We start from the raw sequence: 144,179 nt of genomic DNA, 5'->3' as shown, positions 1-144,179 counted from the left end.
CCTCGATCAAGTCCTGTAAACTGTGAACCTCAGTCTCCCTGTTTAGAAAGGAAAACAGATAAAAGTACTTGACTTCCCGACTTCATGGGAACATCATGAGACATTATTTGTGAAAGTATTTTTTACTGTATAATATTCTTCCAGTCCAAGAGAATAGCATTATTATTCCCAAAAGGCGAAACTGAGCCGTCCATATGTGAAGTACGTGTGCATATTCTGCCACCTAGTGGCCATACCGAGAAATCATTTTTAAAGTTTATTCTTAAGTAGGATACAGGTAAAGTTAAAGAAATGAACCTTGTCAATATTTTTAGAACCTTTGAACCAACCCCCTCAATTTTACTTTCCCAATTTTTGTCAACTTTTATTTAATCCATCAAGGTTATATCATTAATACAACAAGGAAAAAAAAAAGCATCAGAAACATAATTACAGAGCTGTAATTGACTTTAAAATTTATGACCTGCCTAGCACCAGTTTTCTCAAGTCAGGCTTATCTTTCTCCAGCACATATTCACTTAACATGAAAGTGATTGTGTGTTACTCTGTGCTGAAGACACAATAGAGAACAAAGCAAAGTCGCTGCTTTCAATGGAGCTTACGCTATAGTGAAGGAAACAGACAATAAACAGATAAATACGAAATATGACAGGTGATGATGAATTCTATGAAGAGAAATAAAGCAGAGTAGTAGGAGTTGAGATCATCAGCAAGGTGATGCTTGCTCCACTTCAGAAAGGGTTGTCAGAGAAGGTCTCTCAATAAGGAACCTAACGGAATTGAAGGAGTAAGCCATGCTGATGTTTGAGGGGAAGAAGAATATTTCAGGCTGGTGGAATAGAAGGTGCAAAATAGAAGGTAGGATATGATTTACCTTATTGAAGAACCTCAAGGGGCCAGTGAAGCAGAGTGAGTAAAGGATGTGGTCACAGAGGTGGTAGGGAAGCCAGCTCCCGGTAGACCACGGATAGGAATTCAGACTTGGCTTTTGGATCTGAATAAGATGGAAAACCACTGGAGAGTTTTGAGCAGAAGAGTGACCTAATAATTTTGACTAAGTCTCTCACAAACAATAAAATACCAAATAGCCTGACTGACAAGTTTAATGCAATGCCTGGGGGGGGGGTTGGATATTTCCTACAAGAACATAAATTTTTTAAAATGTTTGTAAAAACAGCTGTCTTTTAGGGGAACACAGAAAAAGGAAGATTGCATAGTGTCCTTATACTGAAACAAGTTGGATCAGGCAAGCCAAATCTCTTTTTAATTAGGTTTGTTTTTAAAAAATGCTTTTGTAACAATGGTGCATAAATTCTCAAGATATTCTTCAATGAAGAAATATTTACTGAATATCAACTACAAGCAGGTAAACTGGAAAAGTAGATGTTGGATTACAAGAGAGGGCTCCTTCCTTAAAAGCACTTAAAATTCATCTGAGGGGATAAAATACATGCACATAAAAAGATAACACAAGGCAATGTATGTAAGTGCCAAAGAGGAGGTGGAAACAAAAGCATAGTTCCTGGGAGAAGGGGCTAAGCTAATGCACGAGTGCAGAAGGGTCCACCATGAAGCAGGGACTGCGACTGGGGAAACAGGGCAGGGGCAGGGTCCAGGAGCAGTTGCCTTCATCCAGGCCAAAAAAACAATGGGAGTCAAGAGGCCATGCCTGAGATTATAAACTCATAGAATTTTAGAACTGGAAGGAAACGTGGAGAAGATTGAATCCATCTCTCTTGTTTTACAAAAGAGGAAAAATTAGATAGATCAATGCGGGACACTGATTACGTGCTTCAACTTGGCGGGCCTGGGCTGGGGGACCGGATCCACCCCTGGGGAGGGTAGTGGGCACGGGCGACAGCGCCCTCTACAGCCCCCCGGGCCTGGGAAAGTGAGGCCGGAGGCAGGCCCCATTTCCTCTCCCAAAATACCAGTGTTAGGGGAGGCTTGCCGGAGGGAACCGCCTTTTCCCCACCCCCTTATCTTGCCCGGACACTCCCCGTTGCCAGCGCAACTCCCATCACCACCGGTGCGCATACATTGTTGCCGGACACCGTTACGGGAGCAACTCTCGCCCCTTTTCAATCAACCTCCGCGCCCTCTCAGAACCAATCCAAGCCTTTAACCTCTACAGCTATCCCGCCCTCTAAACGCCCGATATAAGCTTGTACTCTCCCCTAATAAAGCTCTCTCTCTTGGTTTCTTCACCCTAAAAGAACCGTGTCCCGCCTGTTCCTTTCTCGCCGCCCTCCATACTTTGCACGCCTCCCGCCGGGGACCTGGCCAAGTCCCCCGCCTCGCCCTCGCCTCCGGGAAAGAGCCCCCGCCGCCGGTACCCTCGGAGCAATCCTGAGAGCCTAGGATTTAGCAACCGGCCGCCACCCTCCCCCAGACGAGTCAACTGCGACCGCAGATCAAGATCCCATCAAGGCTAGTGTCACAGCTCGTGAAGGCTTTGCCAGTCCAGAGGCCAAAGAAGACAACGGGCATTTTCTGATACATGAACTTTTATTCAGGGCTTACCAACAGGGTGAGAAGTCGCAAAGAGATCACGATGGCTCTCCCAGGCCAGGCGGGCATTGCATTTGCAGGGAAGTTGACCGCGAGATTAAAAGAGGACAGCAAGCCAGTTATAAGTGTTTAAGACAAAGACATTCCTAAGAGTGGGAGGCTCTGTAAATAACCACAAGAGAGATAACACTTGAGAGCCAGGAAGCAGGTATTTATATTTTGCTCTTTTGTGAGACCAAGAGTTTCTTACCTGCTGTTTACTTCCAGTTTCACATTTTAAAGTTACATTTTATCCTTTTTCTCTTTACTGGCTTACAAAGATGATAGGTTAAACATTAGCTGCCTAGGTCACGCAGACTGCTGTGCACCTAGGTCCGCAGGCCTGTGCTGTTCAGACCAGGGGGCTGCCACAGCTAGTGACAGAGCTCACCTAGAATGAGGGCTCCTGGTTTCAGTCCATTGCTTTTGCACATCCCCACCTGGAAAATGCCAGTGTGACCCAATGGAATTCTTAAGAGTTGGAAGGAAGCCTCATGAGACCACAGAGAACATGCAGTCTGAGTCTGACTGGAGGGTGGGTGGAGAAATATGTGTGGCAAATACCTCAAAAACAAAGTAGATGATTTTAGTAAGGACTTCAATAGAGCACAAAATGGTTAATATATTCTTTAATGTAAATTCCATAAATGCAAGGACCTTTCTGCCTGTTTATGGTCTGGTCCCTGGTGCCTGGAAACATTAGTTGAAAGAATGAATGGATTGGTGAATAAATAGGAATAAAACTAGAAAGGTAAGTGAAAAACTGAAGCCTTGGATATCAAATTAAATAGTTTAAATTTACTTTATTTTTGCTTTTTTTTTTTTAAGGATGTCAGGTATACAGAATTGGATTAAGAATAATCCTTGTTTCATGGCATACTTTCATCATTGGATCGTCTTTCATTATTAATCAATTAATTTAGTTTTAATAATATAACAAGCACTCATGAACCCAGTGTCCATCACAAGATCTACCACCCAACTTTACTTTGTAAAAGATAGATAACTTGATCCAGGCCCTGAAGAATGGTTTGGATTTGCTTAGGTAAAGTGGAATAATAGGTAGGCATTCCAGGGAACACAAATGGTTTGAGCAAAAACAGAAAAGCAGGAAAACATAAGGTCAGTGAGCATCTTCATATGTAAATTTCCTTAAGGTGCTGTTTAGCCATTAGAAATATATAAATATATATAACAGTTATACAGCATTTGTGTGTCAAGCGAACACTGTTGTAAATGTTTTGTTTGTGTTACCTTAACCCCTACTACAGTGCTGTGAGGTAGATACTATTTATCATCCTCATTAAACAAATAAGAAAACTGAGGCCACAGTAAGGTTAGATAACTTTGTTTTACAATCACAAAGTTTCACCCACATTGATTTCTTCTTCCTCTCTTACTTTATGCACTCTCTGAACCACCAAGTTAGCATTTTTTAATATTAATGCCATATTAATTTATTATGTATCTTATTTTTCCAGTGAAATTGTAATTTTCTTGTGTGCAGCAACAACTTGTGCTTCTTTTTTCCTTCCATGGTGCTGGCAAAATAAATTCTTATTTATTGATGTTGATGAGGCCAAATGAGGATTCTACCCATTTTGAAATTATCTGGGCTATAGTAACTAAACAATAGTAATTTATTGAAAACTAATTGGTAAAAGAAGTATAGAGGTAGTGTTACAAAGCCCATGAAATAACTAGCTTCTTTAAAGCCAAATTTTATGGAAAAAAATTTTGAAGGTTAGAATTCACTGCTTAAAAGAATGGAAGATTATAAATATAAAAGCTCTCACCTGGTTTATTAGTGGTAAAAAGAAAAAAAAGAGGGGGGGTTTACTATATTTTACATAGTAAAATTATTTTATTTAAAAAAATTTTTTATAGCTATATCCTCAAGCATATCACTTCTGTGTATTGATTTACTAAGAAACGCTGGAATTTGCAGATTAAGTAAGAATCAATAATGCTTATATTTCTCAATACAAAATTGAATAAACAAATCAGCTCTCAAAGGTACAGTAAGGCAATATAGAATTCAGAGAGGTGATTACTAATGCTATTTATATGGAAAAATATTTATCCCTTTCAGTCTATTTTAATCAGTGTTGTTGTTGTCTCCTTTATAAAGGAAAGTCTTCATCCAATAATTGTTGAAAAATGATTAATCTTGTTACTTCTTTCACCATAACTATATTCACCAAATACTTGAGTGTAGAGTCTGATTGGTTTATATGCCTTTTTGCACTTTGGAATGGCATTCAAGTACTTATTAAGGTCAGTTTCATAGTATCTTAGAATCCCAGTGGAAAATTTCAGCCTTAGGACTTTGGAGTATGTCCTGGGCTTTGCCCATGCCTAAGTGTCTATCCTGGGGATGTAGGGAACCTCTAAAAAGCTATGCAGGGGACTTTGTGCAAAATAATGGGACCAGCTGCATGAAGGGTTCTGAGCTCTGAGGCAGCTGGAACATGGTTCCATAACCTTTTCCCAATATAAGATCCCTTCCAGGCTATAGGGAACGGAGTATGGGAAATCAGAAATGGGGTTGTCTGGCTGGGAGAATACAAAAGAGAAGGGTGATGCTTGGAAGAGAAAGGAGAGGACATTGCCATGTGATGTGAGGCTGGGATACAAGCCAAGGAGCCCCAAGGACCATAAGCAGCCAGCACAAGAATGACAGGCTTTGGGGAGAAAGCATCTCCTTTCTGATTCCTTGACTTTGGACTTCTAGCCTCAGGATCTGGCCTTCTACCATTCCAAGTGCACCTGAGGAGACCCATTCTGACAGCTGGGATAAGCTGCTAAGAAATTGTACAACAGGGCATCATATATTTGAGAGAAGTTTTCCATATACCTGGACCTTAAGGATAGAATTTAAGTAAAGGGGAACTTGCTAAAGCTGGAGAGCCAGGTGTTACTACAACAGGAAGGGTACTCTTTCAGCCCAAGGTCAAACACTAGGTTGCATTTGACTCACTGCCATTAGTTGTTGCTAATGCCTTACCATCTGGAGCTCCTCATTATGTTCTAAGGTCACAACCTTAAAAATCCTTTCTTTGCTAGAAGAAAGTGCTGGACACATTCACCCAAGCTCTTTTGAAACCAAGATTCCTCACACATATCTTAGTGGTGCATGATCTGGAAATGACGCACCCTCTGTGCAGCCCTGGGGACCTCAGTCTGGAAGTCTCTCAGACTCCCCAGTCTTGCCTGTGCTTTCTTTCTCATGATGTTCCACAACTTTTCCCATTATTAAAGCCTTATGTGGGCATGCAAGAAAAGAGAGAGGGATGAGGGGTGAGGCATCAGAAGTTATGAGGAAAAAGCAGATCAACAAGCTCAAGGGGGTGAGGAAAGGAAAGGGATGTGGTCAGAAAGAGAACACTCCATTTGAGGCCCTAGAGGAAATACAATTCTGAGTAAGTACCTAGTCCAAGGTAGGTGGATGAAAAGCATTAGAAATGAAAGTCCCTGGAGTTTAAGAGACTGAGAAATTGGGAGGCAAGGGTGTCCTGCAGAGCAATCATAAATGCTTTACTTTCTGTTGAATAAGAATGCCTACCTCATAGTGTGGTTGTAAGGATGAAGTAAGTTAATTTATGTAAAGTATTGTTCCCCAGTGGCTGGGAAACAAGCAATAAATGTTAAGTATGATTCAGATGACTATACCCTGGTTTGCTCAGGATGGTCCCATTTACCTGGGATAGTCCCAATTTAAATCTGTTGTCTCCAGTATAATTATTACATTTACTGCGGGACACTGATTACGTGCTTCAACTTGGCGGGCCTGGGCTGGGGGACCGGATCCACCCCTGGGGAGGGTAGTGGGCACGGGCGACAGCGCCCTCTACAGCCCCCCGGGCCTGGGAAAGTGAGGCCGGAGGCAGGCCCCATTTCCTCACCCAAAATACACCACTGTTAGGGGAGGCTTGCCGGAGGGAACCGCCTTTTCCCCACCCCCTTATCTTGCCCGGACACTCCCCGTTGCCAGCGCAACTCCCATCACCACCGGTGCGCATACATTGTTGCCGGACACCGTTACGGGAGCAACTCTCGCCCCTTTTCAATCAACCTCCGCGCCCTCTCAGAACCAATCCAAGCCTTTAACCTCTACAGCTACCCCGCCCTCTAAACCGCCCGATATAAGCTTGTACTCTCCCCTGATAAACTCTCTTGGTTTTCTTCATCCTAAAAGAAACGTGTCCCACCTGTTCCTTTCTCGCCGCCCTCCATACTTTGCACGCCTCCCGCCGGGGACCTGGCCAAGTCCCCCGCCTCGCCCTCGCCTCCGGGAAAGAGCCCCCGCCGCCGGTACCCTCGGAGCAATCCTGGGAGCCTAGGATTTAGCAACCGGCCGCCACCCTCCCCCAGATGAGTCAACTGCGACCGCAACTGGCGCCCAACGTGGGGCACCTGGAATTAAAAGTCCTCTCTACGCAGCGGTCCAGTAAAACCACCCGCTCGCCCGGACGCCTCTCCAGCTCCCCTTCTCCTCGCCTGCAAAGTAAGGGCCGCCTCTCCCTCGCCGCCCCGCGGAGCCGCCTCTCCCTCGCCGCTCCACGTCTGGGGCCGCCTCTCCCACGCCACTCCGCGCCCGGGCTGCTCTTCCTTTCCCGCATTAACCTAACTCTTGCCCCCGACTACCTTTCGTCTTCTCTTCCTATATCCCCCCCATTCCTCCTAACACTCTTCCTCCAGTAGCTTTCCCTCTTCCCCTCCATCACTTTGCTGTGGTCCTCTGTGTCTTTGTTTCTTTGTTTAGCGCGGTGTGCCTCTTTGCAACCGCCCCCCCCCAAACTGCTCTCGCTACTAGAGGGTCCTGCCTTCTATTCTCACCGTCTCCTTCGGCCTCGCGGCCACGGTTTACCTCATTTTCTTTACTCAATAATCAACCCCCTTTTTTTTTTTTTTTCTTTTCTCACTCCGCTATGGGTAATCGTCTATCTGCACGCCAAGCACCCCAAGTTCGCGCTCTGGCGGGTCTCCTAGACACACATCGCTGTAAAGTGTCTGTCCGGCAGCTGAGGTATACTGGGACCTCCTGCTGCCCTTTAACCCATGGCTCACCACTTGCCATCTTTGGGACCCTGTTACTTATGATCGCCTTATTGATCGGGTCACCAACGCCATGGAACATGAGAGCAAACGCTTCCCTCCCGGCTTGCTCCCCACCTTAATAACCGTCCGCTCCTGCCTTCAAGGCTCCCTCCCCCCTGATCGAGGCCCCATTAAATCCAAGGAGGCCCTATCCACCCAGCCAACAGATTCAGACAGCGATACTAATGTAGACCATGATTCGGACACAGAATCCTTAGTCGAGCAAATTAACAACGCGCTCGAAGTCGCCCCCCAAAAACAAAGCAATACTAAGCCTCGCCAAGATGGCGAACTTCCTCCTTCTTCTTCCATCGAGGGGAGGAAGTGCTCCGGCGATGACGTCAGCCCTAAGCTGGGCCGGAAACCGCATGCGCTTTACCCCGCCCTTTCACAGGGCGGAATTAGTCCGCCATCTTATGCCTTGGGCCCCGCCCTTTCACAGGACGGAGCTAGTCCACCATCTTATGCCTTAGCCACTCCCACTGCGCCGCCGTCTTGCGACGCTTGGGGCCTCCCACTTCCGCCTCCCCCTCCGGCGAGCTCCCCCTCGGAGCCGCTACCGGCAGCTGCCGCCGCTCCTCCCACCCTGCCGACTAACAACCCCTGGCTGCCTTCTACACCTCAAGGCAACCCTTGGGGCAACGCTCCCCCTACCCCCACTCCCGCGCCAAGCCCTCTGCAAGCGCGTCCTCCTTTCTCTCGTGCTTTTCGCTGCTTTCCTCTTAACCTTACCCCCACACCACAGAAACCGTACGACTGGTATCCCATTGACTCTGATACTATCAAGCAGCTTCGCAGGGCCGTCAAGGAAGACGGGTTAGGTAGCCCATACGCTTCCCAATTACTACAGGATATCACCATGAACTTTTGCCTCCCCCAAGACTGGGCCTCGCTTGCCCGTTCCATTCTTAACCCCGGCCAGTTTGTAGATTGGCGTGCTCACTTCCAGGCGGAAGCAGCTAAGCAAAGCGAGCAAGACGCAGCCACTGGAGTCTATCATCACCCCGAAGCCTACTTAGGCACGGGAGCGTTTATAAATGCATCCGTCTATATTAATGCGCCTGCCGCCTTTTGGCCTATCCTTCGGGGAATCGCCTTGCGAGCTTTTGCCAACTGTTCCGCCTGTCAGCCTACTAAATTCACCAAGCTCCTCCAGGAGCCAAATGAGCCTTTTGCCACCTTTGTCTCTAGGGTTGAGGAAACCTGCGCTCGAAAGGTTAATGATCCCCAGGCCCAACTGGCTCTCGCTCGAGAACTCATTCTCGAGGGAGCCAATCCCCCTTGCAAGCAGGCTATTCTTCCCTTGCGGGAGAAGAGCCTATGCGATTGGATACTCGCCTGCAGCGCCTTTGACCCAGCTGCCGCGTCCCTAGCCCAGGCTGTCTCTGGCGCTGTCACTGCCGCCTTAGCCGCCACCACCGGTTGTTTTAAGTGCGGGCAGAGCGGTCATTTTGCCCGGGAGTGCCCCAATGCAGAAGTCAACCGCCCGCCTTTCATGCAGCGTAATGGGCGCCCCCCTCCCACTCCTTGCCCACGCTGCCAGCGTGGCTATCACTGGGCGCGCGATTGCAAGAGCAGCCCCAGAGATCTTAGCAAGGATAGCTTAAAAAACCTCTGCTATCCCTGGTGCCCTGACGGCAGTCAGCGCCAGGGCACTGAGCAAGCTTTAAACTCCAAGCGGGGCAAGCCTCAGCCCCGCCCCTAAGAGGCAGCGTGCCGGCCGGTTCTAATAAAACTAATCACTTCACCGGCAGTAAAACGCTTCTCTGGACAGTCCCTATCACCCCAGAAAAGCCTATTCGTAAGTTAAGAATAGAGGGGCAATGGTACACGGGCACGCTCGATTCAGGGGCAGAGGTCTCTTGCATGCCCGCTCAGTATGCCACCATGTGCATGGTTCTCGATGGTCCCTCGGTAGTGGGAGCCACTGGTACCTCCACCTCTCTTCAGGCCATAGGGCCCATTAAGTGGGAGGATGAAGAGGGCCACTCAGGCACCTTCCGCCCGTTATTTCTACACACCATAGACCAAATTTTATGGGGCCGTGACATCCTCGCCGCCTCTGGGGCAGTGCTTACCACGCAGCCCCCCCAATAATGTACGCCACTGCTCGTTTAACACCTCCAGCGCCCGTTCCTCTGCAGTGGGATACTGAGGAACCTATATGGGTGGAGCAGTGGCCCCTTCCCACGCATAAATTAATAACAAAGACAGGGAATTCTCTTCATGGGAGTCCCCTGGGACATAAAAACGGACAATGGGCCTGCCTATCGCAGTGCCTCCTTTGCGGCCTTTCTTCAGTTATATAACATCACCCATCATTTCGGCATCCCCTATAATCCACAGGGACAAGCCATTGTGGAAGCAGTCCATCGCCGCTTAAAAACACAAGTTGAAAAAGAGAGGGCAATGCTCCCCCAGGCAACTCCAGGGGACCTTATCATAGCAGCCCTTATTCACCTTAATCTACTCACATTCAATAAGGAAGGGCTTTCGCCCCTACATAAACATTGGGGGCCCTCGTATAGGCCCACCCAGGCCCCGATGGTCTACTGGAAGGACCCAGAGAATAATGCCTGGAAGGATCCCTCCCCACTCCTCGCCCAGGGGCGCGGGTTTGCTTGTGTTTTCCCAGATGATGCAGCACAACCAATCTGTATCCCAGGAAGGGCAATCCGGCCCGCCACCAGCAACCACGCGTCTAACGAGACGAGAACGCCGTCGTCTCCACAACCTGGTGCACCAGATGACAACAGTACACCTGAGCCTGGACCCCAGTCCGAGTGAAACCCCGGAAAAACAAGAAATCAGAGAAATTATACGCCTCTATAGACGGGCAAAAGCCAGCCCCCTACACCTCCTTAACCCCCACCCGAGCATTGCTTCCCTTCTAACGATCATGCTGGCTCTCGCCTCTTCTACCCAGGCTGTCTACCAGCCCCACTCCCCTCACCAGCCTTGGAAATGGACCTTGGCACGGTGGGAAGATTCCACAGTTATACAAACCCAAGTTACAGCAGGGCAACCTTCTTTTCTCGTCAACGCCTCTAATCTATTTCCCAACCCTCCCGTTGGCAGTAATGAACACCAATATTATATGTGCCCAGCCTCCAACCCTGGAAAATCGTATTGCAATGCCCCCAATCAATATTATTGTGCCTATTGGGGCTGCAAGACACTAGCTACTGGTTGGAAGCCGTCTAGCGTTGATCACTATCTTACCCTACGCTGGGCCCCCTGGAACTGCAAACCCCGTGATGAGCCTGTTTATTTCAGCACGGACGACAGTTCCCACCTTCCACCCACAGGTACCTGCACTCACCTTAATCTTACCGTGCAACTTCCCACTAATCCCTCCTGGTTACTCGGTCGAACTTGGGGCTTCAGAATCTATAAGGACGGAACCGACCCAGGATCACTTATTCTCATAAAAAAAGAGGCTTCAAACCAACCAGGCCAAAATACTGCATTAAGAACACCCTCTGGCATAGGTCCCAACCAAGTCATTAACCCCCTTTTTCCACAGCTCTCCAGCCGCACCTCAGCTCCAACCAGCCGCACCTCAGCTGCAAACGGCGCGTTGCCAACACCACCACCCCAACCTCGTCCGCCCCCCGCCCGTTACTCCTCTCCCCTCCTCAGCCTTATCCAAGCGGCCTTCACCTCAGTGAATTCCTCCAACCCCAATCTTACCTCCTCTTGTTGGCTTTGCCTCTCCACTTCCTCCCCCCTGTATGAGCCAGTTGCCTCCAACCTCTCCTTTTCAGAAAACACAGAGGACAGCCCCTCGGAATGCAATTGGAATACCTCTGCCGTCCCCCTAACCTTTCATTCAGTCTCCTTTACAGGAAAGTGCATCCGCCCTCGCTCAAGTAACTCTCCCAACCTCACAGCTTGTGCCGACTACTCATCTCCCAGCAGCTCTGCAAAATTTCTCATCCCTCATAACTCCTCCCAATGGCTCTGCTCCTCTACAGGACTTACCCCCTGCCTTAACGTGCAAACCCTCAATACAACTAATGAAACTTGCCTCCTAATTGTCCTTATCCCTAGGGTCCTATACCACAGCGAGGAAGACTTCTTCCTCCGCCTGGAAACAACTGCAGCTTCTGCCCCACTGCAAAAGCGAGAGCCCATCACCGTCCTCACGATTGCCTCCCTCCTAGGTCTTGCAGGCGCTGGCACCGGAATCGCTGCATTAGCCAGTCAAGACTCCGCCCTAACTCATCTCTGGGCGGCTGTTGACGAGGACATTCGTCACCTACAAGACGCTATTTCCCATCTTAAAAATTCTGTCAATTCCCTCTCTGAGGTAGTGCTCCAAAACCGCCGAGGTCTCGACCTTCTCCTCCTCAAAGAAGGAGGCCTCTGCGCCGCCCTAGGAGAAGAGTGCTGTGTATATGCCAATTCCACAGGTCTCGCCGAGGACAGCCTAAAAAAGGTCCGAGAGGGACTGGAACAACGCAAAAAAGACCGTGAAGCCACCAGCTATTGGTCCCACATCTTTACCCCCCCTCCTCCCATACCTCCTCCCTCTCCTCGGCCCCCTACTAATGATTATTCTAGCTCTCACCTTAGGACCCTGCATTATCCGCAGAATTGTCCAGCTTGTAAGGAAACAAACGGATGCTATTTTTTCCTCATTCGTGCAAGTCCAGTACCAGCGACTCGCCACCTCTGACGCTCCCTACTCCGAGATGACAACCAACCCTCCGCGACCTCACCGCCACCGGTCAACCCGCCGACCGCGAGGCCCTTCTCGATCGCCTGAACATCGCACCAACCTCGAGCTCCAGCTTCTCTGAACCTCCAACTTTAAACCCCCCACCCTCGTCCATCCCGCAAGCAGCAAGGCCCCTGTCGAGCGCCCGGGCGCCATACCAACGCCGAGCTCCAGCCTCGCTGAGCCACCGTCAACCCCTTTTCCCCTCCCCGACCTCCCCCTTCCCTCATCCCTTAGCGGACCTCTCCGGTAAGCTTCTTCCTTTAATTAGAAAAGAAGGGGGAAATGCGGGACACTGATTACGTGCTTCAACTTGGCGGGCCTGGGCTGGGGGACCGGATCCACCCCTGGGGAGGGTAGTGGGCACGGGCGACAGCGCCCTCTACAGCCCCCCGGGCCTGGGAAAGTGAGGCCGGAGGCAGGCCCCATTTCCTCACCCAAAATACACCACTGTTAGGGGAGGCTTGCCGGAGGGAACCGCCTTTTCCCCACCCCCTTATCTTGCCCAGACACTCCCCGTTGCCAGCGCAACTCCCATCACCACCGGTGCGCATACATTGTTGCCGGACACCGTTACGGGAGCAACTCTCGCCCCTTTTCAATCAACCTCCGCGCCCTCTCAGAACCAATCCAAGCCTTTAACCTCTACAGCTACCCCGCCCTCTAAACCGCCCGATATAAGCTTGTACTCTCCCCTAATAAACTCTCTTGGTTTTCTTCATCCTAAAAGAAACGTGTCCCGCCTGTTCCTTTCTCGCCGCCCTCCATACTTTGCACGCCTCCCGCCGGGGACCTGGCCAAGTCCCCTGCCTCGCCCTCGCCTCCGGGAAAGAGCCCCCGCCGCCGGTACCCTCGGAGCAATCCTGGGAGCCTAGGATTTAGCAATCGGCCGCCACCCTCCCCCAGACGAGTCAACTGCGACCGCAATTTACTGTCTCAAAAGTAGCCCAATTTGTGTTCATATCAGCATTATTCACAATTGCCAAAAGATGGAAGCAACCCAAGTGTCCGTCAGCGGATGAATGGATAAACAAAATTCTGTATACAAATACAGCCAAATATTATTCAGCTGCAAAAAGAAAGGAAGTTCTGATATATGCTACAACACAGATGAACCTTGGATATCACGTTTAGTTAAAATAAGTCAAATATAAAAGGACAGACATTGTATGATCTCACTTTTATGAGAGAATTAGAATATGCAAATTAATGGAGTCAGAAATTAGAATACAGTTTACTTGGGGTAGGGCTGGGAGTGGGGAATGGGGAATTAATGCTTAATGGGTACAGAATTTCTGTTTGGATTGATGGAAAAGTTTTGATAATGGAGGTGGTGATGGTAGCACAATATTGGGAATGTAATTAACACCCTTGAGTTGTACTCTTGAAAACGGTTAAAATGGGAAATTTTAGTTTGTATATATGTTACCACAATAAAAAAAAAAATTAAACCCATAGAACTGTACAATACAAAAAGTGAACCCTAAATTATGGACTTTAATTAATAATGTAATTAGAATAACACTAGTTTATCAATTGTAACACGTACCAGCCTGATGCAAAATGTTAATAATAGGAAAAACTGTGTATGTGTGTGTGTGTAGGGGGGTGGTATATGGGAACTCTATACTTTCTGCATTATTTTTCTATAAACACAGAATTGTGCTAAAAATATTTTAAGTATATAAAGCTGCTCAGTTTGTATGATAAAATATATTGTCACCCCAATTAATATCTTTTCTACTTATTTGGTGATTGTCTTATTCCTTGTCTTATATTGTGTTATCATTTTATATTTTATATTTCTATTTTGTCACACAAGCTAAGTCATAAATTTATTAAGAGTAGGAACCATGTTTTTAATTTTAATAATCACTCTCAAAATGTCTAGTGCGGGACACTGATTACGTGCTTCAACTTGGCGGGCCTGGGCTGGGGGACCTGATCAGCCCCTGGGGAGGGTGGTGGGCACGGGCGACAGCGCCCTCCGCAGCCCCCCGGGCCTGGGAAAGTGAGGCCGGAGGCAGGCCCCATTTCCTCACCCAAAATAACACTGTTAGGGGAGGCTTGCCGGAGGGAACCGCCTTTTCCCCACCCCCTTATCTTGCCCGGACACTCCCCGTTGCCAGTGCAACTCCCATTACCACCAGTGCGCATACATTGTTGCCAGACACCGTTACCGGAGCAACTCTCGCCCCTTTTCAATCAACCTCCGCGCCCTCTCAGAACCAATCCAAGCCTTTAACCTCTACAGCTACCCCGCCCTCTAAACGCCCGATATAAGCTTATACTCTCCCCTAATAAACTCTCTTGGTTTCTTCACCCTAAAAGAATCGTGTCCCGCCTGCTCCTTTCTCGCCGCCCTCCATACTTTGCACGCCACCCCGCCGGGGACCTGGCCAAGTCCCCCGCCTCGCCCTCGCCTCCGGGAAAGAGCCCCCGCCGCCGGTACCCTCCAAGCAATCCTGAGAGCCTAGGATTTAGCAACTGGCCGCCACCCCCCCCCCCCCGACGAATCAACTGCGACCGCAACTGGCGCCCAACGTGGGGCCCCTGGAATTAAAAGTCCTCTCCACGCAGCGGTCCAGTAAAACCACCCGCTCGCCCGGACGCCTCTCCAGCTCCCCTTCTCCTCGCCTGCAAAGTAAGGGCCGCCTCTCCCTCGCCGCCCCGTGGAGCCGCCTCTCCCTCGCCGCTCCACGTCTGGAGCCGCCTCTCCCACGCCGCTCCGCGCCCGGGCCGCTCTTCCTTTCCCGCGTTAACCTAACTCTTACCCCCGACTACCTTTCGTCTTCTCTTCCTATGTCCCCCCATTCCTCCTAACACTCTTCTTCCAGTAGCTTTCCCTCTTCCCCTCCATTACTTTGCTGTGGTCCTTTGTGTCTTTGTTTCTTTGTTTCGCGCGGTGTGCCTCTTTGCGACCGCCCCCCCCAAACTGCTCTCGCTACTAAAGGCTCCTGCCTTCTATTCTCGCCGTCTCCTTCGGCCTCGCGACCACGGTTTACCTCATTTTCTTTACTCAATAATCAACCCCCCTTTTTCTTTTCTCACTCCGCTATGGGTAATCGTCTATCTGCACGCCAAGCACCCCAAGTCCGTGCTCTGGCTGGTCTCCTAGACACACATCGCTGCAAGGTGTCTGTCCGGCAGCTGCAAGTATACTGGGACCTCCTGCTGCCCTTTAACCCATGGCTCACCACTTGCCATCTTTGGGACCCTGCTACTTATGATCGCCTTATTGATCGGGTCACCAACGCCATGGAACATGAGAGCAAACGCTTCCCTCCCGGCTTGCTCCCCACCTTAATAACCGTCCGCTCCTGCCTTCAAGGCTCCCTCCCCCCTGATCGAGGCCCCATTAAATCCAAGGAGGCCCTATCAACCCAGTCAACAGATTCAGACAGTGATACTAATGTAGACCACGATTCGGACACAGAGTCCTTAGTCGAGCAGATTAACAACGCGCTCGAAGTGACTCCCAAAAAACAAAATAACACTGAGCCTCGCCAAGATGGCGAACTTCCTCCTCCTCCTCCTTCTTCCATCGAGGGGAGGAAGTGCTCCGGCGATGACGTCAGCCCTAAGCTGGGCCGGAAACTGCAAGCGCTTTACCCCGCCCTTTCACAGGGCGGAGCTAGTCCACCATCTTATGCCTTAACCACTCCCACCGCGCCGCCGTCTTGCGACGCTTGAGGCCTCCCACTTCCGCCTCCCCCTCCGGCGAGCTCCCCCTCGGAGCCGCTACCGGCAGCTGCCGCCGCTCCTCCCACCCTGCCGACTAACAACCCCTGGCTGCCTTCTACACCTCAAGGCAACCCTTGGGGCAACGCTCCCCCTACCCCCACTCCCGCGCCAAGCCCTCTGCAAGCGCGTCCTCCTTTCTCTCGTGCTTTTCACTGCTTTCCTCTTAACCTTACCCCCACACCACAGAAACCGTATGACTGGTATCCCATTGACTCTGATACTATTAAGCAGCTTCGCAGGGCCGTCAAGGAGGACGGGTTAGGTAGCCCATACGCTTCCCAAATACTGCAGGATCTCGCCATGGACTTTTGCCTCCCCCAAGACTGGGCCTCGCTTGCCCATTCCATTCTTAACCCCGGCCAGTTTGTTGATTGGCGTGCCCACTTCCAGGCGGAAGCAGCTAAGCAAAGTGAGCAAAACGCAGCCACTGGAGTCTATCATCACCCCGAAGCCTATCTAGGCACGGGAGCGTTTCTAGATGCGTCTGCTTATATTAATGTCCCTGCCACCTTCTGGACTATCCTCAGAGGCATCGCCTTACGCGCGTTTGCCAACTGCTCTGCCCGTCGACCTGACAACTTTACCAAGCTCCTCCAGGAGCCAAACGAACCTTTCGCCACCTTCGTATCCAGGGTCGAAGAAACCTGCGCTAGAAAAGTTAGCAACCCCCAAGCCCAGTTAGCTCTCACCCGGGAACTCATTCTAGAAGGGGCTAACCCCCCCTGTAAGCAAGCCATTCTCCCCTTGCGGGAAAAAAGTCTAGATGACTGGGTTCTCGCCTGCAGCGCCTTTGACCCAGCTGCCGCGTCCCTAGCCCAGGCTGTCTCTGGCGCTGTCACTGCCGCCTTAGCCGCCACCACCGGTTGTTTTAAGTGCGGGCAGAGCGGCCATTTTGCCCAGGAGTGCCCCAATGCGGAGGTCAACCGCCCGCCTTTCAGGCAGCGCAATGGGCGCCCCCCTCCCACTCCCTGCCCACGCTGCCAGCGTGGCTATCACTGGGCGCGCGATTGCAAGAGCAGCCCCAGAGATCTTAGCAAGGATAGCTTAAAAAACCTCTGCTATCCCTGGTGCCCTGACGGCAGTCAGCGCCAAGGCACTGAGCAAGCTTTAAACTCCAAGCGGGGCAAGCCTCAGCCCCGCCCCTAAGAGGCAGCGTGCCGGCCGGTTCTAATAAAACTAATCACTTCACCGGCAGTAAAACGCTTCTCTGGACAGTCCCTATCACTCCAGAAAAGCCTACTCGTAAGTTAAGAATAGAGGGGCAATGGTACACGGGCACGCTCGATTCAGGGGCAGAGGTCTCTTGCATGCCCGCTCAGTATGCCACCATGTGCATGGTTCTCGATGGTCCCTCGGTAGTGGGAGCCACTGGTACCTCCACCTCTCTTCAGGCCATAGGGCCCATTAAGTGGGAGGATGAAGAGGGCCACTCAGGCACCTTCCGCCCGTTATTTCTACACACCATAGACCAAATTTTATGGGGCCGTGACATCCTCGCCGCCTCTGGGGCAGTGCTTACCACGCAGCCCCCCCAATAATGTGCGCCACTGCTCGTTTAACACCTCCAGCGCCCGTTCCTCTGCAGTGGGATACTGAGGAACCTATATGGGTGGAGCAGTGGCCCCTTCCCACGCATAAATTAGTGACACTCCAAGCCCTTGTCCAAGAACAATTGGATGCTGGCCACATAGAGCCTTCTACTAGTCCCTATAATTCGCCAGTGTTTGTTATTCATAAAAAAGCCACAGGGAAATTTAGGCTCCTCAATGATCTGCGGGAAATCAATAAACATATTCTTCCGATGGGTTCCCCGCAGCCTGGCCTCCCCCATCCGGTAGCCATCCCGGCCCACTATCATGTAGCCACCATTGACATCAAAGACTGTTTCTTTTCCATCCCGCTACATGAGCGAGACCGCCCGCGCTTTGCCTTTACAGTCCCCGTCCCCAATCACGCGGGCGCGGCTAGCAGGTACCAATGGAAAGTCCTCCCTCAAGGGATGCGTAACAGTCCGGCCATCTGCCAAATGTATGTTAATCACGCAGTGGCCCCCCTGCGAAAGCAGGCCATGCTCATCCATTACATGGATGACATCTTGGTGGCCTCTGAGGACGCCGAGGCACTTCCTCTAATCCTCAAAGACCTCACCACTAATTTAGCTGACCTCGGCCTTACGGTTCAGCCCGATAAAGTTCAAATTGTGCCACCATTAGCCTTCTTAGGGTTTAGTATTAATAGAACCATTGCCCCGTCCGCTCCCCAGCTGGACATACCGGATCGGGTCACTATCACTGAGCTTCAACAGCTCTGCGGTCAGATCAATTGGCTCCGTTCTGCGTTGCCGGTCACCACCGCGCAGCTCCAACCACTCTTTATGCTGCTGAGTGTCCCTGAAGCCCCGCCGCTAGCAATCTCCCGGCGCATTAAGCTCACCCAGGAGGCAAAGGAAGCCATTGCCGCAATTAACAAGGCACTCGCCGCCTGCTGTCTCAACAGGTTCAGCACTAAAGAGGGCAATCTTATAGCACTCATCCTTCCTACGCCCGGCACACCCATGGGCTGCCTGTGGCAGGAAGGCCCTCTACTTTGGGTGCACCCTGCTAAAAGCCGGCTTAGAAAAATTTGCCCCGCGGTGCGGCTCTGGATCAGCCTAGCTTCAGATCTAGTCACCATGTATTCGGAGAGCCGCCAGAAAAAATTGTTTGGCCCCTAGACGCAGGCCAAACCCGCCTGCTTATACGTGACAACCCGGACATGCAAATCCTTTTAGAAGGATTTCATGGGGAATTCAGCTGCCACTATCCTAGCCATCAGCTGTTACAGGGACTCGCCAAGCTTCCCTTCCGCAGCCCCTTCCATCCTTTCCCCTCCTCTGCACCCATCCCGGGTGCCACTACCGTCTTTACTGACGCCTCCAAAACCCGTTTCGCCTTCCTCTCTTATTCGCAGGACCATCCGGAACGCCGCCTATTCAGTTATGTCAACCTTCATTCAGTCCAAGTGGGGGAAATTCTGGCAGTGTCATACGCGCTAAACGCCCACTGCAGCCACCCAGTAAACATTTTCACTGACAGCCTCTACACGTATCAGGTCTGCCGAGTCCTCGCATTTTCCACCTTTTTCCCCGGGAACTCGGCCATCGATAAAGCACTTTCTGACCTCAGAAGCATCTTAGAGCATAGACAGGATCCTTGGTTCGTTAGCCACATTCGTAGTCACTCAGGCCTTCCGGGGCCCTTGGCTAATGGCAACAGTATAGTAGACCAAGCGGTCTCAGCTCAAAATACCCAAGCTATGCTGACCCACACAGCGGCCCCTCCGGGAGACGCTGTTAACCAGGCCAAGTTATTGCATTCCAGGTTTCACTTTTCGGCTACGTCATTGCATCATTTATGTGGCCTCCCCCTAGATACCTGTAAACATCTTGTCCGCAATTGTGCAACTTGTGCGCCCTTTGCGCCGCTTGGCCCCCTGCAACCTCAGGGAGTCAACCCACGAGGCCTAAAACCCAATTCTAGATGGCAAATGGATGTAACTCATGTACCGTCCTTTGGGCGCCTCAAGTATGTACATGTAATGATTGACACCTTCTCAGCCATGTGTTATGCAGTCCCCCTCGCCGGGGAAACGGCCAAACACTGTATCAAGGCCCTAAGACAGGGAATTCTCTTCATGGGAGTCCCCTGGGACATAAAAACGGACAATGGGCCTGCCTATCGCAGTGCCTCCTTTGCGGCCTTTCTTCAGTTATATAACATCACCCATCATTTCGGCATCCCCTATAATCCACAGGGACAAGCCATTGTGGAAGCAATCCATCGCCGCTTAAAAACACAAATTGAAAAAGAGAGGGCAATGCTCCCCCAGGCAACTCCAGGGGACCTTATCATAGCAGCCCTCATTCACCTTAATCTACTCACATTCAATAAAGAAGGACTTTCGCCCCTACATAAACATTGGGGGCCCTCGTATAGGCCCACCCAGGCCCCGATGGTCTACTGGAAGGACCCAGAGAATAATGCCTGGAAGGATCCCTCCCCACTCCTCGCCCAGGGGCGCGGGTTTGCTTGTGTTTTCCCAGATGATGCAGCACAACCAATCTGGATCCCAGGAAGGGCAATCCGGCCCGCCACCAGCAACCACGCGTCTAACGAGACGAGAACGCCGTCGTCTCCGCAACCTGGTGCACCAGATGACAACAGTACACCTGAGCCTGGACCCCAGTCCGAGTGAAACCCCGGAAAAACAAGAAATCAGAGAAATTATACGCCTCTATAGACGGGCAAAAGCCAGCCCCCTACACCTCCTTAACCCCCACCCGAGCATTGCTTCCCTTCTAACGATCATGCTGGCTCTCGCCTCTTCTACCCAGGCTGTCTACCAGCCCCACTCCCCTCACCAGCCTTGGAAATGGACCTTGGCACGGTGGGAAGATTCCACAGTTATACAAACCCAAGTTACAGCAGGGCAACCTTCTTTTCTCGTCAACGCCTCTAATCTATTTCCCAACCCTCCCGTTGGCAGTAATGAACACCAATATTATATGTGCCCAGCCTCCAACCCTGGAAAATCGTATTGCAATGCCCCCAATCAATATTATTGTGCCTATTGGGGCTGCGAGACACTAGCTACTGGTTGGAAGCCGTCTAGCGTTGATCACTATCTTACCCTACGCTGGGCCCCCTGGAACTGCAAACCCCGTGATGAGCCTGTTTATTTCAGCACGGACGACAGTTCCCACCTTCCACCCACAGGTACCTGCACTCACCTTAATCTTACCGTGCAACTTCCCACTAATCCCTCCTGGTTACTCGGTCGAACTTGGGGCTTCAGAATCTATAAGGACGGAACCGACCCAGGATCACTTGTTCTCATAAAAAAAGAGGCTGCAAACCAACCAGGCCAAAATACTGCATTAAGAACACCCTCTGGCATAGGTCCCAACCAAGTCATTAACCCCCTTTTTCCACAGCTCTCCAGCCGCACCTCAGCTCCAACCAGCCGCACCTCAGCTGCAAACAATGCATCGCCAACCCCACCGCCCCGACCTCCTCTACCCCCCTCTCGCTACTCCTCTCGCTACTCTTCTCCCCTCCTCAGCCTTATTCAAGCAGCCTTCACCTCAGTGAATTCCTCCAACCCCAATCTTACCTCCTCTTGTTGGCTTTGCCTCTCCACTTCCTCCCCCCTGTATGAGCCAGTTGCCTCCAACCTCTCCTTTTCAGAAAACACAGAGGACAGCCCCTCGGAATGCAATTGGAATACCTCTGCCGTCCCCCTAACCTTTCATTCAGTCTCCTTTACAGGAAAGTGCATCCGCCCTCGCTCAAGTAACTCTCCCAACCTCACAGCTTGCGCCGACTACTCATCTCCCAGCAGCTCTGCAAAATTTCTCATCCCTCATAACTCCTCCCAATGGCTCTGCTCCTCTACAGGGCTTACCCCCTGCCTTAACGTGCAAACCCTCAATACAACTAATGAAACTTGCCTCCTAATTGTCCTTATCCCTAGGGTCCTATACCACAGCGAGGAAGACTTCTTCCTCCACCTAGAAACAACTGCAGTTCCTGCCCCTCTGCAGAAGCGAGAGCCCATCACCGTCCTCACAATTGCCTCCCTCCTAGGTCTTGCAGGCGCTGGCACCGGAATCGCTGCATTAGCCAGTCAAGACTCCGCCCTAACTCACCTCCGGGCGGCTGTTGACGAGGACATTCGTCACCTACAAGACGCTATTTCCCATCTTAAAAATTCTGTCAATTCCCTCTCTGAGGTAGTGCTCCAAAACCGCCGAGGTCTCGACCTTCTCCTCCTCAAAGAAGGAGGCCTTTGCGCCGCCCTAGGAGAAGAGTGCTGTGTATATGCCAATTCCACAGGTCTCACCGAAGACAGCCTAAAAAAGGTCCGAGAGGGACTGGAACAACGCAAAAGAGACCGTGAAGCCACCAGCTATTGGTCCCACATCTTTACCCCCCTCCTCCCTTACCTCCTCCCTCTCCTCGGCCCCCTACTAATGATTATTCTAGCTCTCTCCTTAGGACCCTGCATTATCCGCAGAATTGTCCAGCTTGTAAGGAAACAAACGGATGCTATTTTCTCCTCGTTCGTGCAAGTCCAGTACCAGCGACTCGCCACCTCTGATGCTCCCTACTCCGAGATGACAACCAACCCTCCGCGACCTCACCGCCACCGGTCAACCCGCCGACCGCGAGGCCCTTCTCGATCGCCTGAACATCGCACCAACCTCGAGCTCCAGCTTCTCTGAACCTCCAACTTTAAACCCCCCACCCTCGTCCATCCCGCAAGCAGCAAGGCCCCTGTCGAGCGCCCGGGCGCCACACCAACACCGAGCTCCAGCCTCACTGAGCCACCGTCAACCCCTTTTTCCCCTCCCCGGCCTCCCCCTTCCCTCATCCCTTAGCGGGCCTCTCCGGTAAGCTTCTTCCTTTAATTAGAAAAGAAGGGGGAAATGTGGGACACTGATTACGTGCTTCAACTTGGCGGGCCTGGGCTGGGGGACCTGATCAGCCCCTGGGGAGGGTGGTGGGCACGGGCGACAGCGCCCTCCGCAGCCCCCCGGGCCTGGGAAAGTGAGGCCGGAGGCAGGCCCCATTTCCTCACCCAAAATAACACTGTTAGGGGAGGCTTGCCGGAGGGAACCGCCTTTTCCCCACCCCCTTATCTTGCCCGGACACTCCCCGTTGCCAGTGCAACTCCCATTACCACCAGTGCGCATACATTGTTGCCAGACACCGTTACCGGAGCAACTCTCGCCCCTTTTCAATCAACCTCCGCGCCCTCTCAGAACCAATCCAAGCCTTTAACCTCTACAGCTACCCCGCCCTCTAAACGCCCGATATAAGCTTGTACTCTCCCCTAATAAACTCTCTTGGTTTCTTCACCCTAAAAGAATCGTGTCCCGCCTGTTCCTTTCTCGCCGCCCTCCATACTTTGCACGCCACCCCGCCGGGGACCTGGCCAAGTCCCCCGCCTCGCCCTCGCCTCTGGGAAAGAGCCCCCGCCGCCGGTACCCTCCAAGCAATCCTGAGAGCCTAGGATTTAGCAACCGGCCGCCACCCCCCCCCCCCGACGAATCAACTGCGACCGCAGTCTAGTACAGCATATAGCATAGTAGGCTCTCAAGTAATATATAATGGTAGCTAAATTAGGCTACAAAGAGCTAACTTTGGTGAAGTCAGTACAGTATATAGTATATCATGACATGTCCATGTACACACCCTCACCTTCCACACTTCCCAGCTCCCCAAACAAAACAAGGAAAAACTATTGAGAGTGATTTGGACATAATGATTAGTTTGGTTCAAAAGAAACCCTGAGATAAAGGTTAGGAAAACTGTACCCATATTCAAAAAACATGAATTTGTCAAAGAAGTTTTATAATCCAGCCACTTCCTAAATTAGTATCAACACAGATAAATTGAACTGAACATACAATGCTCCAACAGAAATGCATCCTTAGAATTTATTAGATTATTAAGTCTGGACAAGGGGTCAGAATTCACCAAAATTGACTCAAAGCCTCCTAAGAAATCAATGAATAAGCAATAAAAGAACTTTATTTTGAAAAATTGAAGCACAGGTTATAAAAGGGCAAGAACCCTTTATTTACTCATTTTTGTTGTTTTCCTTTGAATTTGTTTGAAATACTCTAAAGTTTGCATCTGTAATTTTGCTATCATGGCTCTCTCTCTCTGATTCTGTCAGAGGGGATTTTTTCTGTCTTATGAGTCACTTATATTGGTCCTGATCAAGGAATTCAGACGTGGGAAAGACCCAATGGTGCACTGAAGATGTCCTCTTCCAGGAAATGGCTTCAGTCGCCTAACATGGATTATTATTGTCAAAGTCAGGTAGAAAACCAGGTCATTTTTCCATGTGTAAAGTTTTTCTTCATTTGTTGTTGTTGTTTGCTTTTTCAATATAACTAAGAATATACTTGCCAATTTTCTGAGTCAATTAATAGTAGTTTAAATACACATAATTTTTATAATTTCAACAATATTTGAAAATTGGTAGTCATTTAAATTGCTGGACAAACCTCAGCAAATATTTCAGAACTCCCCTAGCTATTCTTCAGTCTGGGACAGTCCCTTCTGCAGTAAGTATAGAACCGTGTCAGGGAACTTCATGCCACTTCTCAGGCCCAAACTGGGGCATAGTCTTTTATGCTTTTCTTTGGCAATTGGGTTTCTCTGTTCTGTTTACTCTCTTAATCCACTCCACCATTCTCACCTTTGATGAAGAGTCTTTAGGCATAAATCATTTATTTGCTATTAGACCACTATTTATTTTATTTTTTTATCTTCATTTTATTGAGATATATTCACATACCACGCAGTCATACAAAACAAATTGTACATTTGATTGTTCACAGTACCATTACATAGTTGTACATACATCACCTAAATCAATCCCTGACACCTTCATTAGCACACACACAAAAATAACAAGAATAATAATTAAAGTGAAAAAGAGCAATTGAAGTAAAAAAGAACACTGTGTACCTTTGTCTGCTTGTTTCCTTCCCCTATTTTTCTACTCATCCATCCATAAACTAGACAAAGTGGAGTGTGGTCCTTATGGCTTTCCCAATCCCACTGTCACCCCTCATAAGCTACATTTTTATACAATTTAGACCACTATTTATTGAGCATCTACCATGTGCCAGATACTCTACTAGGTGCTGAGGATAAGGCAGTGAGCAAAAGAGACAAAAATCCCTTCCTTCACTAAGCTTCCATTCTAGGGAGAGACAGATATTTAAACAAATAAGCAATTATATAATATGTCAGATTTGCTATGGAGAAAAGTAAAGTAGAGAGAGTGGCTAGGGAGTATGGGGATGGCAGTGGTGGTTTCTCTTTAAATATGATGGTGAGAAGTCTCGCCCGTAAGGGGAGTAGGAAAGTGATGGATTAGGAAATATAGTATGTTTGTCCAATTGAGGTTCATTTTAAATTTAAAAGGAGACCAATCGGTATGGTTGTGTATTTTCTTTTAGGCACCCTGAGCTGCTAGATACAAAGAAGGTATAGATTTAATAAGGATTTAATTTAAGGCTTAATAAGGATTTAGTAAAGGCTATGGTCTTGCCAAGCATGAAATGAGGAGGAGGCAAGAGAGAGGCAAAAAGTGTTGAGTGTGACTTTAGTAAGAACAGATCATCATTATTGACCATAGCATTAAAGCTGGACGAGAAGGGAAGAGAAGCCATCAGATGGATGTGGAACAGTGAAAAGGTGACAGGATTAATGGATTCCAGAACCCAGTGGAGGGGGAGGATTGTTGGAGTGCATAAATTCCTTATTCTCTTCTGGGATGGAAATCAGAAGCTCCATTGGAGTTTGGTCCTCCATGTTTATTTTGGAGGATGAGGTTCACCAATACCCCTCAGCACCTTAGGCATTCAGACTTGGGCAAACAGATGGTCCTTCTCCATGACAGTTTATTCCTCTACTCAGGAGGAGGCTGAAAATGCAACCAAGGCCAAAGAATAGGTATCCTTTTGACTCAAGGGCAAGAAAGGCATTTGAAGACTTCTAGACTAGGTTCTAGTCCTTCAAGGAGACATTCTGATTTCCTACTGCACTTGATTTATATTATTTATTGTTGACAGAAATTCTTTGTGTCACACAGTTTCATTATCTTACATGCAAAAGTAACTTTCTTTTAGTGCTTGATATACAAAATCTTGATATACAGGGTTAATGGATAGAATCTCACAAATAATGAATTTTCCCAAGCAAATTAAATTCTTAAGTTTAGTGGTAGTACCACATAAAATTTATGACTTCTCACAAATGTGGCCCATGTTTACCAACCCTGCCTCACCAAAATTATTTGTAATCTTTATTTGAAATGATTACATTAAGAGAATTCATCACATATATGTGTGTGTGTATATATATATATAAATTCATTCACTCCAAAATTTGAATCCACCAGGTTTTTAGCTACGTGCAAGGAGCATGTATTTAATTATTTTTAATACTATTTAGAAAATAAATAAATTTGTTAAAGGCAATTGTAGGCATCTACCTACTGGTAAACATTATACACTTTATTGTCAAAACAACTGAAAAACTCATTCAATTTCACTTTTTTAAATAGATGGAGATATAAGAGCTAAAAGGCAGCTACTAAAAATATTGAAAAGGTTAAATTTTTAACCAAAGGAGGAAACAGGACTGGTTACTACAAGTCATACATCTACTTGAAGTTAGTGTGTATGTACTATTTGACTCAACTTTTTTTCATGGTTTAGCAACTAATAGGTCCTGTTTCTTAAAACAATTATGAAGCAGCTTGCCTGTCACTAGTACTATTCTGTTTTTTTCTCTCAAGTTCACATTGCAATTCTTCTGAGCATTTTGCATCCTGAAACTTGACTTATTCTTAATATATGACTCACTAAGTCTTCCCAGGTCAACTTACCTATGATGATGCATATATAAACACAGTTTTCCAGTTCTTTATTTCAACTTTCTTTTTCCTTCTATCTGATCATAACTAAATATTCTCTTTTTGGGACAGAGCAAAACATTCCAAACATATCTGAATTCATTCATTCATCCAATATTTATTGAGTGCCTGCTCTAGGCCAGGCACTGTTTTAGGTACTTGGGATACATCACAAACAAAACTAATAAAAATTCTTGCCTTTGTGGTGCTTACCATCTAGTAGGGGAAGGAGACAATAGATAAAAGATAAATAAGTAAAAATATATAGTATGTTGGTGATCAGAACTAAGGAGAAAAGTAAGAGTGGAAATAGGAAATTTGAGTGTCTAAGAACATGTGTATGTAATGTTTCAATTTAGATAAACTAGACATGGAAGTCCTGAGAAGATGACAGTTGAGTCAAGATCTGAAGAAAATGAGGGAGTGAGCCGTTCAGTTCTCTGAGGAAAAAGCCTTCCAGTCAAAGGGAACAGCTAGAGCAAAGACTCTGAGGCAGCAGCATGACTAGTGTGTTCCAGGATCAGCGAGGAGGCCAGTCTGGCTCCAGCAGAGTGAGCATGGGGATGAGTAGCAGGGCATAATATCAAATAATAACCCTGGGGGTGGGGGGGAGATGAGAGGAGGCAGAGACATAGGTTCTTCAAAAAACTGATGTAAGGACTTTGGATTTTACTATGAGGGAAATGGGAAGCTGTTAGAGAGTTCTGAGGAGTGAAGTGACAGGAATTAACCTAGGTAATATCAAGATCATTCTATTGCTGCATTGGGGTTAGACTGAAGGGATCAAAGACAGAAGCAGAAGCACTGGAAAGCAGTTCAAGTCTGTTGCAAAAAACTAGATGAAAAATTACATGAGTTTGGACTAGTGATTGGATTCTGATTATGTTTTTATAAAAATAATAATATATATTTATTAACTTATTAATACCTAACCTACTACATCACCATTTCCTGAGTAGTTCACAGATCAACCAGATAAGGGGGCCAAATTACGATATTCTTTAACCGCCATGAACACAAGGACAAATACAAATAAAGGGTTAGGGCTCCTCTCTTTAAAAAGATTCAGGCCTAAAAGGAAGCAAAATCCATACCACTGTAAAGCGGTTTGGAGAGTAAAAAGTGCTTTGACAGTCCCCATCTCATGGAAGTGCCCGGCAGCCCCAGTGAGCAAGTGTGAGCATTCCCATCCCACGGACAAGGGGATGGAGGTTTACCAGAAGTCCCTTCCAAGGCAGTCTGGGCACTGGCCAAGGTCAGAATGATTCCATCTTTGAGGTGCTTGGTGGCTAGGTGGCTGGAGATGGTGGAGGTCTGTATGCTCTGCTTCCACATCAGGTCACAGTTTTTAAAGAGAGATTTGGATCTCGCATTGCTCACAGCCCATCATCCAGCCATATGAAGAATCGCGTCCACTCTCTCTTCACTGGAGAGCTTTCCGACCTCAGCCGTCACCTGGTCAGACTGCTCGGTAAAGGCGTCTGCCATTTTAATGACGAAGGTAGCACTGGCTGCTCCATTCTCCACCAAATCGATGCTGGCTACCCACCAGTTGTGGGCCCGGAACGCCTGCACACATCAGGAGCCCAGCGTGCCCTTGGCGCCATACACTGGCATCCGGCCGCCATCCCGCCCTCCCTGCTCCGCAGCTGCAGCTCAGTCTGCCCCAAGCTAGCGTGGGGCGCCTTGGCTCTCTTCTCAGGATTCTGATTATGTTATTAAAATGCAGCCATAAATATTTGATTGGCTTACTACAGGTTATAAAACAGGAGAGAGAGGATGGCTCCATTTTTGACCTGAGCAACTTTAAGATTGGAGTTGCCGTTTACTGAGATTGGCAACACTGAGGGTGGAGCAGTTTGAAGGGAGAGATCAGGAGCTCAGGTTTGGACATATTAAGTTTAGATTAGACATTCCAAGTGGAGCTATCCAGTAGGAAGTTGGATATACAAGTCTGGAGTTCAGGAAAAAGGTTTGGGAAAGACTTACTAACTTGGGAGCCAGGAGTGGGTAAGCCTTAAGACTTCTTATGTTTCTAAGGGTGTATAAATAGAAAGAAGGTCCAAGGACTGGGCACTGGAGCATTCCAACATCGAGAAGAGATGGTTAAGAAGGAACTAGCAAAGGAGAGTGAGGAGTGGCTGGAGAGGTAGGAGGTAAAAACAAGGGAGTGGGTGCTAAATGAAGCAAAGTGATTCAAGAAGGAAAGAGTAATCAACCATGTCAAATGCTGTTGGAAGATCAAGATGAGATCTGAGAATTGACTTTTAGATTTAGCAACATAGAGACATCTTCTGTGTCGATATGTATTGTAATTGCCTCCTAACCCCTACATAAAAGCATTTGCAAATCTAAATTCTTTAATTCTGAATTCTGGGGACACTTGTGAATCCGTAGCTGCTGGGGCAACCAGAAAGATGGATTTCTTCTTGTTGACCTGATACTAGAATGAAGGATGAAGACTTTAAATAAAAATGTCTTTTAGCCGTGTTCATGTGATATCCTGATTTAAACTAAAATGCATACTACATGGATCTATAGTTGATGCTTTTTAAAAAATAATAATTACAACTATTTCCAAATGTCATAGGATAGCCCTGTCATATCCTAGTCTTAACATTCTAGTCTTCAACCACTTTCTTTTCAATATTTTAGGAACTACTTTCCTCTATTTTCTTTCTGTCACATACCATGGCAAAATTTCAACCCTGGATCAAGCAACCATTTTCCTTCTCCATGAAGAGTCACCAATTTCTGAATCTCACCTGTCTCAAATGTGTCTTATTAACACATTTCCCCAATCAGCTTGTTGTCCTGTTCTCCATTATAGCTATTTCAAACCTTTTTTACTATCCCCAAACTGTCTTCCTGCCCTCCTCCCCCATCTTCAGCCTAGACTGTATTTTGAACCATACAATCAGCAACCTATTTAAAATCTCCAAGCAGATATTGCACAGGTATCATAGAGATATTATACCTTGAACTCATTATGTCCAGAACTGAATTAATGATCTTTCACCTCCCTCAAATTTGCTTCCCTCCTACAAATCCTTTTGCAGTAAATGATTCCATCCTCCAAGTGCTTAAGCCAGAAACTTCAACCATCTTCACTCCAATTTAACACCAAATCCTAGGGAGTCTGCATTCCAAATAAATCCATTCTCTACTCTGCAACCATTTCAATCTTTAAAACCCCAATCTGGTCATCACTGTCCCCCTCCTCCCCCCACCCCTACACTCTTAATTAATTCAAATCTGGTTTGTCACAGTTCTTTAAACCCAGTAGGATCAAATGATAATGTGCTTAATGATAATACACTTCAAAGGTTTTTGATGCTCTGCACTCCTAGTGATTACTGTCCCCAATAGGAAATAGATATATATATATATATAATTACAATTATAATAAATGTTATATAATTAAGTTGCAATGACGAGTACATAACAGAAAGAACTTATCTAGTAGATGCCAACCTGAGGAAGTGACTTTAGGCTGAGACCTGAGGAATGAGTATGGGGATGGGGGAGTGGGGAGGAGGAAAAGATCAATTGTAGAAGCTATCAGAGACGGGAAAAGGGCACTGGCAAGAGCTGGAAATGGGGGCACTCCTGGAGGCATGGTTGGAGCTGAAGGACATGTAGGACCTTGTGGTTCAATCTCAGGGTTTTTAATTTAATTTTTTTATCTTTATCTTAAAAATTATGGAAAATAAGTGAAGGATTTTAAGGGTCTTAACATGATGAGAATCAGTTTTTTATGAGAGCACTTGGGCTTCTGTGGAGTGGTTGTCAGGAGAAGGAGAGACAAGGAGTTAACAGTTGGATGAGATTTGCGCTGCTATTTCTGGCTTTTATTTCTGTTGACCTCCCTCAGGCCTTCTGCCATGTGATGGTCACACCCTAGATTTGTACTTGCCTACCTTGTCCCTGCATAATGAGGTTTTAAATGACAACAAAAACAAGAACACAAAGAATCAGATCTAAACCAAAAAATACACTATGATATTAACTCTTCCATACAATTGCTTATTATGAGTATGCTTAGAAATAAGGGCCTTCTAGTCCTTCCTTGCCAAAAGTAGTGATTTTCGGATGATTTGAATAAGAAATCCCCTTCTAATTCAAAAGTGCCTCCTGCTCTGGCTATTTATGTGACCATGATAAATACAGAGTATCCTGCTTTTCTGAGAACATTTAGTGCTGAGAAACCTGTATTCCCACACCAAATCAACTGAATTCAGGCGTGTCAAACTGTTGGCCCCCTCACATTTGTGCTTCAGGAAACTGGATATTTACAGTTTCTGGATGGGGTTATCAGGCAGTTCATCAGCTTCCTCTGTTTTTGTCCCCATCCCCACCCACCCCCCCATCCATTCATTCATATATCTGTCAGTCTGTTGTCCACCCATCCATCTAGGAATGAATAGTAAAGAACTTAAAAACCTTGTTTGCCATTGGATCCAAAAGACAGTTACTGTGCTGAACACATTCTTAATAAATTAGTACTTGTAAAGTATCTGGAAACCATGAGGAGGTAGTTGCCAAGACTCTCAAAATCCTAAATCACTGTCGTCATCATGCAGCTGTTGTGAAACAACTCTTAAGTGCCATTTTAAATCCAATGAAATCATGTCGGCGCTAACCTCAGCTGCTACCTAATATTTATTAAGCACTCCCTATGAGCATGAGACGAGGAGCAGTGGGAAGGGCTGGAGAAAAGTATGGAAAAGAAATCACCGCAAGCCAAAACTCAAAATAACAGAAGCAGAATCAATTAAATGAAAATGTGGCTTTAACAGTAAACGATTCGAGGGCACTACTCCTACTTCTAAACCCCGAGGACTCTGCATAGTAGGGGACATTCTGTAAGCGTTCAACAAATGTACTCTGGGTTAGTGAACCAGACCTCCCCACCCAACCCACCACAGCAAGCCGTCGGAGGCGGGAGCTTAGGCCAGACTCCGGCTAGGCCCAGTCACGTGACAAGCACAGACCAATAAGCGAGCCGCCCGCGGGCCTGTCTCCTATAAAGGTGCCTGGCGCTGCCGGCTGGCGGCCGCCATTACAGTGAGAGCTGGCGGCGACGGGCGACGGTCGGTGGAACGGCTTCCGTGCACCCGCTTCATCTTGTGCGAGCTGAAGAGAACGGTCAGATAAGGTCTTTTCTACAATAGGTAATACAGCCTCTTAAAGGAGCATCACCCTGGGATCCAGGTCCGGAGTGCGATCTCGGGTGGGGAACAACTGTTTTCTCCTCTTCTCCCCTCCCCCATTAGCGTTGTGCGACGGGCCGGCAGTTAGGCCATCCGGGTGCGTGCCTGCAGTTTCCGTGAGCTGTCAGTTATTTTCCTTTGGTCTTACCAACTGCAAACTCATAGCAGACTAGAAGCTCCGATGGATACTTTTTTCATTTTGGCGGTTGCCCCCAAACGCTTGGTTTTCTGCGAGGGAGGGGTGGGAAGAAGAAAGTTGGGGCTAGGGGATGGTGATTCAGTTGTGCTCTTGCAACGGTTTCCTCTCCATCTTGAAAAAACATTCATGGTCTTGTAGTTTCTCCTAGGTTTAGGGGCTGCAGGAAGGACTATGGAACTTTAGCTGGCATTTTTGCTGCGTTTATTCTGTGCTCCCATCATTTGAGGCAGGGAGATCCTGGTCCTTGATTCAGTTGGTTCATTCAATTAACATTAAACCTTTGGAACATTCTAACCTCTTGCTGCAGAATTGGATGTGGGCCAGACCTTGTGCTAAGCATTTAGAGGTATGCATGGAGTGCTTTATGGGACCTATGGGAAGTCAAGTGAGGGAGGCTTCTGAATAGGGGTGATAACTAATCTGGGTCTTGAAGGATAATTAGAAGTTAGCTAAAGAGTTATGAGAAGAGCTCTGGTAAGGAGAAATATTTCAAAGGCGTGGACATGCCTGAGCACAGAGTAGCATTGTACAGTGGAGATTGGATTAGCAGAAGATGAGATTATGAAGGAGATGGCTTCCTCTGGAAGCCCACTCTGACCCACCCACCCCCCTTTTGTTACCTTAGTACTTTATTCTGACCTCTGTCATAGTACTAATTATATGTACTGTGTTGTAATCACCTATTTATAAGTCTCTGTACAGGACCATATCCCCCAATTCCTAACTCAGTGCATGACATCATTGTAGGTGTCTTATGAATATTTAAAATAAATGAACAAACAGAACCTGAAAGAAAAGTGGTATCCTGGAAACCAGAGGTTCCAAGAGGGTCACAATAGTCTAGTGACAGATGTTGCTGAGAGGTCAAGTAAGATAAGAATGAAAAAGAATCCACTGGATTTAACAACTAAGTTTGGTAAGTATTAACCTTAGTGTAAGGGGACTTGTAGTGGAATGGTAGAAGAAGCCAGAAAGCCAAGTGTGAAGTGGTGAGTAAAGCAGTGTAGTTCTTTCAGGATGCCCTGATTTGGGGTACAGAAGAGAGAAGATTGAGGCTATTGACAATAGGATCTAGGGAAGAGTTTTTAAGGGGACATGATAATGTTTACGTGAAGGGTTAGTGTAGAAATACTAATAATAAAGGCAAGGGGGAGCAAGGACCTTTAGGTGGGAGGAAAAGAGTTCTTAGGGAGGATTCTGCATTCTTAGACTGAAGAGAAGGGATGAAGGGAGGAAATGAAAAGTTACATCATTGTGAAGAATATACCTTTTCTACAAATTAACCTCTGTTTGACCTTAACTGAAGCCTGATTTCATTTTGAAGACACCATGTTCTCTCTTGGATTGGAGAGTGTACGTTGGATGACGTCGGGTTTGGAGGCAATATTTGAGCTCATTACAAGGCAAATTACTTTTGACTTTTCTGAGCTAGAAATCTAGAGCTCTGATTTCCAGAACCAAAAACTCTTTAGTTCCATGCTTGTCTGAGATCTACTGTGAAGTTCTACCAGAAATACACAACAGCAGATAGTTTATCCTCTGCCAAAGTATTTTGTAAAAGTCTTTTTTTTAAAGCCTCAGAAATCTCAACTATATCTAAAGTTGAGTCTTTCCAGGTCCAAAATATACCAAATTATATTGCTTTTGTTTTTTAAATAAGCCCAATTTCTTCAGACTCCAGTATGCAGATAGGGCAACACAATTTAATATCTGCACTACTGGGGTAGTAATAATTGAGCAATTAAAAATTTTTTCCTTGAAAAACTAAAAAAATTGGTTGATCCTGATGTTTTTGAAAGACTGAAAACCTTGCCAAAGAAATGAGACTATCCTGATATGCCTATGTGTCCATTCAATTCACGTTTTTTTTTTGTTTGTTTGTTTCTTATAACAATTTGGAGATATTTTGGCTTGTGTCCACTTCTCAGAATATCTTTGGTTTATAGTTTTTTTCAGGGGTGACTTTGAAATATTAACAACCACCTAAAAGGTTCCCCCACCCCCTTTTTTTAATTTAAAATTTTGCTCTTGTATATTGTTGGTGGGAATATAATTGAAATAATCCCTGGAGAACAATTTAACATCTGGCAAAACTTGAAAGCATTGGCCCAGAAATTGTTTCTAGGAATATATTTACTAGATATTGGCATATGTGTGCACTGATGTATTTACAAGGATATTCATTGCACCATCGTATATAATAGCAGAGGATTAGAAATAACCATAATATCCATATGTCCCCATCCATATTATGGCAAACCATGCAGCCATTAAAAATAAATGGGCAATAATGTGTATGCTAAACTGGGACAATTTTTAAGCACAAATTTCTGAAAAGGTACACAATTTTAATTGCTAACAGTAAAAAGGAGATCTGTCTGGCTGGAAAATAAGGTTGGGAAAAGAAACTTTTTGTTGTATACTATTTTCATCAGAATTTCATACTATGTGGATGTTAAAATTCAAATAAACTTTAAAAAAAAATCCTTAAATGATGCATTATCTCTTACCTTTAAGCATTTCCCCAGAATTCCCAAGGTTATTTTATAATGAGGTTTTGAGTGGACAAAAGGGTGATTTTCAGGTGACTTGCTCATGGTTACCATAGAATGATTTGACAAGGAGCTACATTAGTATGTGATAGTTTCCATCAAAGTAAACCAGAGCTTTTTATAATCGTTTATGATACATTGTCTTTGAGTAATTGTAACTGGTTGTTACTATATAACATTTGATTCTTACTGGCATTTCATTATCTCATGTCATCTTTCCTTTTAGAAACATATTCATGAGTAAAAAAATGTTTTAAAAGCAGAAGTAAAATGATGACTCACTGTAAACATTTGAAACAACAGTGGACTTTCACATAGACAAGACAAGGCTGCAGATTAGGCATAGTTGCCAGTACACTTGTAACTCCATACTTTTTTCCCATTCAAAATAACATGTTGGAGTGTGAATGATTTTAGAGAAAGAACCTTTAATTAACCAATCTGTTTAAAGGAATGACGAATTCCTTTTGACACCTTACAACTGATTGTGAACCCACCATTATGTCAAAATAAGGTGAAAACGTTTTTGGGGTATGTAGCTTGACAATTGTGCTGACATTTTCTGTTTTCTATTAATAATTAAGAATAGGAGTTGAAATAATAGAAGAAAGGCTTTAGAGGAAATAAAATTAAATAGTAAAATTGACAGGTGTCAAAACAAAAACTTGTCAAGAATCCTTAAAAAACCAAATAAGCTGTTTTTCCCCTCTAAATTTTAAATAGGAAACAGAAGATTAAAATACTTTGAGCAGTAAGACTGTGATAATTACAAAGAATACTTTTAAAGGGGAAAATTACTAGTCCCTTATTGCTGAGCAGAGAGCTTCACCTCACTCTAAAAACCAGGGCCTCCAGCCATGGCATGCAGAGCATTCATACCTGAGATCAGTGATGTTATAAAAAATTATTTTATCCAATGACAGTCATGAGAGCTTTTCTTATTCCTTGTTAGTTCATCTGTAGCCCTCAATCACAGTGTATTTTTTTAATATAAAGCATTTTTAATATTTTTCTTAAATCACTAATAAAAATATTACAATTATAAATTTTACAACTTGGGAAAGGACTCTAATTTTTTTTTTTTTTTTTTACATTTTTCAAGTATCTGGATTTTGAAGTACCCTTTTGCCTCCGCAATTTTTTTTTAATTAAATTCAGCTTTATTGAGATATATTCACATGCCATACAATCATCCATGGTGTACAGTCAACTTCAGAGTACAATCATACAGTTGTGCATCTGTTTTTGAACAATTTTCTTTACACCAGAAAGAATAAGAAAAAATGAAAGTAAAGAACACCCAACTCACCCCCCTCCCCCCACCCTATTTTTCATTTAGTTTTTGTCCCCATTTTTCTACTCATCCATCCATACACTAGATAAAGGGGGTGCGATCCACAAGGTTTTCACAACCACACTGTCACCCCTTGTAAGCTTCATTGTTATACAATTGTCTTCAAGAGTCAAGACTACTGGGTTGGAGTTTGATAGCTTCAGGTATTTACTTCTAGCTATTCCAATACATTAAAACCTAAAAAGGATTATCTATATAGTGCGTAAGAATGTCCACCAGAGTGACCTCTCAATTCCACTTGAAATCTCTCAGCCACTGAAGCTCCATTTCGTTTCATTTCGCTTCCCCGTTTTGGTCAAGAAGATGTTTTCAATCCCACAATGCCGGGTCCAGATTCATTCCCGGGAGTCATATCCTGCGTTGTCAGGGAGATTTACATCCCTGGGAGTCAGTTTCCACGTAGCAGGGAGGGCAGAATCACAGGGTACTTTTAAGTTTGTTAAAAATTTCAAGCATACAGAAAAATGGGTAATAAAGCACAAATAACACCTATATATTTACCACCTAGATCAAAATTTTTTAACATTTTCCAGGTTTATTTATTTATATAGGTTTCTCCACCCCCCCATACTATTTTAAGATATATTACAGATGTGACTGTTCACATCTATAGTTTTGAGCATATCTTTAAATTTTTTTCCTACATATTCACCATAACTATTCACACACCTATCAAAATTAACAATTCCCTAAATTTTCTTAGTTGCTCCCCAAAAAAGGTCATTCATAGCTGATTTTTCCAAACCAGGATTTGATATAGGGTGATATGTTTAATTTAGTTATTTCTAGAGAAGTTCCTCCTTTCTTTAATGATCTGGGCTTTTTTTTTTAAAGAGCCATTTGTTGTATAGATTTCATGTTTTAGATTTTGTCTGTTGCCTTGTGGTAATTTATTCTAGCACAGTCTCATAGAACCCTCTGTGATAGTGGAAAGGTTCTGTTTCTGCAATGTCCAGTACATTGGCCACTATTGAAATGTGGCTAGTGAGGAACTGAAATTGTAACTTTATTTAAGTTTTTATTGTGGTAACATATCAAGTACAAAATTTCCATTTTAATCACTTTCATATTACATTCACAGTATTGTACTACTATCATTACTATCCATTACCAAAATAACTATTTAACTTTGATTAATTGAAATTTAAATAGTTATATGTCTAGGGCTATCTTATTGGATAGTACAGCTCTAGCCCCTGAATTTCTTGTTAAATAAAAGTTAAATTTAAAAGGCTTGATTTAAACTTTTTTTTGGCAAAAAGGCTTCATTGGTGATGCTATGTGCTTTTATATTTTGTCTTGTCAGGAGTCACATGGTCCTTTATGCCAACACACACTGTTACAAGCTCTTGCTAGTTCGTATTCTCTTCCTAAGTACTACCACAGTCTCAGGTCTGATTTGATTAATTGGTGTGGAAGAAATGATTTGATCAAAGTACCAAAAACAAAAGAATATGGACAAGTGTGATTGAAATATAAGGTCCATATGAAAAAGTAGTATGAGTGGTTAGAGATGTGGGGGAGCCAAAGGAAGAGAACAGTCTAAAAAGAGTGTTATCAGCCATGTTAAATCTACAAAGAAGTCTAGGAAGATAACTGAGGAAGGCCAGTGAGGGATTTGGAATGTTTCAAGGTATTAAGTGTTTTTATCTGATTTAAAAAGAAAATTGGATGCAAAATTTTGGAAGTTAGTAACGTAGCAGGTACTGGGAAAGGTGTTTTCAAGAAAAAGAAAATGTAAGAAACTGATTAGAGTACTTCTGTAGTCAGAGATACCAGCAGAAATTAATCCCAGATAAAGAATTAAATGTAGGAAATGGAATCATAAGACAGAACAGAAAATATAACCAGGCATTGTAGAATATGGTAGAGGAAGAAATAGAGGAAGGCCTTCCTAAACCTAGTAAAAAGGAAACATATGATAATGGAGATAAAGGAATAATGAATGAAACAATAGGATTTTGGAAAAAGAAAAAGAAGATCGTTATAGAAAAGAGGTGAGACACTGGCAAGAAGAAATACAATAGGAAATAAGTGGAGCTAAAGGAAGTTAATTTTAACAAGTCTTCTCTTGTAAACTAAGAGGTGGCATCCCCTGCAAATGAACGTAATAGAGTTGAGGGTTTGAAGAGTGGAAAATTTGGAAAAGGCATTTTATGATTAATAGTCTTTGTTTTAATTTTTTGAAGTCAGGTTTCTGAGTAGCAGTGAGGATATAATTTAGAAGTAAAGCATTCTTGATTTCTCTCTCCACTTTTCCCCTAATATAAACAGTCGCATCTGTTCTGTTAACATCTAACATAAAACTGCCTCTGAACACTTTAATTCAACATATTGGATATAATATTGATAAATGCAAACAAGATCCCTGAGAACTTATGTTCAGTGGGTAGAGGGTGGGAGGCAGACAGGCAGTAAACAAATAGATCAAAAAAAAAAAAAAAAAAAAAAAAAGACATGGTAGTGGTGAAAGCAAAATAGTGGAGGACTGATGGATTGGGGAGGGGGGGGGTGTGAATGTAGCTATTTAAAATGGTTTGACAAGGAAAAGTCTCCCTGAGGAGCTGACATTTGAATAGATCTTGAAGACGGGCATTTCAAATACACTGTCAAGGCTTAGACATGAACTGGGTTGATAAATTGACAAGAACTGAAAGAAGAGTCAGTTTGGAGTGATATGACTGAGTGGGAAGAATGATAGGAGATGAAGTTGAAGGAGTAATGGACCAGACTTTTGAAGGTCTTTTATCAGTTTAGAGGCTTTGGCATTAGTCCTTGTGAGAGATGGTGATGACTAGGGTCGTACTAGTGCAGTAGTGAGAGGAATTGGGTATTTATTTTGGAGGGCGAGCTTAAAAATTTTGGCAAGGAATTGATTGAGGGGGATTTGACAGAAAGTAGGAAGTTGGGAAGGTTCCTAGGTTTCTGTCTCAAGCGGTTGGTTAAATGGCAGTGTTATCTGGTAATGGCAAAGACTTGGGGACTACTAAGCTTGAGGCTGAGATCAGTTCATGGTCTCTTCTCCCACTCTCTCTTGCCTGGACTAGTTCAGAAGCCCCTTATTGGATTCCCTGTTTCCATTCTTGCCCTCTTGGGTCTTTGCTTACACAGAAGCCTGTGTTTAGAGAATAAAATTCAAATTCTTACCATGGCCTAAGGGGCCCTACATAATCTAGCCACTGTTTTGTTGTTTGTTTCTATTTTGTATGTCTCTGTGTTAATTTGTCAGTGTTTTAACTTCCCTTTTTCTGTACTTTGTTGGTCTTTGTTCTTCCTTTAAGCATAACAAGCTTGTCCTCATCTAAGGGCCTTTCCATATGCTGTTATTTCTGCCTGGATTATTTTCCCCAGTGTTTTGCATTTCAAATGTCATCTCAGAGAGGTCTTCCCTGACTGCCTTTCCCACATCACATTACCCTGTTTATCTTTATAATATTTATCACTAACCGAAATTATTGTATTTTTTTTCCTTTTTTTTTGTCTTTCATTAGAATGTAAATTTCATTAGGGCAGGGACTTTTCTCTCTTATTTATTGCTGTATCTCTAGCACCTAGAACAGTGCCTGGCCTAAAACAATATTTAACAAGCATGTTGAATGAATTGAATTGAGGGACATGAATTAGTAGTATTTGGCCCAAGAAGAGAAATGACAGGGTTTATACACCCCTGGGTATTAGGCTGAAAGAGGGAAGACTATGGGGATAAGGGAACATAGAGTGCAGAGAATAATATAGGTGAAGTAGCTGTCAGGGGAGAGGGATGTGGTCCAGGCTGTATAAGGAGACAAGTGAGGTAGAAAAGCACTGGAAGAAAAGATGAAGGTCAGTAGCAGACACAAAACTGTAGATTGCACTGTCCAAAATAGTAGCCACTAGTCACATGTGGCTAGTGCTACTGAGGAACTGAATTTTAAATTTTATTTAATTTTAATTTTAAGTAATTTAATTTTAAGTATTTTTAAATTTTAAAATTAAAAAAATTTTAAACACTTTTAGGGTGTTATAGATAAATAGATAAATGTATTTCATTGGTAATAAAAATTTTAACTCAACTAAAGACACAATTAAGGGCTGAAAATGTAAGCCACGGTGTGGGAGAAGATATTTGCAACACATTAATGACAAAGGTTTGAATTCAAAATATATGAAAAACTCCCCTAAATCAGTAAGGTAATGACAGACAACCAGTGGAAAAATGGATAGAACACTTTAACAGCTGCTTGACAAAGAAGATACCCAAATGGTCAATATACACATGAAAAGGTGTTTAATGTCATCAGTTATCATAGCAGTGCAAATTAAAATCACAGTGAGATCCCATTACACATCCACCAGAATGACTGAGACAGAAGACACTGATACTACCAAACATTGAAAAGGACATGGAGTAATTGGGATTCTCAGACTGCTGTTGTGTGTAATAATTAGTAGGACATTTTGGAAAACTGTCAGGTAGTATTTACTAAAGTTGAACATACATATAACCTATGACCTGGCGATTTTATTCCAGGATATATACCCAACATAAACACTTGCACTTACACATTAGAAGCATGTTCATAGCAGCATTATCTGTCATTGTCAAAGCAGAAACAACCCAAAAGTCCATCAACAGGAATGGATAGATTACGGTATAATTCTACAATGGAATACTATACAGCAATGAAAATGAACAAATTACAGCTATAGGCAGTAACCTATATCAATCTTACAAACATAACATTGAGCAAAAGAAGCCAGACAGGATATAATGCATAATAAATACATACTTATATTTGTGTAAAATTCAAAGAATTACAGCTTAATTAATCTATGGTGATAGAAGCCAGAGTCAAGGTTACCTTTGTTCAGGAGAGACAGTATAGTGATTGGGACAGCCAAAAAGTAGGTTAGCACACCCACTAGGATGACTATTATTAAAAAACAACAACAACAACAACAAAGCCCAGAAAATAACAAGTGTTAGTGAGGATGCAGATGAATTGGAACCCTCATACATTGTTGGTGAGATTGTAAAATGGTGTAAACATTGTGGAAATTTTGGCAGTTCCTCTGAAAGTTGGACATAGAATCACCATATGACCCAGCAATCCCACTCCTCAGTATATACCCAAAAGAATTGCAAGCAGGAACTCAGAAACAGATACTTGTACACCAATGTTCATAGTAACATTATTCACAATAGCCAAAAGATAGATGCAATCCAAGTGTTCATCAACAAATGAATGGAATGAATGGATAAACAGAATGTGGTACACACGTTGAGTAGAATATTATTCAGTTGTAAAAAAGGAATGAAGTTTTAATACAGGCTACAACAGGGATGAACCTTGAAGACACCACTTTCAGTGAAATAAGCCAGACACAAAAAGACAAATATATGAGCTCGCTGGGATGAAATACTTCGAATAAGCTATTTCAGAGAGACAGATAGTAAGTAGATTACATATTACCAGGGGCTGGGGGGTGAGAACAGTGAGAACTTATTGCTTAAGGGCAGAGTTTCTGTTTGAGGGTATGAAAAAGTTTGGATAACGAATATTGTTAATAGTAGCGCAATATTGTGAATGTGATTAATATCTCTGAATTGGTACACTTGAAAATGGTTAAAATGGGAAATTTTGAGTTGTATATATATCACTACAATAAAAAGTTAAAAAAAAATAGCTGGTTTTCAAAGTCAGGATAATAGCCAATTTTAGTTGAAATACCACAGAATATCCATCTTTGTTCTCGGAAACTTTTACAAGTTTTCTCTCTGTATATGGGAAAAGCAAAATCATGAGATGAAAGAAATTAGATTGGTAATCACCTCAAAGTTAATTCATTTAACATAGTGTTTTACAATCCTGGCTATTCATCAGAAGCACTGGGGGACTTTAAAACAAACAAATGAAAAAACTGATTCCCAGTCCCTGTCAGTAAGAGATTGGGGCCTGAGCATTAATGATAACCATTATCATTATCCACAAATGATTAATATGCAGCCGGAATTGAAAATTAACACTGCTTTAATGCAAACAAAGATATAATGGCTAGGTGTAACACCAGTCTCTAAAAATGGAAAATTTATTTGATATCCGTACTTTTCATTTTACTGATGTACTTGTGCTATTGTCTGTGCAATGGTAGTACTTTAAAGTAACAATGCCTTCTAGGGATATTAGATATCTATCTTTCAAGAAGTTATAAAGTATTTTATTTTAGATGTAGCAATATGCACCAAAGTAGCATTTTACACGTGGCATTTTTCTTTCTAATGAATTGTTTTAAAATCATTTTATTTATTTTTAATTTCTTTAATTGTGGTAACATACATAACATAAAACTCCCCATTTTAACCATTTTTTAGTGTACACTTCAGTGATGTTAATTAAATTCATAATGTTGTGATACCATCACCACCCTCCATTACCACAACTTTTTCATGACCCTAAACAGAAACTCTTATCTATTAAAAAATAACTCCCCACAGCCCTGGTAACCTCCAATCTATTTTCTGTCTCTTAAGAATTTGCTTAATCTAGATACTCATGTATGTGGCATCATACAATATTTGCCCTTTTATGCCTGGCTTATTTCTCTCAACCTAATGCTTTCAATGTTCATGTTGTAGCATGTATCAGAACTTCATACCTTTTTATGGCTGATTAAATAATCCATTGTGTATATATATACCATATTTTATTTATCATTTCATCTGTTGATGGACATTTGAGTTGTTTCCATGTTTCAGCTATTGTGAATAATGCTTCTTTGAACCTTGTTTAAGTATCTGTTTGAGTCCTTGCTTTCAATACTTTTGGGTATATACCTACAAGTGGAATTGCTGGGTCATAGGCTAACTCTATGTTTAACTTTTTGACGGAACCACCAAACTGTTTTTCACAGCAGCTGCATCATTTTACATTTCCACCAACGATGTTCAAGAGTTCCAACTTTGCGTCCTTACCAACACTTCTTATCTTCTGCTTTTTTTAGTAATAGACAATCTAGTAGGTATAAAGTGGTATCTCACTGTGGTTTTGATTTGTGTTTCCCTGATCACTAATGATGTTGAGCATTTTTTCATGTGCTTATTGGCCATTTGTCTCCTTAGGGGAAATGTCTATTCAATCCATTGCCCTACTTTTTTTTTAATTCAATTTTATTGAGATTTTTCACATACCATTCAATCATCCAAAGTGCCCAATCAATTGCCTATGGTACCATCACACAGCTGTGGATCCATCACCATGATTAATTTTTTTTTTCAATTTTTAGAACATTTTCTTTACTCCAGAAAAGAAGTAAAAACAAAAAAGAAAATTGAAATCCTTCCATACCCCTAACTGGCCCCCCCCCTCCATTATTGACTCATAGTATTGGTATAGTACATTTGTTACTGTTGATGAAAACATGTTAAAATACTACTATAGTACATAGTTTGCAATAGGTATATTTTTTCTCTATATACCCCTCTGTTATTAACTTCTAGTTATAGTATCATACGTTTGTTCTAGTTCATGAAAGAGATTTCTAATATTTGTACAGCTAATCACGGACATTGTATACCACAAGATTCACTGTTTTATGCATTCTCATATTTTAATCTCCAACTTTCCTTCTGATGGCATAAGTGACTCAAAGCTTCCCCTTTCTACCACATTCACACACCATTTAGCACTGTTAGTTATTCTCACAGTAATGTGCTACCGTCACGTCTGTCCATTTCCGAACACTTAAGTTCAACCTAGTTAAACATTCTGCTCATAATGAGCAACCACTCCCCATTCTTTAAGCCTCGTGCTATATCCTGGTAAACTATATTTCATGTCTGTGAGTTTACATATTACAACTAGTTTATATCAGAGACCACACAATATTTATCCTTTTGTGTCTGACTTATTTCACTCAATGTAGTGCCCTCAAGGTTTCTTCATCAACCTGTTATTTTTTTAGATGGTTTTGTTCACACTCCATACATTCTGTCCTAAGTAAACAATCCATGGTTCCCTGTATAATCACATATTTATGCATCACCACTATCTATATAAGGACATCTCTATTCCACAAAGAAGGAGGAAGAGTCAAAGAAAGTAGAGAAACAAAAGAAAAAAGAATAGACAGCTAAAAAGCAACAAAAGGAAAGAGAGAATTAAACTCAAGTGTAATAAAAGAGTCAGATAACATCACCAATACCAAGAGTCCCGTACTCCTCCCTTATGTCCCCCTCTTAAAGACATTCAGCTTTCGTATATTGCCTTTGTTACATTAAAGGAAGCATAATACAATGTTTCTGTAACAATAGTCTCTAGTTTGCATTGATTGTATTTTTTTCTCCAATACCACCCCATTTTTGCAAGGTTGACATTCATTTGTTCTCCCTCATGTAAAAACGTATTTGTACATTTTATCACAATTGTTGAGCACTATAGGTTTCACTGAGTTATACAGTCCCAGTCTTTATCTTTCCTCTTTCCTTCTGGTGTCACACATGCTCCTAACCTTCCTCTTTCAACTAGACTCACAGTCATCTTTGTTCAGTGAACTCACATTGTTGTGCTACATCACCCAAAATTGTGATCCAAACCTCTCACTCCTGTCTTTTCCTATCTGTCTGTAGTGCTCACTTTAGTATTTCCTGTAGAGCAGTTATCTTGTTCACAAACTCTCTCATTGTCTGTTTGTCAGAATATTTGTCAGAATATTTTAAACTCTCCCTCATATTTGAAGGACAGTTTTGCCAGATACAGGATTCTTGGTTGGCCGTTTTTCTTTTTCAGTATCTTAAATACTGAAAGTCTTAAATATATCCCTCTTGCCTCCCTGGTTTCTACTGAGAAATCCACACATAGTCTTATCAAGCTTCCTTTGTATGTGATGGATCATTTTTCTCTTGCTGCTTTCAGGATTCTTCCTTGGTCTTTGACATTTGACAATCTGATTGTTAAGTGTCTTGGCACAGACCTATTCAGATCTATTCTGTTAGGGATACACTGTGCTTCTTGGATCTGTAATTTTATGTCTTTCATAAGAGATGGGAAATTTTTATTGATTATTTCCTCTATTATTGTTTCTGCCCCCTTTCCCTTCTCTTCTCCTTCTGGGACACCCATGACCTGTACATTCATGGCTTTATGTTGTCATTCAATTCCTTGAGATGTTGATCATAATTTTCCGTTCTTTTCTCTATCTGTTCTTTTGTGTGTAGGATTTCAGGTTTCTTGTTCTCCAATTCCTGAGTGTTTTCTTCTGCCTCTTGAAATCTGCTTTGTATGTCTCCATTGTGTTTTTCATATCTTGTATTGTGCCTTTCATTTCCATATATTCTGCCAGTTGTTGTTTTGAACTTTTAATTTCTACCTTATGTTCACCCAGTGTTTTCCTTATGTCCTTTATCTCTTTTGCCATATCTTCCCGGAACTCATTGACTTGGTTTTTGAATTGATTTAGCATATTTCTTTGAAAATCTTGAATTGATTGTTTCATTAAGGTGAAACAATATCTCAACTGTATCTCAGCTGAGGTGTAAGTTTGTTCCTTTTACTGGGCCATACGTCTGTTTTTCCTAGTGTAATTTGTAGTTTTCTGTTGTCTAGGCATCTGGTTTCCTTGGTTACTCCAATCTGATTTTCCCAGACCAGAATGGGTTCAGGTCACAGAATGGGGCTATAGTCAGTGTCAAGTTTCCCTGAGGGTGTGTCTTAGAAGATTGACAGACTTTCCTGTGGGGCCTCCAGCCACTGTGCTTTTCCTAACCTGCCCAGTAGGTGGTTCCTGTCAGCCTGAGGCTCCCGACTGGTGTAAATAGTTGTGGCCTCTTTAATTCTTGGCCTAGGTTGTTTCTGTTTTGATTATTTTCTCCCGGGTCCTGGGGTCTGAGTTCTGAAGGGAGGGTAGGCACTAGAGGTGGGCCCCACCTTCTTCCTCTTAGGAAAGATACACCCCTTAGGGAGTTATCTTCTGCATTTGAACTACTCCTTTGTTTCTCTGACTCTGTTTCCATCCCTGTCTGGGTCACAGCGCTGCAAACTGAAAATGCCTGGGGGCTTTCTCCCCAGAGCCACTCAGGTTGAGAGAGAGAAAGAGGGAAAGAAAGCCTGTTTTCAGAGCCAGTCCATGGCCCCCCTGTTTCGCCCGTTGGTCAGAGAGAGCACCTGGTCTTCTGGGCTACCTTTCCTGGGGCACAGGCATTTTCTGGCTCTCTAAAGTCAGTTGTCTCTGAAAGCCTCTGTATTTATTTATTTTTTTCCGTTAGCCGCACCTCCTCTCCACTGGGAGTGACCTAAGGGTACTTTGCTGCTTGTTGGGAGTTTGTCTATGTTTGTAGCTTGTATTCAGCAGTGAACATTTGTTAATTAAAACCTCAGTGGGAGCTAGGTTGCACTATATTCGCTCGCTCCAGGAATACTGCTTTCTCCCACAGCAGGGTCTTGCAGCTCAGCCTGCCATGGGGGGAGGGGAATATACTAAAATTATCTTTACCATTCCCTGTTATTTCTTTTTTTACCAGGAACTTAAAGACTTTTCCTAAGACCTCAATTTCTGTTTTGCAAAGGCAGAAAGAAATACTGTGAAAGACTGAGCTTAAACCATTCCAAACTAAGCCAGCCATGCATAATGAAACAACTTTTAATTCATGTCTAGAAAAAGGTTTTTCTTTATGAAAATTGATTCATTTGTAATTTCACTTTTGTCTTTTTCTATTTTAATCACCGGTGTGCTTTAAAATATCATTATCTGTTACTCTTGAATAACACTCTATTTTTGTACTCTTACAAACACCCCATTTTTAAAGCACTTCTAATAACTCAGTTTTATAACAGATTTTTCTTTTCAGGGCATGGATTTGTAGACAACTTTAGAATATCAGGATTTGAAGCAGTTAAGAATGTCTCTGCCAAGTCGACAAACAGCTATTTTTAATCCCCCTCCACCGGAGTATATAAATACTAAGAAAAATGGACGTTTGACAAATCAACTGCAGTATCTACAAAAAGTTGTCCTAAAGGCATTATGGAAGCATAGTTTTTCTTGGCCGTTTCAGCAGCCTGTGGATGCCGTGAAATTAAAGTTGCCTGTAAGTGTGTCTTATAGTTATTTTAGTCTAAAAAAAGAAGAAAAGCCCTGTAAATCTCTTTATGAAATAAATTAGTATTTGATATTATAAAATATATTTAACTTAATAAAACCTGATTTATTCAGAACCATCAAAGAAATATCCCAATGAGGATTTTCTCCCAGTTAACAACAAAGCGTATTTTTCTGAGCTTTGACTCTCTTATATTAATGGATTGTGACAAATTATAGTACATGTTTTCTTGATATAACATGTCATTTGACCTTTTGACTCAGGGTAACCAGTATGAATGTCTGTCATAATTATTTAGATACCAGACTGTTTTATAGTATGATTTTATCATCAGTAATTCAGCTGTTTTTATCTGTTGTAGTTGTCATTTATCACTGTTTATACTGTTTCTGCTTTTAGCAAACTTCCCCAAATTACACTCTTTTCTACATGCTTCCACTTGGAATTTCACATTCATTGTAAACTAGGATAAGTAAAAGGTTGTCAGGAAACTGACTGGCAACTTAGTTTTTATTTGTTGAATTAGTCGTTATCATTTAAATCATTAATACAACAGTTCTTGCCTGAAGACAAATTTTTATCAGTTTTGTAGAATAAAATGTAGTGATTTAATGAGCTTTGCCATATTTGGGTAAATATAAATAACCTGAACTATTGCATTCAAAAATTAATCTTGCCTCATTATTATATGGCTCCTATAAGAATAGCTAACATTTTTGGAGCACTGTTCATTTAATTCTCACAATGATCCCATGATGGAGATAGTATTATTTCTTCCATTTCGTAGTTGAGAAGAAAGAAGTTAAGGAACCTGCCCAAAGTCAGCTTGCAGGTAACAGAGCTAGGATTTAGAACTCAGGCAGTTTGACCCCAAAGTAGTTTCTTTTAATTAGTGCTTCCCATAGTAAAGTTTAGTAGCTGTGTTTACGCATTAATTCAGTGAAATTATCAGATTTTTTTAAACTTTTATGTCTGTTTATCTAAGGACTTTCTAGCCTCCAATTGCCTGCACAGCAGATAGCAACAAATTACCTACTTTAAAATTTAATTTGTTTTTAAATTTACATATAGCAAAATTCACTCTTTCTACTTATTAAAGTTTAGGAGATCATATCTCAACAGATTAAAGAGAAGTTAACTGCATATTAACCTTTAATGAAAGTAGATAAATTAATGGACAGTTATACAAAGTTAACTTTGAAGCCTCAGGATCTCTCAGCATTCAGTGGCCAATATGTTTCTATTCATTCTTTCAAAAGATTGTGTACTATATGCCAGACTTTTCTACCCCACCACTCTATTAAATTACAATGTCTAAATTACCAAAGCCAATGCCAACATTCTAAAGTTAACTTAAGTTCTTCTTCTCCTGTATACTCCCAACACACTTTGTTTGGGTCTCTGTTTTAGAAATAAATTTATTGTATTATGGTTACTCATTTATATGACAGACTCCTCAAAGTCAGTAAACTAAGGAAAGGAATTGTCTTCACCTTCACAAGACATTGTTCCACTCTTCAGCCTAGAGTTCCAAGTCCATTCTCCTTAAAACACTGCATGTGGGCCTTCACAACAAAAAGTTCTTTTATCTTGACCTATCCATGACTGACCCTGAGCTGTAGACACAAATGAACTCTTACTGCTCTCCAAACATGCCATCCTTTTATATGTTTTTTCTCCTCCTGCAGCAACCTTTCTCATCCCCTTTATTCTACCTGGAATACATCTACTTTTTCAGATGATAATTCAGCTCAAATGTTGCCTTCTCCATGAAGTGTCTCCTAACACTTCCAGGTAGACTTAATTTCTTCACACTCAGAATTCAACTTTAGGTCTTATGTTAGGAATTTTTAACCATTTTATAACAGAATGGTTAAATAATTTTTAATATAGATCATAAACAGGGATTTGGGATTGGATCCTGGATCTGTCAGATAGATTCCATAAATATTAGTTTCTTTTCCCTCATGCCCTTCATTTGTTTATTTTCCGGGAGAGTTCCACTCTTAAATTCTCATCTTTTTTTTTTCTTTATTTAATGAATTTTTTTCTCTGAAAAAATTATTGCATGGCAGTCAGCTTAGTTTCTTATTCATAAAGGTTTTAGTTTCCAGAGTATGGCTTTTTAAAGATAATTTCTCTTTGGAGTTGCAGGTGTATAGTTCCTTAAATTTTTTGTTTATCAATAGTTGTAGTAAATTCATTCTTAACAGTAACGTTTAGAATTTCTTCTTCAAAACTATAGGATTATTATGCTATTGTTAAAAACCCAATGGATTTAAATACAATTAAGAAGCGCTTGGAGTATAAATATTATGTGAAGGCTTCAGAATGTATAGAAGACTTCAATACAATGTTCTCAAATTGTTATTTGTACAACAAGGTATGTTAAGCCTTAAGTAATACTTGCTAATTCTTTGCTTTTATGTATAGGAAATATGTATAAACAAGTGTGCTGATTTCGGATTTCATGTCTTGACTTGAAATAAAGGGGCATTTTTTTTCACTGTATTCATAATTTTCATGCATCAATATTTGTTCATTGTATTTGCTGTAATATTTTTGCCTAAATATCTATAATGGCTTTTTATGCTTTTTTTTTTTAAAAATGAAATCCCAATATTGACTGGTTTTTATGAGTAAAGTATTATTTCAAAATGTTCTCTACTGCCCTCCTGTCATTTTAGTTATAACGTAAGTGAAAAACCTTACTATAATTTTATCTTAGTTAAATTTTCAAGATATGGATCCCTGGCCATAGCCTAAGAAGCCAAGCAAATTACATACTTCTAAACTTCACAGCTAGTTGACTTAAAGATCAGACACATGCTCTGTTATATCCTATTGGTAGTATTTGCAATTGTGTTAATTCATTAGCTTGTATGATAATGAATGTGGACATTTTGAACTTAATCTTCAAATTTGCTCTCATCCATACAATTGGATTTGAGTATTTGGTTTTTCTACCATATAGTATTCCTATTTCCCAGAAAGCTGCATTCTTTTCAAGCTGTTCTATGGTATCTAAAAATTTTAAAGCTTATATCCCATTTGAAGAATTATACCATTATCACTCATTTAAATATGAGAAATCCAAGTATTTGACATGTGGTTTATTCAAGATCACTAGTGGCACAATAATTATTACTGAAATGTTATAGAAATTTTGGCTTAGTTCCCAAGGTAGCTGTCAGTGCTACCTTATGGGTATAAAAGATTTAAGGCTGTTTGCCAATGTAAATTTGTAAAAAAATCAAAACCAGAGGTACTCTCAAAACTACCATTGGCAACTTCATTTTAATTTAAAAATTCCAAAGATCATTTCACATTTAACGTTTTAAAATGAGTGTCACTAATTTTCCTGACCTAGCTTGGAAATATGTTCGCTGCTTGATTCTGCTGCTTTGTCCATTTATTTAGTTTTTCTCAGTGAAGGAAAGCAAGAGGAAGAATTCTCAGCAGGTAGTTAGGATTGAAAACTGACTTGGCTCTACAGTGTCATTTTTTTATTCAGTTAATTGAAAACTGAATCACATCAAATCAAACCATAGGATACTTGGCAGAGCTGTGAAAAGTTTTGTTATAACCTATTGGTGAGATAGAAGTTTTTATTTCTAATACATTTTTTTTTTTGTATTAGTAAGATTGGTTTATCCAGTGCTTGGATAAGCATCTTCGTCCCTTTTAGAAGTTGAAAGATCCTTTTTAGAAGTTAAAGGGTAGGATGCTAGAATTTAAAATGTGAGCTGCTTCACTATTTTTTTAAACTCAATGTTGAAGAGATAAACATGATCTAGGAGTACTATGTCACTGCTTCTATAGGGCAACCTGAATTATGGAAATTTGGTATAGTGAACATTCTCCATATTATATAACCTTATAGTATATTTAATGTATTTTCTAGCCAGGAGATGACATTGTTCTTATGGCACAAGCTTTAGAGAAGTTGTTTGTGCAAAAATTATCTCAGATGCCACAGGAAGAACAAGTTGTGGGTGGTAAGGAAAGAATAAAAAAAGGTAAGCCAGAAGACAAACCTTTTATATTTCTGTTCTCTCTCCCCCCACCCCCTCTCTTTCTGTGTGTGTGTGTACTGTGTGTGTATGTGTGTATGTATAAAAAGCTATTGAAAATGACTGGAACTAAATATAAGTCCCTCAAAGGTAACAGATTTCTGGAAGTCCTTTGTCCTATTCTTTTTTTTTTTTTCTTAATTTTATTGCGATATATTCACATACCATGCAGTCATACAAAACAAAGCATACATTCAATTGTTTATAGTACCATTATATAGTTGTGCATTCATCACCAAATTAATTTTTTACTTTTTCATTACTACACACAAAAATAACAAGAATAAAAATTAAAGTGAACAAGAGCAATTAAAGTAAAAAAGAACACTGGGTGCCTTTTTGTTGTTGTTTGTTTTGTTTTGTTTTTTTCCTTCCCCCATTTTTCTACTTATCCACCCATAAACTAGACAAAGGCAAAAATTGAGGTGGGGGAAGAGGGCATACAGATCCTACAAGTTCCTACAAGTCATTGTGTGGACTTAGTTTGGCTTTTTGGCTTTTTTACTTGGAGAGAAGATGGGAAGCCGTTGGAGGGTATTGAGCAAAAGTGATAGGGATCTGATCTGAGTGTTAAGAGATCACTTTAGTTGCTATTCTGAGAAATGATTATAGGGTGTAAAAGAGGAAGAAGGAAGACCTTTTAGGATATTGTTGCAATAATCTAGGTGAGAATTGATGATGTCTTGTATCAGGTATATTACCACTATGAGAAGTGGTTGGAGTCTGAATATCTTTTGAGGATAGAGCCACTAGGGTTTGCTGGTGGATTGGATATTGGGTTTGAGAGTGAATGGTGTCAAAGTTGACTCCTATGTTTTTGGCCTGAGCAATTAAAAGAATGGAGTTGCTTTGATGGAGGCATAGAATTTGACTAGGACCATTGAAGTAATAGAAGATTTCAGAATGATATAATCCCAGTGTCTCAAGCCATAGCAATCTCTGGGAACATACAGGGCAGAACAGGAACAACTGATCTTTTGCCAGAATCACCTGAAGGATATATTGATAAAAGAATCTTATGCATATCTGTTCTGTGTCAGTCAGTGATGGACTATCTGTAACAATATGGAGGTCCTTGGATGTTTGTACAAAGTATTCTGAAGACCTCACATAATAATATATAGTTTGTCTCCAGGCTGAGGTTTTTATTTTGTTCCTGTCCATAGCTATCTGAAGCTAACCACAGAGCTCTATTAGTCTGAGTTTAAGCCAGGCACCTTTTTAAATAAAATTGGCAAGGCTACCAATAATAATAAGCTTTAACGTTTTCAATATTATATCTAAATTGATCCAATGCTGTCAGCAGCAGTGGGGAGGGGGGTGGTGGTGGTGGTGGTGGTGGTGTCAAATTGTAACAGGAGTCTGTTACGTTTATATTGCTAAAAAGCTGAACTAAATGAATTAATGTAGAATACCAAGAGAGAAAATGGTGTTAGTTTTATATTTTACTCAGTCAAATATTTGACTCTAATTCAAACTTCATTAGGCACTCAACAGAATGTAGTAGTTTCTTCTGTTAAAGAAAAACCATCTCCCAAAGCACCAGAAAAAGGATTTAAGCAGCAAGCAATTCCTTCTGTATTTCCTGAGACGTCTGTTTCTCCCTTAAATGTAACACAAAGCACTCCACTCATCTCTACCTCACAAACAGTGGCCCAAGTAAGTTTATTGTAGTTATAAAATCATTGGTTTCTGAAATATTGCAGTATAAGTTTGGATGTTATGATGTCTTAATATTTTTTAAAGTTGATATGATAATTGGTCTTCAGCATTGTGTAATCTTTGTCATACTGTTTCTTCCTGTCTATACATGGGATTCTGGCCAAATTTTAGAGATATCTTAGAAAGTATTTGAACTACTTTAGTATCTTTGTAGTATTACTATCAGAAGTTGTTCACCTATGTAGTTTTGTTTTTTTTTTTAAATTCTGTACCCTACCTGATTTCTTATGTGAAGGAAGGCTATCTGTCTAAACTCAGGTATCAAGAAACTTCTTTCAGTATAATCACAAATTTTTTCTGTCAATTCTTTGGGGTATGGAAATAAAATATTAGACTGATTTATTTTGCCTATGAAAGAGAAAGTAACCTTTATTAATACTTAATGCATGATTGACAACAGTAATTGTAAATTATAAACTTGGTGCAAGTAATCTTTTCCTTTTTTTTCTTAAATGATCAACTGATGAAAAAAAGTTTTTAGACTATTGCTCTATCACCTTATTATAGATTTTTGTTGAATTCTGTTGTTTTAGGTTACAAGGGGTGTAAAGAGGAAAGCAGATACAACTACTCCTACAGCTTCAGTAGTTAAAGCAAGTAGTGAATCTTCCCCAACACTTACAGAAAAAAAATCAGTGAAAATGCCACCTATAAAAGAAAGTGTGCTAAAGAATGTTTTGCCGGATTCTCAGCAACAATATAAAGTTCTCAAGAGTGTTAAAGTAACTGAACAATTAAAGCATTGTAGTGAGATTCTTGAAGAGATGCTTGCAAAGAAACACTTACCATATGCATGGCCCTTTTATAACCCTGCTGATGTTAATGTCTTGGGACTCCATAAATGTTGTGATATTGTCAAAAATCCCATGGATCTTGGAATTATTAAGGTAAATGTTGTCTTAATAGAGGAACTTCTTTTCTTGATTATAAAAATAACCTCCTCATTGTAAAGAAATTTAAAAATTCAGAAAAAGATAAAGAAGAAAATTAAAATCACCAGTAGTCATACCATCTGGAGTGAATGACTGGTAACATTGTTAAATGTATCTTTTAATTTTCTTCTAATCAAACACATCCATGCTTCTTTACCACAATATTTGAGTTACTGTCTGTAATACAGCTGTGCACCCTGAGTTTTCCCTGTATAGTGGATGTTTTCTTATTTCCTAGTCTTTGAGAATATTTTTAATAATTGCATAATTCTGTCATTTTTTCTCTTTTTTTTTTTTTTTTTGTTAGATATTTGTGTAGTTGCCAATCCCCTCCCCTCATTTTTTTTTTTTTTTTTTTTTTTTTTTTTTGTCTTCTGCTGGATTGATAAATTTTCTTCATTTCTGATTTGGAAGTTTTAAGTTATAAATTTTAAGGGTAACTCCTAAAAGAATAGAACTGTAGCATCTACAAAATTATTCAGTATCTTGGTCTTTCTCCTGAATGGCCAATCCATTGTACTTCTTATTCTTTATTATTGTATGGAATTTTGGTTCTTTTTTTAAACATAGTTTTATTTTTCGTGGTCAACATTAAGTTTAACTTGTTACCAGTGTTTGTGCTCATCCTCATTTTTTGCATCCTACTTGTTACCTCTGGGATTATTTTTCTTTTTGTTGAAGTGCACTCCTAAGTGTTTCTTCCATCAGTGTCTCTACAACTGTTACTATTTGTATGTCTGAAAATGTCTCTATTTTGTCCTTACTCTTGAATGATTCTTTAGTTGACTATAGAATTCTAGATTGGCAGTTATTTTCCCTCAGTACTTCGATCTATTGTTGCTAAGAAGTCTGCTGTCAGTCTACTTGTCATCTTTCTGTAGGTAATCTGTCTTTCCTCTCCCTCTAGTTGTGCGTTTAATTTTATTCATCTTGATTGGAAATTAGCACATTCAGTCTGAAGACTCAGGTCTTTTTGAAGTACTGAAAAAAATTTAACCATTGTCTTTTCAAAGTACTGTTTTTCTACCTTTCCGTGTATTCTAACTCAGGCTGAGAGGTCATGGAAAATTACCTGAAATAAATAACACCTGAGCTAATTCTTAAAGGATAAATAGAACTTTATAAGTTATAGGACATTTCAGACACAGGGAGAAAATTGTAGGAAGGCCTTAAGGTGAGGAAAAAATATTCAGAATATTATATTTAGGTCAACTTGAAATACAAGGAGAATATGAAGGAATGACTGGGGGAAACATGAGACTGGTAGGAAATCTGGGGCTTGAAAGTGAAAAGCCTTCATTGTAAAGAGGCCAAAAGCAGCCATTTTAATATTAAACACAGGAGTTATGTACTTATATTTGATTTTTATGATGATTGCTATAGCAGAAATGTGGAGAAACGTTTGGAAGTGGTAGAGAGGTAGACCAGTTAGAATGCTATTACAAAATTCCAAGGGCGAGAAGATAATGACTTAATTTAATTATCTGTATTTGTCAATTGACAACAATCTGATTATGTTTCATGTTTTAGTCTTATATTTCCTTAATTGCAAATTAGGTCTGGCATGTTGCATTTTTTATTGGCCTTTTGTATTTGATTTTGACTTGTCTATTAATATATACATTTTGTCCAAACTCTATAGGAATATCTTTTTTGTTTTTCTCTTAGTAGCTGCCTATAAATGGTTACTTTACATCCCCACTCTTCTATTCACCTGATATGCAGCCACCTAAAAATGTAACACGGGTTACATTTTTAGGTGGCTCCTGTTTCTCTTCTGTTCAGTTGTCCTTTCATTCCCAGTAGAATTTTATTAAAAACTCTTCACTCAAATTTTCAAGGTTGGCTTAAGAGGTTTATTTTTTCACTGCTTCCCTGCTACCAAACTTACCTATCCATGGTTATCTGAAAGCACTCTGTGCGTTACTGCTTTTGTGATTTCCTGTTTTCTTTAACTGGAATGCCTTCCTTCCTCATCTCTACTTGTCAGAATTCATTGAATTTTTCCAAGTCAAAAGATACAAAACAAACGTATCAGAATTTTAACATTTATTAAATCTGGATGGTGGGTATCTTTTAGTATTTCTGTATTCTGTGTGCTTGAACTAACTTCATAATATAAACACTTAATATAGGTACTTAAATGCTTATTGAATTGAACTGTGTTGTCTTATGAATCCTGTAATTTTCCTTTAATTTAGCAAAAAATGGACAACCAAGAATATAAGGATGCATATGAATTTGCTGCAGATGTTAGATTAATGTTCATGAATTGCTATAAATACAATCCTCCAGGTCATGAAATAGTGACAATGGCAAGAATGCTCCAGGTAATCTGTTACTTTGTGCTCTGAAAGTGTTTTCTCTGAACATAGTTTAGAAATTTTAGAACCATAACTCAAGAAATAAAGAATACACACACCCCCAGTAGTAAAAAAGCAATGTATAATTTATACTTTTAAAACTACCAGGGTTTGTTTGTTGAGGTTTAGCATTGTTTAGAAGCAAATCTTTTAACAAAGCTTCCCTGGGTATAAAGGAAATTAGAAATATTAGTGAAGAGAGGATCATAGATAGCTGAATAGGGCTGACTGGAACCCATGTCCCACTGAAGGGAAGGCCAAGGACTTCTGAGACTGAGCCATTAAGAGGTAGTAGAATGATGCACCAACCTCAGGGCAGAAGACCTTTCAAAGAGGGCTGTACCTTTCACACCTTGAGCAGTCCTTTGACCACTAGAATCCTATCTTGCCTGGAAGAAGGGAGAAAAGTTGCTGAGATTGTCAGGGAGGGAAGCATGAGTCTTTTTGTATATACTTTGTGTTTATTTATTCCTTTTTCTGGTATATCTTAAAGGGGAAATAGTTTCTGATCACACTATGACATGGAAATGTATGTTCGTTAAAAGATGTTATTGCTGCATTAAATAAGAAATACAGAAAATTCTAAAAGTCACATTTTTCAATTATAGGATGTTTTTGAAATTCATTTTGCAAAAATCCCAGATGAACCTGTTGAGGGTATGCCTGTACATTACATCAAAACAGATACCACAAAAACCCCTGGTAGAGAAAGCGGTAGTGAAGCTTCTTCTGAAGATAACTCTTCTGATGGTTCTGAAGATGAACGAGTTCAGCATCTTGCAAAGCTTCAGGAGCAGGTATTTAATTGATTGTATTGATACAAGTTTTGATATTCTTTTCTATGAACTGCTGCTGATCTTTTATAAAATCCTTTTTGTAGATTAAAAGCCATTATATTCAGATCACTTGGTTTTATTTACTTATTTATTTACTTATTTACTTATTGGCATATTTGTAATGTTTAGTAGTCTTCCCTATTCAAAAACTACATATCTTAAAATTTTGTTTCTGTTTCTACCAATAATTAGTAGTTGATTCTTACTGACACGATTTATTTATATCACATAATCTGAGGTATTTTTTGGATGAGATCTTTATTTAACATTTGCTACTTTTTGTGACAAAATGTTAACTGCTCTGAACTTACAACTGAAAAATCCATTATTAAAAACTTAAAGACTACCAGGAAATGTTAATTGTTCTTAGTTTATTTTTAGATGAATCTTCCACGACAGTGGTTGTAGTTCAATGTACGTCCCTCAAAACAGTGAATTTGTGAAATGAAATAAAAACCTGAAGGAAATAATATGAAGTGAATTTCACAAAGGATATTCTTGACTTTTGAATGCCTTCTTTTTTTCTAGTATCTTTCATTATTTGGACCCATGAGTGTTTAAAAATTTTTCCTTTATCAGCTTAAAGCTGTTCATCAACAGCTACAGGTTCTGTCCCAAGTACCTTCCTGTAAGCTAAAGAAAAAGAACGAGAAGTCTAAAAAGGAAAAGAAAAATGAAAAATTAAATAACAGAGATGACAATCCAAGGAAAAAGTTTAAGCAAGTGAAATTAAAGGAAAAATCCAGGAACAAGTAAGTATCTTTTACAATGGCTTATTGAAACATAACATGTAAAAAATGTTTGACTAAATTTAATGTTGTTACAGTCAACCAAAGAAGAGGAAACAAGTCTTTGCTCTGAAATCTGAAGACGAAGATAATGCTAAACCTATGAACTATGATGAGAAAAGGCAGTTAAGTTTGGATATAAACAAACTCCCTGGAGACAAACTTGGGCGAGTAGTTCATATAATACAGTCAAGAGAGCCTTCACTGAGAAATTCCAATCCTGATGAGATAGAGATAGACTTTGAAACACTGAAAGCATCTACACTAAAAGAACTAGAAAAATACGTTGCAGCATGTCTAAGAAAAAGACCACCAAAACCTCATGGTATGTATTTCTGAATATTAATAGCAATTAGTTTGATATTTGTGTTAGTTTTTTTAATACTCATTTTTTTTCCCTCCTAAATCACATAGCTAAGAAAATAATGAAGTCCAAAGAAGAGCTTCATTCACAGAAAAAACAAGAATTGGAGAAGCGGTTACAGGATGTCAATAATCAGTTAAACTCAAGAAAACGTCAAATAAAATGTAGGTGGCAGTTTTAAAATGTTCTTATATCTAATTAATTGTATTGGTATTTTAATGCATTTAATTATTTTGTAGCTGAGAAAACAGAATCCACCAAAGCAGTTGGAGGTGGTTCCCGATTAAGTGAAAGCAGTAGCAGCAGCAGCAGCAGCAGTAGCAGCAGCAGCAGCAGCTCATCAGAGTCTGAAAGTAGCAGTGACTCAAGTTCTTCAGACAGCAGTGATTCTGAATCAGGTTAGCTGTTCCTTTAGGTTTACCTCTGTTTGTGGGAAGACTTTTTTCTTGTAATATTGAGACTTATAATTTGAAGAAATATGTGTTATTTACCCAGAACCTATACTTATTATTTACTTGCATGTAGACAATCCTAAATATTTTATCATACTTGCAATAGATACTGTGTAAAATGAAATTACAGATTATACATATGTGACTTATAGGCTTGTAATGTTAAAAATAAGTTTCTTGAAGGTGGGACAGTCTCTTAATAAATAATACTAGATCTTAGTACCAGAAAATATTAGATGATAAAATCCAGATCTTCACTTCTTTTTATAAAATAAATGATTACTTGGGGACATCTTTCACTTTTCTCTCCATGATATATATCATTTTAATGTTACAAAGTGTATCCTGTTGTGACAATACATTCTGAATTTACTTAGCATTTTGAATTAAGAAACCAGTCATGCAGAATCTGTGTAAAGCAGAGTTCTTTTCACTTCTGTGGTTTCTTCACTGTAGAATATTATCTTCCATTTATAGAAAAATGTAGTTTAAATTTAGATTCTCAGTTATGCTAAGGTATACTATCTTGTATAGTTTAGCATCAACTGTATCAGGCCGAAGAGATTCATGTTTTGTTTGTTCCATTTGATGCTTATGTAATTGACAAGTAATCACTGCCCCAAGAATACTGAGTTGGCAACAGAATTCCATCATTGTTGACCAAAAGTAAATTCAGCATATAAAGTCCTTTTGTACCTAACAGTTTGCTTTTTTTAAAAAAACAAACAAAAATTTGTCATGAAATTCAGTTCTCTTTTTGAAAAACATCCCACAGACAATATTGTCACATCAGGAATTCTTGCCATTTGTAAGAACATCCTTGTTTCATTCTAGTAGTAAGGGTCTGCTGGCTTGGAATACGTTTTATTTCATGCTGGTTTGCATTTATGTGGTGCTGATTGCTGCATTTTGTTTTTACATTTCTAAAGTATATGGTGATAAATACATTGCATTTTTGTAAGAATAAATAGAATATTTACTTTTGTTGAAATTGTCATATTAGAAAATTTTAAAATTAATTTAGGGCTCTGATTATACATTATTTCCTTATATTTATTTGACTTTTAAGCATAAAACAATGCTGGAAAAAATCTAAGTTTCACTTAGCATTTTAAATTGTAATTAGCATTTGTAATTTCATCTAATAAAGCATTTGTGGTGTACTAAGTTAAAGCACTTTGTCTTTTATTCATAGGATAAAACTTTTTTTAGCTATTAGTTTGAATTATCTGAATATATATTGACTACTGATCAAAAAATGCCTTGAGTATTAGAGGAAAAGTACTTTAATTTTAATTTGAATCGTCAGTTTCTGATAAAATATTCCAAAATGTTGCTTGAGAGAATGTTTATCAACTATACATTCTTAAAATGATACCATATGTATATATATTTCCTGACTTTCTAGTTGAATGACTCAGCCTCAGAATTCTAATAGTAAAGCACTGCTAAAGTTGAATTTTATTTTATGACATTCTTGTTTGTAATCTTTTTCAATTTAAAGAAGCTGCTTTTAAAAATGCTGCTAAAATAAAATCAAAATAGCAGATTTTTATATTTCAACTTACATTATTGATAGAATTCCTTTGACACCAAGGTCAGTTTGTCTTCTGACATGATAGTATGAATTATCATTTATCTTTGAAATTTTAATTTTCTTGTGCACATTCAATCTATGTACTTTATTGGAAATCTATATATGTATGTTTTCAATTGTGAAGGCGGTGTCTCACTTAATCAGGCAAAACAATTATATCTTTGCTTAATAAAATAAATCAGTAGAGAAAGCACTAGAACTTATTGTCCTAAATATTAACCTCAGTTGTGCCTGTTAAAACACTTCAAGGTTCTTAATTTCTAGTGTGTATGCTAATATCTTTTAAATTCTCTGGGAACTACAACTAAAACAAAAAACTATAAATAAAACAATTATAAGTTGTGAAAATATGTCAAATTATATTAATAGTACCTATTGTAAAAATAAGTAAAGTTTCTACTACCATTCTTAATTATGCACATGACACTCAGTGAACAGATGACAAATCCTCTGTCAGAGTTTCAGGTGCTGGGAGAATGGGACTATTTACTGAAAAAATAAATTTGTTAAAATTAGGTGTATCAGCAAAACCTTTTAAAAAAGTACATAAGTAAAAATTAACTGGAAATTTAAGATTTTTATAGCTCTAACATTAATTATGATTTTAAAAGTAATTAAATTATTTCCACAATTGAAACTTATAGTTGAATATCATTTTGATTCAAGTCTGGTTAATAAGGCTTTTGATTATTCAAAATAGTAGACGTGAATCTAATTTCATTTCTTCTAATTTTTAGTAGGGGAAATGTTTCTGAAAGCTTCTGGGAGAAATTTTTTTTATGATAGAAGGATATTGTTCTTTAGTAATTTTTTCTTAAACTATTTTTTAATACCTTATCTCCTGGATTTTTATAGTAATTTAGCTATATGCAATTTTCTTAACCAAGTCACAGTCTTCTAGCATTTGGTTGCAGGGACAAAGTTCTAAATTAGCTTTTGTAAATATCTTATTATTAACTTATTACTCTTGTGGTTATCTTGTATTGTGACTTGATCCCTCCTTACTACAGTATCTTTCTATTTAGATGTGCCTAAATATTTTAAGGGTAATACCTGTCAAAAACTTTTAAGTGCTACAAGTACTATTCCTGATTGTGCTACAAGTAGCTTTCCGCATTCCTGAAATAGTTATTTTCCATGTATTTTCAATGTCAGTTTATGCTCTTTTGGAAAATAGGGACTTGTTAATTATGTTTTGTTAAATAGGATTGATTACATGGAAGAGCACTGATTTCCAACAAAAGTTATTCTTTTTAATCTAGGAAATTCACTTTGATTCTTATCATTTCAAACAAAATATTATATCAGTTTTCAAGACTGTGCGTTGTGATGAAATCCCAAATGCTTGAAAATAAAAATGAGAAATTTGTGGGCTAACAACAGTACTTCATTGCAAATTTCAATGTGATTTGATTTTGTCATTTAAATTATCTTCTTGACTAACATCAGTACACACAAGAAGTCATGAGCAGATAAGAACATTTATTCAACGTTGGCATAAATATAAAACCTTTTCAAACCACTCTCTAAAACTATAAAAATATCATTAAATGTCATATAAAAGATGTAAATGAGGCTTGATAATAAAATTCATTCCAGATACATGTATTGTGTGTTCACTAGGCTGTGCTAGAATGACTTCACAAGCCACGGAAAGTTTTCTAATGCTCAACAAGCTTGGGGATCTCTTGAGTGATATAATAGGCAGGCATACAACTAATAGGTTTAATCCTGTGACTATTAATATTACTGAGAAAAAGCAATTAAGTGGAGGAATAGTGCTTTCGATTGGAACCTTATAGGAAACAATTCCAGGAATTGTCTATTTGTAAGCTGACATACTTGATTAGTGTGAAATAGAATATTTTTCAGGAATGTTTTATTTCTACCATAAAACAGGTAAACACAAAAAAACTCAATGACAAGGCATTAATTCCTTATTTTTCTTCACCTGGTTAAGACTAAAGTGAATTTGTCACTTCGCCCTTTGGACTTTTTCCTTTAATTGGTTTTAATGTAATATTTACAGAATGAAATTTATGAGGTTCTTTAATGAGAAGTTGTTTCTTTTTTTAATGTCATATTTATGGTGATTTCAAATCATTGATAAAATAATGACTTCTTTTTGGTGCTACTACATAAGTCTTCTATAGAAGTGACAAGAATGTAATTTTTTTCATGCAGAGGAAAAAGGACAAACTTAGTTCAAGTCTAGATTTTGTTGTAATTTTTTAGGAGAAGATGAGTTAGTAAATGCACAAAGTATTTAATGACAGAGTATTGGAATAATCTTTGCCATTCAAGCTAGTAAGTTTAAGAGAAATGATTAAGAGTTCATCATTTTAAAAATTATTTAACTTTATTAGTTTCTCAATAATTAAAGTTTTTGATTAAAAGTACTAGAAGGATAAATTTAGGTACCCGGACTTGATTAAAATAAGTTGCATATATTGAGGTCCATATTTGAGCCTTGGGTCTTTGAAATAGTGATAAATTCTGTCTCGTGCATTTAAAATTCTGTGTTCAAACCTGAATAAACAAACTGTCTAGGGTAGTATTTCTCAGCTTTGACAGTACTTAGACTCTCCTGGAATGGAAAACTTAAAATACTGTGTCTGAATCTGAATTTATGAGGAGTGGAGTCCCATATGGGTATTGCTGAGTTTTCCAGGTGATTTTAATGTGCTGTCAAGTTTGAGAACCATTGGTCCAGATTTTTTTCTCACACTTTCTAACGCTAGTTGAAATGCCCTTGATAAAAGTAACAGATAGTTTAGAACTGGTTTCTTCTTTATGTTAAAATAAGTACCAAACATTTAGTGAAAATTGCCAAAACATTCTTTAAAAGAAATGAAATTTTTTGTTTGTTTAAAAACAAATTGCTTGATTTTTATTAGTAGAACAGTGTCCTGGGTTATAAGTTTGGGCAAATCATTTAACATCTCTCAACCTGCTTCCTTTCCTATACAATAAGGAGGAAGAACCAAGTAGTAACTTCCAATCACTTTTCTATACCATAGTCCTCAATAATTGAGGTGTGATTTGTTTTTCTGACTTACAAATTTTCAGTAATGCTTTCTGCTGTATATGGCATTATATTCTGTCTTTGCATTATGGTATTATATACCTATTCAACATTTCAAGTTTTTGAAGTCCCAGTTGGCTTGCTGATAATATTTGGTATCCCTGGTGCATCAGTCTCAGTGGCTTGTAGGTGGTGGGTATTAAATAAACCCTTTAATTGAATTTCTGTGGTTCTTTACAGTTATTTTTTTAATTCTATGATTAAATGTTTTTGACATAGTTGAAAATGAAAACTTTCTAATCAGAGTTTTATATTGAGATTTCTATGAGATGTGAAATTAGCACACATTGTATAATGTGCATCATATGCATTTGTTTAGTAGTTCTATGTCTATTATCTAATTTGATCCTTATAAGTTAGGTATGCTTGTTATCACAGTTCCCTGAGATATTAGTGAATGATGTATTATAGGACTCAGTTAAATTTATGTTTGCTAGACATGATAGGACTTCCTGACTAATTGAAATGTGATATTAACTTAATAATGAAAACAAGTATATTTGCCTTTTAATTCCAAAGTCCAGAGCTCATGAAATGTGCAGTTTTGACTTACTATGCTTCTGGAAAATCAGTTACATAAAATTAGAATGAGAAGCAAAAATGCTATCATTATTCATCTATCTACAATGTAAGATTTTTGTGAGATATACTATAATAAGTGGTTTTTATTTTTTTTATTAAAATTATTTGATGCCTTTTGCTAGTATCTTCAGCTTTTGAGGTGCCAATAATTTCTGTAATAATTCCAAGCTTTAGTTAGTTGTATATGTCAGAAAACTAAGGTGATGGCCTTGGATTTTTTTTGCAAAACACTAATGTGATATGTTATACTTTTTATATTTATAGTTTGTGTTGCAGGATAATGTTTAGGTGCATATTTGAATAATTAAGATAGATATGTAGATGTGCATATATTATATGATCATATTAATGAAGTCTGTTTTTTTTGTTCAAAGCTGAAACCATAATTTCTCCCTTAAATGTGAAAGCTACCCGGATCTATACCCTCAATCTTTGCAGTCTGTCGTCTTCTCTTCCCTTCCCACCCAACCCCTAACACTTAAATAATACTTAGTGGAGTGACATTAAGATGGCTCATGTCATTTTAAATACTTGAATTCTTTAAATTAAAGCATGTCATTGAGTGGCATGTAGCAATTTTAACAATGTCCAGCATGAAACATTTTAGGAGAGGAAAGAACAGTAACACATCCAGTGGAAACTGATGGCATTTCAGGAGGCAGAAGGTAATTATTAAAATTAGAATGTTTTAAGTTTGAATATTTGGTGTTGACCAGCCTTGGTGCCCTGGAGCCTAAAAGCAAATAACGCTCAGGTGTTTCATGAAAGCTTGCTTGGAAAGATGAATCAAAGCACTCCCTATCAGTTTGGAGCTTTACCACACTGACATAGGCTTGTGACTGGGGAGGATAGCACCAGAATCAACTGTAGGAAAAAGAAAGAGGAACTCATTACCACCCTGATAGAGAGATCTTTTTTTACATCTACTTTTATTCCCAATGTCAGCTATAAACGTATTTTGAAAGTAATGGAGGTACTATAAAACCCATTTGTTGCTATATAGTTGACGTTGCTATATACCTTGGAATTAAATAGAATATTAATTAGATGGGATATTTAGTGCTATAGTGCTTAGGAAGCAGAGCAGACCTTACCACAGAGATCAAATAGCTCCACTTTATATAAAAGGCTATATCCTCTCAGATAAATGACATAACCCTTCTCTTATAGTAAATTCTTGATTTTAATTAATCCACTTAACGGCTATACGTATAGCTATGTGGTAAAAGATGGTTCTAGTATAATTGGTACTACTTGTTTAAGACTTTGTCTCTGTTATAACTTGTTCCTTTTTAAACTATCGCTTGTTCAAGCTCTTTACCGTGAAGTAACACACTGTTCTTTTTTGTGTTTAAATTTTTTTTAGTTTAAATTGAAATTTGGGAGTTGGTATGTATTCCATTATGTGGAAAAGAAACTATCTTAAAAGCTTAGTATCCCTTTAGAAATTCTGACTAATTCAAGGAGGGTCAAAACCTGTGATTATAAGAATTTCTTGATTTAAGAGGATGGTATTAAAGAAGTTCTCTTGAAGTCACTACTTTATTTCTAATGTAGAAAAAAAATTGTAATTTAAGTGGTAAATTTTTTTAAGCTGACAAGTATTGAAATATTTATTTATGTACATTTGCAGAAATGTTTACTAAATTTACCGGAGTAAAACAGAATGATTCTCCTTCTGAAGAGAAAGTAAAGGTAAGTTAATTCTTTATTTGTATTTTAGAGTTTAAAAAGTGTGTATGTTATAACTCACTAGTATAGTAGTAGCTTTCTTTAAAATTGGTTTTGATTTAACTTATATGATGAATTGTCACCATTTCACCTTGTCGATAACTGTTCAAATATTTCCTAAAGAAGACTGAATAGGGAAACTACTTGGCTTCATTTTTCTAACAAGATGTAATTATTGTGTAAGTCAAACTGATAAGTAGCACAAATTCTAGAAGCTTCAGCTTAGCCTTGGAAATCTGAATGCAGGGGACAGCCTGGTATTTACATGTGCCTACCTATAGCGTATGTACACTACTGCTTGTACAGTAAGAAGGAGTTTAAAAAGAAGGAGGGGGTAAGAGGAATAATAGTTAAGGTTTCTAAACATAAAGCTTATGATTACCAGCCATAGATTTTAACACTTTTTTTGTTTAATTAGTAGTTGATATTCTTTGAAAAGGATAGAAGCAAATTTTTTTACTAATTCAGATTGTCATCCTATTATAAAATTTTTAATCCTTTGTCCCTATCTCAAATATGGAATTACAATAAATTTATTTAACAACATCTTACTAGGTTAGGGGAATACAATAATACATAACACTGTCTTGAAGGAGCTGTTAATTCTGGGATGGGATATAACTACATGGTTAAAAGATTGTATGATTAGTGCTGTAATAATCCATATTAATTTTTTTTGAGAAAATGACAGAGAAATACTTAACTGCCTGAAGGAGGGGCAGGTTTCACACTTTAAAGGGCATTTGAAAGGACAGGGAAAAGGAAGAAATGGTTAGTATATTGACATGCAAGTTAGGGGCTTACTCTTTAACTGAAGTAACAGCATGAAAAGAGGGAAAAAACACAGCAGGTGTATTCAGGGAAATGTGGCAGCAGAGAGTATTTGTAAGGTAGCAGGTGATAAGATGTTTTGGGTGATATAATAGGAAGTACCTAAGTGAGATGTTAATATTTTATTTGGTAGGCATGAGTGAGCTCTCAAAGGCTTTTGAGTAGGAAGAAGATAGAGGTGGTCTGTCTTCCATATGTATTAGTGGAATCAGAAAATTACGCTAAGTTGTGAAGAACTTTGAAAGTATTCTCAATACATATTATGTGGAACGCCAACTTATGAACTGTTTGTGGCCAATTTTTTTTCTGTTTCACTCACTGAGGAACAAGATGTTCATTTATGTTTAAGTGGGTATATGTTAATTTATAGATTCATAAATGAATGTGTATATTTGAGTATTTGAGAAGGTGATTTTTTGCTTTTAAAACCTCAGCCCTTGACTTTTCAACATTGGATTTGGTGTCAAGCTTTGGTCTACATTATTGTTGGGATAAACATTCATATGGCATTCATTTTACTCAGGCTAGAATAAATATTATTCACACCCTTGCCTTATATACAAACTCACCCCAACCTCATTATTAGCCTGAGAAAGACTTGTCTTATTCATCTCTATACTACTTACACCTTGAAGTTTAATAGATAAGGTACCTAGGTTGTGATGCTGAAACTTAGCTAGCCGCTGGATAGGTGTGAGATCTTAGGTATGTCACCTTCATTATTTCTAAATCATACTGTAAATGGGGATAATAAATATAACTAACTCATAGGATTATTGTGAGAATTAGAGAAAAAATAGATAAAGGCCTTAGCCTGGTTCTTCACTCATAGTATTACATAAATGTTAACTATTAATGCAGTACAGCTTCTGCTTAATAAATAGTTAACTGAATACTGAATCAGAATTTGTTGATATTCCTGTGGGTCAGCCATCGTGATATAAAATTTCCCCTCTCATGAATGTAATTCAGTAAGGAAAAGGGGGTAAAAAAAAGTGGTTTGGTCTCAAGACTTGGTATAAAAGCTCAGTTTTGATTTTTTTTTGTTTCCCAGCAGATCACAAGAAAACATATCACTAGAAAGCATTTGAAAATGCTTTAATAACATACACCTGAGTCCATGTGTACTAGTAGCTAAGATCATAAGCTTTGATTAACACTACTTCTTATGTGCTATATGATGGCCAAATTAAATGATATGGTGTTCAAAAGATAGGATTAAATTATATCCTATCCCTTTGTGTTTACATTCTCTTAGTTTTATTTCTTGTGTGGTTAAAATTGTGAAAGATTGTTTTATTGAACTTTGCCTTAGCAGATACAGTCCTCTGTGCAAGATGCAACGTCTATGAAAACTACTCTTATTCATCAAACCACACATTCATGTGGAACACCAAATCACCACCAGTTAGTGTTTAATCATCAAGAATTAGAACATTTACAGAGTGCCAAAAACATTTCACCTTTACAAATTCTGCCTCCCTCAGGTAAGAAATTAATAAACAGCTGTGACTGAGAAACCGGCTTCTAAACCTATATCTGAAAATACTTAAAAAGTTATCTTAAATATTACGCACCAGGGAAATACTGAAAATGACAGCTAGTAAATTCCAAATTAGAAATAATCACCAAGGCATATTTTTAGAAATTATCTGCTTTATACCGGTAAGTATTCATTATATTTGAATGAAAGAAAATTACATGTATAGCTCACACCCAGTTTACTTTCATCAAGATTATATACATGGCATGTGGGCTATATACAAAAACCTGTCACTGCCAGAGCCCACACCACAAATTCTGAGCAGACTTGGGAAATGATGCTGTAACTTCCTTGACACCTATGTGGGTACAATATAATAAGGAAAAGATATTTAGAGATTCTGTAGGGACAGAAATGAAATTATGTAAATAAAATAGTTTACAGTTAAGGAGACTTGGGCTAGAAATACATACATAGTAGTGGTTCCTATTTACCAAAATATCTTCCAAAACTGGCTAAATATTTATATTGTTATATTTATTTGATTGTCTAAATATCTTGTCTGTTAGTGTTGTCAGAGATGAAGATATTGCCCATCTCAACCTTGTTCTCCTGGGGATGTGTTACACTGAGGATATTTCTCTAATACTGATAAGCTGAGCCTAAAGAGAGCCTGGACCTTGAGACTCGATTGTATCTGGGCCTAGGCTAGTGCAGGTGTGAATATTCCTAGTCTATGTCTCCTTTCCTCTAGGCTGCTCCCTGGTTTCTACTTGACCTTCCAAGGGCAGGAGTGCCTCCCAAGCAGAAGAAATTTCTAAGTTCTTTAACTGCAGCACAGCTTAGGAGGAACAGAGATAAGTTTTAATCCTCTCTTTCTTCCACACTCTACTATTCTATGTCTGAGTATTCCATTTTGTCTTTAAGTTGTATCTTTTCATTGTGGGGAAGGAAGTGGATATTGGGAGAGAAAATATCTAATGCAATACTAGAAGGCATCTCAGGAAGAATAAACAAAGATTGAAGCATGAAATAGTTTTCTCTATCCTTTGCTGGAAATAGATTTTTAAGATACTCAGAACAATGACCGAACATACCACAGTCTAGGTCATGAAGTACCTTGAATTATAGTGCTAAATTTGTTTGTTTTTTATTCTGTGTACAACAAGAAATATGAAGTGATTTTCAAGCAAGAGCATAGCAAAGTCTGATTTTATATTAGGGAGAGATTGCTGCTTACTCTGTGCAGGAAAGATTAAAATGAGGGCACACTGATAGTGATACAGTTGGGACCAGATAAGGAAGCTAAGTGTTATAGTCTAGGACAGAAGTGATGAGGATCAAAACTAAGGCAGTTAGAGTAGAAAGGATATAAATATATTAGTAAGATATTTTTGTGGCAGAATTGATAGACTTTGTTAGATTGAATGATCTACAAGGGGATTATGCAATAGTTGGATTGAAAATAGGAGGAACAGCTCATTTTAGGAAAGTTTGAATGCTTCTGAATATCTAATTGGAAATATCTAATGTACAACTAGAAATGGATTTCTGGAACTAAGAGGGTATAACAAGAATTGTAATTTAAGACATGCTGCTAATGTCGAGAGGATTGTGGGAAGATGGCAGAGTAGGGAGCTCCAGGAATCGATCCTTCCACCAAAACAACTATTAGGTAGAAACTATCTGAAACAACTATTTTGAAATTCCAGAGACTAGAAGAACACGATACAACATCCAGGGAAGTTCAGGAAGAAGAGACTGATAAACTATAGTAAAGAACACTAACTTACTGTCTCCATGCACTGAAACCCATCGCCCCCACTTTTGCAGCAGGCTGCTTTGGAACCCAGCCACTGGCTAGCTGTTGGTGACAGAAAGGGACATAAAAATCCTCTTCACCAGGAACAAGGGTGGGCATGGGTGATCAGTGATCACAGTTTTTGATTAGCGAATTCGGATTGCTGGGGGCCCCAGTTCTGAGGACAGCTATTGTTTCAACCCACCCTGGACAAGGGCGGTGGCAGCCACTGTTTCAACCTAGGGGCAGTGGTGGTGGAGATTTAAAGATGCTGCACTTCCTCAGGGATGTGGGAGACAGATAGCTAAAGGGCTACATTTGCTGGGCAGGCAAGGAAAGCTCAGCTCTGGGGAGCCATTGGAGATGTTTCTGGCACCTTTCCTGATCCCCTCCCCAGAACACTTTGGAGCCCATCTGTGCCTGCTTCATGGGTCCTTGGCCTTGTTTTGGGCTTCAGAAGACTTACTGGGAAAGTCTTCTCTGTGTGTCCTCCTCCCAGAACTTGCTCTCCAGGCAAAATCAGCTTGAGTCAACAAAAGAAGTATATAAAATTATAGAGGTGAACAATCTGGGACAAAAGCATTCAGGCTTCAAACACTCAAGAGAGGGAGGGCTGTCTCCTGAGAAACATGGGAGACAGTCAAACTCCTATAAACAGGGTAACTCCTAAGCAACTAACAAGCAAAAGCTCCAGATAATAGAGGCCAACAAAGAAGGTGAGAAGGTGGACTTATCAAACAAAGCCTTAAAAAAAAGATCTTAAAAAGGGTCAAGGAGATGAAGGAAAATACAGAGAAAGAACTAAAGGATATCAGGAAAATAAAGAATGAGGAATATGAGAATCTTAGTAAGAGATAGAAATTTTAAAAAGAATCAGTGAACTTGAAGACAAGACATTTGAAATGAATCAGGCTCAGGAGCAGAGAGGAAAAAGAAGTATTAAAAGCAAAAATAGCCTAAGACACCTCTGGGACATCATCAGCCACACCAGTGTACACATTATGGGAGTCCCAGAAGGAGAAGAAAGAGAAAGAGAGGCAGAAGGAATATCCAAAGAAATAATGACAGAGAACTTCCCAAACTTAGCAAAAGATGTGAATGTGCATGTCCAAGAAGCCCAGAGAACATGAAACAGTGTAAATACCCCATCATATCTGATCACACCAACAAATAGCAGAGGACAGAGAGAGATTTCTGAAAGCTGCAAGAGAAAAGCAACATATTATGTAAGAGGGAGTCCTAATTAGATTGAGTACTGATTTCTCATCAGAAACCATAGAGGCAAGAAGGCAGCAGGTTGAAATACTTTGAAGTACTGAAAGAAAACAACTGCCAGCCAAGAATTTTATATCTGACAAGACTTTCTTTCAAAAATGAGGGTGAGATTAGGACATCCTCAGATAAACAAAAGCCAAAGGAGTTCATCGCCACTAGACCTGCCATACAAGCAGTGCTAAAGGGAGTTCTTCAGACTGAAAGAAAAGGACATTAGACAGTGGTTCAAAGCAGTATAAAGTAATAAAAAACAGCGGTAAAGGTAACCATTTGAGTAATTATGAATGCCACTATCATTGTAGTGTATTGTTTGTTATGTAGCTCCCCTTCTTCCTATGGGTGCTAAAATGCAAATGCATAAAAGGTAATGATAAATCTATGTGTTTGGACATACTGTGTACAAGTACAAAAAAAATGGTGGCAGGACAGAGGGTTATAGGAAAAGTATACGTGCATAAAAAGTTAAGTTGGTATCAAACCAAATGTGACCATTAGAACAGCATGTTAAATTCTAACCACATGGTAACCACAAAGAAAATAAATGGAAAATATACCCAGATAGAAGTAAGAAGACTCAATATGGTACAATACAAAAAATCAAATAAATATAAAAGTAGTCATTAATGGAAGTGAGGGGCAAAAAAAGGTATAACACTTCAAAGGCCAAATAGAAAAATGGCAGAAGTAGTCTTATTATTGGTAATGACTTTAAATGTAAATGGATTAAACTCTCCAGTCAAAAGGCAGAGATTGGCAGAATGAATAAAAAAGCATGACCTTACTATAGCTGTCTTCAATAGAATCACCTTAAATTCAAAGATAAAAGTAAGTTGAGGGTAAAAAGATGGAAAAAATATATACCATGCAAGTAGTAACCAAAAGAAAGCTGAGGTAGCTATACTAGTAGTGGATAGCATAGACTTTAAGTCAAAAACAGTTATGAGGGACAAAGGTGGTATTGATATACTGATAAAGAGGATGATTCAACATGAAGATGTAACAATTGTAAATATATATACAACTAACAACAGAGCCACAAAATATATGAAACAAATACTGACAGATATGAATGGAGAAATTGATGTTTCTATTTTAATAGCAGGACATTTTAACACACCACTCTTAATAGATAGAACATCTAGTCAGAAGATCAGTTAAGGGAGTATAACACTCGAATGATACTCTAACCCAACTAGACCTAACAGACATGTGAACACTTCACACAACAAAAACAGACTATACTTTCTTCTCAAGTGCACAGGGATCGTTCTCCAAGATAAATCTGATGATAGGTTACAAAACAAGTCTCAATAAACTAAAAAATATTGAAGTCGTACTATGCATATTCTCCAACAACAGTGGAATGAAGCTAGAAATCAGTAACAGAGGGAGAAGGGGAAACTTCACAAATATGTGGAAATTTGACAACATACTTTAAAACAACCAATAGGTTAAAGAGAAACTCAGAAAGGAAATTAGGAAATATTTTGAGGTAAAGGAAAATGAAAATACAATATACCAAAACTTATGGAATGCAGAAAAGGCAGTGCTGAAAGGGAAATTTATAGCTGTAAATGCTTACATTAGAAAAGAAGAAAGACTTGTTATAGAGACCTAACTTGAGAACTGGGAAGAACTAGCAAAAGAAGAGCAAACTAAACCCAAAGTGAGCAGAAGGAAGGAAATAACAATGATTAGAACAAAGATAAATGAAATAGAAAACAAAAAAAGTAGAGAGAATCAACAAAACCAAAATTTGGTTCTTTGAAAAGTTCAATAAAAATTGACAAACCTTAGCTAGACTGACAAAAAAAGAAAGAGGATACAAATTGCTAAAATCAGAAATGAAAAGGGGATATTACTACTGACCCTGCCAGAATAAAAAGCATGGTAAGAGGATACTATGAACACCTGTTACCAATAAATTAGATAACCTACATGAAATGAGCAAATTCTTAGAAACACAAACTACCTACACTGACTCAAGAAGAAATAGAAGATCTCAACAAACCAATTACTAGTTTTTGGTAATGTCCTGCAATTCAATGAGATTGAATCAGTAATCAAAACTTCCTGACAAAGAAAAGCCCAGGACCAGATGGCTTTACAGGGGAATTCTACAAACATTCCAAGAAGACTTAACTCCAATTCTGCTTCAAGTCTTCCAAAAAGTTGAAGAGGAGGGAATACTACCTAACTCATTCTAAGAGGCCAATACCATCCTAATACCAAAGTCAGATAAAGATACTACAAGAAAAGAAAACTACAGACCAATAACTATTATAAATATAGGTACAAAAATCCTCAACAATATACTAACACACTGAATCCAACAACATATTTAAAGAATTGTACACCATGATCAAGTGGGATTTATCCCTGTTATGCAAGGTTGGGTCAATATAAGAAAATCAATTCATGTAATACACCACAGTAACAGAATGAAAGGTAGAAACACATGGTCATCTCAATTGATGCAGAAAAGGCATTTGACAGAATACAGCACCCTTTCTTGATAAAAACCCTTAGAACACTAGGAATAGAATGAAACTTCCTCAATACAATTAAGAACATATATGAACAGCCTTCAGGTAACATCCTGCTTCATGGTGAAAGGCTGAAAGCTTTCCCCCTAAGATTGGGAACAAGGTAAGGATGCCCACTGTTTCCGTTGCTATTCAACAATGTTCTGGAAGTTCTTGCCCAGAGCAGTTAGGCAAGAAAAAGAACTAAAATGTATCCAAGTTGGAAAAGAAGGAGTAACACTTTGACTATTTGCAGATGATATGGTCCTGTATAAAAAAATTCTGAAAAATCCATAACAACGCTCTTAGAGCTAATAAACAAATTCATCAAAGGCAGGATACAAGATCAACATGCAAAAATCAGTAGTGTTTCTATACGCTAGTAGCGAGCAGAGGAGAAAATCAAGAGAAAAAAATCCTTTTACAATAGCAACTAAAATAATCGCATACCTAGGAACAAATCTAACTAAGAATGTAAAGGACTTGTACAGAAAACTATAAAATATTGCTAAAAGAAATCAAAGACGACTGAAATAAATGGAAGGAAATTCTGAGTTCATGGATAGGAAGACTAAATACTGTTAACGTGTCAGTACCATCAAAAGCAATTTATAGATTCAGTGTAATCCCAATCAGAGTTCCAACAACCTTTACATAAAAGGAAAAGCCAGTCACCAAATTCATATGGAATGGTAAGGGGCCCCAAGTACCTAAAGCCATCTTGAAGAAGAAGAATGAAGTTGGAAGACTCAGACTTCCCAATCTCAAAACTTAGTACAAAGCCACAGTAATCAAACCAGCATGGTACTAGCACAAGGACAGACATAGACTAATAGAATAGAATTGAGAGCTTAGAAATCAACTTTCATATTTATGGCCAACTGATTTTTTTATTAAAAGTTTTTATTAGAGAAGACGTGGGTTTATGGAACAATTATCCATAAAATACAGGATTCCCATACCTTACCCCACCACCAACACCATGTATTAGCATGAAACATTTGCTACAATTGTTGGTAGCACTTTTAATAATTGTACTATTTTAAACAGTAGTTACATTTGTTACAATTGATGACAGATTATTAAAATAGTATTAACTATCATCCATAGTTTACATTAGGTTGATTTTTCCCCCATATACCTCCCTATTGTTAACACCTTGTATTAGTGTCATACATTTGTTATACTTCATGAAAGATCATTATTATACTTGCTCTGTTAACTATAGTCCATCTACAGTAGGCTTCACTGTGTTATACAATCATATATTTTATACTTCAGTTTTTATTTGAGTAACATATACATTCTAAAGTTTCCCTTTTTAACCACATTTACCTATTCAGTTCAGTGATGTTGATTATACTCACAGTAATGTGTTACCGTCACCACCATCCATTTCCAAACCTTTATCTTCAGCCAATAGAGAAAAGCTGTGCAAGTTAAGCATCAACTTCCTATTCCTAACTCTGATCTCTCTCCTGGTAACCTATATTCTAGACTCTTTCTTCATGAATTTGCCAGTTAGAATTGTTTCGTAACAGTGAACCATAAAATATTTGTCCTTTTGCATCTGGCTTATTTCACTCCGCACAATGTCCTCAAGGTTCATCCACATTCTTGCATGCGTCAGGACTTCCTTCCTTTTTATAGCTGAATAATATATATGATAATGTATGTACTAGATTTGTTTACCTGTTCATCAGTTGATGGACAAATGGGTTGGTTCCATCTTTTGGCAATTGTGAATAATGCTGCTATGAATTTATGTGTGCAAGTATCTGTTAGTCTCTGGTTTCACTTCTTCTGGGTCTACTAGCGGGATTCCTGGATCATATGATAATTCTGTACTTAGCTCCCTGAGGAACAACCATAGTGTCTTCCACAGCACTTGTACCATTTTCAATTCCCATCAGCAATGATTTAGTATTCCTATTTCTCCAGTACTTGTAGCTTTCTCTTTGTTTAATAGTGGCCATTCCACTAGGTGTGAAATGATACCTCATTGTGGTTTTGATTTGCATTTCCCTAATAGTCATGTTGAGTATATTCTCATGTGACTTTTAGCCATTTGTATTCCCTTTTTGAAAAAAAAGTCTTTTCTAGTCTTTTGCCCATTTTTAAATTGGGGTTCTTTTTGTTGTTAAGTTGTAGGATTGGATTATATATTCTGGATATTAAACCCTTATTGGATTTTAGCTCTTACTTCTTTTTTTAATGTAGGCATTTGGGGTTATAAACTTCCCTCTCAGCACTGCCTTTGTTGTATCTCATAAGTTTTGATATGTTGTGTTCTTGTGCCGGTTTGAATGTATTGTGTCCCCCAAATGCCATTGTCTTTGTAATCTTGTGGGGCAGGCGTTTTGGTGATGGTTGGATTTGCTTGGAATGTGCCCCACCCAGCTGTGGGTAATGATTCTGATGAGATGTTCCCATGGAGGCGTGGCCCCACCCATTCAGGGTGGGCCTTTATCGGTGGAGCTATATAAATGAGCTGACTCGGGGGGAGGAAACTGAGTGCAGCTGTGAGTGGCGTTTTGAGGAGGAGCAAGCTTGCTAGAGAGGAACGTCCTGGGAGAAAGCCGTTTTGAGGCCAGACCTTTGGAGCAGACGCCAGCTGCCTTCCTAGCTAGCAGAGGTTTTCCGAATGCCATTGGCCATCCTCTGGTGAAGGTACCTGATTGCTGAGGTGTTACCATGGATACTTTGTGGCCTTAAGACTGTAACTGTGTAGCGAAATAAACCCCCATTTTATAAAAGCCTATCCATCTCTGGTGTTTTGCATTCAGCATTAGCAAACTAAGACAGTTCTCATTTTCATCTGTCTTGAGATATTTAATGGTCTCTCTTGTAATTTCTTCTTTGATGCACTATTTGTTTGAGCGTGTTATCTAACCTCCATATATTTGTGAATTTTCCAGTTCTCCACCTGTTATTGATTTCCAACTTCATTCCTTTATGACCAAAGAAAGGATTCTGTATAATTTAAGTCTCTTTAAGTTTCTTGAGACTTATTTTGTGACCCAACATGTAGTCTATCCTGGAAAATGATCCATGAGCACTTGAGAAAATGTATATCCTGCTGGTTTGGGGTGCAGTGTGCTCTGTAAGTCTCCCTTTTCTGCTCTTTGTGGGACATCCATGATGCATTTGTTTTTGTGCTTCATGATGTCATTCAAATCCCTGAGACCTTGTTCAATTTTTCCCATTCTTTTCTCTATCTGTTCTTCTGTCTGTAAGATTCAATTGTCCTGTCTTCTGGCTCACTGATTCTTCTACCTGTTGAAATCAGCTGTTGCATTCCTCTAGTTTATTTTTAATCCCTTCTGTTAAGCTTTTCATTCCCTTTATTTCTGTTATATTTCTTTTTATACTTTCAAATTCTTTATGTTCACAAAGTATCTTCTTTATTTTGTAAATGCAATTTTATTGATAAATTCGTATAACATACTGTCATCCAAAGTGTGCAATTAGTTGTTCACAGTATTGTCATATAGTTGTGCATTCATCACCACAATCAATCTTTGAACATGTTCATTACTCCAAAAAATAAAATTAAAATTAAAATAAAAAAGAACATCCCAAACGTCTCATTTCCCTTCTCCAGCCAATTGTTCATTTACTTTTTTAAAAAATTTGATTTTATTGAGATTGTTCACATACCTTAAAATTATTCAAAGATCCAAAGTGCACAATCAGTTGCACACGGTACCATCGTAACAGCTGTGAATCCATCACCACAATTATTTTTTTTCCAATTTTTAGAATATTTTCATTACTCCAGAAAAGAAATAAAGACAAAAAAGGAAACTCAAATCCTTCCATACCCCTAGCCACCCTGCTCCATTATTGACTCATAGTATTGATATAGTACATTTGTTATTATTGATGAAAAAATGTTAAAATACTACTAACTGTAGTACATAATTTGCAATAGGTATATTTTTCCCTATATCCCCTCTATTATTAACTTCTAGTTATAGTATCATACATTTGTTCTAGTTCATGAAAGATTTCTAATATTTGTATAGTTAATCACAGAAATTATCTACCACAAGATTCACTGTTTTATACATTCCCACATTTTAACCTCCAACTTTCCTTCTGGTGACATACGTGATTCTAAGCTTCCTCTTTCCACCACGTTCACGTACCATTCAGCGTTGTTAGTTATTCTCACAGTAACATGCTACCATCACCTCTGTCCATTTCCAAACATTTCGTTCACCACAGTTGAACATTCTGCTCATAATAAGCAACTGCTCCCCATTCTTTAACTTCATTCTGTATCCTGGTAGCTTACATTTCATGTCTATGAGTTTACATTTATAATTAGTTCATATCAGTGAGACCATGCAATATTTGTCCTTATGTGTCTGACTTATTTCACTCAATGTAGTGCCCTCAAGGTTTCTTCATCAGTCTGTTTTTTTTTTAAAGACAGTTTTGTTCACCCACCATACTTTCCATCCTAAGTAAACAATTGATGGTTCCCTGTATGGTCATATATTTATGTATTGGCCACCACCACCACGATCTATATAAGGACATCTCCATTTCTTCCACAAAGAAGGAGGAAGAGTCAAAGAGGGTAGAGAGAAAGAAGAAAAAGAAAAAGAAAGTTAAAAAGAAAAAAAAAAAAAACCTGACAGCTAAAAAAGGAAAGATAGAGTAAACTTAAAGTAGAATAAAAGAGTCAGACAACATCATCAATATGCCAATAGTCCCATACCCCTCCCTTATGTCCCCCTCTTAAAGGCATTTAGCTTTGGTATATTGCCTTTGTTACATTAAAGGAAGCACAATACAATGTTTCTATTAACTATAGTCTCTACTTGGTATTGATTGTATTTTTTCTCCAATGCCACCCTATTTTTAACACCTTGCAAGGTTGACATTCGTTTGTTCTCCCTCATGTAAAAACATATTTGTACATTTTATCACAATTGTTGAGTACTCTAGGTTTCACTGAGTTATACAGTCCCAGTCTTTATCTTTCCTCTTTCCTTCTGGTGTCCCACATGCTCCTAACCTTCCACTTTCAACCATACTCACAGTCATCTTTGTTCAGTGTACTTACATTGCTGTGCTATCATCACCGAATATTGTGTTCCAAACCTCTCACTCCTGTCTTTTCCTATTTGTCTGTAGTGCTCCCTTTAATATTTCCTGTAGCACAGGTATCTTGTTCACAAACTCTCTCATTGTCTGTTTGTCAGAATATTTTAAACTCTCCCTCATATTTGAAGGGACAGTTTTGCTGGATATAGGATTCTTGGTTGGTGTTTTTCTCTTTCAGTATCTTAAATATATCACATGACTTCCTTCTTACCTCCATGGTTTCTACTGAGAAATCTGCACATAGTCTTATCAAGCTTCCTTTGTATGTGATGAATCACTTTTTTCTTGCTGCTTTCAGGATTCTCTCTTTGTTTCTGAGGTTTGATAATCTGATTATTAAGTGTCTTGGTATAAGTCTATTCATATCTATTCTGTTTGGGGTACGCTGTACTTGTATCTGTAATTTTATGTCTTTCATAAGAGACGGGAAATTTTCATTGATTATTTCCTCTATTATTGTTTCTGCCCCTTTTCCCTTCCCTTCTTCTTCTGGGACACCCATGACACATACATTCATGCACTTCATGTTGTTATTCAATTCCCTGAGATGTTGCTCGTAATTTCCCCTTGTTTTCCCTCTCTGTACTTTTGTGTGTAGGATTTCCAGTGTCTTGTTCTCCAATTCCTGAGTGTTTTCTTCTGCCTCTTGAGATCTGCTGTTGTGTGTTTCCATTGTGTTTTTAATCTCTTGTGTTGTGCTTTTCATTTCCATAGATTCTGCCTGTTGTTTTATCAAACTTCAGATTTCTACCTTATGTTTGCCCAGTGTTTTCTTTATAACCTTCATCTCTTTTGTTACATCTTCCCTGAACTTGTTGATTTGGTTTTTGATTTGCTTTAGCATATTTCTTTGAAGATCTTCTATTGATTGTTTCATTAAAGTGGAACCATATCTCAACTGTATCTTGACTGAGGTGTAAGTTTGTTCCTTTGACTGGGCCATATCTTCATTTTTCCTAGTATAGATTGTAGTTTTCTGTTGTCTAGGCATCTGATTTCCTTGGTTACCCCAATCAGATTTTCCCAGACCAGAACAGGTTCAGGTCTCAGAATGAGATTATATTCAGGGTGTGTCTTAGAAGAATGACAGACTTTCCTGTGAGGTCTCTAGTTGCTGTGCTTTTACTAACCTGCCCAGCAGGTGGCCCCTCTCAGCCTGTCACTCCTGACTGGTGTAATGAGATGTGGCCCCTTTAGTTTGTTTTGGCTATTTTCCCCCAGGCTCTTGGGTCTGGATCTGAAGGGAAAGCTGGGCCCCACATCCTTACTCTTAGGAAAGATCCCCCCCTAGGGAGTTATCATCTGCATTTGAATAGTCTCTCTTACTCTGTTTCTCCACCCCTGTCTGGGTCAGAGCACTGCGAGCTGAAACTGGCTGTGGCTCTCTCCTCTGAGCCCCTCAGGTTGAGAGAGACAAAAAGGGACAGAAAGCCCCCTTTTAGAGCCAGTACATGGCTCCCCAGTTTCACTCGTCGGTCAGAGGTAACACCTGGTCTTCTGGGCTCCCTCTCCCGGGATAGATGAGTCTTCTGGTTCTTTAAGGTCAGTCATCACTAAAAGCCTCTGTCTGCTTGTTGGGGGGGTTGTAGCTTGTATTCAGCAGTCCAAATTTGTTAATTAAAACCCCAGTTGGAGCTTGGTTGAACTATATTTGCTTGCTGGGAGCGTGCTGCTCTCTACCACAGCAAGGTTTTGCAGCTCAGCCTGCCATTGGGGTAAGGGGCTCCTGGCATGGGTCCACAGTTTTTACTCACAGATTTTATGCTGTGACCTCAGGCATTCCTCCCAATCCAGGTTGGTGTTTGATGTGTGGACAGTCCCCCAGCAGTTATTCCAAATTATTCACTAGTTGTTCCTGGTTGTATTAGTTGTTCCAGGGGACTAACTAAATTCTACTCCTCTCTATCCCATCATCCTTACCCTCTCTCCAGTATCTTCTTTAAAAAAAAAAAACAGTTTTATTTACATATCATACAACCCATTCTAAGTGTGCAATCAGTGGTTCCTGGTATAAACACATAGTTATGCATCTACCACCACAGTCTATATAGAGAACATTTCCATTTATTCCAAAAGAAAGAAAAAAATCCCATACCCTTTCCTTATATCCCCCTGATATTGACATTTAGCTTTGATATGGTACCTTTGTTACAATTAATTAAAGAAAATTACAATGTTATGGTTAACTATAGACTTTAGTTTGCATTAATTGTATTTTTCCCATATACCACCCATGTACACCTTGTAATAATGACATACATTTGTTCTAGTTCATGTAAAGACTTTTTATATTTGTACAATTAACCACCATCATCATCCATGCCAGGTTTTGCTGCGTTATACAGTCCATGTTTTTATCCTCCAGCTTTCCTTCTGGTGACATACAGTACCTAACCTTCCTCTTTCAATCATACTCACACTCAGCTTTGTTCATTATACTTACAGAATTGTGCTACCATCACACAGTATTGTGCTATCCAATTCTGAACCTTTACAATCAACCTTATTAAACATTCTGTACTCCTTAAGCATTAATATCCCAATCTCTACCCTCCTTCTATCTCCTGATAACCTATCCTCTCAGATTTAACTCTCAGAGTTTGCTCATTATAGTTAGTTCATATTAGGGAGAACAAAAAGAATTTTTCCTTTTGTAACTGGCTTATTTCACTCAACATAGTGACCTCAAAGTTTATCCATGTTGTTGCATTCATCATGACTTCATTCTGTCTGATAACTCTGTAATCCGTGTATGTATATCATGCAGTTTGTTTAGCCATTCATCAGTTGATGGACACTTGGGCTGTTTCCATCTATTGGCAATAGATGAATAATGTTGCTAGAAACATCAGTGTGCAAATGTCTGTTCATGTCTCTGCTTTCAGTTCTTTCGAGAAAATACCTAATAACAGGATTGCTGGATATGGCAATTCTATACCTAGCTTCCTGAGGAACCACCAAACTGAGTATCTTCTTAATATCTTTTATCTCTTTAGCTTTATTTTTCTTCATTTCCCTGAATTGATTTAGGAGATTCGTTTGAACTTCTTTGCTTGTTCAAAATTCTGTGTCTCCTTTGCGGTTTTGATTTGTTTCTTTGACTGGGCCATATCTTCCTGTTTCTTAGTATGGCCTGTAATTTTTTGCTGTTGTCTAGGAGTCTGATTATCTTGATATGTTTACTCTGAAGGTTAGTTTCTCTTCTTGCCTAGGGTTTTATTGTTGATTGACTTTGTGTTAAGGCTCTTCTTTGACACTTGGTTCAGCTTATTCTAGACCTTTAGAATAGCCTTTATATCTTTTTCATCTGATTCTTGACCTGGATATGGTACAATTTTTGAGCTGCATTATTTGTGCAATTGTTTCACACAGGGAGAAATCTTCCTTTCCTCTCTTCCTTCTTTAGGAATGTTGATCTGTTCTGTTTGTTTTTATTTGATTCTATAGTTTTCTTATACTTCTTTCATTGTCTCCAACTGCTTTTGCCTGGGGGGCAAATTCTTGGATGTAAATCACCCCAAAAAAGTGTTTCCCAGGTCAGTATTTCCCATCAGAACAGGGCTTGGGACCCATGAAGAAGGTATAGACCAGCTACAAAGTATCCTGGGGAGGAAACCAGGAAGGTAACCAAATGTCTCTTTGTTGGCTCCTTGAATCTGTGCTTTCCTGTCCTGCCCAGCAGATGGCGTTCTTCAGTAAACTGTTCCTTTAAGTCCTAAGAGGTACTGTGCCTTTAAGTCTCCACCTACTCTCTTCTTGCCAGCTGCTCTTGTCATCTGCAGCTGCTTTTGTCCATGTAGGTTGAAACCATGGCTCAGAGCCCAGGACCCAGAAATCTGAATTCATTAATCAATAGCCACAATCTGCTTAGCCATGCTTCTCCCACCCCCACCCCACCCCCAGCATTTTTGGGTAAGAGTATGGCAACTGATTTTTGACAAGGTGGCAAAAACCACCCGATTGGGAAAGAACAATCTCCAAAAAGTGATGCTTGGAAAACTGGATTTTCATTTGCAATAAAAAGGAGCATACCAACCTCACACCATATACAAAAGTCAACTCAGAATGGATCAATGACCTAAATATAAGAGCTAGAACTATCAAACTTCTGGAAGAAAACATAGGGAAGCATCTTCAGGACCTTGTGTTAGGCAGTGGTTTCTCAGACTTTACACCAAAAGCAAGAGCAACATAAGAAAAAAAATAGATAAATGGGACCTCTTCAAAATTTAAAACTTTTGTACCTCAAAAGACTTTATCATGAAAGTAAAACAACAACCTAACGATGGCAGAATATATTTGGAAACCACATATACGATAAAGGTTTAATATCTGGAATTCATAAAGAAGTCCTTCAACTTAGCAACAAAAGGACTATCAATCTAATTTTAAAATGGTTGAAAGACTTGAACAGACATCTCTCCAAAGAAGATATACAAATGGCCAGAAAGCACATGAATAGATGCTCCATCAACATCATTAGCCATCGGGGAAATGCAAATTAAAGCCACAATGAGATACCACTTCACTCCCATTAGAATGGCTGCTATTTTTAAAAAATGTAGAATAGTAAGTGTGGAGAAATAGGAAAACTCATTCATTGCTGGTGGCAATATAAAATAGTGCACCTACAGTGGAAGACAATTTGGTGGTTCCTCAGAAAGCTAAGTATAGATCTACCATATCATCTGGGAATCTTGCTGCTAGTTATATACCCAGAAGAACTGAAAACAAGGGCTCAAATGGATATTTTCACACCAATATTCATCACAGCATTATTCACAATTGCCAAAAGATGGAAGCAACCCAAATGTCCATCAACCAATGGATGGATAAATAAAATGTGGTATATACATACAATGGAATATTACTCGGCCATAGAAAGGAATGAAGCCCTGATGCATGTGACAACATGGATGAACCTTGAAGACATCATGTTGAGTGAAATAAGCCAAACACAAAAGGACAATATTGTGTGGTCTTACTGATTTGAAATAATTAGAATACGCAAACTCGTATCATCAGAATCTCAAATATAGGTTACCAGGGAATGGGGTGGGATGGGGAATGGGAAGTTAAGGCTTAAAATGTACAGGGTCCTTATTTTGAATGATGGAAATGTTTAGGTAATGGATGGTAGCGATGGTAGTACAACATTGTGAATGCTGTTAACAGCACTGAAATATATATCTGAATATGATTAAAAGGGGAAACGTTAGATTGTATATATGATAACAGAATAAAATTTTTTAAAAATCCATGGAGCTACACTATACAAACAGGGAACCCTAAGTTAAACCATGGAATTTAATTAATAGTACAATTATAAAAATGTTCCACATCAATGCAAGTTGTTGGTACTGGGGTGGTATATGGCAATTCTGTATTTTATGCATGATTGTTCTATAAACCCACAAATTCTCTAATAAAATTTTAAAAAAGAATTAACAGCATGTAGAAGGCATTCAAAACCATGAGAATGAATGAAAATAGAACACATATAGAACACGAAGAGAAAAAGATCAAAGACAGAATTCTAGGAAACAAAACCTTCTCAGTAAAAGTAGAAGAAATTCATAAGCTCAAAAGATAAGTAACCAAAGGTAGGAAAATGGCAGAAAAGAAGCCAAGGAAGATTTTTTTTTATTAAGATTTATTCACACACCATACAATCATCTGAAGTATATAATCCATTGATCACATTGCCATCATAGTTGTTCATTCATTACCCCAATCTTTTTTTTTAACATTTTCCTTGTACCAGAAAAAAGTGAAAGTAAGAATAAAAGGTTATGAGTAAAAACAGAACACCCAAAATGACCCCTCGCCCTATTTTTCCTTTAGTTTTTTTTTTTTTTCTTCTCCCATTTTTCTATCATCCATCCATCCACTGGATAAAGGGGAGTGTGATCCACATGGCTTTAACAAATCACATTGTCACCCCTTGTAAGCTCCATTGTTATACAATCATCTTCAAGATTCAAGGGTTCTGGGTTTTAGTTTGATAGTTTCAGGTATTTACTGCTAGCTATTCCAATTCATTAAAACCCAAAAAGAGTTATCTATATTGTGCGTACGAGTGCCCACCAGAGTGACCTCTCGGCTCCTTTTGGAATCTCTCAGCCACTGAAACTTTATTTCATTTCATTTTGCATCCCCCTTTTGGTTAAGAAGATGTTCTCCATCCCAGGATGCTGGGTCTAGATTCCTCTCTTGGAGTCATATTCCGCATTGCCAGGGAGATTTACACCCCTGGGTATCAGATCCCACGTAGAGGGGAGGGCAGTGATTTCACCTGCCAACTTGGCTTAGCTAGACAGAGAGGACCACATCTGAGCAACAAAGAGGCATTCAGCAGGAGACTCTTAGGCACAATTATAAGCAGGCCTAGCCTCTCCTTCAGGCAACAGGCTTCCCAAGGGCAAGTTCTGTGATAGATGTTTCAGCACATTAAACCGCCAGTCCTCAATGTTTGTGAGCACATCAGCAACCATCCAGGTGGGGAAGCCCTACACCTCTGCATTTTCCCCCAGCTCCTTATGGGGGCTCTGCATATTTTTTTCATTTTTTTTTTAATTAACTATTAACTATATCAAAAATTAAAAATTGCCAAGGAAGATTCTAAGGAAAAAAAAATCAGTAGTATCACCTGCTGCAAAGCAGAAAAGAAATAATGATAACAAGAAACAATGGGGAAAAAGACAGTTAGATGTTCTTTTTTCTTATTTTAAGAAAACACCTTATCTATGAAAATTCAGGCTTTTAATAATTAAGTTCAATCAGGGTCAATTTTTTGTACTACTTCAGATTTGATTTGTATGATGCCTGTGAGTAACATCATATTGTGTAAAGGGAAAGTTTGGGTGTCACTAGAGTGGCTGCTCTCCTACTGCAATTACCACGTTTTTCAGAACCAAAATGATTTGCATTTTAAGCATTGTGCCCAAGGGAAACTGCTAATGTAGATAATCTAAATAATATGTATAGAAATGTACTTTTTTGGAGTTTAATCTTAATGGAAATAAATTTTTGGTTAAACCTCAAATTTAAATGATGAAAAGTAATAAAGTTTTATGATGAAGTTTTCTTCTTATTGGCAAAATAGTTTGATAAAATGTTGGAGTACATGAAAGATTTAAGAAATTGAGAAATTTTAGGTGTTACCAGTTTTCTTCAAAATCCTCATCATCATCACACAAACTGGGAGACGTCAAATTTTTTCCTTATACTAAGTTGAAGTTTATAGTCACAAGGGATTAACAACCTTATCCTTATAACTTACCCTTTCTCCATCTCATTAAAATCTCCACTGAACTTGTATTGTTTTATTTAAAAAAAAAAAAAACCTATGCTGTAACATCAAAGTGAATTCACATGTCAAATAAAAAAGTAAATTAAGGAGATTGCCGGATAGTAGTTGAAATAAACAACTGGTAATATAAAGTAAAAATAATATGCCCTATAAGAAGAGGTAAGGAAGGCAGAATTACCCAATCTTTTTGGCAGATGCATATTTTTCAGAATAAGTATCATTCGAACTGGACATAGGAAAAAAATATGACTTATCTAGGATTGGAAGACATTCCAGGTAGAGGAAACATGAAGATATTTAGACAATTCATAGTTCAGTGTGATTAAGCTTTGGTTGAATAAACAGAATTGTGGAAAAATGAATTTCGAAAGGCAGACCAGGTTCAGATCATAATGAATCTTGAGATCTAGATTTAGAGACTTTGGGCATAATGATTTAGATAGTCCATAGGGAGCCAAAAAAGGGTTTTGAGCAAGGGGTGTGCTTCAACGTAATTACTCTGCCAATATTATGTAAGGTCAGTAGGAGGAATTGGGCCACAGAAACCAGAGGTAGAGGAGAATAATTAGGCTGTTGCCACAGTAGAAAAAATGAAGTAAGGTGATGGGAAGAAAGAAAAGGGGAAAGTCGAAAGAAATTACAAAGATAGAGCGCACAAGTCTGAAAACGATGAATATATGCTAGATTTTAATAAGGGTGGGGATATAAGCTTTAGTAGTTCAGAGGATATTGCTATGGTTGACAGACCTGGAACACAGATGAAGAACAGGTATCTAGGGAAAGATGATTTTTGTTTTTGTAGTGTTTGGAGGTGCTGGAAAGCCATTTATGTAAAAATGATTTTCAGGGAGTTGGTCTCAATATACTTCCTAGGCTTCCATAACACTTAACTCCAACTCTGAATGTTCTTTTACAGGTATCTCTTTTTCTGCCTACCTTCAAATATTGATACTATTCAGGGTTTCATCCTGAAGCCTTGCATCTTTATACTCGACTCCAGAACTTCCCAACAACTTTCCAAAGCACAGGCTTACAGGATCTTCTTAGCTCTCATAGCAATAGGCTTGTAACATCCTTCCCATTTACCCAGGTGTGCTATACTTTGATCATTTTCTACATGTCACAACATGTAAAAGGCTGGAAAGGAGTACTCTATCCATTCTTCCTGGATTCCATTCTACTTGGCTTCCATGACTTCTCATTTTTGCAACTCAAACTATTCAGGTCCCAAGCATGTTTATACAGATCTACTGAATGTCTTTACCTGAACATCATATAAGCATTTCAAACACAAAATACCAAAACTGTATTTATCTTAAAAATCCTCAAGTTTTCATCTTTCCCCTTTAATTCTTAAAATGATGCTACCATCTCATACCATCTTGGATTCAACAAATTGAAAGTGCTTTTAGAATTTACTCCATTTGCCGTTAATACTCTTTCTACTTCCTAAATGTTTCTTGCCTTAAACAGATAGAGGATGTAGTTTAGTAATTATAGATTTTCTCCCTATTTTTCCATTCCTTCTTGAACTGAAGAAACATGGGTACTTGGACTATATAGGGGCATAAAAATTTAAAATTTGTTCTTCTATTCATGCATCCTTTGACAGTGTTTTGTCTCATTCTCCTACTCATTCCCCTACTCATTCCCTCCCATTCTGGTATTCCTTGCTTTCTTCTTCTAGCCTCAACTTCTGCTCATGTTATCTAGCTAGAGAATCAATCAAGGAATTGATCATAATTGAGCGATAGTGTAGCCTTGTGTTAGATGGAGTTCTAGATGGGTGGCAGAAGCTTAAATGTAAGTTCCTACAATATATACGTGGCCAGTATTTTGTGAGCTTGAGGAGCCAATGAAAGAGCAACTCAGTAAATACTTGATTTGTCCCCTCTGTCCTTTTCCCACTAGTTAGGACATGTAGACAAGGATTAGAGAGAATTGAAGCAGAAATGGCCCAATTAAGTTTAGTGCATCAGGGTGCTCTTTGTTGCAAATGACAGAAAACTTAGCGCAAACTGGTTAAAACAATAAGAAATTTTGTTGGCATACATAACCCGTAGTCCAAATTAAGTCAGTTATTTAGGTGTGGTTTGATTAGGGCTCAAACTCTGTTGCTGTAGTTTTCTTCTCCCATAATAAAAGATGAAATATTTGATGAAAACTTAAGAACTAAAGGGATTGTGTAGCTTATTCTCTTCATCACAACTACTCAAACAAACGTTCTGCAGTCTCACCCCTTTCCTCTGTATCTACTGTCAGTGTCTAGCATCTTAGTTTTTCTGTCCTCTGGGTGTTCCTTGTTCTCAAATTGGCCACCCAGGCAGCATCTTTCCCTGGAAGTCCATATTGGCTTACACATGTTCTTTCCTAAATGAGTTTACTGGTGGGGAAAGGATTTCCACAATTGGTTGGGGCTTATCAAGAATGCACCCCTGGAGCTGAGCTCAGTCTACAAACTGGAGAGCTACTGTTCCATGGGGACAGTAAAATGGATTTGGTGAGGGAACCACCATGTCTGTTATTATTCATGCTGACAAAAAAACCAGAGGATCAAATTTCAGATGAGAAATGTTTATTTTACTATAATAAGTCCCCAAATAAGAATATTCCAAAGTTAAGAACATCCAGGAATTGGTTACTTTGTTTTCATAGTTTCTACCTAGAAGGAAAAGAAATCAAATTCTGGATAAGGATGATGAAATATCTTGATTATGCTCTTCTAAAAATGTTTACATCTAGGTGATTCTAAGCAACACTTGAATGGCCTAACTGGGATGCATCAGTCTGGTGAAACTGACACAGATGTGTTAGAATCTGAATGTCAGGGTCCTGTGCAGAAGGTAAGAGTAATATTATTTGTCTCATGAATTTCTTCTTATGAATCTTGAAGGGACTTTAAATTGAGTATCAATCACCTATACATTCTTTCCCCTTCTCCTCCAAATTAAGTCTCTGCAAAAATTCATCTGATCACAATAAAGACAAATTTCCATATTGTCTTCTTCTGAAACATGTAAAATGCCATATTATTAAATCATGTTGTCATTTATATAAGGTGGCTAATTAGACCAAAACTATTCTATGTTAAGGAAGTTAGGAAAATGTTCTGAAAACTCATTCATATAATGAAGTGACACAAAATATATTTTAGCCTAATTGAATGAGATTTTGAATTTCAAAAGCTATTTTTTGCCTATTTAATTAAAAAAAATTTACCTGTGAGCAACGCCCTTCTCACCCCCTACCATTAGTTCTCATTCTTGGCTTTTATTACAGATTCTGTAATACTATTATTTGCCAGCTATCCTAATTTGAAAGCATGTCATAAAATTACCATTTAGAACTTGTTGGAGGAGATTTCTGAAAGGAGTCTTAGTTGTACTTAATCTCAGATCTCAAGTGATAATTCTTTCAACAAATATTCTAGATGTTTGGGATACATTAGATATATCAGGTACTGTTCTAGGTGTTTGAGTTTAATTGTCAGAAATTGAGTTTGATGGTGATATCAACATATCCTCTCCCTCCATTTTTTCTTTTTCTCTGTTTTTTTCCTTACAAGTACTTCAGAGGTCAAATGTATTGACATTATCATTTGAGCATTCTTAGGAAATCTAGCATTCCACCACAAGGGGTATATTCCTTTGACCCTGGAGCTTTATTAGTACGTTTGATTTTCTTATGTGCTACTGCTCTATCAGTAATTATTAACATTAGAGATTATGCTTAATTGGGGTGTTTTGTTGAAAATCAACTTTAATTTTGTGTTTTTGGTCTTGGTGTTTTTTGTTTTTTTTTTTTTCCTTTACTTGAACAACCGAAGTATCATCCATACCCTTCAGGATAGGAAGATTAGTGTTGTTCAAGTACACACAGTTCCTAGCACACAGTAGGAACTGAAATGTTGGACTGAAAGCTTTAGAAGGACTAGGATTGTGTAACTTCTTCTCTTCACAACAAATGGACAAGCAAACTATTTCCATTCTGAACATCATTTCCCACTCTTGCCACCTCGTTATTAGCCATGTTACCACTTTTTGAAAGGATGATTTTTGCTGCTGGAAGAGATCTTTGAGAACTAGTCTTTATATGAATAAACTGGCCCAGGTAGTTCAAGCATCTTGCCTAAATAAGAGTTGCACTTAAAACAAAAGACTTCAACAAACTCTCTCAACTTCTCATCTCTCTATTCAGAACCTCTAGCTATCCATTCTTGTTTTCTTCTGCCTCCAGAAAAGGTTTCCCTCTTTGGCAAAACTAACTTATCTGTATCTGTTCTTAATTTTCTTTTAATTCAGCAGATTTATTGAGTAGCTCTTCTGTCATTTTCATAGCCTCTATTATCTCTTTCTGTCTTATTTTCCTACTACATGTTTGCACCTTAAGCCAGCGTTTCTCAACCATGGCACTGTTGACTTTCTGAGCCAATAAGCCTTAGTTAACTGGAAACAGTCCTGTGCATTGTATGATGCTTAGCAAGAACTTAGTGTAACCTGTACCGACTAAATTCCATTAGCACCCTTTCCCTCACTTCTGTGTGATAACAAAAATATTTCCAGTCATTTCCACACATCCCCAGGGTGGGAGGGAGCAAAATCACTACCAGTTGAGAAGCACCCCATTACTTTTACCTAGGCTCTATCCATGTAATTTGCCCTTTCAAAGGAAATAACGACCTCCAAAATCGACACATCCTTCCCAAAGTCTTGAATAGATAAGAAACTAAGGAACTTCTTCCACATCTGTCTCTGACTGGATATCCACTATGGTGCTTTCAGTTATAGTCCCTATGCAAATGATTCAAATACATACTTCTAAACTGAACTTCTTTTAAGTTTTAATTGTTTTTGACATCTCCTTAGCCCACTACAGCTAAGGAGTTTTGAAATTCTTTCACTCTGCTTCTAAAGATGTCTCCTTTTCCATTCCCACTACATAAACCAGGCCTTGTTGCCTTTAAATCTGAGCTGTTTTAACACTCATAACTGGTCAGACTTGAGACCCACCTTATTCTAATCCATTCCACTTTTTTTTTTTAATCTTCATTTTATTGAGATATATTCATATACCACGCAGTCATACAAAACAAATCGTACTTTTGATTGTTCACAGTACCATTACATAGTTGTACATTCGTCACCCAAATCAATCCCTGACACCTTCATTAGCACACACACAAGAATAACAAGAATAATAATTAGAGTGAAAAAGAGCAATTGAAGTAAAAAAGAACACTGGGTACCTTTGTCTGTTTGTTTCCTTCCCCTATTTTTCTACTCATCCATCCGTAAACTAGACAAAGTGGAGTGTGGTCCTTATGGCTTTCCCAATCCCCTTGTCACCCCTCATAAGCTACATTTTTATACAACTGTCTTCGAGATTCATGGGTTCTGGGTTGTAGTTTGATAGTTTCAGGTATCCACCACCAGCTACCCCAATTCTTTAGAACCTAAAAAGGGTTGTCTAAAGTGTGCGTAAGAGTGCCCACCAGAGTGACCTCTCGGCTCCTTTTGGATTCTCTCTGCCACTGAAGCTTATTTCATTTCCTTTCACATCCCCCTTTTGGTCAAGAAGATGTTCTCCGTCCCACGATGCCAGGTCTACATTCCTCCCCGGGAGTCATATTCCACGTTGCCAGGGAGATTCACTCCCCTGGGTGTCTGATCCCACGTAGTGGGGAGGGCAGTGATTTCACCTTTCAAGTTGGCTTAGCTAGAGAGAGAGGGCCACATCTGAGCAACAAAGAGGCATTCGGGAGGAGGCTCTTAGGCACAACCATAGGGAGGCCTAGCCTCTCCTTTGCAGCAACCGTCTTCCCAAGGGTAAAACCTGTGGTAGAGGGCCCAACCCATCAAACCACCAGTCCCCTATGTCTGTGGTCATGTTAGCAACCATGGAGGTGGGGTAGGCGAATACCCCTGCATTCTCCACAGGTTCCTCAAGGGGGCACTACATTTTTTTTTCCTTGTTTTTTTTTTTTTTTTTTTTTAACTTTCCCTTCTTTTTTAAATCAACTGTATGAAAAAAAAGTTAAAAAGAAAACAAACATACAATAAAAGAACATTTCAAAGAGACCATAACAAGGGAGTAAGAAAAAGACAACTAACCTAAGATAACTGCTTAACTTCCAACATGTTCCTACTTTACCCTAAGAAAGTTACCTAATATAGCAACATTTCTGTGAACTTGCTCCTACTATATCCATCAGAAATTAACAGACCATAGTCATTCCTGGGCATCCCCAGAACGTTAAATAGCTTATCTGTTCTTCTTGGATTATTGTTCCCCCTTCCTTAATTGCTCTCTATTGCTAGTTCCCCTACATTCTACATTATAAGCCATTTGTTTTACATTTTTCAAAGTTCACATTAGTGGTAGCATATAATATTTCTCTTTTTGTGCCTGGCTTATTTCGCTTAGCATTATGTCCTCAGGGTTCATCCATGTTGTCTTATGTTTCACGAGATCATTCCTTCTTACTGCCACGTAGTATTCCATCATGTGTATATACCACATTTTATTTATCCACTCATCTGTTGAAGGACATTTGGGTTCTTTCCATCTTTTGGCAATTGTGAATAATGCTGCTATGAACATTGGCGTGCAGATATCTGTTCGTGTCACTGCTTTCCGATCTTCCAGGTATATACCGAGAAGTGCAATCGCTGGATCGAATGGTAACTCTATATCTAGTTTTCTAAGGAACTGCCAGACTGACTTCCAGAGTGGCTGAACCATTATACAGTCCCACCAACAATGAATAAGAGTTCCAATTTCTCCACATCCCCTCCAGCATTTGTAGTTTCCTGTTTGTTTAATGGCAGCCATTCTAACCGGTGTTAGATGGTATCTCATTGTGGTCTTAATTTGCATCTCTCTAATAGCTAGTGAAGCTGAACATTTTTTCATGTGTTTCTTGGCCATTTGTATTTCCTCTTCAGAGAACTGTCTTTTCATATCTTTTGCCCATTTTATAATTGGGCCGACTGGACTATTGTCATTGAGTTGTAGGATTTCTTTGTATATGCAAGATATCAGTCTTTTGTCAGATACATGGTTTCCAAAAATTTTTTCCCATTGAGTTGGCTGCCTCTTTACCTTTTTGAGAAATTCCTTTGAGGTGCAGAAACTTCTAAGCTTGAGGAGTTCCCATTTATCTATTTTCTCTTTTGTTGCTTGTGCTTTGGGTGTAAAGTCTAGGAAGTGGCCTCCTAATACAAGGTCTTGAAGATGTTTTCCTACATTATCTTCTAGGAGTTTTATGGTACTTTCTTTTATATTGAGATCTTTGGTCCATTTTGAGTTAATTTTTGTGTAGGGGGTGAGGTAGGGGTCCTCTTTCATTCTTTTGGATATGGATATCCAACTCTCCCAGCCCCATTTGTTGAAAAGACCATTATGGCTCAGTTCGGTGACTTTGGGGGCCTTATCAAAGATCAGTCGGCCATAGATCTGAGGGTCTATCTCTGAATTCTCAATTCGATTCCATTGATCTATATGTCTATCTTTGTGCCAGTACCATGCTGTTTTGGCAACTGTGGCTTTATAATAAGCTTCAAAGTCAGGGAGTGTAAGTCCTCCCACTTCGTTTTTCTTTTTTAGAGTGTCTTTAGCAATTCGAGGCATCTTCCCTTTCCAAATAAATTTGATAAATAGCTTTTCCAAGTCTGCAAAGTAGGTTGTTGGAATTTTGATTGGGATTGCATTGAATCTGTAGATGAGTTTGGGTAGAATTGACATCTTAATGACATTTAGTCTTCCTATCCATGAACATGGAATATTTTTCCATCTTTTAAGGTCCCCTTCTATTTCTTTTAGTAGAGTTAAGTAGTTTTCTTTGTATAGGTCTTTTACATCTTTGGTTAAGTTTATTCCTAGGTACTTGATTTTTTTAGTTTCTATTGAAAATGGTATCTTTTTCTTGAGTGTCTCTTCAGTTTGTTCATTTCTAGCATATAGAAACATTACTGACTTATGTGCATTAACCTTGTATCCCGCTACTTTGCTAAATTTGTTTATTAGCTCTAATAGCTGTATCGTCGATTTCTCAGGGTTTTCTAGATATAAGATCATATCATCTGCAAACAATGACAGTTTTACTTCTTCTTTTCCAATTTGGATGCCTTTTATTTCTTTGTCTTGCCGGATTGCCCTGGCTAGCACTTCCAGCACAATGTTGAATAACAGTGGTGACAGCGGGCATCCTTGTCTTGTTCCTGATCTTAGAGGGAAGGCTTTCAGTCTCTCACCATTGAGTACTATGCTGGCTGTGGGTTTTTCATATATGCTCTTTATCATATTGAGGAAGTTTCCTTCAATTCCTACCTTTTGAAGTGTTTTTATCAAAAAGGGATGTTGGATTTTGTTAAATGCTTTTTCAGCATCTATTGAGATGATCAATTGATTTTTCCCTTTTGACTTGTTAATGTGTTGTAATACATTGATTGATTTTCTTATGTTGAACCATCCTTGCATGCCTGGAATAAACCCCACTTGGTCATGGTGTATGATTTTTTTAATGTGTCTTTGGATTCGATTTGCAAGTATTTTGTTGAGGATTTTTGCATCTATATTCATTAGGGAGATTGGGCGGTAGTTTTCCTTTTTTGTAACATCTTTGCCTGGTTTTGGTATTAGATTGATGTTAGCTTCATAAAATGAGTTAGGTAGTGTTCCATTTTCTTCAATGTTTTGAAAGAGTTTGAGTAAGATTGGTGTCAGTTCTTTCTGGAAAGTTTGGTAGAATTCCCCTGTGAAGCCATCTGGCCCTGGGCATTTATTTGTGGGAAGATTTTTGATGACTGATTGGATCTCTTTGCTTGTGATGGGTTGGTTGAGGTCTTCTATTTCTTCTCTGGTCAGTCTAGGTTGTTCATATGTTTCCAGGAAATTGTCCATTTCCTCTACATTATCCAGTTTGTTGCCATACAGTTGTTCATAGTATCCTTTTATAATTTTTTTAATTTCTTCAGGATCTGCAGTTATGTCACCTTTTTCATTCATTATTTTGTTTATATGGGTCTTCTCTCTTTTTGATTTTGTCAGTCTAGCTAGGGGCTTGTCAATCTTGTTGATCTTCTCAAAGAACCAACTTTTGGTGATATTTATCCTCTCTATTGTTTTTTTGTTCTCTATGTCATTTATTTCTGCTCTAATCCCTGTTATTTCTTTTCTTGTACTTGGTTTAGGATTGGTTTGCTGTTCATTTTCTAGCTTCTTCAGTTGATCCATTAGTTCTTTGATTTTGGCTCTTTCTTCCTTTTTAATATATGCGTTTAGTGCCATAAATTTCCCCCTTAGCACTGCTTTTGCTGCATCCCATAGGTTTTGGTATGTTGTGTTCTCATTTTCATTCGTCTCTATATATTTAGCAATTTCTCTTGCTATTTCTTCTTTAACCCACTGATTGTTTAGGAGTGTGTTGTTTAACCTCCAGATATTTGTGAATTTTCTAAGTCTCTGATGGTTATTGACTTCTAATTGTATTCCATTGTGGTCAGAGAATGTGCTTTGAATAATTTCAATCTTTTTAAATTTATTGAGGCTTGTTTTATGTCCCAGCATATGATCTATTCTGGAGAAAGTTCCGTGAGCACTAGAAAAGTATGTGTATCCTGGTGATTTGGGATGTAATGTCCTGTATATGTCTGTTAAATCTAATTCATTTATCAGATTGTTTCGGTTTTCAATTTCCTTATTGGTCTTCTGTCTGGTTGATCTATCTATAGGAGAGAGTGATGTGTTGAGGTCTCCCACAATTATTGTGGAAACATCAGTTGCTTCCTTTAGTTTTGCCAGTGTTTCTCTCATGTATTTTGTGGCACCTTGGTTGGGTGCATAGACATTTACGATTGTTATTTCTTCTTGCTGAATTGTCCCTTTTATTAGTACGTAGTGGCCTTCTTTGTCTCTCAAAACATCCCTGCATTTGAAGTCTATTTTATCTGAGATTAATATTGCTACACCTGCTTTCTTTTGGCTGTAGCTTGCATGAAATATTTTTTTCCATCCTTTCACTTTCAGTTTCTTTGTGTCCCTGTGTCTAAGATGAGTCTCTTGTATGCAACATATTGATGGTTCATTTTTTTTGATCCATTCTGCGAATCTATATCTTTTAATTGGGGAGTTTAATCCATTTACATTCAACGTTATAACCATGAAGGCATTTCGTGAATCAGCCATCTTATCCTTTGGTTTATGTTTGTCATATTTTTCCCCTCTGTCTATTAATATCCTTTATTGTACCCATACCAAATCTCTTTAGTACTGAACCTTTCTCCAAGTCTCTCTGTCCTTTCTTTGTTTCTCTGTCTGTAGGGCTCCCTTGAGTATCTCCAGTAGGGCAGGTCTCTTGTTAGCAAATTCTCTCAGCATTTGTTTGTCTGTGAAAAATTTAAGCTCTCCCTCAAATTTGAAGGAGAGCTTTGCTGGATAAAGTATTCTTGGCTGGAAATTTTTCTCACTCAGAATTTTAAATATATCGTGCCACTGCCTTCTTGCCTCCATGGTGGCTGCTGAGTAGTCACTACTTAGTCTTATGCTGTTTCCTTTGTATGTGGTGAATTGCTTTTCTCTTGCTGCTTTCAGAACTTGCTCCTTCTCTTCTGTGTTTGATAGTGTGATCAGTATATGTCTCAGAGTGAGTTTATTTGGATTTATTCTATTTGGAGTTCACTGGGCATTTATGATTTGTGTATTTATGTTGTTTAGAAGATTTGGGAAGTTTTCCCCAACAATTTCTTTGAATACTCTTCCTAGACCTTTACCCTTTTCTTCCCCTTCTGGGACACCAATGAGTCTTATATTCGGACGTTTCATATTATCTATCATATCCCTGAGGTCCATTTCGAGTTTTTCAATTTTTTTCCCCATTCTTTCTTTTATGCTTTCATTTTCCATTCTGTCATCTTCCAGGTCACTGATTCGTTGTTCAACTTCCTCTAGTCTTGTACTGTGAGTGTCCAGAATCTTTTTAATTTGGTCAACAGTTTCTTTAATTTCCATAAGATCATCCATTTTTTTATTTAGTCTTGCAATGTCTTCTTTATGCTCTTCTAGGGTCTTCTTGATTTCCTTTATCTCCCGTACTATGGTCTCATTGTTCATCTTTAGTTCTTTGAGTAGCTGCTCTAGGTGCTGTGTGTCTTCTGGTCTTTTGATTTGGGTGCTTGGGCTTGGGTTATCCATATCGTCTGGTTTTTTCATATGCTTTATAATTTTCTGTTGTTTTTGGCCTCATGCATTTGCTGAACTTGATAGGGTTCTTTTAGGATTTGTAGACCAATTGAAGTCCTTATCTCTAATTTATCAGATCTACAGCTTCATGGAGTACACTTTCTCTAACTAACCAGCAGGTGGCGTCCACGAGCCACCTGTTCTCCACAAGCCAGTTCTCCCCTGCTTAGCCTTTTTGGTGAGTGGGGGAGTGAGTCTTGTGGGGTCCAATTGGTGTACCAAGCTTGCGTGTGTAGTTGGTGTTGCCTGCCCTGTATATGGGGCGTATTTCTGGGCAGTCAGGGAAGGGGGGGGGTGGCTCTAACAATCAAATCTCCCTGGTGATCCTAGAGTTTTAAAGCTGCTGCAATAGTCTAATCCTTGAGTTCAGTCCTGCCACAGTTTGTCTCTGCCACTGACCCACAAGTCCTTGGTATTGGCGTATGGCTCCTGAGACTTGCAAGTGGGCCCCTCTTCCAGGCCGTGCACCCTGGGTCCTCTGTTGAGGGATGACTGTGCTATGTCACAGGTGAGTGCCGTCCCCCCAGGGCAGTTCTGGGCTGCTGGGCTGTGTAGGGAGGCTCCCAGTCTGCTGAGATGATGGCTGAATGGGGCTTTGTTAATTCACACTGCTCTACCTTCCCAACTCTGGGACAATCAGCTGAGGTTGCAGGGAAGGCTAATGTCCACGCCCAGTTTTGTGGTGTGTGCCTGTTATTTGAAGCACTTCCGTCACACTGGGTTGTCTGGGACAGTTCTGGGCTATGGGGCTGGCGATGGGCAGGAGTGTTTCCTGTCTACCAGGATGATGGCTGTGGGTGGACACCCCCCTTTTTTTGGGAAGTTGTGGTGTTTAGTGAATTTTCTCAGCCACTGGATTATTGCGTTTTGTCTCAGAGCTCTCCTAGTTCTGCTCTTGACTTGACCTGCCCAAATAGCAAGTCTTTGAAGCTTTCTGTATTGGGCTTCTTAGAGTAATTGTTTTAGAAAAAGAAAGAAGGATTAAAAAAAAACAAAAACAAACAAACAAACAAAAAAAAAAACGGGCCCTCCTCAGAGATCTAATGGGTTATTGAAATGCTAAGAGACAAAGCAACCAGGGCCATTAAGGAAAGGTCCACAGGGCAGAGAGATCAGCTTTTCTTCAGGATTTGCATATGCGCCTCAGGGCCCTTCCCCTTTCTATGCTCACCAGAACTCCAAAAATCCTCAGCTTTTATTTTGGAGTTTTTCGTGTTGTTTTTTTTCTATGCCTGTCTCCTCTCTGCTGGGCTGGCTGCTCTCAGAGTCTCTGGTGTCTGGTCTCAGTCTATCTATGGTTGGAGTTTGAATCAGTAGAATGAGTTTCCAATAAGGGCTGCCACTGCAGTTCTCCCTTCTCCTTCCCGGAGCTGACAGCCCCTCCTCCCCCGGGACTGAGCCTGGCAGGGAGGGTCACGGGTCCCCTGGCCGCAAAAACTTACAGATTTCTCTGATCTCAGCAGTTCCACGTTTTCATGAGTGTTGTATGAAGTATGCCCAAAATCAGATTGCTCTGTGGTGTCCAGTCCACGCAGTTCCTGGCTTTCTACCTACTTTCCTGGAGGAGTAACTAAAACATACAGCTCACCAGTCTGCCATCTTGCCCCGCCTCCAATCCATTCCACTTTTAACATTCTTGGATTAGTCCTTTTATGCTGCTGTGATCATATTACTCATCTGTATGAACCCATCAGTGGTTTCTAACTTCTGCTTCCAGAAAGAAGACTAAACACAAATACATTGTGACCCCAATCTATTTGAATCTTAGCCGTATGTCTGTCTGGTAACTCATTGACACTGAACTACTTACTCACTTCTCTCCAGATGCACTTTATAGTACCTCTATATTCTTTCTTTCATGAGGAATGCTTCCCATCCTCATCTCTACCTGTCTGTCAGAAATCTTCTCATCAATTTCAGTGATATCTGGAAAACTTTCTTAAATTCTCTCTTTCTGTGCTCTAAAACCATTTGAAATTTTATTTTGTTTTAAGGTCTGGCAAATTTCATTGCAACAAAATTGAATTTTCGGGACACACAGTCAGCGATGAGGGTTTCACCTTTCCTTTATTCCCTAATAAGTATACTACCAAATGTTACCTTTCCAGTTTCAAATCTCTCTGTGAGAATTTTAAACTGACTGAGTGGTCAAATGAGTTCTGGAACTAGTATTTAACCTATTCCATACATAGGGACAAAACAGAGATTTTATTGTCTATTTGTGAGGAAAACTTTACAAGCACAAGTCGGTGGCCATTGGTGAAGATTTTTGTGTGTATAATTGGGGGAGAAGGGAAAGGATGTTCTGGCTCCATTTATTGTTTCAGGATAGAAATTAACAGGCCATGGATATATCCAATCTTAGATTTTCTTTTTCTTCAAATGGGGCCCTAGACAAGTTTTTCCTTAATGTTTTATGGAAATATATCAAAATAGCAATCAGGCATTTTTATTAAGAATACAGTTATCAAAAATAAATTTTAATAGAGGCTGTTTGGTCGTTGAATAATAAATCCTCTTTATTTATCAGCTAGGAATGGTAACTCCTAGATGGGCCATCTAGACTTGTGATATCCAATATGGTAGCTACTAACCATGTGTGGCTATTGAGCCCATGAAATGCAGCTAGTACAATTGAGGAACTAAATAACTAAATTTATTTATTTTGAATTAATTTAAATTTAAAAACTGATACTTGATTCAGTTATTGTAAAACTGAAGTGTGTTTGGAGTGTCTTGATTATATGCATCTACCTTTTCAACTGTAAATTTTATGGAATCCAAGTACAGGTCAATTACTTCTAATCCAAATTTGCATCTGAATTGAGATGTGCTATAAGTATAAAATATATACCAGATTTGGAAAACTTAGTATGAAAGAAATACAAAATATCTTAAATCTTTTATATTGGTTGCATGTTGGAATAATAATGCTTAGGGTATATTAGGTTAAATAAGGTACATAAAATTAATTTTATCTGTTTCTTCTTACTTTTTAATGTGACTGCTAGAAAAATTTAAATCACCTGTATATTTCTTTGTTTGAATCACAGTGATGTAGACCATGGCATATCTTGATTAAAAATAGTGGTCAAAAACAGATAATTTTCTTTTCTTTCCATAGAAAGGAAAGACATAGCCAATCAGGGGGTTTAAACAAATCCTGTGCCATTCTTAATGGCATAATCTTATTTTGCCTCTTAATAATCATTTGTATATTTGCTTTATTTTCACTAGAGATCACAGGGGTCTTAATTACACTGAGAGGTGTTTATTTTTATATTCCCTGCAGATTGTCATGCAATTAATATATATATATCAAATTTAAATAATTGGAGCGCATGCTATTTTAATGTGGTCTTAGATAAATAATTGAGTTTAGATTATATGTTATATTTTCATATTGTTTTTTCTGACTTTAGTAACTTTTTAATGTAAGTTTAGTAAAAGTACATGAGGGCGCTTGGAATCTTAATCTATTACCGTATAAAAAAATATTGTCTTCCAAAATTTGTTGGCATCTGTAAATGTTGACTGAGTCAAACATTTCGTTTAGGATATAAAGATCAAGAATGCAGACTCTTGGAAAAGTTTAGGCAAACCAGTCAAAACATCAGGTATACTGAAATCCTCAGATGAGCTCTTCAACCAATTTAGAAAAGCAGCGATTGAAAAAGAAGTAAAAGCACGAACACAGGAACTAATTCGAAAACATCTGGAACAAAATACAAAGGAGCTGAAAGTATCCCAAGAAAATCAGAGGTCTGTAATTTACTGAATTAAAAGAAGCCTTGGGAGATATAGCTATGCATTTTAAATATATTAAATTTCAAATTTGTTAAATGACTATGAGTACACAGAGCAATTATAATTGCAAAAAGTAAATTTCTATTGGTAGTTTTTCTAATTAGTAGCATTAACTTTGAAGAGTAGAGAAGTAAGTGTCTTAAGGACACCATTAGTAGTTTTTCTAAATCTTTTTGTTTTTTAGTATAGATTGCCCTGTGTAAAATTTGACACATCAAAAATGAAGCATAAAAATAATGTCGAAGCATATGTCAGTGGTTATCTAGATCATCTCCTGTTTGTTATTTAGTGGCATATCTTTGTAATAAAAAATTTTAGGGAACTTATAAACTATGCTCTGTTTCTTTAAGGGACCTTGGTAATGACTTTGCTCTAGAATCTTTTTCAAGTGAAATGCAAAACAAGTGCCTTGGAGAAGAGCAGAAAGATAGTCAGCAGTCTTTGGAAGCTCAAGATAACTGCAAACTCTGGCTTCTCAAAGAACGTAATTTAGCAAGAGAGAGAGAACAAGAGCGGAGGAGGAGAGAAGCAGTAAGTGAATTTTAGTTTATTAAATTTATCTAATGGGAAAAACTTAACTTTTATATGTGTAAAACTTAACTTTTATATGTGTAAAGATGCATTCAGGGTAGTATTTCAGTGACAGTGGAGTTAACTCTAGTGAAGATCAAGTTCTAAAATCAGGGTCTAAAGTGAAAATTCCCTACAGTCAAAAGAGGCAAGCATAGTGTAAGTAGAGTATTGACCCTGGAGCTACTAGACTGCCTGGGTTCAAATTCTGGTTCTGCCACAAACTAGATTTATGGGCCTTGGTTGATTTATTTATCCTCTTGTGCCTCAATTTTCTTATCTTTATAGTGGGAATAACAATACCTCTCTATTATAAAGATGAAATTAATTAATTAACATGTATTAAGGAGTTAGGGAAATGTCTGGCATATAGATAAATGATTTGTCACTTACTGTTATTACTCTTGAAAAAGATAATCCTCAAACCACCTATCAATTTTGGAAAAAGATCCTGCTATCTGTTTCAGGTCTGTGTTTCTGTGGTTGGCCACAAGATTAAGAAGTTGACTTGTATTTGTTTAGTGGTCCTAATAGAATATCATATTTTAGAAACTAGATTCATGCTTAGTGCCAAGCACATATTTTTGTAATAATGATAAATACATGTACATTGCTATTCCACAATAAATGGAAATATTTAAAATTTGGCAGTAAGTTAAAGATAGGAAGTCCTTTTCAGTAAAAAGTATTTACTGTCTTACAGAATTTTACTTATTAATAAGTAAAATTGGTTCTTGAAAACAGTTGTCCTAGTGGATAAAGAATATAATAGGGACATTTATTTCATGCTGCTCATGTTTAATATTCTATTCATTTATTTCCTGGAGAATAATTATCTCTTACTAGGAGTACTGAAAATAATGAACCATATTAATATGTGTATTAAGGATTTCAATTAAATAAACACTAGTAACATACCAGGCATTGTGAAATATTTCATGAGGGGGATCTTTATTCTTGGAAATAGCAGTAGGTGACTTTAAGTACAGAAATCTGGTTGCAGTCAGGGAAGAGTGGTAATGATTAAATTTATCTATGCTATTAAAATATTTTTGCATCAGATATACAGCTCCTTTGTGACTCTTCCTCTCTTTAGAGATAGCATCAGCTTTCTTTCTTTCTCATTTCCAATAGTTCAGTTATTTTTAGTCATCTTCCCAAACCTTGACCTTTTCCTTTTCTGCCAGTTCATCACAACCCCCTCCTCCCATTCACCTGCAACTCCTCCCTCAGATTCTGTGCCCTCTGCCTAATACTGGCTAATTTCCCCACACAAATTTTGTTGATGATTTGAGCAACACTTATTTACCCCTTTCTTCTCATTGTTGCTTTCCGTTGCTTCCATTTTCTAGCCCTGGGTACTTTGTGTTCAGTTCTTTTCTTCCTTCTTCAGAGTTACTAAGTATTGCTGGAGAAAAGTCAAGCCAATTGAATGCGTTATGAATTTTAACTTCACTTGGGCCCAACCTCATTTCACTTCTATTTGATTTACTCCCTGTGGAATTCTGTACCATGTCTTCTCTATTATTTCAGTCTTAAACCCTTTAATCTCAGTCAAGGGCCTTTCCTTTTAGTTAGAAGATTGAAATGATTTAGCACAAGCCTTTCAGTTGCTCTGCTTTTAACTGAAAAGTTTTCAGAATTTTCCCTTTCATTCATTTTTTAAAACTTTCTTGCTATGACTCAAGTTGAATGGATTTGCTTTCCTGTATTAATGCTCTTATTAAACTAATACCTATTTATAATAGTTATTTTAAAGTTCTTGCTGCTAATCTCAAAATAAGATTCAACTGTTCTATTGATTTTTATGCCAGATATTTTATACCAGAAACTGATAGAGATACTTATCCCTAGAAAAGGGCGTGTACTTCCTTTCTCATCTAGAAAAAGTTCAGCTGTCTCTGCAGTTTAGTTTGTTAGACTTTTTTCATTCTCAGCTCTGTGATGGGTTTGGCCAGGGTTTGGAGGAAGCACAATTGTCTTTGTGACTTACCTGGCATTTTCTCAAGGTTGCAAGTGAGAGCAATGGTTTCTTGAAAGCTTCTAAATCCTAACAAGAAATGTAACAGTCCTATCTCCTCTCTTTAGTTTGTTAATTTTATTTTGTTGAGGTTCATCAATTAATTACATAAACTACCTACTGTGTCCCTTGTATCATTCTAGACACTTCGGATACATCAGTGAAAAAATGGACAAAAATATCTGCTGTCATGGAGCTGTCTAGCACAGAGCTGGAGGAAGGGAGGGAGGATGGAAGTAAATAAACAATGAACATATGTAGTCATGTATATAGGATGATTGAGGAAGTCCTCGTTGTGAAGTTAGATTTGAGCAAAGACTGTAGGAGATAAAGGAGTTAGCCAAGTAAATATCAAGAGGACTGAATATACCCAGGCAGAGGGATCAGCAAGCTCAAAGGCCCTAAGATAGGCTCTAACCTGGCATGTTCATAGAAGAGCAAGGAGGCCAGTATGCCTAGAGCAGCATGAGCAAGGGAGAAAGGAGTAGGAGAGTCAGTGGGCAGGAGGTACACTACAGAAATGTGAGGTTATTTTTAGAACTCACTTTTTACTCTGAGTGAAACACATTACAAGGCTTTGAGCTGAGGAGTGATACAGTCTCACTTTGGTATTAAAAGGATCACCCTAGCTGCTGTCTTGAGACTAGACATATAGGGAAAAAGGTAAGGGTGGAAGTTGGGAGACCAGTGAAGAGGCTGTTGCAGTAGTCTGGGTGAGAGATGACTGGATGAGATTACCAAAGGAGTTGTGTAGTGTGAGAAGAGGTCAGTTATGCTGCATTAAGAGTGGAAAAACCAGTGAAGGAGACTGAGAAGGAACAGCTAGTGAGGTAGGAAAAAAATGTGCTGTAGGGATCAGCAGCTTCATGATTTTATCAGATAATATCTAGGTTTCTAGGAGATCTGATTTTGCAATGGCAGAACCATCCCTTAGAAAATTAGAGGTGGGATAATTTTACCAAGATTTATCCAAAACTAAGGATGCCAACAAAATAACCCAGGGAGAAGGAGATATTTGTAGTTTCTCATTTTCTCTTTCTTTTTCTTTGATCAGTTTGTAGGTTTACAGAAAAATCATAGCATTCCCATATAGCCCCTCCCTCACACACACAGCATTCCGTATTATTAACATTTTACATTAGCATGGTACCTTTGTTACAATTGAAATAATTTTATTGTAATTATATTATCCACTATAGTCCATAGTTTACATTAGGATTAACTCTGTGTGCCGTGCAGTTCTGTGTTTTTGTTTTGTTTTGTTTTTATTCTGGAAACATATAAACCTAAAATTTCCCATTTTAACCACTTTCAAGTATACAATTCAGTGGTGTTAATTACCTTCACAATGTTGTACTACAATCACCAACATCCATTACCAACATTTTTCTATCACCCCAAACAGAAACTGTACAAATTTAGCATTAACTCCACATTTCCATTTCTCATCCCACTGCAGCCCCTGGTCACCTATATTCTTATTTCTGACTCATTGAATTTGCTTACTGTAATTATTTCGTGTGAGATTATACAATCTCTGTCCTTTTGTGTCTAACTTATTTCACTCAGAATAGTGTCTCTAAGGTTTATCCGTCTTGTTTCTTGTATGAGGACTTCATTCCTTTTCATGGCTGAATAATATGGATATTCCACATGTTGTTTATCTGTTAGTCTGTTGATGGACACTTCAGTTGCTTCTACATTTTGGCAATTGTAAATAACACTGCTGTGAACGTTGGTGTGCAAATATATTTTTGAGCCCCTGCTTGCAATTCTTTTGGGTATATACCTAGTAGTGGGACTGCTGGGTCAAATTCTTTACTTTCTGAGGAACCACCAAATTATTTTCCAAAGTGACTGCACCATTTTATATTCCTACCAACAATGACTGTTCCTGTTTCTCCACATCCTCTCCAGTATTTGTTTAACTTTTACTTTTTAATAGTAGCCAATCTAGTGGGTGTGAAATGATACTTCATTGCAGTTTTGATTTGCATTTCCCTAATGTGTAATGATGTTGAGCATTTTTTCATGTGCTTGCTGGCCATTTGTATACCTTCTTTGGAGAAATGTCTGTTCAAGCCTTCTGCCCATATTTAAATTGGGTTCTCTTTTTATTGTTAAGTTTTAGGATTTCTTGATATATTCTAATATTAAACCCTTATCAGATATGTTGTTTCCAGATATTTTCTCCCATTCTATAGGTTGTCTTTTTTTTATTTTTATTTTGAAATAAATTCAAACTTACAGTAACAATTGCAAAAATAATACTAACCCCATACACAGAACTCAAGCATACCCCAGCCCCCCTCCACTGATACCCTGATATACCAACTTTAATATTTTGTGACTTTACCATTTCTTTCTTTCCCTCTGTCCCTCCCTCCCTGTCTGTCATCCATCATCTATTGCTCTGTCCTCTGAACATATGAGAGCAAGTTGCACACATCCTTGAACAAATAATATAATTCACATATACATTTCCCATGAACAAGAATATTCATTTATGTAATCACATTAAGTGTAGTTAAGAAGTTCAAGAAATTTAACATTAATATAAAGCTTACATTCTGTTTCATTTTTTTCTTATGTCCCAATTGTGTCCTTTTGAGCCTTTTCTCCTTTATTCTTAGATCTCATCCAGGATCATCTATGGCATTTAATTGTCGTTATCTATTTAGACTGTCTTTTTTTTTTCAATTGTGGAAACATATATACAGCATAAATCTTCCCATTCCAACCCCTCCAGAGCATTCCATTTAGTGGGATTAATCACATTCACAATGTTGCAATGCTATCACCTTCCCACTATCCATTACTAGAAATTTCCCTTCACCCCAAACAGAAACCGTACACTCATTTCTTATTAACTCCCCATTGTCCCTTCCCCCACTTCTCGTAACCCATACTCTGCTTTTCATTTCTATGATCATATTCTCTGATACTTTCTTTGTGTTTACCATGGGGCTTAAATTTAGCATCTTAATTCTATAACAATCTTGTTTTCTTTGATATGACTTAACTTCAATAGAACACATAAACTGTGTTCCTATACTCCACGATTCCCCCACCTTTATGTAGTTCTTGTCAAAAATTACATATTTTACATTAAGTTCAAAACCACTGATTTATCATTACAGTTTATGTATTCTGGATCTTGTAGGAAGTAAATAATGGAGTAGAAATCAAAAATACAGTAGTATTGGTATTTATATTTACCATGTGATCTTTACTGGAAATCTTTATTTCTTCATGTGGTTTCAGTCAATTGTTTAGTGTCCCTTCCTTTCAGCCTGCACAATTCCCTTTAGCATTTCTTATAGGACTGATCTACTGTTGATGAAGTCCCTCAGCTTCTGATTATCTGGGAATGTTTTCATCTCCCCCTCATTTTTTTTTTTAATCTTCATTTTATTGAGATATATTCACATACCACGCAGTCATACAAAACAAATCGTACATTCGATTGTTCACAGTACCATTACGTAGTTGTACATTCATCACCTAAATCAATCCCTGACACCTTCATTAGCACACACACAAAAATAACAAGAATAATAATTAAAGTGAAAAAGAGCAATTAAAGTAAAAAAGAACACTAGGTACCTTTGTCTGTCTGTTTGTTTGTTTCTTTCCCCTATTTTTCTACTCATTCATCCATAAACTAGACAAAGGGGAGTGTGGTCCTTATGGCTTTCCCAATCCCATTGTGACCCCTCATAAGCTACATTTTTATACAATTGTCTTCGAGATTCATGGGTTCTGGGTTGTAGTTTGATAGTTTCAGGTATCTACCACCAGCTACCCCAATTCGTTAGAACCTGAAAAGGGTTGTCTAAATTGTGCGTAACAGTGCCCACCAGAGTGACCTCTCAGCTCCTTTTGGAATCTCTCTGCCACTGAAGCTTATTTCATTTCCTTTCACATCCCCCTTTTGGTCGAGAAGATGTTCTCCATCCTACGATGCCAGGTCTACATTCCTCCCCGGGAGTCATATTCCATGTTGCCAGGGAGATTCACTCCCCTGGGTGTCTGATCCCATGTAGGGGGGAGGGCAGTGATTTCACCTTTCAAGTTGGCTTAGGTAGAGAGAGAGGGCCACATCTGAGCAACAAAGACACATTCAGGAGGAGGCTCTTAGGCACAATTATAGGGAGGCCTAGCCTCTCCTTTGCAGCAACCGTCTTCCCAAGGGTAAATCCTGTGGTAGAGGGCTCAACCCATCACCCCTATGTCTGTGGTCATGTTAGCAACCATCAAGGTGGGGTAGGCCAGTACCCCTGCATTCTCCACAGGCTCCTCAAGGGGGTTCTACATATTTTTTTCCTTGTTTTTTTTTAACTTTTTTTTTTTTAAATCAACTGTATGAAAAATAAAAAAATAAAAAATAATAATTAAAAAAAAACATACAATAAAAGAACATTTCAAAGAGACCATAACAAGGGAGTAAGAAAAAGACAACTAACCTGAGATAACTACTTTACTTCCAACGTGTTCCTACTCTACCCCAAGAAAGTTACCTAATATAGCAACATTTCTGTGAACTTGTTCCTACTATACCCATCAGAAATTAACAGACCATAGTCATTCCTGGGCATTCCCAGAACATTAAATTTACCCAAGATAGCTTATCTGTTCTTGGATTATTGCTCCCCCTTCCTTAATTGCTCTCTATTGCTAGTTCCCCTACATTCTACATTATAAACCATTTGTTTTACATTTTTCAGAGTTCACATTAGTGGTAGCATATAATATTTCTCTTTTTGTGCCTGGCTTATTTCGCTCAGCATTATGTCTTCAAGGTTCATCCATGTTATCATATGTTTCACGAGATCGTTCCTTTTTACTGCCGTTAGTTGTCTTTTTCTTACTCCCTTATTATGGTCTCTTTGAAATGTTCTTTTATTGTATGTTTTTTTTTATTATTTTTTATTTTTTTATTTTTCATACAATTGATTTAAAAAAAAAAGTTAAAAAAAAAACAAGGAAAAATATACATTGTGTGTATATACCACATTTTATTTATCCACTCATCTGTTGAAGGACATTTGGGTTGTTTCCATCTCTTGGCAATTGTGAATAATGCTGCTATGAACACTGGCGTGCAGATATCTGTTCGTGTCACTGCTTTCTGATCTTCCGGGTATATACCGAGAAGTGCAATCCCTGGATTGAACAGTAACTCTATATCTAGTTTTCTAAGGAACTGCCGACTGACTTCCAGAGTGGCTGAACCATTATACAGTCCCACCAACAATGAATAAGAGTTCCAATTTCTCCACATCCCCTCCAGGATTTGTAGTTTCCTGTTTGTTTAATGGCAGCCATTCTAATTGGTGTTAGATGGTATCTCATTGTGGTCTTAATTTGCATCTCTCTAATACCTAGTGAAGCTGAACATTTTTTCATGTGTTTCTTGGCCATTTGTATTTCCTCTTCAGAGAACTGTCTTTTCATATCTTTTGCCCATTTTATAATTGGGCCATCTGTACTATTGTCATTGAGTTGTAGGATTTCTTTATATATGCAAGATATCAGTCTTTTGTCAGACACATGGTTTCTGAAAATTTTTTCCCATTGAGTTGGCTGCCTCTTCACCTTTTTGACAAATTCCTTTGAGGTACAGAAACTTCTATGCTTGAGGAGTCCCCATTTATCTATTTTTTTCTTTTGTTGCTTGTGCTTTGGGTGTAAAGTCTAGGAAGTGGCCGCCTAATACAAGGTCTTGAAGATGTTTTCCTACATTATCTTCTAGGAGTTTTACAGTACTTTCTTTTATATTGAGGTCTTTGGTCCATTTTGAGTTAATTTTTGTGTAGTGTGTGAGGTAGGGGTCCTCTTTCATTCTTTTGGATATGGATATCCAACTCTCCCAGCCCCATTTATTGAAAAGACTGTTATGACCCAGTTCAGTGACTTTGGGAGCCTTATCAAAGATAAGTCGGCCATAGATCTGGGGGTCTATCTGTGAATTCTCAATTCGATTCCATTGATCTATATGTCTATCTTTGTGCCAGTACCATGCTGTTTTGACTACTGTGGCTTTATAATAAGCTTCAAAGTCAGGGAGTGTAAGTCCTCCCACTTCTTTTTCTTTTTTAGAGTGTCTTTAGCAATTCAAGGCATCTTCCCTTTCCAAATAAATTTGATAACTAGCTTTTCCAAGTCTGCAAAGTAGGTTGTTGGAATTTTGATTGGGATTGCATTGAATCTGTAGATGAGTTTGGGTGGAATTGACATCTTAATGACATTTAGCTTTCCTATCCATGAACATGGAATGTTTTTCCATCTTTTAAGGTCCCCTTCTTTTTCTTTTAGTAGAGTTATGTAGTTTTCTTTGTATAGGTCTTTTACATCTTTGGTTAAGTTTATTCCTAGGTACTTGATTTTTTTAGTTTCTATTGAAAATGGTATCTTTTTCTTGAGTGTCTCTTCAGTTTGTTCATTTCTAGCATATAGAAACATTACTGACTTATGTGCATTAATCTTGTATCCCGCTACATTGCTAAATTTATTAGCTCTAGTAGCTGTATCATCGATTTCTCAGGGTTTTCCAGATATAAGATCATATCATCTGCAAACAATGACAGTTTTACTTCTTCTTTTCCAATTTGGATGCCTTTTATTTCTTTGTCTTGACGGAATGCCCTGGCTAGCACTTCCAGCAAAATGTTGAATAACAGTGGTGATAGCGGGCATCTTTGTCTTGTTCCTGATCTTAGAGGGAAGGCTTTCAGTCTCTCACCATTGAGTACTATGCTGGCTGTGGGTTTTTCATATATGCTCTTTATCATGTTGAGGAAGTTTCCTTCAATTCCTACCTTTTAAAGTGTTTTTATTAAAAACGGATGTTAGATTTTGTCAAATGCTTTTTTAGCATCTATTGAGATGATCATTTGATTTTTCCCTTTTGACTTGTTAATGTGTTGTAATACATTGATTGATTTTCTTATGTTGAACCATCCTTGCATGCCTGGAATGAACCCCACTTGGTCATGGTGTATGATTTTTTTTTAATGTGTCTTTGGATTCGATTTGCAAGTATTTTGTTGAGGATTTTTGTGTCTATATTCATTAGGGAGATTGGCCGGTAGGTTTCCTTTTTTTAGCATCTTTGCCTGGTTTTGGTATTAGATTGATGTTAGCCTCATAAAATGAGTTAGGTAGTGTTCCATTTTCTTCAATGTTTTGAAAGACTTTAAGTAAGATTGGTGTCAGTTCTTTCTGGAAATTTTGGTAGAATTCCCCTGTGAAGCCGTCGGGCCCTGGGCATTTATTTGTGGGAAGATTTTTGATGACTGATTGGATCTCTTTGCTTGTGATGGGTTGGTTGAGGTTTTCTATTTCTTCTCTGGTCAGTCTAGGTTGTTCATATGTTTCCAGGAAATTGTCCATTTCCTCTACATTATCCAGTTTGTTGCCATACAGTTGTTCATAGTATCCTCTTATAATTTCTTTAATTTCTTCAGGATCTGCAGTTATGTCACCTTTTTCATTCATTATTTTGTTTATATGGGTCTTCTCTCTTTTTGATTTTGTCAGTCTACTTAGGGGCTTGTCTATCTTGTTGATCTTCTCAAAGAACCAACTTTTGGTGATATTTATCCTCTCTATTGTTTTTTTTTTGTTCTCTATATCATTTATTTCTGCTTTAATCCTTGTTATTTCTTTTCTTCTGCTTGGTTTAGGATTGGTTTGCTGTTCCTTTTCTAGCTTCTTCAGTTGATCCATTAGTTCTTTGATTTTGGCTCTTTCTTCCTTTTTAATATATGCATTTAGTGCTATAAATTTCCCCCTCAGTACTGCTTTTGTTGCATCCGATAGGTTTTGGTATGTTGTGTTCTCATTTTCATTCGTCTCTATATATTTAGCAATTTCTCTTGCTATTTCTTCTTTAACCCACTGATTGTTTAGGATTGTCTTATTTAACCTCCAGGTATTTGTGAATTTTCTAAGTCTTTGGTTATTAACTCCTAATTGTATTCCATTGTGGTCAGAGAATGTGCTTTGAATAATTTCAATCCTTTTAAATTTATTGAGGCTTGTTTTATGTCCCAGCTTATGATCTATTCTGGAGAAAGTTCCGTGAGCACTAGAGAAGTATGTGTATCCTGGTGATTTGGGATGTAATGTTCTATATATGTCTGTTAAATCTAATTCATTTATCAGATTGTTTAGGTTTTCAGTTTCCTTATTGGTCTTCTGTCTGGTTGATCTATCTATAGGAGAGAGTGATGTGTCGAAGTCTCCCACAATTATTGTGGAAACATCAATTGCTTCCTTTAGTTTTGCCAGTGTTGGTCTCATGTATTTTGTGGCACCTTGATTGGGTGCATAAACATTTATGACTGTTATTTCTTCTTGTTGAATTTCCCCTTTTATTAGTATGTAGTGGCCTTCTTTGTCTCTCAAAACATCCCTGCATTTAAAGTCTATTTTATCTGAGATTAATATTGCTACACCTGCTTTCTTTTGGCTGTAGCTTGCATGAAATATTTTTTTCCATCTTTTCACTTTCAATTTCTTTGTGTCCCTGTGTCTAAGATGAGTCTCTCATATGCAACATACTGATGGTTCATTTTTTTTAATCCATTCTGCGAATCTATATCTTTTAATTGGGGAGTTTAATCCATTTACATTCAACGTTATAACCGTGAAGACATTTCTTGAATCAGCCATCTTAATGCTTTGGTTTATGTTTGTCATATTTATTTTTCCCCCCTCTCTGTTAATATCCTTTAATGTACGCGTACCGAATCTCTTTAGTACTGAACCTTTCTCCAAGTCTCTCTGTCCTTTCTTTGTTTCTCTGTCTGTAGGGCTCCCTTTAGTATCTCCAGTAGGGCAGGTCTCTTCTTAGCAAATTCTCTCAGCATTTGTTTGTCTGTGAAAAATTTAAGCTCTCCCTCAAATTTGAAGGAGAGCTTTGCTGGATAAAGTATTCTTGGTTGGAAATTTTTCTCACTCAGAATTTTAAATATATATCATGCCACTGCCTTCTTGCCTCCATGGTGGCTGCTGAGTAGTCACTACTTAGTCTTATGCTGTTTCGTTTGTATGTGGTGAATTGCTTTTCTCTTTCTGCTTTCAGAATTTGCTCCTTCTCTTCCATGTTTGACAGTGTGATCAGAATATGTCTCGGAGTGGGTTTATTTGGATTTATTCTATTTGGAGTTCACTGGGCATTTATGATTTGTGTATTTATGGTGTTTAGAAGATTTGGGAAGTTTTCCCCAGTAACCTCTTTGAATACTCTTCCTAGACCTTTACCCTTTTCTTCTCCTTCTGGAACACCAATGAGTCTTATATTTGGACGTTTTCTATTATCTATCACATCCCTGAGGTCCATTTCGATTTTTTCAATTTTTTTCTCCATTCTTTCTTTTGTGCTTTCATTTTCCATTCTGTCATCTTCCAGGTCACTGACTTGTTGTTCAGCTTCCTCTAGTCTTGTAGTATGAGTGTCCAGAATCTTTTAAATTTGGTCAGCAGTTTCTTTAATTTCCATAAGATCATCTGTTTTTTTTTTTGGTCTTGCAATGTCTTCTTTATGCTCTTCGAGGGTCTTCTTGATATCCTTTGTATCCCATACTATGGTCTCATTGTTCATCTTTAGTTCTTTGATTAGTTGCCCTAGGTACTGTGTCTCTTTTGATCTTTTGTTTTGGGTGCTTAGGCTTCGGTTATCCATATCGTCTGGTTTTTTCATGTGCTTTATAATTTTGTGTTGTTATTGGCCTCTTGGCATTTGCTGAACCTGATAGGGTTCTTTTAGGATTTGTAGACCACTTGAAGTCCTTATCTCTAATTTATCAGATCTACAGCTTCGTGGAGTACACTTTCTCTAACTAACCAGCAGGTGGCGTCCATGAGCCACCTGTTCTCCACAAGCCAGTTCTCCCTGCTTTGCCTTTGTGGTGGGTGTGGGAGTGAGTCTTGTGGGGTCCAATTGGTGTACCAAGCTTGCGTGTGTAGTTGGTGTTGCCTGCCCTGTATATGGGGCGTGTGTCTGTGCAGTCAGGGAGGGTGGGTGACTCTAACAATCAAATCTCCCTGGTGTTCCTGGAGTTTTAAAGCTGCTGCAATAGTCTAATCATTCAGTGCAGTCCTGCCATGGTTTGTCTCTGCCACTGACCCCCAAGTCCTTGGTATTGGAGTATGGCCACTGTGACTTGCGAGTGGGTCCCTCTTCCAGGCCGTGCACCCCCTGGTCCTCTGTTGAGGGATGACTGTGCTATGTCACAGGTGAGTGCCATCCCCCCAGGGCGGTTCTGGGCTGCTGGGCTATGTAGGGAGGCTCCCAGTCTGCTGAAATGGTGGCTGAATCGGGCTTCGTGAATTCACACTGCTCCACCTTCCCAACTCTGGGACAACCAGCTGAGGGTGCAGGAAAGGCTAATGTCCACTCCCAGTTTTGTGGTGTGTGCCTGTTATTTGAAGCACTTCCGTCACACTGGGTTGTCTGGGGCAGTTCTGGGCTATGGGGCTGGTGATGGGCAGGAGTGTTTCCTGTCCACCAGGATGATGGCTGTGAGCAGACACCCCCCTTTTCTTGGGAATTTGTGGTGTTTAGTGAATTTTCTCAGCCACTGGATTATTGCCTTTTGTCTCAGAGCTCTCTTAGTTCTGCTCTTGTCTTGACCTGCCCAAATTGCAAGTCTTTGAGGCTTTCTGTATTGGGCTTCTTAGAGTAATTGTTTTAGAAACAGAGAAAAAAAGATAAAAAACAAAAAAGCCCTCCTCAGAGATCTAATGGGTTATTGAAATGCTAAGAGACAAAGCAATTAGGGCCATTAAGGAAAGATCCAGGGGTCAGAGAGATCAGTTTTTCTTCGGGATTTCCATATGAGCCTCAGGGCCTGAGCTCTGCCCTTCCCCTTTCTATGTTCACCAGAACTCCAAAAAGCCTCCGCTTTTATTTTGGGGTTTTTCTTGCTGTTTTTTTCTATGCCTATCTCCTCTCTGCTGGGCTGGCTGCTCTCAGATTCTCTGGTGTCTGGTCTCAGTCTATCTATGGTTGGAGTTTGGATCGGTAGAATGAGTTTCCGATAAGAGCTGCCACTGCAGTTCTCCCTTCTCCTTCCCAGCGCTGCTGGCCCCTCCTCACATGGGACTGAGCCTAGCAGGGAGGGGTGCGGGTCCCCTGGCTGCAAAAACTTACAGATTTCGCTGATCTCAGCAGTTCGACGTGTTCATGAGTGTTGTATGAAGTATGCCCAAAGTCAAATTGCTCTGTGGTTCCAGTCCACGCAGTTCTTGGCTTTCTACCTACTTTCCTGGAGGAGTAACTAAAACATACAGCTCACCAATCTGCCATCTTGCCCCACCTCTGGTCAGCTTTTTAATCTCCCCCTCATTTTTTACCTCCAGGTATTTATGAATTTTCTAAGTCTCTGATGGGGTTATTGACTTCTATTTGTATTCCATTGTGGTCAGAGAATATGCTTTGAAGAAATTCAATTTTTTTAAAAAAATTTATTGAGGCTTGTTTTATGTCCCAGCATATGGTCTATTCTGGAGAGAGATCCGTGATCACTATAGAAGCATGTGTGTCCTGGTGATTTGGGATGTAATGTTCTATATATGTCTGTTAAATTTCTCTATATCTCTCTCTCCTTTCTTTGTTTCTCTGTTGGTAGGGCTTCCTTTAGTATCTGAAGTAGGGCACGTCTTTTATTAGCAAAATCTCTTAGCATTTCTTTGTCTGTGAAAAATTTAAGCTCTCCCTCAAATTTGAAGGAGAGTTTTGCTGGATAAAGTATTCTTGGTTGGAAATTTTTCTCTCTCAGAATTTTAAATATGTCATGCCACTACCTTCTCACCTCCATGGTGGGCGCTGAGTAGTCATTACTTAGTCTTATGTTGTTTCCTTTGTATGTGGTGAGTTCCTTTTCTCTTGCTGGTTTCAGAACTTGTTCCTTCTCTTCAGTATTTGACAGCCTGATCAGAATATGTCTTGGAGTGGGTTTATTTGGATTTATTCTATATGGAGTTTGCTGGGCATTTATGCTTTGTGTATTTATATTATGTAGAAGGTTTGGGAAGTTTTCCCCAAAAATTTCTTTGAATGCTCTTTCTAGACTTTTACCCTTCTCTTCCCCTTCTGGGACACCAGTGAGTCTTATATTTGGATGCTTTATTTTATCTATCATATCCCTGGTATTCATTTTGATTTTTTTTATTTTTTCCCCACTTTTTCTTTTGATCTTTCATTTTCCATTCTGTGGTTCTCGAGGTTGCTGAGTCATTGTTCAGCTTCCTCTAGTGTTGTACTATGAGTATCCAGAATCTTTTTAATTTGGTCAACAGTTTCTTTTATTTCCATAAGGTCATCTATTTTTTTAATCTACTCTTTCAATTTCTTCTTTATGCTCTTCTAGAGTCTTCTTTATGTCCTTTATATCCTGTGCCATGCTCTCATTGTTCATCTTTAGTTCTTTGATTGGTTTCTTCAAGTACTGTTTCTCCTCTGATCTTTTGATTTGGGTGTTTGGGTTTGGGTTATCCATATCGTCAGGTTTTTTCATATGATTTAAATTTTTCTGTTGTGTTTGGCTTCTTGGCATTCACTTTACTTGATAGGATTATTTTAGGATATGAAGGATTATTTAGACACCAGTCTGTAATTTGTCAGATCTACAGCTTGGTGGCATACACTTTCTCTGACTAACTAGCAGATGGCATCCATGAATCACCTATTCCCCTTAAGTCAGTTGTCTCCAGCTTTGTCTTTGTGGTGTGTGGGGGTCTGATTCTTGTGAGGTCCAATTGGTGCACCAAGTTTGGGTGTGTTGTTGGTGTTGTCTGCCCTGAATGTGGGGCGTGTGTCTGAGTGGTTAGGGAGGTAGGGCAGCTTTAATAATAAAACCTCCCATGTGTTCCTGGAGATTTAAGGCTGTTGCAAGAGTCTAAACTTTCATTTCAGTTTCGCCACAGATTGTCTCTGCTGCTGACCCACAAGTCCTTGGTATTGGCGTAGGTCTCTGGGATTTCTGGGTGTGTTCCTGTTCCCAGCCATGCCCTTCTAGGTCCTCTGCTGGGGGAAGGCTGTGCTATATCACAAGTGCATGCCATCCCTCAAGGGAAGCCCTGGGCCACCGGGCCATGCAGGGGCGTTCCCAGCCTGCTGTAAAGATGGCTGAATGGGGCATGTTAATTTCCCCCTTTTCGCACAGCTCCACCTTCCCAGCTCCAGGACAGTTAGCTGTGGGTGCACGAAAGGCTATTGTCCTTGCCTGATATTGTGGCATGTGTGCAGTGTTGCTAGAAACACTTCCTGTCCCCCTGGGTCCCTTGGCACAGCTCTGGGCTGTGTCTCTGGCACCAGGCAGGAGCATTTCCAGCCTGCTGGGCAGATGGCTGCAAGGGGCATGGTTTTTTTTTTTTCCCCTTTTGGCTCCCCTCTGCCCTCCTCGCTCTGAGACAACTAGCAATGGGTGCGTGAAAGTCTATCTTCCACGCCAGATATTGAGGTGTTCGCACAGCCCTTTCCTGCTGCGCTTTGCTGTGTGGTTCTTGTTGCCATATCTGCAGCCCCTTTTGGGTTTTTTAAAAAAAGAACTTGTCTGCCTCCAAACACTAATCCACGGTTTCCCCACACCACAGCATGGCTGCTGGACATTCAGCAGGCTCACTTACTCGTTTCAGAATGCAGACTCCCGGTTTCACCAAGTGCATGGTCCCTGTGGATTTAGCAGACCTTGTCCAGCTGGTGCATCACTGGAACTGGTGTTCTGGGTCACTTTCTGGCTTTTATCTGGTATTTTTCACGGAGGTGTTTTTTTGCCCTGTCTCTCCTAGCCAGCATATCTTAGGTTCTCCCCATAGGTTGTCTTTTTAACTTTCATGATAAAGTTATTTGATGCACCAAAGTTTTTAATTTTGATGATCTTATTTATATGTTGTTTTCCTTTTGTGGCTTTTGGTGTAAAGTCTAAGAAACCATTGCCTAGCACGAGGTCCTGAAGATGCTTCCCTTTGTTTTCTAGGAATTTTATAGGTCCATTTCTTATATTTAGGCCTGGATCCATTTTTTAGCTGATTTTTGTATATCATGTGAGGTAAGGGCCTCTTTCATTCTTTTGCATGTGAATATCTAGTTTTATTTCCCCAGCACCATTTATTGAAGAGACTATTAATTCCCAATTGAGTGGACTTGGCATTATTATCAAAAATAAATTGGCCATGAACTTCCAGGAAAATGGAGGAATAGGGTGGGAGCTGCAGGGCCCATTCCTCTCCCAAAAGCAGTGAATAGACAGGCAGAAACTGAATTGTTCTGGCCCTGTTCTGTGCAGCATCCAGGCAAGTGCAGAACGAAGAGATTGAGAAACCACAGTCAGAGACTGAGAGAAAGAAAAACTGGCCGTCTGAATAAACCCATCAAGATAATCAGATGCCCAGATATCAGCAAACTACAAGCCACACTAAGATGCAGGAAGATATGGCCCGATCAAAAGAACAAAATAAAAAGTCTGAGAAGATACAGAATTTGGGAAAACTAATTTAAAATTTTCAAACAAATCTCCTAAATCAATACAAGGAGATGGATAAAGAGCTAAAGGATATAAGAAGATGCTGGGTGAGCATAAAGAAGAATTTGAATGCGCAAAGAAAAATAACAGACATTATGAGAATGAAAGGCACAATCAATAAAATTAAAAGTCCACTAAAGGCATACAACAGCGTATATGAAAAGGCAGAAGAAAAGATCATCGAGCTAGAAGATGCAGCATCTGAAATTGAACAGACAAGAGAATACATAGAGAAAAAAATGGAAAAATTTGAGTGCATCTCAGGGAAATGATTGACTTCGCAAAGCACACGAACATATGTCATGGATGTCCTGGAAGAAGAGAAGGGAAAAGGGGCAGAAAGAATACTTGAGGAAATAATGGCCAAAAACTCACCAACTCTTATAAAGACATAATATGCGTATCCAAGAAGCACATACACTCCAAACAGAATAAATCTGAATGGATTCACTCCCGGACACATACTAATCAGACTATCATATGCCAAAGATAAAGAGAGAATTCTGAAAGCAGCAAAAAAAAAAAAGTGATTCACCACATACAAAGGAGGGATGCTAAATAAGACCAAAGGCTGATTTCTTATTCAAAACTATGGAGGCAAAAAGGCAGTGGTATGATATATTTAAGGTACTGAAAGAGAAAAACTGCCAGCCAAGAATTCTTTATTGGCAAAACTGCCCTTCAAAAATGAGGGAGAATTTAAACTATTCACAGATAAACAGAAGCTGAGAGTTTGTTAACAAGAGACCTGCCCTACAAGAAATACTAAAGGGTGTTCTGCAGGCTGAAAAGAAAAGATTGGGGGGGCACTTGGAGGAGAATGTAGAAATCAGTGTAGTAAGGTTAACTAAGAGGATGAAAAGAGAGAAAAATATAAGATGTGACATATAAAGGCCAAAGAATAAAATGGCTAAAGTAAGTACTGCCTTTACAGTAATAACTTTGAATGTTAATGGATAAAACTCCCCAATCAAAAGACACAGATTGGCAGAATGGATAAAAAAAATATGATCCATCTATATGCTATTTACAGATGACTCATTTTAGGTCCAAAGATACAAATAGGCTGAAAGTGAACAACTGGAAAAAGATATTCCATACAAACGATAAGCAAAAAAGAGTTGGTGTAGCTATACTAATATCAGACAAATAGACTTTAAATGCAAAACTGAGGTAAGAGACAAAGAAGGTCATTATATATTAATAAAAAGGGCAATTCACCAAGAAGAAATAACAATCATAAGTATCTATGCACCTAACGATGGTGCCCAAAGTACATGAAGCAAACACTGGCAAAAATGAAGGAAGCATAGACATCTCTACAATAATAGTTGGAGACTTCAGTACATCACTCTTATCAATAGATAGAACATCTAAACAGAGGATCAAAAAAGAAAAGAGAACCTAAATAATATGATAAATGAACTAGATATAAAAGACATATATAGAACATTGTACCCCCAAACAGCAGAATATACATTCTTCTTAAGTGCTCATGGAACATTCTCCAGGATGGACCACATGCTGGGTCACAATAAATTTAAAAACATTGAAATTATACAAAACACTTTGTGATCGTAAAGGAATGAAGTTGGAAACCAATAGCAGGTGGAGAACTGGAAAATTCACAAATACATGAGGTTAAACAACATACTTATAAACAATCATTGCATCAAAGAAGAACTTGCAAGAGAAAGGAGTAAGAATCTCAAGACAAATGAAAATGAGAACACAACATATCAAAACTTACGGGATGCAGCAAAGGCAATGCTGAAGGGAAGTTTATAGCCCTAAATGTTTACATTAAAAAAGAAAGCTAAAATCAAAGACCTAAATGAAGATTTGGAGGAACCAGAGAAAGAACAGCAAACTAATCCCAAAGCAAACAGAAGGAAAGAAACACAAAGATCAGAGCAGAAATAAAATGAAATTGAGAACCAAAAAAACAGTAAAGAGAATCAATAAAACCAAAAGTTGGTTCTTGAGAAGATCAATAAAATTGAAAAACCCTTAGCTAGACTGACAGAAAAAAAGATGGAAATAAATAAAATCAGAAATGAGAAGATCATTACCACTGTAATGATATACTGTGAACAATTGCATGCTAACAAATTTGACAACTTGGATGAAGGGGGAAAATTCCTAGAAACACCTGAACAACTTACACTGACCCTAGATGAAATACAAGACCTCACCAGACCAATAACAAGTAAAGAGATTGAATCAGTCATCAAAAACCTCCCAAGAAAAAAGCTCAGGACCAGATGGTTTCAAAGGTGAGTGCTACCAATCATTCCAAGAATTAATACCAGTTCTGCTCAAACTCTTCCGAAAAGTCAAAAGAGGAGGGAATTCTACCTGACTCATTCTATGAACCCAACATCACCCTAATGCCAAAGCCAGATAAAGATACCACATGAAAAGAAAATTACAGACCAATTTCTGTAATGAATATATATGCAAAACCCTCAACAAAATACTTGCAAATCAAATCCAACAGCACATTGGAAGAATTATACACCATGATCAAGTGGGTTTTTTTCCAGGTATGCAAGTGTGGGTTCAACACAAGAAAATCAATTCATGTAATACACCACATTAACAAATAGAAGGGAAAAACCATAAGATCATTTTGATTGGCACAGAAAAGGCATTTGACAAAATCTAGCATCCTTGCTTGATAAAAACACTTCAAAAGGTAGGAAGCAAAAGAAACTTCCTCAACTTGATAAAGGACATATATGAAAAACCCACAGCTAATGTTCTTGATGGTGAGGGACTGAAATCTTTCCCTCTAAGGTCTGGAACAAGACAAGGATGCCTACTCTCACCACTGTTACTCAACATTGTGCTAGTAGTTCTAGCTAGAGCAATTAGACAACAAAGAGAAATAACAGGCATCCAAATCAGAAAGGAAGAAGTAAAACTTGCACTATTTGCAGACAACATGATCCTAGATTTAGAAAGTCCTGAGAAACTACAACAAAACTACTAGGGCAATAAGTTCAGCAAAGTGGCAGGATACAAGATCAACATGCAAAAATGAGTAGTGCTTCTATATGCTAGTAATAAGCACTCTGAGGAAGAAATAAGGAAAACATGCCAATTACAATAGCAACTAAGAGAATCAAATATCAAAGGAATAAACTTAACCAAGGATGTAAATGACCTATATTCAGGAAACTGCAAACATTGCTAAAAGAAAATGAAAACCTAAATAAATCTAAGGACATCCCATGTTCATTGGTTGGAAGGTTAAATATCATTAAGATGTTAATTCTACCTAAATTGAGTTACAGATTCAATGCAATCCCAATGAAAATTCCAACAGCCTTTTTTGTAGGAATGGAAAAGCCAATTATCAAATTTATTTGGAAATGTAAGAGGCCCCAAATAGCCAAAACATCTTGAAAAAAAGAAGAATGAAGTTGGAGGACTCACACTTCCTGACTTTAAAGCATATTACAAAGCTAAAGTCATCAAAACAGCATAGTACTGGCATAAAGGTAGACATATTGATCAATGGAATAGATATGACAGTTTAGAAATAGATCCTCACATCTGTGGTTGATTGATTTTTGACAAGGCTGCCAAGTCCACACAACTGGGACAGAACAATCTCTTCATCGAATGGTGTGAGGAGAATTGGATATCCAAATAAAAAGGAATGAAAGAGGGCCCCTATATCATACCTTACACAAAAATTAACTCAAAAGGGATTAAAGACCTAAATTTATAAGAGCCAGCCACATAAAACTCCTAGAAGAAAATGTAGGGAAGCATCTACAGGATCTTGTGGTAGGCAGTGGTTTCTTAGATCTTTCACCCAAGACACAAACAACAGAAGAAAAAATAAACAAATGGGACCTTTTGCGCTTCAGTGGAATACTTTTTGCTTCAAAGAATTTTGTCAAGAAAGTGAAAAAGCAGCCTGCTCAATGGGAGAAAATATTTGGAAACTACATATTGATAAGCATTTAATATCCAGAATATATAAAGCATTTACACAACCCCACAATAAAAAGACAGACAACCCAATTAAAATATGGGCACAAGACATGAATAGACGTTTTCTACAAGGAGGAAATACAAATGGCTAAAAGCGCATGAAAAGATACTGAACTTCACTAATTATTAGGGAAATGCAAATCAAAACCACAATGAAATATCATTTCACACCTACTAATGTAGGCCATTAATAAACAAATAGGAAACTACAAGTGTTGGCGAGGATGTGAAGAAATAGGAAGACTTACTCACTGCTGGTGGGAATGTAAAATGGTACAGCTGCTGTGGAAGACAGTTTGGTGCTTCCTAAGGAAGCTAAGAATAGAACTGCCATATGATCTGGCAATCCCACTACCAGGTATATATCCAGAAGAACTGAAAGCAAGGACATGAGAGACATTTGTACACTGATGTTCCCAGCGGCATTATTCAAAATTGTCAAAAGATGGAAGCAACCCAAGTTACCATCAACTGATGAATGGATAAACAAAATGTAGTATATGCATATGATCAAATATTATTCAGCTGTATGGAGGAATGAAGTCCTGATGCATGTGACAATATGGGTGAATCTAGAGGACATTACGTTGAGTGAGATAAGCCAGACACAAAAGGACAAATATGATACGATCTCATTAATATGAACTAAACATAATGAGAAAGCTCATGGAGTTATTATCTAGAAAATAGGTTACCAGAAGATAGAATGAGGATAAAGAATGGGGAACTAGTGCTTAATTTGTGCAGAAGTTTTTCACAAGGTTGACTGTAAATGTTTGGAATGGATAGAGATGATGTAGTACATTATCATGTGTGTAAATAACAGCATGGAATCGTGTGTGATAGTGGTTAAAAGGGGTAGTTTAGGGTTGTGTATATCACTGGAAGGAAGGCTAGAGAATGAAACAAGGGACTGTATAACATATAGTGAACCCTGTTGTGAATGATGAAGGTGGTTAATGGTACCCATACAAGAATGTTCTTCCATGAATTAGAACAAATGTATGTTACAACTACAAGGTGTTAATAATAGGGTGGTAAATGAGAAGGAATGCTCCTAATGGAAACTGTGGACTATGGTTAACAGTAATATCTTAATGCTCTTCCATTAATTGTAACAAAGGTACCTCACCTAAGTTATAAAGAGTAATAAGGAGCATGGGTGTGTTTCTTTTAGAGCGATGAAAATGTTCTAAAATTGATTGTGGTGATGTAAGCACAGCTCTGTGATTATAGAAAGCCATTGATTGCATACTTTGGATGGACTGTATGGTGTGTGAATCAAATTGTGTTAGGAAAAAAGAGAGAGACTGAAGAGACAGTAATAGCTAAAGGTAATACAGGATCCCATGCTGGATCTAATAATGCTGGAGAAAATGCCCAGAAGGGCATTCTTGGGGCATATGAAAAAACTGGAGTATGGACTATAAGCTTTACATCAATATTAAATTTCTTAAACTTGAAAAAAAAGTAAAAGTAAAAATAAATTTTAAAAAATCAATTGGCCATAGATGTGAGCATCTATTTCTTAAATCTAATAAAATTTGTTTTTATTGTTCTGATTGTCTGCCCTTATGCCACTACCATGCTGTTTTGACCACTGTAGCTTTTTAATAAGTTTTAAGATAGGGAAGTGTGAGTCCTCCAATTTCGTTCTTTTTCAAGGTGGTTTTGGCTATTCTTGGCCCGTTATCCTTTCATATAGATTTGGTGATTGACTTTTCCTTTTCTGCAAAGAAGACTGTTGGATTTTTTATTGGAATTGGGTTGAATCTGTAAATTGCTTTGAGTAGAATTGTCATCTTAACATAAATAGTATTCCAGTGTGTGAACTTTGAATGTCTTTCCGTTTATTTAGGTCTTCCTTGAAACAATGCTCTTTGCTGTAGAATTGGTTATAATAAAATTTTCTAGGAAATAATGAACATGAGTTTCATTAGCCTTGTGTTTTGTAGTATTAAGCTAGAAACAAATTGCAATTCCAAACATTTTCTGTCATGAGAACACATTCCCTTCTAGGAAACCCATCAGCTGGTTGCAAATTGACACTTTTACCTAACATTTTTGGGCTGTTGCTGTTTACTGACAAAAATTTTTTTGTACTTTGATATTTGATAGAATTTCAGATGCCAAAAATACTTAATGTATAATACGGGTTTTTTTTTTTAAAGGCTTTCAGAATATAGGAACCATTTGTTTCTTTTGTCCAAATTAACTTTTTTCCTGCTTCAGCTTATTGTTGGCTTTTTAGCATTTTATAAACAGCACTATGCTGAGTGTTGTACATACAGTATGGTTTGATCCTCATATAGAGTAGAACTTGGTTAAATAATTTGCCCAAGGTTACACGGTTAGTAGCACAGTCAAGGAAAGCCATTATCTATAACATTACAAATTATAGTTCCCTTATAGGGAGAAGATACTGGTTAATTAGAAAATAATTTTGCCTCCAACACTATGTTGGTTACAGAGGTAAATAAAACAGTGTGCTCTTGGTTGATTTTCTCCTTTATACCCACACTGTCAGCAACGAGAGATTTAACTTGTTATTAGTGTTCTTTGGCTTTAATTTTTATTTATCACATGAACACTATTTCAACAAAAATCAGACTGAGCAAAAATTAAAAATTATCTCTGAACTTATGTTAAATAAATTGCATTGCGTAATCATTTTTGTGCAATAAAGACATACAGTCATTAACTAACGTATCATTTTTCTCCTTTTCTACAGATGGCTGGTACCATTGATATGACTCTCCAGAGCGACATTATGACAATGTTTGAAAACAACTTTGATTAAAACTGAATTTTTTTAATTAACCATCAACCTACAATGAATGATATTAAGATTAAAATCCAGATGGCAAAATGCTTTCAGACACCAGGACACCAATTCATATATTGTATTTTGACTCCTCTAAAATGATTAAACAGTTTTCACTTACATTTTTAATAGCTATGTGTTCATTTTTTAATGACACAATTTACAGGAAATTTTATAATTTTGAATCCCTAAATGAATAAATTTCCAGATGTTATTCACTCTACAAATAATTGCTGGGTATATAATATAGATCCTGTTCTAAGCAGTGAAAGTCCAAAAAGATAGTCTCTGCTTGTTTAAAAATATACAAGTGTATAAAAATCAATGAAAGATTTAATGCCTGTTTTTTAACTTTTTAAAAGAAATATTTGTCTGCCTTCCAAAAATACTTAGACCTTCTAAAAATTGTTACTTGGTTTCCTTGAGTGGCAGATTATATGATTCTCTCCTAGTTCTGTATCCAAAATTTACATTTAAATTTAATGGAAATATTACCTATAGTTTGAAAGATGTTGATTTGAAACCAAATAACAGTAAATATTAATTATGTATGTAAGTTTCTATAGGAGCTTATATTTCTTAACATGCATTTATGATAGCAACAATATTTACTTTTTACTTAACTATAGTAAGTTTTTTTCATTTAAATATTCTATAAAATATTTTTGTTTCATCATTGTCAGGTTGCAATTATGTCTAAATTATGTTTATCAGATTCATGTATTTTTGAATTTTGAAATTTTGAAATATAACAATGATTCAACCACAATTCTGATATCATTTTAAGTAAAAAAATCGAAGAACATGTGTGCCTATGTAAGAGAGAGAGTTTTCTTGACTTCATTTATTTTTATAATCAATATAAAATTTTGAAATAGCTTTTAACTACCTTCCATTTTTAAAACAGCAACTAGTACTGAATTGATATACTAAAGAGTATGTATTATATACTATTTTCCTAAAAGATCATATGTATATATAGCATATCTATATATTGTTAGAAAGATACATCAGAGATACATATTAGTTACCTCTGGGTAGTAGAATTACCGGTATTTTTTCATTTTCTGTAGACTTCAGTATTTTCTGTTTCTTTTTAATATTGATTAATACTTTTAAAATCTGGGAGGAATTTTCCTTTTGAAGAGAAAGAATGAAAATAGATAAAAACTCTGTCAAACACATGATATATATTAAATATATCAACAACTGCCTTTAAATAACTAATAAAACTGATAATTCATTTTTTGTCCATATCTAAAAAAATGAAGTTCAGCTTTATTAACATACCCTTTTACATTGAAGAATAATGGCTTCAAGTTTTCCTGCAAACATTTGGAGCAGCTCTATGGAGAGGTATGTTACAGTTACCTTATGGCTATTATGTTTAGTTTAACCAACTTAACACTTCTCTAGTCTGTTAAGGGGTCTGCCACACTGTAGATAGTCAATAAACTTTTGGTAGGTTGGTCAAAGTCATTTTAGCAGAAAAAATACTGGTTTTTATAATGGATCCTCCCTACATCATTATCCTTTTTTTTTTTTTTTTTAAGTGAAGAATTGTTAGACTTCTCTTAATTTCTTGCTTGGAGTTACCCTCAATTAACTTCATGCATGTAATGTTGCATGTAACTTATATGTCTTGAACTAAAGCCTGTGAGGACCCTTTTTATGATCCTATCACTCCACCTCCTGAAAGCTTTACATGGTGTGTTCTAGGATTCATGATCAGTCCTTAACAGTGTTCCCTAAATCATCACCCTTTTTGCTTGTTTCTTTCATATTTTTGTTCTCAGTTGTTCTTAAAATGGCCCCTGGACTAGCATCATCATCATCATGGTGCTTTTTAGAAATGGGAACTTTTTAGAAATACAGATTCTCAGATTTGAGACTTACTAAATCGGAAACCCTGGGGATGGAGTCCAGCAATAGTTGAACGAGGCCTCCAGGTGATTTTAGTATACTCTTAAGATTTGAGAACCTCTTCTCTGAACCCTGGCTCTCTCTTGCAGCCTGTCATTTAGTGCCTGTTTTCTCATCCACATTTTTCTCTGGTGTGCCACTTCCAGACCATTCTCCTTCCATCCTAAAAATCCCAGCTTTAATATGTTTTTATGATTATCAGATCAGCAATGATCTTCCTCTAGGTCCTCAGAGATTTTAAGTCTCTTCACTTAAAATTGTCACTCTCCAATTGACACTTAAGTCTCTTGACCTCTCTGCTAATGATCTTGACTTATAATCAGTCTCACCAATTCAATCTTTTGTCATTGCCAGCAATTAAACCACTGTCAAGCATCCTTTTCTTTCACTACTTTCTCCTATCTTTTTCTAGTATACTACCTTGTAGGGTCTTGATCCAACAATCCTTAGACTTCATCAGGACCTAATTAATCTTGATGCCTTTAATCTGTTGCCTTTTTTACAGCATCTCTCCCCTTAATGCCCTCACACCCTCACTTCTATCTACATTAGCTAGTACATAAGTATAATTACTCCCTTGCATACACACCTCTACTCCATTGCTCCTTTCCTTTGTTGTATTCACTTGGCAGAACTCAAATCTTTACCATTCCAACTGCCAGATCACATCCATGAAGCTTAATATGGTTAGAGGAAAACATACAGGCATGATTAACCAGTCTCACCTCAAATTCATAAGCACTAAACTCAAGTGAGCCTTTAATGCTGCCCGGAAATCTTAATACATTTTCATGATCCATTTACTCTTCCTACACAATTATTTTATACCTCCTTTCTCCTCATATCTCCAACCAGTATTACTTCCTCCATCCTTACTCTATGCTACCTACTTCTTACTACTTTTTCATTGATATTATAGAAGCAATCAGAGGAGATCTTTCTCAAGCTCTACCACCATATCTACAAGCATCACTGTTCATATGCTCTGATTTCCCCTATTTTGCTAAGGGTGAATTGTTTATGCTCCTAGTTAAGGCCAATTTCTCCACTTGAACCCATTACTACTATTTCTTAACTCCTGGGGACATTGTCCTAGCAGTTCTGGTTTCCACCACCAGTGTTCTCCCTTCTAGATAATTACAGGCATACAAATTGTGGTTTTAATTTCTAGAAGATTAATTAGAAGGAAACTGGAGACTTCTCATCTCCTTAGCCTACTTCTAATATTTTATAGGGATTTTTTTATTATTAAGGTATAATTCACATACCACGAAGTTCACCCTTTTAAAGTGGACAATTCAGTGGTTTTCAGAATATTCAGTCATACAAATTCTTGTTTCTTTTTCTTTATAGTTCTTTTTATGTTTTGAATGTAGACTTTTTGTGTTAGAAATATTATCTCCCTATAAGTCATTGTACAGAACTCAACAGATGAAGCCAATTTGTCAGTCCAAAAATCATTAGAACTCATCCATATATGAATAGTGTATCTAATATTGTGAATTTTATAATCTTTTCTCATTTTTAAATTTTTTTTAAATTTTAAATATGAAAGATAAAATATGAATGTATTAAAAAAATTTCTCTCACACCACTCCAACTACTGAGATCAAATCACGCATATCATTCTGTCATCTTTATGTTATCCAATTGTGGACATACAGAGGATTTGAGAGGCTTGTTTTTACAAAAATGTGATCATTTATGCATGTTATTCTGTATTCTGGCCCAGAGCAAGTTTGTGCAGAGCACAGGCCAAAGCTACAGCGAGACTGGAAAACACACCAGGCACAGAAGCAGACATAGGTTTATTGGGACTTACAAACAGGAGAGGTCTTCCTGTGGCAGCAGTCTGGATGTTTAGCGCTCCGCAAGGGATGGGGGAGTACAAGGAGTAATATATGATTTTGAAACAGACATTCCATATAGTGTGAGGACATCGGGTCTCTAGTATACTCGTTAAAGGGACCTAAAACCTGCTGTTTTACTAAGATTAGTGTTTAGGACTAAGAGACAATCAACGCTGTTTTTACATCCATGGTTACAGTCTTCCCCCTCCAGGGAGGTAGTTTGCTTTCTTGACCTTTTTCTTTCACTAAAGCAGGTTTGTTAGGGGCCATTTAGGAGTGGGCCCAGGCCCTGGGCCACCATATTCCGCAACTGGTTTTTCTTGATGCATCGTGAGCGTTAGTGTAGGTCATTAGATGGATGTAAATCAAATTCATTCTGTTTGTTGTTTTGTTTTAATACAATTTTATTGCGATGTATTCACATACCATGCAGTCATACAAGGTGTACAATCAGTTTTCACGGTACCATTATATAGTTGTGCGTTCATCACTAAAATTAAGTTTTGAACATTTTCATTACCGCACACACACACAAAAATAAAAAGAATAAAATTTAAAGTGAAAAAGAACAATTAAAGTAAAAAAAGAACACTGGGTGCCTTTTTTTTTTTTTTTTCCCTCATTTTTCTACTCATCCATCCATACACTGGACAAAGGGAGTGTGATCCACATGGCTTTCCCAATCACGTTGTCACCCCTCATAAGTTACATTGTTATACAATTGTCTTCAAGATTCCAGGGTCTGGCTTGTAGTTTCATAGTTTCAGGTATTTACTACTAGCTATTCCAATTCATTAGAACCTGAACAGGGTTATCTATATTGTGCGTAAGAGTGCCCACCAGAGTGACCTCTCAGCTCCTTTTGGAATCTCTCAGCCACTGAAACTTATTCCATTTCACTTCACATCCCCCTTTTGGTCAAGAAGATGTTCTCCCATCCCACAATGCCAGGTCTAGATTCCTCCCCGGGAGTCATATTCCACGTTGCCAGGGAAATTTACACTATTTAGATCCCACATAGAGGGGAGGGCAGTGATTTCACCTGCCAAGTTGGCTTAGCTGTAGAGAGAGGGCCACATTGGAGCAACAAAGGCATTCAGGAGGAGGCACAATTATAAGCAGGCCTAGCCTCTCCTTTTAACAGTCTTCCCAAGGGCAAGTTCCGTGATAGAGGGCTCAGCCCATCAAACTGTCAGTCCCCAATGTCTGTGAGCACATCAGCAACCATCAAGGTGGGGAAGCCCAACACCCCTGCATTGTTCCCCAGCTCCTCATGGGGGCTCTGCATATTTTTTTTCATTGTTTTTGTTTTTTTTTTTAATTAACTGTTAACTATATTTAAAAAAAAATTTTTTTAAACATACAAAAAAAATTTTTTTTCAAACAAACCGAAAAAAGGGAATAAGAAACAGACAGCTAACCTAAAATAACTGCTTTAATTCCAACATGTTCCTACTCTAACCCAAGAAAATAACCTAATATAGCAACATTTCTGTGAACTTGTTCCTACCATACCCCCCAGAAACTAACAAACCATAGTCGTTCCTGAGCATTCCCAGAACATTAAATTTACCCACGATAGCTTATCTCTTCTTATTGGGTTATTGTTCCCCCTTCTCTAATTGCTCTCTATCGCTAGTTCCCCTACATTCTACATTATAAACCATTTATTTTACATTTTTCAGAGTTCACATTAGTGGTAGCATATAATATTTCTCTTTTTGTGCCTAGCTTATTTCGCTCAGCATTATGTCTTCAAGGTTCATCCATGTTGTCATATGTTTCACGACATCGTTCCTTCTTACTGCCACGTAGTATTCCATCATGTGTATATACCACATTTTATTTATCCACTCATCTGTTGAAGGACATTTGGGTTGTTTCCATCTCTTGGCAATTGTAATGCTGCTGTAAACATTGGCATGTAGATATCTGCTCATGTAACTACTTTCAGATCTTCCAGGTATATACCAAGAAGTGCAATTGCTGGATCGAAGGATAACTCTATATCTAGTTTCCTAAGGAACTGCCAGACTGTCTTCCAGAGTGGCTGCACCATTATTCAGTCCCACCAACAATGAATAAGAGTTCCAACTTCACATCTTCTCCAGCATTTGTAGTTTCCTGTTTGTTTAATGGCAGCCATTCTAATTGGTGTGAGATGGTATCTCATTGTGGTCTTAATTTGCATTTCTCTAATAGCTAGTGAAGCTGAACATTTTTTCATGTGTTTGTTGGCTATTTGTATTTCTTCTTCAGAGAACTATCTTTTCATATCTTTTCCCATTTTATAATTGGGTTGTCTGTACTGTTGTCATTGAGTTGTGGGATTTCTTAATATATACAAGATATCAGTCTTTTGTCAGATACATGGTTTCCAAAAATTTTTTCCTATTGAGTTGGCTGCCTCTTCACCTTTTTGACAGTTTCCTTTGAGGTCCAGAAACTTCTAAGCTTGAGGAGTTCCCGTTTATCTTTTTTGTTGTTGTTGTTGCTTGTGCTTTGGGTATAAGATCTAGGAAGTGACCGCCTAATACAAGGTCTTGAAGATGTTTCCCTACATTATCTTCTAGTTTTATGGTACTGTCTTTTATATTGAGATCTTTGCTCCACTTTGAGTTCATTTTTGTGCAGGATGTGAGGTAGGGATCCTCTTTCATTCTTTTGGATATGGATATCCAACTCTTCCAGCACCATTTGTTGAAAAGACTTTTATGCCCCAGTTCAGTGGGTTTGGGGGCCTTATCAAAGATCAGTCAGCTGTAGATCTGGGGGTCTATCTCTGAATTCTTAATTTGATTCCATTGATCAATATGTCTGTCTTTGTGCCAGTACCATGCTGTTTTGACTACTGTGTCTTTATAATAAGCTTCAAAGTCAGGGAGTGAAGGCCTCTCACTTCGTTTCTCTTTTTTAGAGTGTCTTTAGCAATTCGAGGCATCTTTCCTTTCCAAATAAATTTGATAACTAGCTTTTCCAAGACTGCAAAGTTTTGTTGGAATTTTGATTGGGATTGCATTGAATCTGTAGATGAGTTTGGGTAGAATTGACATCTTAATGACATTTAGCCTTCCTATCCATGAACATGGAATATTTTTCAATCTTTTAAGGTCCCTTTCTATTTATTTTAGTAGAGTTATGTAGTTTTCTTTGTATAGGTCTTTTACATCTTTGGTTAAGTTTATTCCTAGGTACTTGATTTTTGTAGTTGCTATTGAAAATGGTATCTTTTCTTGAACGTCTCTTCACTTCTTTCATTTCTAGCTAGAAGTACTACCCAGTGTAATCCAGCAAGACAAAGAAATAAAAGGCATCCTAATTGGAAAGGAAGAAGTAAGACTGTCATTATTTCCGGATGATATGAAACATTACTGACTTCTGTGCATTAATCTGGAATCCCGCTACTTTGCTAAATGTGTTTATTAGCTCCAGTAGCTGTATCATTGATTTCTCAGGGTTTCCCAGATATAAGATCATATCATTACCCTGAGTATTACTTCTAGCACAATGTTGAATAACAGTGGTGATAGTAGGCATCCTTGTCTTCTTCCTGATCTTAGAGGGAAGGCTTTCAGCCTCCCACCATTGAGTACTATGCTGGCTGTGGGTTTTTCATATATGCTCTTTATCAAATTGAGGAAGTTTCTTTCAATTCCTACCATTTGAAATGTTTTTATCAAAAAGCAATGTTGGATTTTGTCGAATGCTTTTTCAGCATCTATTGAGATGATCATTTGATTTTTCTCTTTTGATTTGTTAATGTGTTGTATTACATTGATTGATTTTCTTATGTTGAACCATCCTTGCATGCCTGGAATAAACCCCACTTGGTCATGGTGTATGAGTTTTTAATGTGTCTTTGGATCCGATATGCAAGCATTTTGTTGAGAATTTTTGCGTCTGTATTCATTAGGGAGATTGGCCTGTGCCTGGTTTTAGTGTTAGATTGATGTTAGCTTCATAAAATGAGTTAGGTAGTGTTCCATTTTCCTCAGTGTTTTGAAAGAGTTTAAGTAATATTGGTGTCAGTTCTTTTTGGAAAGTTTGGTAGAATTTCCCCCTGAAGCCATCTGGCCCTGGGCATTTATTTGTGGGAAGTTTTTTGATGGCTGGTTGGATCTCTTTGCTTGTGATTGGTTGGTTGTGGTCTTCTATTTCTTCTCTGGTCAGTCTAGGTTGTTCATTTCCTCTAAATTGTCTAGTTTGTTGGCATACAGTTGTTCATAGTATCCTCTTATAATTTTTGAAATTTCTTCGGGATCCACAGTAATGTCATATTTCTCATTCATTATTTTGTTTATATGGGTCTTCTCTCTTTTGATTTTGTCAGTCTAGCTAGGGGCTTGTCAATCTTGTTGATCTTCTCAAAGAACCAACTTTTGGTGATATTTATTCTATTTTTTTGGTTCCCTATGTCATTTATTTCTCCTTTAATCCTTGTTATTTCTTTTCTTCTACTTGGTTTAGGATTAGTTTGCTGTTCATTTTCTAGCTTCTTCAGTTGCTCCATTAGTTCTGTGATTTTAGCTCTTTCTTCCTTTTTGATGTATGCATTTAGTGCTATAAATTTCCCCCTCAGTACCGCTTTTGCTGCATCCCATAGGTTTTGATATGTTGTGATCTCATTTTCATTCGTTTCTATATATTTAGCAATTTCTCTTGCTATTCTTTAACCCACTGATTGTTTAGGACTGTGTCATTTAACCCCCAGGTATTTGTGAATTTTCTAAGTCTCTGATGGTTATTGACTTATAATTGTATTCCATTTTGGTCAGAGAATGTGCTTAGAAAAATTTCAGTTTTCTTAAATTTATTGAGGCTTGTTTTGTGTCCCAGCATATGGTCTGTTCTGGAGAGAGTTCCATGAGCATTAGAGAAGAATGTATATCCTGGTGATTTGGGAAGTAATGTTCTATATATGTCTGTTAAATCAAGTTCATTTATCAGATTCTTTAGGTTTTACATTTCCTTATTGGTCTTCTCTCTGGTTGATATATCTATAGGGGAGAATGATGTGTTAAAGTCTCCCACGATTATTGTGGAAACATCCATTGCTTTTAGTTTTTAGTTTTTCCAGTATTTGTCTCATGTATTTTGTGGCACCATGATTGGGCGTATAAACATTTATGATTGTTGTTTCTTTCTTGTTGAATTGCCCCTTTTATTAGTATGTAGTGGCCTTCTTTGTCTCTCATAACATCCTTGCATTTAAAGTCTATTTTATCTGAGATTAATATTGCTTCTCCTGCTTTCTTTTGGCTGTAGCTTGCACAAAATATTTTTTCCATCCTTTCACTTTCAATTTCTTTGTGTCCCTGTGTCTAAGATGAGTCTCTTCTGTGCAACTTATTGATGGCTCATATTTTTTGATCCATTCTGCCAATCTATATCTTTTAATTGGAGAGTTTAATCCATTTACATTCAATGTTATTACTGTGGCGGCATTTCTTGAATCAGCCATCCTATCCTTTGGCTTATGTTTGTCAGGTGTATTTTTTCCCTCTCTCTCTTATTGTCCTTTAATGAATCTATACTGAATCTCTTTATTACTGAACCTGTCTCCATCTCTCTCTCTCCTTTCTTTGTTTCTCTGTCAATAGGTCTCCTTTAGTATCTCAATAGGGCAGGTCTTTTATTATCAAAATCTCTCAGCATTTGTTTGTCTATGAAAAATTTAAGCTCTCCTTCAAATTTTAAAGAGAACTTTGCTGGACAAAGAATTCTTGGTTGGCAATTTTTCTCTCTCAGAATTTTAAATATGTCATGCCACTGCCTCCTCACCTCCATGGTGGCTGCTGAGTAGTCACTACTTAGTCTTATGTTGTTTCCTTTGTATGTGGTGAATTGCTTTTCTCTTGCTGCTTTCAGAACTTGCTCCTTCTCTTCAGTATTTGACAGCCTGATCAGAATATGTCTTCGAGTGGGTTTATTTGGATTTATTCTATTTGGAGTTCACTGGCATTTATGCTTTGTGTAATTATGTTGTGTAGATGGTTTGCGAAGTTTTCCCGAACAATTTCTTTGAATACTCTTTCTAGACCTTTACCCTTCTCTTCCCCTTCTGGGATACCAATGAGTCTTATATTTGGACATTTTATTTTATCTGTCATATTCTTGAGGTCCATTTTGATATTTTTAAATTTTTCCCCATTCTTTCTTTTGTTCTTTCATTTTCTGTTTTGTCATCCTCCAGATCACTGATTCATTGTTCAGCTTCCTCTAGTCTTGTACTATGAGTATCCAGAATCTTTTTAATTTGTTTGACAGTTTCTTTTATTTCCCTAAGAGCATCTATTTTTTTATTTACTCTTGCAGTTTCTTCTTTATGTTCTTCTAGGGTCTTCATGTCCTTTATATACTGTGCCATGCTTTCGTTGTTTGTATTTAGTTCTTTGATTAATTGCTCCAAGTACTGTGTCTCTTCTAAACTTTTGATTTGGGTGTTTGGGTTTGGGTTATCCATATCATCTGGTTTTTTCATATGCTTTAAAATTTTCTGTTGTTTTTGGCCTCTTGGATTTGCTTAACTTGATAGGGTTCATTTAAGATATGTAGGCTAATTCAAAGACTAATCTGTAATTTGTCAGATCTACAGCTTGGTGATGTACACTTTCTCTAACTGGCAGGTGGCTTCCCAAGCCACCTATTCGCCTCAAGCCAGTTCTCCCCATCTTTGTCTTTGTGGTGTGTAGGGGTCTGATTCTTGTGGGGTCCAATCGGTGCACCAAATTTGGGTTTGTTGTTGATGTGTTCACCCTGAATGTGGAGCATGTGTCTGAGCGGTTAGGGAGGCAAGGTGACTTTAATAATCAAACCTCCCAGGTATTCCTGGAGATTTAAGGTTTTACAAGAGTCTAAATCTTCAGTTCAGTCTCACCACAGATCTCTGCCACTGACGCAAAAGTCCTTGGTGTTTGTGTATTGTCCCTGGGATTTCTGAGTGGGTCCCTCTTTCAAGCTGTGCCCTCCTAGGGCGTCTGCTGAGGGAAGGCTGTGCTACGTCACAAGTGCGAACTGTCCCTCAAGGGAGTTCTGCGCCACCGGGTCATGTAGGGGCCTTCCCAGCCTGCTGAAAGGATGGCTGTATGGGGCATGCTAGTTTCCCCCTTTTTGCAGATTTCCATCTTCCTAGCTCTGGGACAGTTAGCTGTGGGTGCAAGAAAGGCTATTCTCCAAGCCCAGTATTGTGGCATGTGCATGTGTTGCTGGATATACTTCCAGTCTCGGGGTTTTTGGCATGGCTCTGGGCTGTGGCACCGGCACCGGGCAGGAGCTTTCCCAGCCCGCCAGGAAGATGGCTGTAAGGGGCATGGTTATTTTCCCCCTTTGGCTTACCTCTGCCTTCCTTGTTCTGAGACAGTTAGCAGTGGGTATGTGAAAGGCTGTCGTTCACGCCAGATATTGAGTCATACCCAAGCTTGTTCCTGCCACACTTCACTGAGTGGTTCTTGCTGCCGTATCCGCAGATGCTCTTGGGTTTTTTTGTAAAAGAACTAGTCCACCTCCAAACACCAACCCATGGTTTCCCCACACTGCAGCATGGCTGCCGGATATTCACCAGGCTTACTGACTCATTTAGAATGCAGACTCCCAATTTCACCAAGTGCATGGTCCCTATGGATTTAGCAGAGCTTGTCCAGCTGATGCAACGCTGGAACTCACCAGTGATTCTTAAATTTGTACACTTCGTGTCAACCATCATATCCCTGAGATCCATTTCAGATTTTTCCATTTTTTTCTCCATTCTTTAGTACTTTCATTTTCCAGCCTGGACTCTTCCAGTTCGATTATTCTTTCCTCAGCTTCCTCTGATCTAGTGCTGTGTGTATCCAGAATCTTTTTAATTTGATCAACAGCTTCTTTTATTTACATAAGATCATCTATTTTTTTAATTTACTCTTCCAAATTCTTCTTTATGCTCTTCTAGGGTCTTCTTCATGTCCTTTATATCCTGTGCCATGATCTTGTTCTTTGTGATTACTTCTTTTATAAATTGTTCCATGTACTGTGTCTCCTCTGATCTTTTGATTGGGGTGTTTGGGTTTGGGTTATCCATATCTTCTGGTTTCTTCATATGCTTTAAAATTTTCTGTTGTGTTTGGCCTCTTGGCATTTGCTTATCTTGATAGGGTTCTTTTAGGGTATGCAGGCTTATTTGAACAATTATCTGTAATTTGTCAGAGCTGCAGCTTGGTGGAGTGCGCTTTCCGTAACTTACCAGCAGATGGCACCCCTGAGCCACCTGTTACTCTCAAGTGAGTTCTCCCCAAATTCGCCTACATGGTAAGTGGGGGTCTGAATCTTGTGGGGGTCCAATCAGTGTACCAAATTTCCGTGTGCAGTTGTTGCAGCCAGACTTGAAGGTGGGGTGTGTGCCCTGTGCTGTTAGGGAGGGAAGGCAGCTTTAAAACTCAACTCTCCCAGCCGTCCTTGAGAGTTAAAGCTGTTGCAGGAGTCCCACCCTTCGGCTCAGACTCTCCACAGTCTTTATCTTCTGCGGGCCCACCAGTCCCTGGTATTGGTGTAGGGACTTCCATGTGGGACCCGCCTCCAAGCTGTGCACTCCGCAGGCCTCTGGAGAGGGAAGACTGTGCAATGTCACAGGTGAGCAGAATCCACAAGCATAGCTCTGGACCACAGTGCCGTGCTGGGGCATTCCCAGCCCACTGAAAAGATGGCTGTACGGGGCATGGTAACTTCCCTCTTCCATGGACCTCTGCCTTCCCAGCTCCAGGACAATTCGCTGTGGGAGTTTGAATGGCTATCATCCATGCCAGATGCTAAGGCAGGTACCCAGGGCATGGGCATGGGAAGCACTCCCCACCATACTCTACTGCATGGCTCCCACTGCTGGATCCACAGCTGCTTCGGGCATTTTTAAACTAACCCACCTCCACATGCTGAACCCAGTTTTCTCCCTACCATGGCATGGCTACCATTTCCCCAGCAGCCTCACTCACTCATTTCCAAATGCAGACTCTTTTTCACCAACTGCACAGTCACTGTGGATGTAGCAGACCTTGTCCAGCCAGTACAACCCTGGAACTGGTATTCTGGAGCACCTTCTGTCTTTTATCTAGTGTTTTTCATGGAGAAGTATTTTGCTCTGTCTCTCCTAATCCACCATCTTGGATCCCTCCCTCCGCCTGTTTTTGTACTGTTATATTGGAGAACTACACATTTATTCACGTACCATCTATGGCTGCTTTTGTGCTGTAATGGCAATCCTGAGTGGGTGCAACTCGAGGCCTAAGCTATTTACTCTCTGGCCTCTTTAGAGAAAGTTTATCAACCCTTGACTTAGAGGATAAAATGAAAAGTCTAATATATCTCTAATCAGAGTCCTTGGAACAAATCAAGAGAACAAAAGTGGGACATATTTGAGGAGATGATTGTGATTTTATTGAAGTCATGAAAGGTGAATTCTTTTATCCTGGTAGTACAGCATCCCAAGCAGGATAAATAAAGGGAAATCCATGCCTATGACATTTTTTCAGTTACCTGCTCAACACCAAAAGCAAAGAAGGCTTTCACAAGCAGCTAGAGAAAAGGAAATAGAAATTAAAATGAGTTAATAATGGTGGAAACTAGAAACTGAAATTAAATCTTCAAAACTTTGAGAGAGGAATAACTGTCAGCCTGACATTGTGTACTCAGAGAAACTATCAAAAAGAGTGAAATTTTTAAAAAAGTACCACTAAAAACATCTTCAAGACCTTGTAGTAGGAGGTCACTTCTTAGACCTTACTCCCAAAACACAAGCAACAAAGGAATAAATAGATAAATGAGAACTCCTCAAACTTAAAAGCTTCTGTACGTCAAAGGAATTTGTCAAAAACGTGAAGAGGCAGCCAATTCAATGGGAAAAAAATATTTGGAAACCATATATCTGACAAAGGCTGACATCTTGCATATATAAAGAAATCCTACAACTCACTGACAATAGTACAAACAGCCCAGTTATAAAATGGGCAAAAGATATGAAAAGACATTTCTCTGAAGAGGAAATACAAATGGCCAAAAATACACATGAAAAAATGTTCAGCTTCACTAGCTATTAGGGAGATGCAAATTAATTCCACAACGAGATACCATCTCACACCAACAGATTGGCTGCCATTAAACAAAATGAAAACTACAAATGCTGGAGAGGATGTGGAGCAATTGGAACTCATTCATTGTTAGTGGGACTGTATAATGGTACAGCCACACTGGAAGACAGTCTGGTGGTTCCTTCAAAAACTAGATATAGAGTTACCCTTCAATCCAGCAATTTCATGTCTCGGTATATACCCTGAAGATCTGAAAGCAATGACATGAACAGACATTTGCACACCAATGTTCATAGCAGCATTACTCACAATTGCCAAGAGATGGAAACAACCCAAAAGTTCTTCAACAGATGAGTGGATAAACAAAATACGGTATATACACACAATGGAATACTATACGCAGTAAGAAGGAATGAGATTGTGAAACATGACAACATGGGTGAATCTTGAAGACATAAGGCTGAGCAAAATAAACCAGACACAAAAAGAGAGATAGTGTATGTTACCACTAATGTGAACTCTGAAAAATGTAAAATAAATGGTTTATATTGTAGAATGTAGGGGACCTTGTGATAGACAGCAAATAATGAAGGGGGGATGATAATCTAATAAGAGCAGATAAGTTATGGAGGGTAAACAATGTTTTGGGAATGCTCAGGAACGACTATGGTTTGTTAATTTCTGGGGGTATGGTAGGAATAATTTTGCAGAAATGTGGTTATTTTAGGTCATTTGTTTTTCTTATTTCTTTGTCCAGTATAGTTTGTTAATTTTCTTGGGGTATGGTGGGAACATGTTGGAAGCAATGTAGTTATTTTAGGTTATTTTTTCCTTTTTCCTTTGTTTTTGTTTGGTTTGAAGTGTTGTTTTTTTATTGTTTGTTTTTTAATTTGTTTGATAAAAAAAAAAAGGACCAGTAAGTGTTCCACCCTTAAGGAAATGTGTAAGAGCTATACTTCTTCACAGAAAATAATGACTCATTTTCATATAGATGGCAATTCTCATTTTTTCTATAGATTCAAAGCTATTGCAATTAAAATTTCACTAAGGTTTTACATGGAATCTGATAAAATGATTTAAATTTCAGTATATGGCAAGGAACCAAGAACCGCCAAGTTACTTCTGATATCAGATACTGACATTTTAATGTTTAGTAATTAAGGCAGTGGTGTACTTTTAGAGATAGAAAAACAGAAAATTAAGGGCAGAATAGAGCCCCAAAAGAGAACTCTGCTATAGGCAAAAAGTGACATTGCAAATCAATTGAGAAACATGATTTTAAATAGTTGGAAAAAAATACATTAAATTCTAGAATTAAGGGCTTAAATGACAAAATCAAAATTTTAGAAGGAAATAGATGATAATATTTTTTAACCACTGTATATAGAAAAATTTAAGACTAAAGAAGAGCTGATCTTGAAAGAAAAAATTGATAAATTCAGCCGTTTGAGGAATGGATTGTATGGTATGTAAATAAAGCTGTTTTTAAAAAGTGAGGGGAAAACTACAAACTAGGAGAGAATATTTCAACACATCACTTGCAAAAGTTTAGTATCTGGAATATTTTTTAAAAAATACATGAAGAATGTATTAGTGGAAGTAATGTCAGCTGCTGCAATAGAAATATCCAAAATTTCAGTTGCCTATCAAAATTTTATTTTTTGAGGCACAATTGAATACAGTTTGAGTAACCCTATTCCATCTTGAAATTATGCCACCTGAAACATGTTGTCTCTAAAGCTGTTTCAGAAAAGGAAAAGTGAGTTGGAAGACCATGCAGGTTGTTTTTAAGAATGAGCTTGGAAGTGACCTAAACCTCTTCCATCCACATCCCTCTCGCTGGAACCAAATCATTGGCCACATCCCACTTGTACACAACCTGACCTCAAGTTTTGGAAATTCATAGCAGCTGATGAGTATTGGTAATTCTCCACCACAAGTAGACATTTCACTTAAGAGGAAATATAAATGGCTAGAAACATGACCAGATGCTTAGCCACTTTAGTACAGAGGGAAATGAAAACTGAAGCCGCAAGAGATGCCAAATTTTACTCATTGTATTAGCTAAAATGATGCCTATGGCATTATCAAGTCTTAGAAAGGATCAGTGGGAACTCATACACTGCTGATAAGGAGTGTAAATAATAGAACCATTTTGGAAAAGAAATTGACGTCTGTGCTGATTTGAATCTGTTATGTACCCCATAAAAGACTATGTTCTTTTAATCCAGTCTTGTGGGGGTAGACCTATCATGGGTGGGACATTTTGATCAGATTATTTCCCTGGAGATGTGAACCCACCGATTCAAGTTGGGTCTTAATTAGTTTACTGGAGGCCTTAAGAGGCTCCAGGAGAGAGAGGGAGAGCTCAAAACTGACACAGACCCAGATGCTTGGAGATGGGGGCAGAGACACATCTTGGAGACAGCCATTGAAACCAAAGCCAGGAGAGAAGCTAAGAGATGAAACCCAGCATTTGCCCTGGAGAACCTAAGAGAGGATCCCCCAACACTTAGAAATGCCCTGGGAGAAACAAGCAAGGACACATAGGAAGAGAGAGAGAGGCCCAGAGACATTTTGGAGAAAGCAATGGAAATGAGAAACTAACCACAGGAGAGGCCCAGCATACTCCAGCCATGTGCTTTCCCATGTGATAGATGAACCCCAGATACCACTGGCCTTTCTTCAGAGAAGGCATGGCCCTTTTGATCCTTAATTGGGATGTTTTTGTGACATTAGAACTGTAAATTTGTGAACTAATAGACCCCCATTATAAAAGTCAGTCTGTTTCTGGTATTTTGCATTCCAGCAGCTTTAGCAAACCAAAACATCTTATAAAATTGGACAATTGCATATTCATAACCCAAAAATTCCCTTCCAAGTATATAAGATAGAGAAACTATTATAAAACTAGGAGATTTACATATACAAGAATAAACAAAGCATACAAGCAATAAGGATCATAATAGAAAGGAGGGAGGGAGGGAGGGAGGAAAAGAAGGAAAACAGGAACCAACCCAAAAGAAAGACTAAACTGGCATAATCTCACAATTGTTTATTAGCATCAAAATAAATGAAACAGCCTTTTCAAGAAGATGGCACTGAAAGTGAAGAAGGAAGCCCCTGCCCCTCCCAAAACCGAAGCCAAAGCAAAGGCTTTGAAAGCCAAGAAGGCAGTACTGAAAGGTGTCCACAGCCACAAGAAAAAGAAGATCCACACTTCACCTACATTCCAGTGGCCCAAGACTCTGCGTCTCAGAAGACAGCCCAAATATCCTCGGAAGAGCGCCCCCAGGAGAAACAAGCTTGACCACTATGCCATCATCAAGTTCCCTCTGACCACTGAGTCAGCCATGAAGAAGATTGAAGACAACAACACACTTGTGTTCATTGTAGATGTCAAGGCCAACAAGCACCAGATCAAACAGGCTGTGAAGAAGCTCTATGACATTGATGTGGCAAAGGTCAACACCCTGATCAGGCCTGATGGAAAGAAGAAGGCATATGTTCGACTGGCTCCTGACTATGATGCTTTGGATGTTGCCAACAAAATTGGGATCATCTAAACAGTCCAGCTGGCAAATTCTAAATATAAGTTTTTTGACCAGAAAAAAAAGAAAATGAAACATAGCTATATGCAAAAACATGGTTGATACAATGTTGAGCTCTTCTTTATTTTTGTGAATGTAGTTTCAATTTCTAATAAGTTAATGCTGGTATATGAAAAAGCTAATGATTTTTGTATACTTACCTTGTATCTTGTCATCAACCTAAATTTCCTTATTCTATTATTTTAACTAAAATTTTTTTGAGGTTAATTTACAGAAATATAATAATCTGCAAGTGAATGTAATTTTGCCTCTTTTTAAAGTTTTGTGTAAGTGTTTTGATTATTTGGGAGTTTCTTGGTTTATTAGCTAGGATATCCAAAAATATGTTAATCAAATAAAGTAATAGTCATTCTTCCTTATTCACAATTTTAAAGTAAATGACTACAGGATTTCACCACACTCTTTTCAGCTTGGCTGTTGGTTGGTGCTCTCCCTCAGAGTTTAGCTTTCCTAACAACGAACCTGAAAGACAGCTCAAGGCAAAAGCATAGGGTCCCATCCAGTGTTTTCTGAGCATTTGTCTCATCTGGGCATGTGCTTATTAAAGCCTTGGAAATTATACAATCTGAGGAGAAGAAAGAAAAATAAATGAACATAACCTGAAAGAACTGTAGGATAACATCAAGCACACCAATATTCACATCACTGACAAAATTAAAAGTCATTTCATGAAAAAATCTTTCAGAAATTAGAAATAGAATAGAACTTCCTCAACATGATAAATGGAACATATGAAAAATCTACAGCTAACATATTTAATGATGAAAGACTGATATTAGGAACAGGTATGTTCATTCTCACTACTCCTATTCAACATTGTTCTGGATATCCTAGACAATGCAATAAGGCAAGAAAAGGAAATAAATTACATAAAAATTGCAAAGTAAGATTTAAAACTGTCTCTTTTCACAGATAACATGTTTATCTACATAGAAAATTCCAAAGAATACTTCATAAAGCTGCTAGAACTAATAAGTGAGTTTAGCAAAGTCCCATGACAAATAAATCATTTATATTTCTACACACTAGCAATAAACAATTGAAAATTGGGGGGGGGGAGTAGCATTTGCAATAACATAGGAAAAATAAATACCTAAGTATAAATCTTACAAAATGTGAGCAAAATATGAATGCTTTAAGCGATGACAAACTGATAAAAGAAACAAAAGAAGCTCTAAATAATGGAGAGATATGCCATGTTCATGGATTGGAAAACTCAATACTGTTAGTGTTAGCTCTCCCCAAGTTGATTAATAGATTCAGCACAATCCCAATCAACATCCTAGGAGTGATGTTTGTTTCCCAAAGTGACAAACTAATTATAAAATTGATATGGAAAAGTAAAGGAACTAGAGTAGTCAAACAATTTTGGAAAAGAACAAAGTTGAAGGACACTTACTGAGTTCTAGACTTACAGTATTTCAGTAGATATGACAATTATGATGTTGGAAAAAAAGTAGATACATATATAGATCAATGGAAGAGTAGAGAGTCCAGAATTAGACCCACATGTATATGGTCAATTGATTTTCAGCAAAGATGCAATGGTCATTCGATAGAGAAAGCAAATTCTTTTCAATAAATAATGCCCAAACAATTGGATATTCATAGGCAAAATATAAACCTCAATCCATACCTTGCACTCTAAACAACAATTAACTCAAAATGGATCACAGAAGTAAATATAAAACATAAAATTATAAAACTTCTAGATGAAAACATACTACTACACACTTAATAAAATAGCTTCAAAATTTTTTTAAATTGATAATATGAAATGAAAAACCATGAACTAACTATAACTCTCACACATTGCTAGTGTGAATTCACAATTGTACAGCCACTTTGGAAACCAGTTTGAGTTTCTCATAAAGTTAAGTGCAC

At 38.7% G+C, this 144,179-nt stretch overlaps 2 protein-coding genes across 2 annotated transcripts; both read left to right on the top strand.

Annotated features, from left to right (window-relative positions):
- Positions 1–46,781: 46,781 nt before the first annotated feature.
- Positions 46,782–124,835, top strand: BRDT (bromodomain testis associated). The gene is made up of 17 exons (XM_037815845.1): positions 46,782–46,976; positions 49,234–49,371; positions 50,893–51,007; positions 52,548–52,720; positions 53,317–53,670; positions 55,917–56,045; positions 56,687–56,875; positions 57,494–57,666; positions 57,741–58,027; positions 58,117–58,230; positions 58,306–58,464; positions 65,416–65,471; positions 67,660–67,831; positions 88,601–88,701; positions 100,653–100,858; positions 101,254–101,434; positions 124,767–124,835. The coding sequence occupies exons 1-17, from the start codon at positions 46,788–46,790 to the stop codon at positions 124,833–124,835; spliced, it is 2,805 nt and encodes a 934-aa protein (XP_037671773.1). The 5' UTR covers positions 46,782–46,787.
- Positions 124,836–141,779: 16,944 nt separating this feature from the next.
- On the top strand, positions 141,780–142,288 carry LOC119527042 (60S ribosomal protein L23a-like). Its single transcript, XM_037826656.1, has one exon. The coding sequence runs from the start codon at positions 141,780–141,782 to the stop codon at positions 142,248–142,250; it is 471 nt and encodes a 156-aa protein (XP_037682584.1). The 3' UTR covers positions 142,251–142,288.
- The last annotated feature ends 1,891 nt before the right edge of the window (positions 142,289–144,179 follow it).

The sequence above is a fragment of the Choloepus didactylus genome, chromosome 2 (genome assembly GCF_015220235.1).
Source record: "Choloepus didactylus isolate mChoDid1 chromosome 2, mChoDid1.pri, whole genome shotgun sequence".
Lineage (NCBI taxonomy): Eukaryota > Metazoa > Chordata > Mammalia > Pilosa > Megalonychidae > Choloepus > Choloepus didactylus.
Note: the sequence above shows the minus strand (reverse complement) of the source record. Positions and strands in the feature narration are given on the sequence as shown.

Bases quoted from the DNA above. Each gene is read 5' to 3' on its own strand.
- BRDT (XM_037815845.1), top strand. From the start codon at position 46,788: ATGTCTCTGCCAAGTCGACAAACAGCTATTTTTAATCCCCCTCCACCG. The intron at 53,671-55,916 runs GTAAATGTTGTC...CCTTTAATTTAG, and splicing joins TGGATCTTGGAATTATTAAG to CAAAAAATGGACAACCAAGA. The intron at 56,876-57,493 runs GTATTTAATTGA...TTCCTTTATCAG, and splicing joins TTGCAAAGCTTCAGGAGCAG to CTTAAAGCTGTTCATCAACA.
- LOC119527042 (XM_037826656.1), top strand. From the start codon at position 141,780: ATGGCACTGAAAGTGAAGAAGGAAGCCCCTGCCCCTCCCAAAACCGAA.